We start from the raw sequence: 144,179 nt of genomic DNA, 5'->3' as shown, positions 1-144,179 counted from the left end.
GCAACAAATCAGATAACTATTTTAATATAAAAAGGGGGTTATATGGGGACTACCACAAAAAGGGGGCGAATATTAATAATTTTTGGTAGGAGATTTGTTACCATATACGACTACAAAATACCAAATTGCAACAAATTCGGTAGTCGCTGCAGCTCGACACGACGGACTATGTCGATGTCCGCATATAGATTGTAAAGCTCTTGGTTCATTCGACGCCGATATTCACCGTCGACGCAGATTGGATCTTTCGGAGATCTTTCGGAGAATTTTTCTTTTTTTAACACCCCAAGAGTTTGCGCAAGTACCCATGCTTCAGATCCATATAACAGCACGGGTAGTATTAGCATCATGTAAAGTGTGAGTTTGGTCTGGCGGGTGGTGACCTTGTTTCTAAATTGCTTACTTAGACCATAGTATCATCTGTTGGCCATCACTATCCTTCTCCGGATTTCAAAACTGATGTCATTCGTTTTATTTATGGCGGTACCAAGGTATATAAAGTTTTTAACTACCTTGAAGCTGTAGTTCTCAAGTTCCACAGTTGGTCCGAGTCTACTGGACGTCTTGCGTGTTGATACCATCAGCTTGGTCTTCTCGCCGTTTACTGACAGACCCACTTTGGCAGACTCCTTCTCAATTTGTTCAAAGGTGGCTGTTACCGCACCCATTATATCGATGCCATTGGCGTAGACGAGTAACAAGTACAGGGTTCCATTTCTATTCACCTTTTCGTCTTGTATGACCTTTTCCAGTAGGATGTGAAAAATATCACACGACAAACTGTCACCTTGTCTGAATCCTCGTTCGGTATTGAAGGGCTCTGATAGGTCCTTTCCGACTTTAACTGCTGCCCTTGTGCCACTTAAAGGTATCCTGCATAGCCGTATTAATTTTGCAGGAATGCCGAACGCAGACATGCGTTTAACGGATAAGATTGTCGAAAGCGGCTTTATAGTCGACGAATATATGGTATGTGTCGATGTGTTTTTCGTGGGACTTTTCCACGATTTGGCGCAAAGTGAAAATATGATCAATAGTGGATTTGCCAGGTCTGGTATGGGTCAATAATGTCATTGACACTGGATAGCACTTTATATGCGATGGGAAGAAGGATAATTCCTCTATACTTGGCACATATCGTCTTGTCTCCTGTTTTGTGCACGGGACACAGGATGCTGAGGTTCCAATCATTGGACATGCATTCATCTTACCAAATTGTACTAATCAGCTGGTGCATGCTCCTAACTAGCCTCTGGCCACCAGTCTTGAATAGTTCAGCTGGTAATCCATCGACACCTGCTGCTTTATTGTTCTTCAGCCGATTAATTGACACTCCGTCATCTCTTATTGGTTTTGGGGTATCTTCTTCAACGCCATTATTTGATACCAGAAGCTTTTCAAAATGTTCCTTCCAGATCATCAACACGCTGTCTGTATCTGTCAGCAGGTTTTCGTCTCAACAGGAGGATGTGCCTGCGCAAAAGCTTTCGGTTTGGTGTTTTACTCGTTGGTAAAATTTCCGGATATGTCGATTTGCTCACGCTCACGTTTTTTTTTTTCTTTCTTCTTTTTCTGAAAACCCGTTTCTCCTCTCTCCTTTTATCACGATAATTCTCCATCGCACTACGTGTTGCTACTGTCTGCAGGGTTGCCCTATACGCTGCGTTTTTCACATCAGTAGCATTACGACACTCCTGAACGTACCATGGGTTTCTTTGGTACCCAAGTGCCATTGCCATTGTGCTTCTATACTATTATCGAGACAAGAAGTGCTTTCGTCAAGCAGGAGTAGGTCTCGGCCTGTTTGCAGCTTTTCGACGTCAAGTTTCCGTTTTGTGTTAGATCGCACCTTTGCTGATATATTAAGACGAGTGCGAACTTTGGCTGTTACATGGTAGCGGTCCGAATCGATATTCGCTCCTCGGATCGATCGGACGTCTAAAACACTGGATGAATGCCTTCCGTCTATCACAACATGAGCAATTTGATTTCTCGTTACTTGATCAGGAGAGATCCAGGTGGCCTTGTGTATATCGAGATGCTTGAATCTGGTGCTGCTAACTACCATGTTTTTTGCTACCGCGAAGTCAAATAACCTCATGCCGTTGTCGGATGTTTCTTCGTGAATGCTGAATTTTCCGACGGTGGGGCCAAAGATATTTTCCCTTCCGATTTGTGCATTAAAATCGCCTAGCAAATTTTAATGTCATGGCCAGGGCAGCGGTCATATTCTGTTTCCAGGCGCTCATAAAATATGTCTTTGATCTGCTCATTTGTGTCTTCGGTCAGAGCATAGGCGCAAATAAGACTGATGTAGAAGAACTTCGCTTTTATAGAAGAACTTATAGCTCATTTACTGGAATCTCCTGTTAACCATAAATCCGCAGCCAAATTCATGTCTCTTTTCATGGCAGCAGTGGGTAATCGTCTGACGTACTTACGCCTGTCTCTTTCCATCACATCGGATTTGTACTTCTTGAGTACATCTGCCAAAGTGAAAACTGCGCCTGTTCTGTACAACTTGCGCACATTCCAAGTACAGATTCGCAGATCGTGGTCCTTTATACGTTTGCGGGGGTCGTCAACATTAGGTGGGTTTGGTTGTCTTTTTCTTTGCTTTTTCATAGTAGGTTCCGTTTTCAGAGTGTGGGCAACTAACCCGACGCCTCAACACATTTTTATAGTTCTTGTGGGTGAACTCGCGGCACATATCAGCTCACAATTTCAACGGGTGGTTCAGTTTTTTATACCCTTCACCAGACTGTGGTACAGGGTATTATGTCTTTGTGCACATGTTTGTAACAGGCAAAAGGAATCGAGATAGACCCATGGTTCCTTTTGAGAATATGCATAGAAACACTTTCTAAGTCGATTTACACATATCCGTCTGTCCGTCCGTCGCATTTATTATTCGAATTGGATCAAATTTGGCACAGCTCATTCATTTGGCACAAGGACAAACCCTATTGAAATTGGGAAAAATCGGTTCAGATTTAGATATAACTCCATATATATTTTCGTCCGATTTAAGGTAAATGGTGCACCAAAGTCCCTAAAAAACTTTCGATTTGCACGAAATTTTGCACAGCGTACTGAATTAGGCCTAGAATGATGTGTGCCAAGCTTCTTGAATATCGGTTCAGATTTAGATATAGCCCCCATATATATTTTCGTCCGATTTAAGGTAAATGGTGCACCAAAGTTCTTAAATATCTTTCGATTTCCACGAAATTTGGCATAACGTACTGAATTGAGCCTAGAGTGATGTCTGCCAAGTTTCGAGAAAATCGGCCCTGATTTAGATATAGCTCCCATATATAGTTTCGTCCGATTTAAGGTAAATGGCGCACTAAAGATTCTATATATCTGTCGATTTGTACGAAATTTGGTACAGCGTACTGAATTGAGCCTAGAATGATGTCTGCCAAGTTTCGTGGTAATCGATCAAGATTCAGATATTGCTCCCATATATAGTTTCGTCCGAATTCATTTAAATGGTGCACCAAAGTCCCTATATATCCTTCGATTTGCACGAAATTTGGCATAGCGTACTGAATTTAGTCCAGACTGATGTGTGCGAAGTTTTGTGAAAATCGGTTGAGATTTATATATAACTCCCTTATATTATTGATTGATTTCAAGTAATTGACGCACCAAGGATCCAATATATGGCTGATAGGAACAAAACGTACTGAAATTAGTATAACCTAACCTGTGACAAGTTTCGTTGAAATCAGTTCATATTTGGATGTAACTCCCATATATATTTTCGCCCGATTTTAAGTAAATTGGACATTGAACTCCTCATGTTATTCAGATTGACATCAAATTTTGCACAACCTAAAAAATTGAACATAGAATTACGTAGTTGAGTTTTCTAGAAGTACCGACATATCCCAACGGATGTCCTCTTGATATTTGTTTGAAGTCGATTCACAGTTAGATAAATATCACATATCGACGCCTCCGAACCATAGTATGCTAAGTCGACTTAGCATGTTTTAAAGTTCATTACGTTTTTAGATACTACGGTCCTTAATTTACATTCACTGAAATTTTGGTAATTATCGGCCAAACTAAAGTTATTAGCAAAAATGTACTTAGCATGGCACGTACTATTAAATAAACTTCCATTATTTGAAAGCTTCTACTGAAAAACTCACTTTTCAGACTTAGCATACTATGGTTCGGAGGCGTCGATATTTTATTTCATCCAATTTCATGTTAATAGTCCTGTTTAATATACCCATAGTGGTGAAGGGTATAATACAGTCGGCCCCGTCCGACTTTACTACTTTCCTTACTGGTTTTTATTGTTTTTACATTTTTTGTAACACCTGTCAATCGTGTCGAGCTATTGTATATCAAGGAAATATCCCATAAATAATTCACTTGTCAAACGGATTGTTCATTTATCTAGTACTCAACAACGTCTTCGTTTTTAGTTTTGATTTGGACACATTTGACCCACAATATAAAATGTACACATACACATACATCTAATCTAATATGTGGATATTTAGCGACATATGTCCATTTTCAAGGAAAACAATTTATTGGTGGCAAAATCACGACAAACGATCAATGACTACTAAAATTTGGGACATTGCCAATGTTAGTTAACTCGTGCACACGAACGAAGCTGTAAATTCGAATGAAATACATTGACATGCTGAACAACCCTGACCTTTTCCATCTAAGATCTGTAATTTTGTTATTAATGTTAAAGTTGTCGGTTATAATTATAGGTCTCCTTTGAAAAAGTCAAATTATAAACCTTTCCAATTATTTGATAGGCTGAAAATAATTAAGAATATTCCTGAATCTATTTAAAGGTCGATAGTCGTGGATTTTAAAAGAATATTCCCGAATCTATTTAAAGGTCGATAGGCGTGGATTTTTAAAGAATATTCCTGAGCCTATTTAAAGGTCGATAGGCGTGGATTTTTAAAGAATATTCCAGAACCTATTAAAAGGTCGATAGGCGTGTATTTTTTAAGAATATTCCACAACCTAGGCGTGGATTTTAAAAGAATATTCCCGAATCTATTTAAAGGTCGATAGGCGTGGATTTTTAAAGAATATTCCTGAGCCTATTTAAAGGTCGATAGGCGTGGATTTTAATAGAATATTCCCGAATCTATTTAAAGGTCGATAGGCGTGGATTTTTAAAGAATATTCCTGAACTTATTTAAAGGTCGATAGGCGTGGACTTTTAAAGAATATTCCAGAACCTATTAAAAGGTCGATAGGCGTGGATTTTTTAAGAATATTCCACAACTTATTAAAAGGGCGATAGGCGTGGATTTTTTAAGAATATTCCTGAGCCTATTTAAAGGGAGATAGGCGTGGATTTTTAAACAATATTTCAGAGCCTATTTAAAAGCCAATAGGCGTGGGTTTTTAAAGAATATTCCTGAGCCTATTTAAAGTCAATAGGCGTGGATTTTTAAAGAATATGCCTGAGCCTATTTAAAGTCAATAGGCGTGGATTTTTAAAAGAATATTCCTGAGCCTATATTGAGGTCAATATGCGAGGATTTTTAAAGAATATTCCTGAGCCTATTTTAAGGTCAATATGCGTGGATTTTTAAAAAATATTCCTAAACCTATTTAAAGGTCGGTAGGGATGGATGCTTAAAGAATATTCCTGAGCCTATTACAAGGCTATAAATTCTTTTGTCGTTAAAAATAGTGTCTGCCTGCAGGTCGTATTGAGAAAATACAATGCATTTTTTTCTATATTCAAATTTAAATTCTTATTAATTTCCTCAAAGCCTTTAAAATAATCTCCTCCAACGTTAAAGTGTAAAACATACATGGCCAACATTCCATTCCTACCCCTTGATGTCTAAAAATACCACAAAATGAAACGCAATAGCAGCATTTGGCAATTTTGCAGAAAAAGAAAAAAAGAAAATCCCTAATGACACATATCCTCCTTCCGTGCAATATTCGTTGATCTGGTCGATGCAATCAGTATGAGTCGTTAAGCATACCATCTACATTTCATTTGCCATGGCGCAGAAATCAGAATACGCGAATATAAATCACAATCCGAATAGGCGGCTATATTTCCTTTAGCTTTCATTTCAACGATAAAATCTGTTCACAAGTGCAAATTAAATTTTATTTGTTTTATTTTAATTTGTACCAATTCTCCCTCACGTCTTTTGCTCTCCATATGAGCGTTTTGTGGCTAGTTAATTGTTTTCACGCACACAATTTATGCATAAAATATTCGCACTTCCATACACTCAAGTGTTTGCTTAAATTCCGAAATGATGGGCGGGAGGAAACGAAACTTTTCCTTTTTATTTTTGAGAATTTTGACACGTAAGATTTCAAGTTGTCGTTTCCGAGGGAATATAACAACAACATCGGCATTTGTTTCCATTACTTTCACTACTTCCGGGGGATTATGTACATATTTAATTTCATAATTCAAAATGTGCGTTCAGAGAGACATTGGATAGAAGGAGTGATCGGAGCAGTAAAGCCGAACGGGGCCGAGCATACGATATCCTATACAACTACCACGAAACTCGAACTTTCTTCGGATTTTTATTCCAAGCCTGGACAATATTTCGCGATATTTGTACTCTCTTGACCGACAAGAGGCCAACAAATATTACTAATTATTACAGCCCTTCTAATTATTTGTTCAGATTCAGGGTCCATTTGACCCGCTAAATAATGACAGATCTTTATCAAAACAGGCATGCTTATTATTTGGCCCGATACCCTTCTCCATGTAAAAATTCGCCATATGTGAACCATAATTGCGGCCTCTGAAGCGATCAGAAAATCAGACAAGAATAAAGTTTTTGGTCCAAAATATTAATCGATCTTTTCCAAAAACAATAGGGGTCTTCATTGGGCAGAACCCATCCTGTATCGTGTTTACAAATTATAATGGACAGACGGACGGACATACATGTTTAGATCGACTCATCTAGTCGAGATATGACTATCGGTATACTTAAAGGTTAGGCCCACCTTTAACCAATATTTAGCGGCGTTACAAACTCTTGGGGCTGCACAAAGCTATAATACCCTAACAATATAGTTGTGTAGAGTATAAAAATCCACGCCTATAGATTGTAAGAAATAAAATAATTTTAAAAGTCCACGGCGTTCAGCTCGTCTACAAAGACTCCCTTCAGCTAGTCTATGAAGACTCCTTTCATCTTGTCTATAAAGACTCCCGTTCAGCTCTTCTATAAAGACTCCCGTTCAGCTCATCTTTAAAGACTCCCGTTCAGTTCGTCTATAAAGACTCCGTTCAGTTCGTCTATAAAGACTCTCTTCAGCTCGTCTATACAGACTCCCTTCAGCTCGTCTATACAGACTCCCTTCAGCTCGTCTATACAGACTCCCTTCAGCTCGTCTATACAGACTCCCTTCAGCTCGTCTATAAAGACTCTGTTCAGATCGTTTATAATGACTCCCTTCAGCTCGTCTATAAAGACTCCATCCAGCTCGTCTATAAAGACTCCCTTCAGCTCGTCTATAAATACTCCCTACAGCTCGTCTATAAAGATTCCGTTCGTCTATAAAGACTCTGTTCAGTTCGTCTATGAAGACTCCGTTCGTCTATAAGGACTCCCTCTAGTTCGTCTATAAAGACTCCCTCCAGCTCGTCTATAAAGACTTCCTTCAGATCAACTATATAGACTCACTTCAGATCAACAATAAATACTCCCTCCATCTCGTTTATAAAGACTCCCTTCAGCTCGTCTATAAAGACTCCCGTTCAGCTCGTCTATAAAGACTCCCGTTCAGCTCGTCTATAAAGACTCCCGTTCAGCTCGTCTATAAAGACTCCCGTTCAGCTCGTCTATAAAGACTCCCGTTTAGCTCTTTTATAAAGACATCTTTCAACTCGTCTATAAAGACTGACTTCCTACAGCCCCTTTATAAATACCCCCCTCAGCTCATCTATAAATACTACCTTCCTTTCGTCTTAATATTCTTCCTTTTCGCACTTATTAATACCTACTGTCCTTTTTGTTCTACCAAACCAAAGAAAGTATTCAGAAATTGAGGTTAAACTCTGATGTCCAGTTAAAATTAAAATGAGAATCTCCGCACCGGAATTAACAACCGCAACTCCTTATCCCATCAAGAGCTAGAAAATTCTCTTAATTACAGTTCATGTTTAAATAATATAGTCCTATATTTAACTTAATATATATTTAAATAAATTCCAACACTCACACACACACACAATTGTATATTCATGCGAATCTATTTAAATACGTTTATTTGCCATAATTTGCATAGCAAACTAGCCGCGGTTTATTACAACTGCAGACCCAATTAATCAAAATACAAAAAATATGATTTCATCCCCGCCTCCGTTCTTGATGCGCGAAGGATGGAGCCCCATTTAGCTTAAGGCACAATTTCTATTTAAATGCAGGACAAAGTAAAACTAAAGCGGAAACACGACTGTTAAATGTCGTGAGAATTTGAAATAATTGTTTATTGTTGCCGATTTGAGTTTAATTTGTTTGGCTGAATTCTTGGGTTTTCGGTTTTATTTTGGTGTGTGTGTGTGTGTGAGTGTGTTTTGGTTTGAGGTGGTCATGTATTTTCCTCACCAACTGGAAATGATTAAATGTTGTGAAATTCATTTATAAGAATATTTGTGTTATATTATTCTGTGAAAACCTTATTAAATAATTGTATCTTTTAGTATTTCCCTGAAGATGACTGTCGAAGACAGTCGAGATATTGCAAAATAAAAATATAAAAAAATCAGAAATCATAATACAGAATTTTATTTAACCTTGAGCCGAACCAAATCCAAACAAGAAAAAGAATATTTCCAAAACAAAAAGAAAGTGAACAGGGGTGTTTCAGTATCACGGACTCACATTTAACCAATTTGGTCACATAGATTTCCTCCAACTCGCCTATAAAAACTACCTTCAATTCTTCTATAAATACATCCTTCGACTTCTCTATAAATATTGCTATTAGCTCGTCTATAAAACACCTTAAAATTTTTATTTAAAGTATCACTTAAAGTATCTATAAAGACTTTCTTCAACTCCCCTCCAGCTCGTCTACAAAGACTCCCTCCAGCTCGTCTACAAAGACTCCCTCCAGCTCGTCTAAAAAGACTCCCTTCAGCTCGTCTATAAAGACTCCCTTCAACTCGTCTATAAAGACTCCCTCCAGCTCGTCCATAAAGACTCCGTCCAGCTCCTCTATAAAGGATCCCGTGCATTTCGTTTATAAAGACTCCCGTTCAGCTCGTCTATAAAGACTCCCTTCAGCTCGTCTATAAAGACTCCCTTCACCCACTCTTCAGCTCGTCTATAAAGACTCCCTTCAGCTCGCATATAAGGACTCCCTCCAGCTCGTCTATAAATACTGCCTCCAAGTGTAATATAAAGACTCCTCTCAGCTCATCTATAAAGACTCCTCTCAGCTCGTCTACAAAGACTCCCTTCAGCTCGCATATAAAGACTCCCTTCAGCTCGTCTATACAGACTCCCTTCAGCTCGTCTAGCTCGTCTATAAAGACTCCCTCCAGCTCGTATAAAGACTAGCTAAAAAGACTCCCTCCAGCTCCCTTCAGCTCTATAAAGACTCCCGTTCAGCCCTCCAGCTCGTCTATAAAGTCTATAAAGACTCCCTCCAGCTCGTCTATAAAGACTCCCTCCAGCTCGTCTATAAAGACTCCCTCCAGCTCGTCTATAAAGAATCCCTCCAGCTCGTCTATAAAGACTCCCTCCAGCTCGTCTATAAAGACTCCCTCCAGCTCGTCTATAAAGACTCCCTCCAGCTCGTCTATAAAGCAACCTTCCAGTTTGAATGTAAAGACTCTCTCCAACTGGGTCGTCTATAAAGACTATAAACCTGCTTTCTTAAAAAAGAATCATCCGGCTCCCTAACTTACGTTTATTTCAAAATATTCGCCTACATTTTGTAATTTTTAAAATTCTCCCCAAATTGTGATCAGAGATTATAGTAACCATTGTTGCATGACACATAGCCACTGTTCATATTCCTGGTTCTATTCCATAACATGTCATGTCGAAATCATGATAGTGAAATTCTATTGCATTCCGACAATGGGAAACAAAAAATGCACAATAGAACTACCATTCATGTCAGGACACGCTGTGAACACTTATAATTGCTCATACGAACTTGTTGGATATTTCCTTTTTCTCAGAGTTTCGTGCAACTTTCCTTTTTGTTGTGGAAGTTTTTTTTCTTCCACATTTTATATATAATTCCATGGAGGACTAATTACTTCCTTGCACTTGTGATGCGCTTTAAAAGTCAACAAGAGTTACTAAGAAAATGCAACGATAAATTTTTGGGGATGTGGTAGAATTAACTATACTCTACCCGATTAAAGATTTGCCTTAGTAGTCCACAAATACATTCTGGTGGTTTTCCTAGATAGCTGAGGGAGAGTAAATAAGAACCTGTCTATGGAAACTCCAATATTTCCAAGATCTACTGTCTGAATTTCTAAAGACTTCAGTCAGACTGTCTAAGATTTTTTCTGTTTAATATTCTAAAAGATTTGAAAAACAAAAAAATCCGAATGTCCACAGTACACCAACGGCATCTAAGCAGCGCACACCCATTTCATGGCCATGTAACGAATATGGAAGTGCAACATGAAATCAACTGCCATTAAATATTGAATCTTGTGGTGGAATTTCCTTTTCTTTTAATATTTGCCAATTTATTATTGGCCAGCTACTCTGTTATATTTCTTGTCCTTCATGGTCTCCCGAATATATTTCGAAAACCTAAAATCGTCACCACTTTAAACCGTCATCTAGGTCACACAATATACATTTACATGTGTGTATGTATACATGTCAAATAGCAAGCGAGTAGTGGCAGTCATCCTGGTCAAGGTATTATCGGCATGTCATGAGCGAGGAGTTTCCTTTTGGTTTATCTGAAAAATTAATTTTAACCTTTTTGTGTTCTAAAGTTCAATGGAATTTGATTAATTACCACGAAGCCCATACCGAGGTGCAATTTGTGATTTTTGCTCCAAATTCGAGGACAAGGATAACCTGAATGTGAATTAGTCAACGCAGTGGTATTGTAGGCTCTGAGCCGTGTTAATTACATTTGTCATGCATTGGAGATAAGAGCGGTGTTTTGCTGTCCCAAACTACAAGTACGAACATGTCATGGAAAACGAAACGTACTCAAGAAGTCATGTCATGGTTAAGGAATATTTGAAGACAAGAACTTGAAAGAGGCATGATTTTTCTTAATATTTTTTAATACTTAATTGAAATAGAAATGAATAATTCAATATTGTATTTTCAAGGTTAATTTGAGGATTCTTAAAGGTTAAAATGGGTCCATGGTTCCTCTCTTAACAAGTTGGAAGAACTCTTTATAGACGAGCTGATGGGAGTCTTTATAGACGAACTGAATAGGAATCTTTATAGACGAACTGAATGGGAGTCTTTATAGACGAACTGAACGGCAGTCTTTATAGACGAACTGAACGGGAGTTTTTATAGACGAGCTGAACGGGAGTCTTTATAGACGAGGTAGACGGGAGTTTTTATAGACGAGCTCTTTATAGACGAGCTGTTGGTAGGCTTTATAGAAGAGCTGAAGGGAGTCTTTATGGACGAGCTGAACGGGAGTCTTTATATACGAGCTGAACGGGAGTATTTATAGACGAGCTGAAGGGAGTCCTTATAGACGACCTGTTGGTAGGCTTTATAGAAGAGCTGAAGGGAGTCTTTATGGACGAGCTGAACGGGAGTCTTTATAGACGAGCTGAACGGGAGTCTTTATAGACGAGCTGAACGGGAGTCTTTATAGACGAGCTGAACGGGAGCCTTTATAGACGAGCTGAAGGGAGTCCTTATAGACGAGTTGAAGGGAGTCTTTACAGACGAGTCCAAGGGAGTCTTTACAGACGAGTCGAAGGGAGTCTTTACAGACGAGTCGAAGGAGTCTTTTTAGAAGAGCTGGAGGAAGTCTTTATGGAAAACTGGAGGGTTAATAGACTAAGTGGGAGAAGTCTCCATAGACGGGCTGAGGGGAGTAAGCTGGAAGGTAAGCTGGAGACTGTCTTTTTAGGCGACCTTTAGAACAGGAGGAAGTATACACGAGTTTGGGCGAGGGCTGGAGGGAATCTTTATGGACGATCTGGAGGACGTCTTTATAGAAAAACTTGAGGGAGCCTTTATAGACGGGATGAGGGGAGTGTTTATTGATGAGCGGGTGTGAAGTCAGTTGGGCAAGCTAGAGGGAGTCCTGTAGAAATTCGTCATAGAAATGAAGAATGGAGTCTTTATAGACTAGCTGAGATCGACTCAGGGTATACTTTACTAATCTCCTGACCAGCTTAGGGAAGACTAAATAGACGAGCTCTGTGTAGTATTTTTATACCAGTTAAGAGGCAAGTAGTCCTTATAGGTGAACTGAATGGAATCTGAATAGACTATCTGAATCTTAATGGACTGTATAATTTTTACAGCTTGTATTCTGTAGGTCTTTGCTGGCAAGCTACTGAGGGGGTATTTATATCAGAGAGTGTTTCGATGACCTCTTGGTCTTTTCATATAATAATTTGAAGGGACAGGAGATCCTTCAATACAAAATTTAAAGTGGCATGGAGTCCATGTACTGCAGTCTGAATGGCAAGAATCAATAAAGATCGAGCTGAATGACTTTGTAAAGGCAATCTGAAGAAGAAAAGCGTCATTAGTCATAAGAAAAACTGAGGCAGTGTGCTATAAACCGTAATAGAATGACTAATGGTAAGGGCGACTCAATATAGACGAACCGATGCAAATCTTTACATTCCCCCTTTATAGAAGAGACGCTGAGGGGTTTCCATATCAGATCTAAAAAAATATTTATAGACATGCCTATAGAAACAAAGCAATTTTTGGTGACCCGAAGACAATCTGTATAATGCATAAAAGAAGGAGGAGACAATAGAAATATGTAATGTAAATGACCACCTCGTAATGTTTATGGTCCCCAATAATTAAGGTTATAATAATTATGCAAATAATTCTGAATTATAAAAAAACATTTATTAATCATTAATCCTTAGACACCATCCTTTGCTACAATATTTTGAAACTGGGTTAAGCAAAGATGGCGTTGAAACAAAATTATACAATTTTATTGATTGCCTGAAAACATAACATTGCTGGTAAGGAAGAATTTTACAACGTTTTGTCCGACGTCCATGAAATCAATTTTTGCAGCAGGTTAACCAAAACCAAAATAACATTGATTATATGGCCCTCTCTTTAAGCAGGCCAACGGCCAAAGGCGTCTAAATTTGCATTAATTGAAGGCAAATATCAGCAACAACAACTACAATAATAGCTACAACAACGACAACAGAAAATCGCAAATGCCCTTACACACTTTCCAGTGAGTTCTTTTTGGGAGTTTTTTTCTTTAACTCAAGTTCCAAAATAAAAAATGGTCAAGTTTTTTGTTTTTCTTTTTTGTTTTTGTAATGCTCTCCACGAAAACCCCCTTTGAAAAAATTAAAGAAAATCACCTCCATTAGCCCCACAGCGATTTAACCTCCATTTGCAGAAAGTGAAAGGCCTGGAAATTGAAATTGATGACGGTAGCTTAACACGCAATCCATGACATCATCAAATGTCTCTCCAAATCAAAACTATACACTTACTCTGCAGAAGGTGTGGTGAAGGCTCTCTCTTGGTGGGGTTTTGCCCATTTGGTGTCGTTGTTGTTGACGTCTTAAAATATCAAACCATTTTTTCCTCTACAAATTTCAATCAAGACAAGGAAGGTTGAAGGAATTTTCGGTTTTAGTGATTTGCAGGAATATTAAAATTATTTATTTATTCAATAACCCAGTAGAAAGTGTCTTGCAGACAACATTAACGAATCCTGTAAGACAATGGCAATTCCTTGAAGACACCTTGCAGACAACAATGTGAAATCGTTGACGAAATTTTCACACAAGTGTCGCAGTATTCATGCACGACAACTTGGGCGACAGGGTAAGCGAAGTTGTCGTTGACGACAACTTCGGCGACTAATCTCCCTACTTTTCGTTATCGACAGATTCACTTCCTGTCGTTTACACATTCATTGATGACTGCATACCTATTGTCATCAATCCTGTCGTCAATCATACCCCATTTAAAATTCAAATAATAATATATATACATATTTTTCATTATATTTTTATATTATACAATATTTCACCAATTGCCATTCATTTGCCCCATCCTAAGAGTAAAACAATGCACTTAAATAATGATATATATAATTATATATTCTTTTAAACTTACCTATTTTAACCAAGAAAACACGTCTTCTTTATCAAATTTCTTATACAGTGAGTGTAATAAGTATTTTGCCTCAATATAAATTTGACAAAATTATAATATATACGCCTAAAGCCAGCATACTAAAGATGTAAAATGAATTATGTATGATGGGATATGTTTGTGGACATATTTAGATCTTATTTCTGCAAGAATCACTGCGAAAGACCTATTGGTCACGAAGATATCGGCCAAAATCTATACCAACACAAAAATGATTATCACAAAAAAGTATTTTGCTTTTTATTATCATTTTTGAAAAAATCATTATATAACACACGCTTTGTCTTTTTATAGTTACCATTGCGGGTAACCACATACTAAAAGCGATTTGGCGACGATTCCAATAAACCACGGCATTTTTTCGCGAATATTTTCTCACACTTACGTTCAATACATTCTCCAGCAATTTTTCATTTAATATATGGTAATTTCTCGTCCTAATCTCAAAATGAGGGTATTAGATATGGTCGTCGCGGCTTCAAAACATCCCAAATAACTTTAGAATAATAAAAAGGAGGTTTTGCAAAATAAATCGCGAGGACAGGACCTTAAAAACTATTAAAACCAAAATCCGACAAACAAATTATTAAAAAAAATATCGCGAAACCCCATTTTTCTGACATTGAAAACCTTATGGTTCATTAATATTGATCTAGGAACAAATAAATGCGATTAAAATAGCAATAAGGTGGTCAGATTCAAAGAAATTAACAGTTCTAAAACAACAGAAACAACAAACAGTACATGAAGTTGGGAGAAAACATCATTCTTCGTCAAATACTATTGCGTTTTAAAAAACTGTGGTAGCTGGTGACGAATACGCAGTCAATATTTTACATCCGTTTAACACCATCAGTTGCGAATAAAATGCATCAGTGAATAAACTGGTCGATCTATTTATTTTCGAAATTTGATGTATTTCTATTGCCACAAAACCGTTCATATCTTAGAATCTGACCTTCTTATTGCTATTTTCATCGCATATATTGGTTCCTAGATCAATATTAATGGACAATCAAGTTTTCAAAGTCTGAAAAATGGGGTTTCGCGATATTTTTTTTTAATAATTTGTTTGTCGGATTTTGGTTTTAATAGTTTTTGAAGGTCCTGTCCTCGCGATATATTTTGCAAAACCTCCTTTTTATTATTCTAAAGTTATTTGGGATGTTTTGAAGCCGCGACGACCATATCTAATACTCTCATTTGAGATTAGGACGAGAAATTACCATATATTAAATGAAAAATTGCTGGAGAATGTATTGAACGTAAATGTGAGAAAATATTCGCGAAAAAATGCCGTGGTTTATTGGAATCGTCGCCAAATCGCTTTTAGTATGTGGTTACCCGCAATGGTAACTATAAAAAGACAAAGCGTGTGTTATATAATGATTTTTTCAAAAATGATAATAAAAAGCAAAATACTTTTTTGTGATAATAATTGTTGGGTTGTATAGATTTTGGCCGATATCTTCGTGACCAATAGGTCTTTCGCAGTGATTCTTGCAGAAATAAGATCTAAATATGTCCACAAACATATCCCATCATACATAATTCATTTTACATCTTTAGTATGCTGGCTTTAGGCGTATATATTATAATTTTGTCAAATTTATATTGAGGCAAAATACTTATTACACTCACTGTATATATTTTCAGGAAGAATTTTCTATTTGTTTCTGTCAATATTTCGTAGTACACTCGATTCAAACTATTTTTGTTTTGTTTTCATATTTCGAGAAGAACGACATTTTCGACGACATATCATGTGTTTAGTTATGAATGACAATTCCATAATTTTCGTCAACGTTTCGTTAACGAAATTGTCACGCAAGAGAGTATTTTCTACTGGGAAGCTAAAAATATATGAATAAGCACAATTACAAAGACACACACATATCTAAATTTCATATACATATGTATATAAATGTCCAAGCCCTATAGGCGTGGATTCTTAAGAAATTTTTCTAGACCTCTAAGCGTGGATTTTTTAAAGACTTTTTCTAGATTTCGAAGCGTGGATTTTTATAATAATTTTTCTAGGGATCGAAGCGTGCATTTTTGAAGAATTTTTCTAGATATCAAAGCGTGGATTTTTGAAGAATTTTTCTAGATTTCTGGTGACGTAGAGGATGATAGATATCAAGCAACGGCTCTGATTGGCTTTAATATGGCGATGTGCAGGCTTATCTTGGTCCCTCTTTCATCTCAATTGTGGACTCTGACTTCTGCCACCTGGGGAGCTATTCTCATCACCCGATGAAATAGTGAGTTAATATGTGCCGCGAGTTCTCACCCATAAGAACTATAAAAAATGGGTTGAGGCGTCGGGTTAGTTGCCCACTCTCGGAAAACCCAGCCTACTATGAAAAAGCTAAGAAAAAGAAAACCAATCGCCCCTAATGTTGACGACCCCCGCAAACGTATAAAGGACCACGATCTGCACTTGGAATGTGCGCACGTTGTACAGAACAGGTGCAGTGTTCGCTTTGGCGGATATACTCAAGAAGTACAAAGCCGATATTATTGCCTCACAGGAAATGCGATGGAAAGGGACTGGCGTAAGTAAATCAGATGATCACGCCATGTATTATAGCTGCCATGAAACGAGACATGAATTTGACTGCGGATTTTAACAGGAGAATAAAATACCTCGTCTCCAGATTCACTTCAGTAGATGAGCGAATTGCTATGATCCGTAGAAAAGCGAAGTTCTTCTACATCAGTCTCATTTGCGCCCATGCTCCGACCGAAGATAAAGATGAACAGACCAAAGACATATTTTACGAGCACCTAGAGACAGCATGTGACCGTTGCCATTACATTAAAATTCTGCTAGGAGATTTTAATGCAAAAATCGGAAGGGAAAATATCTTTGGCCCCACCGTCGAAATATTCAGACTCCATGAAGAAACATCCGACAACGGCATGAGGTTGATTGACTTCGCGGCAGCAAAAAACATGGTAGTTAGCAGCACCAGATTCAAGCATCTCGATATACACAAGGCCACCTGGATCTCTCCTAATCGAGTAAAGAGAAATCAAATTGATCATGTTGTGATAAACGGAAGGCATTCATCCAGTATTTTAGACGTCCGATCGATCCGAGGAGCGAATATCGATTCGGACCATTACCTTGTGGCAGCCAAGGTACGCACCCGTCTTAATGTTGCAGCAAAGGTGCGATCTAATACAACACGGAAACAGGTAGCCGCTCAACTTACCCATCTGCTTGAAGAAAACACTTCTTGTCCCGATAATAGTATAGAAGCACAATGGCAAAGAATTGCCCACTCCCTACAAACTGCAGCAAAAAGAAAGTGCTATCCAGTGTGCCGTGTAAACGATTGAAGCCAATGGTCAATGACATCATCGGCAAAGCGGCTTCAGACCTGGCAAATCCACCATTGACCAGATTTTCACTCTGCGCCAAATCCTGGAAAAGACCCACAAAAAACACATCGACACATACCACATATTTGTCGACTATAAAGCCGCATTCGACAGCCCTATCCATTCAGAGGTGTTTAAAGCCATGTCTTCGGCATTCCTGCAAAATTGGGTCGAACATTGCGAGCGGTAACAGCCACCTTTGAACAAATTGAAAAGGAGTCTGCCAAAGTGGGTCTGGCAATAAACGGCGAGAAGACCAAGCTGATGGTATCAAGACGTCCAGTAGACTCGGACCAACTGTGGAACTTGAGAACTACAGCTTCGAGGTAGTTAAAGACTTTATATACCTTGGTACCGCCATAAATAAAACGAATGACATCAGTTTTGAAATTCGGAGAAGGATTGTGATGGCCAACAGATGCTACTATGGTCTACGTAAGCAGATTAGAAACAAGGCCACCTCCAGCCAGACCAAACTCACACTTTACAAGACGCTGATACTACCCGTGCTATTATATGGATCAGAAGCAAGCAGATGAGGCAGCTCTTGGGGTGTTTGAGAGAAAAATTCTCCAAAAGATCTACGGGCCGATCTGCGTCGACGGTGAATATCGGCGTCGAATGAACCACGAGCTTTACAATTTATACGCGGATATCGACATAGTCAGTCGTATTGAGCTGCAGAGGCCAGGCCATGTTGTGCGGATGAATGAAGATGCCCCAGCTCAAAAGGCATATAAAAACCAGTAAGGAAAGTAGTAAAGTCTATATGATACCCTTCACCACTATGGGTATATTAAACAGGACTATTAGCATGAAATTGGATGAAATAAAATATGTGAATCTACCTAGATCTATCCATAAAGTATGTAAATCGACTTCAAACAAATATAAATAGGTCATCCGTTGGGCTATGTCTGTACTTCTAGAAAACGCAACTATATAATTTTATGCTCAATTTTGTACGATGTGCAAACTTTGATGTCAATCTGACTAACATGAGGAGTTTAATATGGTGCGTCAATTACTTAAAATCAATCTATAATAAAAAGGGCTATATCTATCTAAATCTGGACCGATTTTCACGAAACTTGGCAGACATCATTCTAGACCTAAATGATAAGGCTGTACCAAATTTCGTGCAAATCGAAGGATATATAGGGACTGTGGTGCACCATTTACATGAAATCGGACGAAACTATATATGGGAGCTATATCTAAATCTTAACCAATTTTCTCGAAAGTTGGCAGACATCATTCTAGGCTCAATTCAGTACGTTATGCCAAATTTCGTGCAAATCGAAAGATATAGGGACTTTGGGGCACCATTTACATGAAATCGGACGAAACTATATATGGGAACTATATCTAAATCTGGACCGATTTTCTCGAAACTTGGCAGACATCACTCTAGGCTTAATTCAGTACGTTATGCAAAATTTCGTGCAAATCAAAGATATATAGGGACTTTGGGGCACCATTTACATGAAATCGGACGAAACTATATATGGGAACTATATCTAAATCTGGACCGATTTTCTCGAAACTGTGCAGACATCACTCTAGGCTTAATTCAGTACGTTATGAAAAATTTCGTGCAAATCAAAAGATATATAGGGACTTTGGGGCACCATTTACATGAAATCGGACGAAACTATATATGGGAGCTATATCTAAATCTGGACCGATTTTCTCGAAACTTGGCAGACATCATTCTAGACCTAAGTGATTAGGCTGTACCAAATTTCGTGCAAATCGAAAGATATATAGGGACCTTGGGGCACCATTTACATGAAATCGGACGAAACTATATATGGGAGCTATATCTAAATCTGGACCGATTTTCTCGAAACTTGGCAGACATCATTCTACACCTAAGTGATTAGGCTGTACCAAATTTCGTGCAAATCGAAAGATATATAGGGACCTTGGGGCACCATTTACATGAAATCGGACGAAACTTTATATGGGAGCTATATCTAAATCTGGACCGATTTTCTCGAAAGTTGGCAGACATCATTCTAGGCTCAATTCAGTACGTTATGCCAAATTTCGTGCAAATCGAAAGATATATAGGGACTTTGGGGCACCATTTACATGAAATCGGACGAAACTATATATGGGAGCTATATCTAAATCTGGACCGATTTTTACGAAACTTGGCAGACATCATTCTAGACCTAAATGATTAGGCTGTACCAAATTTCGTGCAAATCGAAAGATATATAGGGACCGTTTACTTTAAATCGGTTAAATATATATATGGGAGCTATATCTAAATCTGAACCGATTTTTCCCAATTTCAATAGGGTTCGTCCTTGGGCCGAAAAAGTGACCTATGCCAAATTTCATCCAATTCGGATCATAAATGCGACCTGTACTTTGTTTACAATTTAACATGGACAGACAGACGGACGGACGGACATGCATAAATCGACTTAGAAAGTGATTCTTTGTATATTCTCAAAAGGAACCATGGGTCTATCTCGATTATTTTTGCCTGTTACAAACATATGTACAAAGACATAATACCCTGTACCACAGTGTGGTGAAGGGTATAATGAGCCTACTGATGGTTCCCGTAGAAGGGGAAGGCCACTAATTAAATGGAAAGACCAAGTAGAAAACAACATCTTGGAACGTGGTCTTCCAAATTGGGGGACTTGCGCACAAGACCGACGCGCTTGGAAATCTTTTTATACCCTTCACCACACTGTGGTACAGGGTATTATGTCTTTGTACATATGTTTGTAACAGGCAAAAATAATCGAGATAGACCCATGGTTCCTTTTGAGAATATACAAAGAATCACTTTCTAAGTCGATTTATGCATGTCCGTCCGTCCGTCTGTCCGTCCGTCTGTCTGTCCATGTTAAATTGTAAACAAAGTACAGGTCGCATTTATGATCCGAATTGGATGAAATTTGGCATAGGTCACTTATTCGGCCCAAGGACGAACCCTATTGAAATTGGGAAAAATCGGTTCAGATTTAGATATAGCTCCCATATATATATTTAACCGATTTAAAGTAAACGGTCCCTATATATCTTTCGATTTACACGAAATTTGGTACAGCCTAATCATTTAGGTCTAGAATGATGTCTGCCAAGTTTCGTAAAAATCGGTCCAGATTTAGATATAGCTCCCATATATAGTTTCGTCCGATTTCATGTAAATGGTGCCCCAAAGTCCCTATATATCTTTCGATTTGCACGAAATTTGGCATAACGTACTGAATTGAGCCTAGAATGATGTCTGCCAACTTTCGAGAAAATCGGTCCAGATTTAGATATAGCTCCCATATAAAGTTTCGTCCGATTTCATGTAAATGGTGCCCCAAGGTCCCTATATATCTTTCGATTTGCACGAAATTTGGTACAGCCTAATCACTTAGGTGTAGAATGATGTCTGCCAAGTTTCGAGAAAATCGGTCCAGATTTAGATATAGCTCCCATATATAGTTTCGTCCGATTTCATGTAAATGGTGCCCCAAGGTCCCTATATATCTTTCGATTTGCACGAAATTTGGTACAGCCTAATCACTTAGGTCTAGAATGATGTCTGCCAAGTTTCGAGAAAATCGGTCCAGATTTAGATATAGCTCCCATATATAGTTTCGTCCGATTTCATGTAAATGGTGCCCCAAAGTCCCTATATATCTTTTGATTTGCACGAAATTTTTCATAACGTACTGAATTAAGCCTAGAGTGATGTCTGCACAGTTTCGAGAAAATCGGTCCAGATTTAGATATAGTTCCCATATATAGTTTCGTCCGATTTCATGTAAATGGTGCCCCAAAGTCCCTATATATCTTTGATTTGCACGAAATTTTGCATAACGTACTGAATTAGGCCGAGAGTGATTCTGCCAAGTTTCGTGAAAATCGGTCCAGATTTAGATATAGTTCCCATATATAGTTTCGTCCGATTTCATGTAAATGGTGCCCCAAAGTCCCTATATCTTTCGATTTGCACGAAATTTGGCATAACGTACTGAATTGAGCCTAGAATGATGTCTGCCAACTTTCGAGAAAATTGGTTAAGATTTAGATATAGCTCCCATATATAGTTTCGTCCGATTTCATGTAAATGGTGCACCACAGTCCCTATATATCCTTCGATTTGCACGAAATTTGGTACAGCCTTATCATTTAGGTCTAGAATGATGTCTGCCAAGTTTCGTGAAAATCGGTCCAGATTTAGATAGATATAGCCCTTTTTATTATAGATTGATTTTAAGTAATTGACGCACCATATTAAACTCCTCATGTTAGTCATATTGACATCAAAGTTTGCACATCGTACAAAATTGAGCATAAAATTATATAGTTGCGTTTTCTAGAAGTACAGACATAGCCCAACGGATGACCTATTTATATTTGTTTGAAGTCGATTTACATACTTTATGGATAGATCTAGGTAGATTCACATATTTTATTTCATCCAATTTCATGCTAATAGTCCTGTTTAATATACCCATAGTGGTGAAGGGTATCATATAGTCGGCCCCGTCCGACTTTACTACTTTCCTTACTGGTTTAAGCTCGGCTTATGGAACAACCGTTCTGTAACAAGCCAGCTAAGTAAGTAAGAAGGGAGTCTTTATAGACGAGCTGAAGGTAGTCTTTATAGACGAGCTGAAGGGAGTCTTTATAGACGAGCTGAAGGGAGTCTTTATAGACGAGCTGAAGGGAGTCTTTATAGACGAGCTGAAGGGAGTCTTTATAGACGAGCTGAAGGGAGTCTTTATAGACGAGCTGAAGGGAGTCTTTATAGACGAGCTGAAGGGAGTCTTTATAGACGAGCTGAAGGGAGTCTTTATAGACGAGCTGAAGGGAGTCTTTATAGACGAGCTGAAGGGAGTCTTTATAGACGAGCTGAAGGGAGGAGATATATAGGCACTTTGGGGCACCATTTACATGAAATCGGACGAAACTATATATGGGAACTATATCTAAATCTGGACCGATTTTCTCGAAACTTTGCAGACATCACTCTAGGCTTAATTCAGTACGTTATGAAAAATTTCGTGCAAATCAAAAGATATATAGGGACTTTGGGGCACCATTTACATGAAATCGGACGAAACTATATATGGGAGCTATATCTAAATCTGGACCGATTTTCACGAAACTTGGCAGACATCATTCTAGACCTAAGTGATTAGGCTGTACCAAATTTCGTGCAAATCGAAAGATATATAGGGACCTTGGGGCACCATTTACATGAAATCGGACGAAACTATATATGGGAGCTATATCTAAATCTGGACCGATTTTCTCGAAACTTGGCAGACATCATTCTACACCTAAGTGGTTAGGCTGTACCAAATTTCGTGCAAATCGAAAGATATATAGGGACCTTGGGGCACCATTTACATGAAATCGGACGAAACTTTATATGGGAGCTATATCTAAATCTGGACCGATTTTCTCGAAAGTTGGCAGACATCATTCTAGGCTCAATTCAGTACGTTATGCCAAATTTCGTGCAAATCGAAAGATATATAGGGACTTTGGGGCACCATTTACATGAAATCGGACGAAACTATATATGGGAGCTATATCTAAATCTGGACCGATTTTTACGAAACTTGGCAGACATCATTCCAGACGTAAATGATTAGGCTGTACCAAATTTCGTGCAAATCGAAAGATATATAGGGACCGTTTACTTTAAATCGGTTAAATATATATATGGGAGCTATATCTAAATCTGAACCGATTTTTCCCAATTTCAATAGGGTTCGTCCTTGGGCCGAAAAAGTGACCTATGCCAAATTTCATCCAATTCGGATCATAAATGCGACCTGTACTTTGTTTACAATTTAACATGGACAGACGGACAGACGGACGGACGGACATGCATAAATCGACTTAGAAAGTGATTCTTTGTATATTCTCAAAAGGAACCATGGGTCTATCTCGATTATTTTTGCCTGTTACAAACATGTGTACAAAGACATAATACCCTGTACCACAGTGTGGTGAAGGGTATAATGAGCCTACTGATGGTTCCCGTAGAAGGGGAAGGCCACTAATTAGATGGAAAGACCAAGTAGAAAACAACATCTTGGAACGTGGTCTTCCAAATTGGGGGACTTGCGCACAAGACCGACGCGCTTGGAAATCTTTTTTAAGCTCGGCTTATGGAACAACCGTTCTGTAACAAGCCAGCTAAGTAAGTAAGAAGGGAGTCTTTATAGACGAGCTGAAGGTAGTCTTTATAGACGAGCTGAATCAGGGAGTCTTTATAGACGAGCTGAAGTGAGTCTTTATAGACGAGCTGAAGGGAGTCTTTATAGATGAGCTGAAGGGAGTCTTTATAGACGAGCTGAAGGGAGTCTTTATAGACGAGCTGAAGGGAGTCTTTATAGACGAGCTGAAGGGAGTCTTTATAGACGAGCTGAAGGGAGTCTTTATAGACGAGCTGAAGGGAGTCTTTATAGACGAGCTGAAGGGAGTCTTTATAGACGAGCTGAAGGGAGTCTTTATAGACGAGCTGAAGGGAGTCTTTATAGACGAGCTGAAGGGAGTCTTTATAGACGAGCTGAAGGGAGTCTTTATAGACGAGCTGAAGGGAGTCTTTATAGACGAGCTGAACTGGAGTCTTTATAGACGAGCTGAAGGGAGTCTTTATAGACGAGCTAATCAAAAGATATATAGGCACTTTGGGGCACCATTTACATGAAATCGGACGAAACTATATATGGGAACTATATCTAAATCTGGACCGATTTTCTCGAAACTTTGCAGACATCACTCTAGGCTTAATTCAGTACGTTATGAAAAATTTCGTGCAAATCAAAAGATATATAGGGACTTTGGGGCACCATTTACATGAAATCGGACGAAACTATATATGGGAGCTATATCTAAATCTGGACCGATTTTCTCGAAACTTGGCAGACATCATTCTAGACCTAAGTGATTAGGCTGTACCAAATTTCGTGCAAATCGAAAGATATATAGGGACCTTGGGGCACCATTTACATGAAATCGGACGAAACTATATATGGGAGCTATATCTAAATCTGGACCGATTTTCTCGAAACTTGGCAGACATCATTCTACACCTAAGTGGTTAGGCTGTACCAAATTTCGTGCAAATCGAAAGATATATAGGGACCTTGGGGCACCATTTACATGAAATCGGACGAAACTTTATATGGGAGCTATATCTAAATCTGGACCGATTTTCTCGAAAGTTGGCAGACATCATTCTAGGCTCAATTCAGTACGTTATGCCAAATTTCGTGCAAATCGAAAGATATATAGGGACTTTGGGGCACCATTTACATGAAATCGGACGAAACTATATATGGGAGCTATATCTAAATCTGGACCGATTTTTACGAAACTTGGCAGACATCATTCTAGACCTAAATGATTAGGCTGTACCAAATTTCGTGCAAATCGAAAGATATATAGGGACCGTTTACTTTAAATCGGTTAAATATATATATGGGAGCTATATCTAAATCTGAACCGATTTTTGCCAATTTCAATAGGGTTCGTCCTTGGGCCGAAAAAGTGACCTATGCCAAATTTCATCCAATTCGGATCATAAATGCGACCTGTACTTTGTTTACAATTTAACATGGACAGACAGACGGACGGACAGACGGACGGACAGACGGACGGACGGACATGCATAAATCGACTTAGAAAGTGATTCTTTGTATATTCTCAAAAGGAACCATGGGTCTATCTCGATTATTTTTGCCTGTTACAAACATATGTACAAAGACATAATACCCTGTACCACAGTGTGGTGAAGGGTATAATGAGCCTACTGATGGTTCCCGTAGAAGGGGAAGGCCACTAATTAGATGGAAAGACCAAGTAGAAAACAACATCTTGGAACGTGGTCTTCCAAATTGGGGGACTTGCGCACAAGACCGACGCGCTTGGAAATCTTTTTTAAGCTCGGCTTATGGAACAACCGTTCTGTAACAAGCCAGCTAAGTAAGTAAGAAGGGAGTCTTTATAGACGAGCTGAAGGGAGTCTTTATAGACGAGCTGAAGGGAGTCTTTATAGACGAGCTGAAGGGAGTCTTTATAGACGAGCTGAAGGGAGTCTTTATAGACGAGCTGAAGGGAGTCTTTATAGACGAGCTGAAGGGAGTCTTTATAGACGAGCTGAAGGGAGTCTTTATAGACGAGCTGAAGGGAGTCTTTATAGACGAGCTGAAGGGAGTCTTTATAGACGAGCTGAAGGGAGTCTTTATAGACGAGCTGAAGGGAGTCTTTATAGACGAGCTGAAGGGAGTCTTTATAGACGAGCTGAATGGAGTCTTTATAGACGAGCTGAATGGAGTCTTTATAGACGAGCTGAATGGAGTCTTTATAGACGAGCTGAATGGAGTCTTTATAGACGAGCTGAATGGAGTCTTTATAGACGAGCTGAATGGAGTCTTTATAGACGAGCTGAATGGAGTCTTTATAGACGAGCTGAATGGAGTCTTTATAGACGAGCTGAATGGAGTCTTTATAGACGAGCTGAATGGAGTCTTTATAGACGAGCTGAATGGAGTCTTTATAGACGAGCTGAATGGAGTCTTTATAGACGAGCTGAATGGAGTCTTTATAGACGAGCTGAATGGAGTCTTTATAGACGAGCTGAATGGAGTCTTTATAGACGAGCTGAATGGAGTCTTTATAGACGAGCTGAATGGAGTCTTTATAGACGAGCTGAATGGAGTCTTTATAGACGAGCTGAATGGAGTCTTTATAGACGAGCTGAAGGGAGTCTTTATAGACGAGCTGAAGGGAGTCTTTATAGACGAGCTGAAGGGAGTCTTTATAGACGAGCTGAAGGGAGTCTTTATAGACGAGCTGAAGGGAGTCTTTATAGACGAGCTGAAGGGAGTCTTTATAGACGAGCTGAAGGGAGTCTTTATAGACGAGCTGAAGGGAGTCTTTATAGACGAGCTGAAGGGAGTCTTTATAGACGAGCTGAAGGGAGTCTTTATAGACGAGCTGAAGGGAGTCTTTATAGACGAGCTGAAGGGAGTCTTTATAGACGAGCTGAAGGGAGTCTTTATAGACGAGCTGAAGGGAGTCTTTATAGACGAGCTGAAGGGAGTCTTTATAGACGAGCTGAAGGGAGTCTTTATAGACGAGCTGAAGGGAGTCTTTATAGACGAGCTAAAGGGAGTCTTTATAGACGAGCTGAAGGGAGTCTTTATAGACGAGCTGACGGGAGTCTTTATAGACGAGCTGAAGGGAGTCTTTATAGACGAGCTGAAGGGAGTCTTTATAGACGAGCTGAAGGGAGTCTTTATAGACGAGCTGAAGGGAGTCTTTATAGACGAGCTGAAGGGAGTCTTTATAGACGAGCTGAAGGGAGTCTTTATAGACGAGCTGAAGGAAGTCTTTATATACGAGCTGAAGGGAGTCTTTATAGACGAGCTGAAGGAAGTCTTTATAGACGAGCTGAAGGGAGTCTTTATAGACGAGCTGAAGAGAGTCTTTATAGACGAGCTGAAGAGAGTCTTTATAGACGAGCTGAAGGAAGTCTTTATAGACGAGCTGAAGGGAGTATTTATAGACGAGCTGAAGGGAGTCTTTATAGACGAGCTGAAGGGAGTCTTTATAGACGAACTGACGGGAGTCTTTATAGACGAGCTGAAGGAAGTCTTTATAGACGAACTGACGGGAGTCTTTATAGACGAGCTGAAGGAAGTCTTTATAGACCATCTAAATGGAGTCTGAAGGTTGTTTACTTTTCCAAAATTAACTATTCTCTATCGAAAAACCATCTAGATTTGGCAAATACCATTCATCTGCTCAATTTTGTAATATGAAATTAGCAAACCAATCTCCCCCCAGAACATTGAACAACTCTATTGTCTCCACCCAATGTAACTGTACAAACATTTCCTGCAAAAGGGGAATGTAGTCAATGCGTACACGTTTCGTCTATTTAGTTTATTGCCGTGATTCGCGTGAATTATTAAATATAATACTGGCATGTATGTACAACAACAACAGCACACACGCCAAAATATAGTGGCCTTATTAGCTTTTCTTAATAGGAAGAGAAATCCTCTTATAAAATTTCAGCATACCAAGAAATGGGACCTGGAAGAATTACTGTTACATTTATTAGGATGTCTCTAGCAATAGTAAGGGAAGGTTCAAGTTTCGACATAGTCCTCCTTATTAGGACCGGTCTCATTTTTGGTAGTTTGAGGGTTCAAGTGTTATGTATTTGTATTCGTAGTAGAACTCTTCTTTATAGAACGATTTTAATATGGGCCCATGTTTTGACATAGTTTCCTAACCACTACATGTTCAACATACATAGTTTTCCTATTTCACTACATGTTCGATATATTCAAGGTCCTAACCCTTCCTGAGAGTCGGTAAATTAGTATTTTTCACAGAGGATATCAAACCTGCTGGTAAACAATTCCAAATGGTATAGCCCCCATTTAAGATCCCGCTTGACTTTTTTTGAATATCCACCTCATGCTGGAGAGTATATCAAAAATTCGTTCCACCCTAATACATGCACATAAATTTCCCACAACTGAATTTTTGCACAAAACAAAGAATTGTTGTAATGTCCTTCTTCTTTTGTTGTTGTTTTTTTGTTTGCTTGTTGTTCCTGCCCGATTTGTGTTCTTATTTTGATTAAATATTAATCGTTGCCGTCGTTAGTTTAGTCAACGACGACGTCGTTGTTGTTTCAAATACCATATAGTCGTATTCCAAACTAGCTAAGGAACGTGTAAATGACTTTTTACCACCCTCGTTTATTATTTTTGTTAGCCTAGTGTAGGCGATTTTCTTTAATTTTCACAAAAAAAAAACGAAATCTACACCTCGCACTTTCGATATGATTACCATCAAGTGTTTGGGTTATATGGTTTTCTGTCAAAAGGTTAATGGAAATCACCCTGTCATTCCTATCAACGATGCCGGGGGATGATAGTTGAAAATAATTTTTTTAGATTGAAAAAAGTGGGGACATGTATTTTTTAATTGAAAAATTAATTGATTTGAATATTTTTCACTTGGAATTCTAGTCTAAAGGTGTATTAAGATCGAAAGTGTGAAGTTTTTTAGGTTTATCGAATCAATTTTTTTAGGGCCAAAGATGTGGAATTTTAAGTCCAAAGGCGTGAATATTTTGAGAATTTGATTAGGCTCAAGACGTGTATTTTTATACCCTTTACCACACTGTGGTACAGGGTATTATGTCTTTGTGCATATGTTTGTAACAAGAAAAAAGGCAACGAGATAGACCCATGGTTCTTTTGCCTGCCTATGTTAAATTAAAAACAAAATGCAGGTCGCATTTATTATCCGAATTGGATGAAATTTGGCACAGCGCATTTATTTGGGCCAGGGACGAACCCTATTGAAATTGGGAAAAATCGGGTCAAATTTATATATAGCTCCCATATATATTTTCGTCCGATGTTTTAGCAAATGCTGCACCAAAGAGTCACATTTAGTCCGATTGGCACAAAATTTTGCACGACGTATTGAAGTTATGATAGCCAAAAGTGTTCCAATCGGTTTAGATTTAGATATAGGTCCCATATGTTCGTCCGATTTTTAGCAAATTGTGCACCAAAGAATTAAAGGGTGCTCTAAATAATGAACTGATGATTGTGGATGAACTGGAGATTATATCTTCAACAGCACTCTGTGTTGTAGCATCATGAATAGCTTACCGAGAACATGTGTGTCGATTAATGTACCAAAGAAGAATCCATTGTACCAAATTTCACCGAATTCGGTTGAAAAGCATGCTCAAGAACCCCCTTTGATACCCAATAAGAACCCATTGCACCAAATTTAAGCGAAACCCCAAAGTTGAGGGTACCCTTATATGCCTATGCGCGGGCCGATATAGCTCATCTTCGAACTTGACTAGCCTGTAATCGACAACTCTATGTTGTCGTTTAGGGGCTTGACAACAGACAGACGGTCATGCTTAAATCGTCATAGAATTTCACGCTGATCAAAAATGATATGATATTTTATGGGTTTGGAAGTGATTATTTCGATGAATTATAAACGAAACAAGAAATCTATATATGTATGTACATATGTATATACATATATACATACATACATATATAAATGAATTGCTGTTCGTTAGTCTCGCTAAAACTCGAGAACGGCTGAACGGATTTTTGTTATCTTAGTCTTGAAATGTTTGTGGAGGTTCAGGGAAGGTTTAAAAGGTGAGAAAAGATCGAATAAATGTCGGGAAATCTCTAAAAAGCTGACTTTTATATTTCCCATACAAATGTTTTCTAAATAAAATGTAGATTCATACATTCAATTTGCTTTTTTTGTCAGAATTTTTTTTTTTAAGTTTGATAAATTTAAAATTTTTTCGATTACCGATACGTGCGCGAGAACTTTCTTTACTTTTGTGATCCTTTGAGATAGTGACCCTGTCATAGTTACACTATTGTTCGGCATCTTAACGTCATTAATTAATAACGTTAAGATGCCGAGGAGAAGACGACCTGACTAAGGTCGTCCATAGAATGCAAGTACATACATTTTGGGACTAATGCAAGGATGGAAAATCAGAAGAGATTCTTAATCGAGTTCGTGTCCATTCAGGGTATTCTGATTCTAAGATCCATGCCCTTGATTAATTTGTTTGAAAATAATAATAATAGGAACATGTTGTTTCTTACAGTTCCTGAAATTTTGCTATGCCACTTTTTAACACTCGCATATATCCGACACCAAAAATATTTATCACAGTGTAATATACGAGATATCTTCTTTGCAAAAATCTATCATTAAGCTCAACTGGAAAGGGAACAACAAACTAAAGCCAGCAATTTTATAAAAATTAGCGATGACGTAGCGACTTGAAGGTTATACGAAAAGCTCCGTCCATGTTGGAAAACGGGAGTAAGAAATTCCACATACCGAAAATTGAACTGAAAATAATTATGGAGTTTTTTAACGTTAAGTTGTAGTGCAAAATTCCTGGAATGATGTTTTTTATTCACCGAATATGGGCGGTACACCGAAACATGGACCAATATTGATAATACTTGGTACGGACACTTTCTGCGCAATTTCAATGTATGTGCAAATTTCAGAGCACTATCTTAAAGATAATTTAATATTGGGCTATCGCTATGTGAATTATACATCAACAATATTGCTATGCAAGACAACGTTTGCCGGGCCGGCAATGTTGAATGTTGAAAAGTTCGTGGAGCTCCAGGAAAGGTTTAAAAGGTGAGAAAAATTCAAAAACCGTGAAAATTTTGCAAAAAGTATTTTGCAACATATTGACATTTTCACGAATTTAGTATCGAGCTATTTGAATTGCACCACGTCGTAGTTGTTATTTTTTTTTTGGCGAAAATCGGTAGCGTATCATTCCTTTAAGCCTACATTTGTCAATTATTGAAAATTTTCTAAATATTTATTTTATTATCTAAATATTTTTTTCAATTGGATTGACATTGTATTAAAACATTTTTAGGAGAATACAACAAATAATTGAGATATTTTTTTTTTTCAAGGATATATCATTTTTATCACAAATAATTGAGAAGTATATCTCAGGTTGGAAAACGGGAATAAGAACTTCAACATACCGAAAATTGAACGGGAAATAATTATGACGTATTTCTAAAACGTTAATCTATAGTCCATAATTTCTGGGATGGTGTTTTTTATTCACAGGAGTAGTAGCAATGTATGTGTAAATTTCAGAGCAATATCTTAAATCGTGGAGTGTAGCTTAATATTGGGCTATCTTGAATTATATTTGTAAATTATACATCAACAATAATGCTATGCAAGACAACGTTTGCCGGGCCCGCTAGTTTAATATACATTTACAAATGTATCCGGTTATTAATCGTTCGGTTAAGTCGGTTCACATATAGACACATATCATACATTTAAAGTAGTCCACTTTCATGTCAATGGTCCTTCAAAAATGAAAGGTCTGTTAGGATGCATCTTTACCAAATGGGTAAAGGGTATGATATATCATTCTAGACCTAATTCATTCCGCTATGTCAAATTTCGTGCAAATCGTATGATATATAGCGACTTTAGTGCTCCATTTACATAAAATCGGACCAAAATATATATGGGAAGTATATCTAAATCTGAACCGATGGACAGACAGACGGACGGACATGCATATATCGACTCAGAAAGTGATTCTATGCATTTTGTCAAAAAGAACAGTGTGTCTATCTCGTTTATATTTGTCTGTTACAAACATAGAGAAGGGAATCGGGCCAAAGAATAAGCAAGCCTGTTTTGATAACGATCGGTCAATATTTAGCGAATCAAATGGACCCTGACTTTTGTGTGAAAAAATACAAAATTTGTATTCTATAGCGTATAGATTTACCCTTGAAGGACATAGACCCGAAAAGTTGTTGGCAGTGGTTGACCTTTAAATTGATACCAATTATATGGTCGTATGTACTCAGATGTGGGAGTTACACTTAAATAGCGCTGATCGCTTTAAAATGAATGAAGTTCCAGTTATGGTCAAGGATAACGCCTACAATTGTCGGTGACGATGATGTGGACCGCAAACTTAATTTTTTGTGTTTTTTTCCAGTCGATCTATAGGCTCCAATGGAAATAAGAAGATCACAACGCAAGGGAAGGGAATGTGGACAAGTAATTAGAAGGGCTGTACTGAACATTAGTAATAATTGTCGGCCTCTAGTTGGTCCAGATGGTTTAAATATCGCGAAATATTGCCCAAGCTCAGAATATAGATCCACAGAAAGTTAGTTTTTCGTGGAAGTTATGTAGGGTATCATATGGTCGGCCCCGTCCGACTATACTGCTCCGCTCACTGGTTTAAAAATCGTTTTAAGCCCAGTCGGAAAGTTTTCATTAAAATTTTGTTAAAGCTTTTGCAAATGTATTACCAGAAGATTTCTTAGATCTAAAGGCGTAGATTTTTATGAATATATTTTTAAGATTTTTTAGGTCCGAATTGATTGACACAACGTACTGCTGTAATATAAATTAGACTCTGCAAGTTTCCCTGAAATCGGTTCAGATATAGATGTATAACAAAAACGCGTCGTCTGTTAGGATACATATGTAGAATATACTCAAAGTTGTGAAGGGTATCATATAGTCGGCCCCGTCCGACTTTACTACTTTCCTTACTGGTTTAACAATATGTTTTCAAGATTAAAAGGTCCAAATGCCTAAAACTTTTTAAGAATATGTTTTTACGTTTTATCGGATAAAAAGGTTTAATATTTTAACACACCCATAACACACTCTTTTCTTTTCACTACTTATTTTATTTCCATGCTCTAATATTTATTTTTTTCAATAAGGAAGTGCATGAAAAACCAATAAGACATCTGACCTTTCCACCAAAGTTATAATCGCCATTTGAAATGTTTACATTAGGAACATGCCATCAATACATTATGGCCTAGCTCATTAGCGAATATAAAACGCGCAAAAACCCGATTACAATTTCCGTAAGCTATACCAACAAAAACAGGAGGTAAACATTACTACTAATGGTTAAGTTATTTCCACAATAATGTCCATTGCTATTGACTATTGAAATTATGTTCAGAGTATGTATGAAAGTTTCTATAACCAATAATCACATTTCTGTAAGACACTAATTTTTTCGGGAGAAGTAACTTTGATCAACCTACCTCAAAAAAATATTCAAAAGGGAAAGATTTTTAGTTTAAGCCGTTATACATTTTATGTGAGCGAAATACAGATTTGAACAGAACTCAAAAGACGTTCTGAATTATTTCAGGACCGAACTTTTTATACTCCCATCATGAGATGGAGTATAGGACAAAATACCTATAATCCATCAGTACGAATGCGAAGACTCTAAATTTTCACATCCTTATGAATTAAAAGCCTCATAAAATTTAATAGATTTTATTTTCATTTATTTATAAAGGTTTCTTATACAATTCTTTCGTTAGTCTTGGCCATATACATAACTATTTTTTTCGACATATATCTCAAGGAACGTTAACTCCTAAATATTTCAGAATATATAAACATTAATGTATTTATCTGGGTGTTCTATGTATAGAGGTTCATTATTAAATGTATAATTTAAAACAAAAAAACTATTCTTGGATTCTACATGAACATAAACTCTACTATACCGAAAAAAAAACAAAAACACAAAAAGAAAACTAAGACAAAATATGTTTGTGTATATATGGGAATATTTTAATGGAATTTCTTATCATTAAGTTTAGAATAATAATGAAATGCAATGGTACTCTTTCAATACAAACAAAACATGTTTGATGTGATTTGTCTCGTTCGTTGTCACCATTGTGTTATTTTTTTTAGTCGTTCTTTGAGAAGTTAGAGATAAGGAGACGTTGAACGCAACCATATTTTTGCTGTTCCTATTTACCACTTAACTAAACACATCGTGCGTTGGCAGGGCGGCTGGCATCGCCAATTCACAATGTTCGTTGTTCGGATTGTTGGCCACCTGCCACCGAAGCATCGTCATTGATACAGGTCCATTGATTTTCATTATTTTCCTTCCAGAGGGTTACTTTATTGTCTCCACCAGTTACGGCCAAAATATTTCCTGTCATTGACCAACTGACGGACCACACAACATCGTCGAATGTGTGTAAAATCGTTGGTGACCATGTTGTAAAATCAGTACTATTCCAGATGATAACGTGACGATCTTGGGATGCTGAGGCAATTTGTGAACGTGGCAAACCAATTGAGGGTGCCCAGGCGACATCACGTACCCAATCGGAATGGGCTTCCAAACGACTTTCTTCTACCCAACGATCGCTCTCTTCCCGCCAGATTTTAACACAGTTATCACAACCACCACTAGCCAAACGCTTAATACCGGCACTGCGTGTGGAAGATTTTTGGTCGAATGCGGGCTCTGGTACAGTGGAGGGACACCATGTAACAGCATTGCAACCAATTGTATGGGCATTTGGTATCTTTTTACAATCCCACACGCCATACTCTGTGTTGCATGTCAAAATGGATATGGAACCATCTGAACTGCCGCAAGCCAACATAAGGCCATATTCGGAGGGAGCAAATGCCACAGAATTAACAGAAGAATCATGGTTGCTGTACTCATAACTAAAACAAAAACAAATTAATGACATCATTTTGTTCATTCCTTCCGCTGAAATGTACTTACAGTTTTGTCCAGTCGTTGGCACCACCTTCTTTCCAAACTATCACCTTACGATCGTAGGAACACGAAGCCAATATATTGCCAAACTTTGGATGGGCCCATGCTACTTGCCACACTGGACCCTGATGACCCTTTAGATCAGCAACCAAAACCTGATTACGGTTCTTAACATCGAATATTTTCACCGAACCATCCGATGAACATGTTGCCAAATGCATTCCATAATAATCTAGAACGGCATTGTGAATCATATCTTCATGGCCGGTATCGATTGTGTTAATTAAGCTAACCATTTTCAGGCGATCTTATTTTGTTTTCGTTAATTTTTGGTTAAATTATTTATTTATCTGTGTTAAATGCGGCACTTTTAATGAATTTTTCGATTTAGTTTGACGTGGACCATACAAAACTGTGAAAATAAAACTAGGGATACCTAAGTCGAGTTTCGATTAATCGCCGCATCAACAATCGATTACAACAAACATATTTCGTTTGACACATGTTCCAATAATAAGGTCGTCCGATAAGGCCAGATGATTTCATCCGAGCTGTCAAAATGCTTTCGATTTTGACTAAATTGTGTGAAAACATAAACAAAACATTTGACAGTATGGGGGATTTTACTCCAAAATTGTCGATAACGATTGCTTCTGACACGACCTGTTTATTGTATAATTGTTTGACATGACAAAAATGTATATGTGGCCTGTTCCCGCACTGCAAGAATCTAATAATGTTTACCTTTTTTCCTATAACATAAAGGAAAATTCGCCATTGTAGTAAAAAAAATTACATTTAAAGGGGAAAATGTTATCGTTCCCCGTCATAAACGGTGTAAACACTAGTGGTCTGTTCCTGTACTGCAAAAATGTTGAAGTTCCCGGCCTCTATAATCTATAAATATAATGGTCTGTTCTCGTACTGCAAGAATTAACTACTTTTTACTACGATAACGAATTTTCCTTTATGATATCGAAGAAAATAGTAAAATATAGTAGATTCTTGCAGTACGGGAACAGAACATAAGTTGTAACATCTATAGTTATATCTTAAGAACAATATTAATCAAAAAAAATTAGATATTTATTTACAGAATTTTTTTTTTAATATGCCATTCGACATGTATAACACTTGGTGGAATTTACTTTTCAAACAATTTGAAATTAATAGATGAGTTCCAAATTAAAAGGGTTGCCATGAGGGTGTATAATAAGGCGTGGAGTTGTAAAAAATATGTTTAAGCGTCTATAATAATATTATTTAAAAAATCTACGCCATAGATTCTGAAAACTCACAAATATTATTAAAAACACCAGCGCCATATACTCTGAAAACTCGATTTGAAACGTCCTCAGAAAAAAATATATAGAAAAACCTTTGCCTTGTAAGGTCCTCAGAAATAATATTTAAAAAATCTTCGCCTTTTAAGGGCGTCAGAGAAAGATAAATATTTAAAAAAATCTATGGCTTATATAGCCAGAAAAATAATATTAAAAAAGTCTTCAACCTTTCATGACCTTCATTACAACAATCACAAGGTTAATAATAAATAGTAAACGTCCATAAATAAATTCCGTATTATGTAAAATCACGTCTATGAGAAGGCTGTCAGTCAAGTAACATACTTGCTGATGGTAGAACTAAGTTCCGGATATAGGAAATTGTAATAAAGGACGAAAGCACGAAGAAAAAATTGTAATCAGTTGGTAGCTGTGCCCTACCCTGTAATAATGGAAGAATACCGTTACATGGGGACTATCATAAGAAGTTGAACTATATTCATATTTTTTGTTGGAAGATGTGACAATAAAAAGTCAACATACCAGGTTATAGGCAATTAAATAAAAAAAACGTGCCCAAACTCCCTAAATGCCGAATATTGGGCGGTACCATTACATGGGGGCATACCAACCGATATATCCCATTTTCAATACCAAAGATCCTAGGAGTAGTAAAAATATACATACATTGGTCTGTACTGCAATAATCTACGATATTTTACTATTTTCTTCAATATCATAAAGAAAAAATCATTATCGTAGTAAAAAAATAGTAGATTCTTGAAGTACGGTACATAGGGACAGGTATAAATTGGTATAGAATTATATTTTAATCAGAACCGTTGAATATTTCAATTTGTTTCAAGCGGATTGACAACTTTATTTTATTTAATATACACTCCACATGTCGCCAAACCCCTTTTTGGTCGTCTAACGTTTCCATTGTGTTTAAATGTCACAATGCACAATGACATGCGACAACAGCTGTTTGATATTTTACGCGTTTCGTCGTTGAGTTGTGCCTCGCTGACACAAATTCTCATTCCCCATTTTTTTTTTAATCAGAAGTCGAAGTTTATAAGACTCCATTTGAATTTGTAAGATTATGTAAATCCACAATTCATTTAAATTCTATACCAAGAACAATCCAACAACAACAAAACATTCCATGACAAAAATGTACATTATAATTATTTGTGCTTTTCTAGTTGGAGCTGCATCGTTCTTTGTGACGCAAACGCATATAAACAAAGGCATGGAAATGAGTGTAAGTATCCAAGATACGACGGACGATACATATCTTGTTGGACAACAGTTCAATGAATGAATGAAACACTACAAACTTACTGACTGACTGTCTGTCTGTAGGTTGAGTGTGTTGAAATGTCCAACAAGTGTGTTGTTTCATAGTAGTAATGTTTGTGGCGAAGCTTTCACCACCAGCGCCATAGGCTTAGAGAATGGATGGTATTCGTGGTATGATAAACTTTTTCAAACCAGTTTCAATTAACAATCTCAACTGTTAACATCCAAACGACTTAGCTTTGGAAACTTGTCAATTTTCAAATGTTTAAATCGGCTGCATGGTGCTGCTAGTGAAAGTTTTCTAAATCACTTTTATTTTTCTTAAAAGAATTTCCATTAATTTTGTGTAAACAAATATACCTCTATTATTATTATTTTTATTATAACCCAATAAAAGGCTGCCATGTTTGCCCGAGTCTCCTTTTATCCCACATTGTTGTACAATGTGTTAATGGAAAAGGCCACCGCACGTAATTGGTATGATCGTATCGATGAAAATGTCATCTTGGGCGCTTTACCATTTCGCTCTCAAGCAAATGATGTAAGTTTTTGTTTGTAAACGAAGATATTGTGTATTGAATAAAACCTTAAATTTACAATTTGTCTTTTATAGTTAATCAAAAAGGAAAATATGAAGGCTGTCGTATCCATGAACGAGGATTATGAATTAACTGTATTTTCAAATAATGCCCCCAAATGGCAGCTATTGGGAGTAGAATTTTTACAGTTGGCCACCACAGACATTTTTGAGTCACCTTGCCAAGAGAAACTGTTTAAGGGTGTTGAATTTATTAATAAATTTCTACCTCAAGATAATCGTATAAAGAATTTAAGCACCACTTCTAGTCCGGAAAATATTGGCACCGTTTATGTTCACTGCAAGGCTGGTCGAACACGTAGTGCAACATTGGTTGGTTGTTATTTAATGATGGTGAGTAATAATAAATTAAATATTATGATTTTTTGTATATAAAAATTAACACTTTGTATATGAAAAAAAAAAAACAAACAAACAAAACCACAAGTGTTTTGTTTCTAAATCGACTACTGTACAGAGATTCAGATAATTTCCATTTTGATGCTAAGAATTAAATAATTGTAGGCCAGAATACAGACTTAGTTTTGAATGGCCGATTGTCTAAATTTGGCTTTGGCTGATCGTGTGATTGTTCATGGAATTCACGAAACTATTCATGGGTTTTACATCAACGAAGAAGCTATTACTATTTATAGATTTTAGGGCTTAATTAATATTCACAATACATTGATTTTTTTAGGGTTTTCGTTCAAATTCATTATGTAGACAAACCTAAAACATTCTACAATACCCACATGAAATTGAATCGTGTCTAGCAGAAAAGACTTGCCTCAGACTTTTATAGAATAAATGACAACTGAAAGATCACTCCATCTACCAGACTACAAAACGCTCCTTCAGGTGGAGTTTCGAGCAGTAATTGAGTGCTTGAAGATAAAAAGATATTAAAATCTTAATGGACAACAGATGTGTTTTCCGATCATAAATAACACTAAGTTCTTACATCGTTTGGCACGAATTATATGAAAAGCTCCATGAACCAACAATAGTGCAAATTCATTTGCGAAAAAGGTCCAGAGACCTGAACGCAGATCCAAATGAAGATAAAAATAAACACAGTGTATTCTCACCTTCGCGTACAAACACATTTTTGCTACATTGGCTGTGTTGAAAACAATGTGTACAGGGCATACGGGGAAGATAACGAAGATTTGTTCCATTACTAAAGAACACAACACACCTTTCTCACATTAACTAATTACATACAATAATTATATGTAGCTTTTGATAATATAAAAAAAAACTTTATCGATATCAAAGGTCAATGAATGGTAATAATATTGTTTATTTTTACAATAATTATAGTAAATATCTTGAGGTAGGTTTCTTGTGTATAGGAGAGATAATTTTGTTAAACAGTGATTTATTTATTTATAACATTACATATGATGTCCATTGTCACATATTACTGGCATAACATGTAAAGTCCATATTTTAAAATTTTACAGAGGACACAAAAAACAACCAGCGACATGTGATAAATTGGACTTAGCGCCCTTACGCATCACTACAACAAATGAGATAATTGCAGATTTTTATACACTTCACCACACTGTGGTACAGGGTATTATGTCTTTGTGCATATGTTTGTAACAGGCAAAAAGAAACGAGATAGACACATGGTTGTTTTTGAGAATATGCATAGAATCACTTTCTGAGTCGATTTAAGCATGTCAGTCAGTCTGTCCGTCCATGCATTTTTGTGAACAAAGTACAGGTGGCATTTATGATTCGATTTTGATGAAATTTGGCACATGTCACTTATTTGGCCTAAGGTCGAACCCTATTGAAATTGAAAAAAACGGTTCAGATTTAGATATAGCTCCCATATATAGTTTCGTCCGATTTTTTGTAAATGGTGCATCAAACTCACAATATTGGTCCGATTGGGACAAATTTTTGTACAGAGCACAATTAGGCCCAGATTGAAATATGCCATATGAAATCGGTTCAGAATTAAATATAGCTCGCATATATAGTTTCGTACGATTTTATGTAAATGAATAACAATACTTTCAATATTGGTCCGGCTGAGACAAAATTTTGCACAGAGTACAGAATTAGGTCCAGATTGATATATGATAAGTTTTGTTGAAATCGGTTCAGATTTTATGTAAATGGAGCACCATACTGCCAATATTGGTCCGATTGAAACAAAATTTTGCACAGAGTACTTAATTAGGTGCAGATTGATGTATCCCAAATTTTTTTGAATATAGCTCCCATATATAGTTTCGTCCGATTTTTTGTAAATGGTGTACCAAACTCCCAATATTTGTCCGATTGAGATTGCACAGAATACTGAATTAGGTCTAGATTCATATATGCGAAATTTTGTTAAAATCGGTACAGATTTAGATATAGCTCTCATATATAGTTTCGCCCGATTTTATGTAAATGGAGAACCCTACTGTCACGTTGTTAATTTTATCTGATTCCATTTCAATGGTCCTCCAATATGTCATGCTATTCTATCTAAAGGAGTACGTATGAGCATCTTTTGTATATACCCAAAGTGGTAAAGGGTATCAAAAAGTCGGCTCCGTCCAATTTACTACTTTCCTTACTGTATTTTTAATAAATCGATGTATTTTTCCTTATTGCAAATTTCTATATCAAAATCTCAATTTTGAGAAAAAGTAAACTTATTTCCTTTTCACGTTGAATCAGCGATATTAAATTACTTAGCAACATGTTTTATTTACACATATATTCTTATTAATAACTCATTACATTTGTATTTTCAGAAAAATGGCTGGACACCTGAAAAAGCTGTAGAACATATGCGTAACTGTCGACCTCACATATTGTTGCACACCAAACAATGGGATGCTCTAAGGTTGTTCTACAAAAAGAATGTGGAAAAGTCATGACCTGATGCTACTTAAAAAAAGAACGAGAATAGTGAAAACAATCAAATCGAGCAAATAGCTTTATTATTTATTGTTAATGTAATGTGTAACAAAAAGAAAAAAAAGTTCAGTGTATTTCCACTCATTTAAATGTCAATTTATCTATTGAATATAATCAGAAATTGTTATGTAAATAAACTTATACAATTTTTTCACAAAAACAAGACTTAAATGCTTCACTTCCTCACCTAATGCTGATCTACATTATCCAAGGTCCAAAACTTTTTTATCATATTAACAATGCCACAATCTTTATAAATTATTTGATAAAGACCCAACAGAGTAGCCAATGATATAGTTATATTAAGACTTCTGCAAACAATTGGTAATAATTTTCCAACAACCGATGAACGAACATAATCCTTACACATAGATTCACAACCCCTAGAAATTAGAAAGTCTGTGATCGGACATGGACATGTATTTAATATATGAAAACAAATTTACCAATAAGTATGCAATGTTGTGATAAAGGCAACGGCCATTTCCAATTCCTTCGATTCAAAACAAAACGCCATGGGTAACACAAAAATTAGTGCCACGCCAACGAAACGTTCGGCTTTCCATAGACCAGTATATTTACGACTTGATTCATATTGTTTAATGGTTATTCTGGTATTACCACTATGACGTATTGAAACGTATGGGGTTCCCAGAAATTGAAATGGTTTTGAATAACATTGATTGGGTCTTTGCATTCTGCATTGAATAGCATTTCTGCTCAATGATGTTATTGCTGTGAAGGGATGTTTAAAAAAATAAAATAGAAGGACATTTGGTAAAATGAGTTTTCGTATACATATAATTACCACGTAAATGCCTCAAATAATTTTTTACCAGAATGCAGGACATAGCCAAGGTCTAAAATTTATATTAGGTTTTGTTTTGTTTTCCAAAATAATTTAATTTCGCAATGCTACTTAGTTGTTTAAACTATTTGAAAATTTTAAGTATAAAAATGTATTCTTTAGAAACAGAACGAGTCCAATTTGAATAGAACCGTTACGCTTAATAAATATGGTACTTAAAGCATATTACTGTGAAGCCATGGTGGTGTACCAGTTATGTGATGTACAACCACTTCTGGGTAGATACCAGAAGGGTTGGACCAATGGGTCCCTTTTTCACACTTGATCTAGGTTTGGTAAAGATAATATACTGTGCAAAGGTTGTTTCAAATCGTGCTTTCGTATGAAATTATAAAATTAATTTTCTGCGAAATATTGATCATTTTGTAGGGGAGGTACCAGAAGGAGTGGACCGATATTCTCCATTATCGAACTTGATTTAAGTTTCATAGAAATATTACGATGTACAAAGTTTGGATGAAATTGGTACTCGCTTCGAGAGTTATCGTGCGCACTAGCCGGCCAGTCAGACGGACATTTGTAAATCGACTCCAAATTGTCTAAAATGGATTTGATTCAAAGAAACATAGGGTCTAATACCAATATTTCAATGAGGCACATTTTTGCGTATCAAAATGTATATACCCTCATTAGCCCAAGGCTGGAGTATAAAAACTCCTTTTCGCTTGTCAATAAAATCACCCTCTTCTACAAGAACACCTTCTTGGGCTAGACTACAAAGACACCTTCTTCAGATAGACTACAAAGGCTCCCTTCAGCTCATCTATAACGTCTCTCTCTCTCTCTTCAGCTCGTCTATGAAGACACCCTCTTCAGCTAGACTACAAAGACTCCCTTCAGCTCGTCTGTAAAGACTTAGTTCAGCGCATATATAAAGACTCCCTTCTGTTTGGCCATATCGACCAGATGTTTCAACCAGAGACGTTTCATCCATTTTTCTGATATTGAGACTTTAAGAAGTCATTCAAAGATGTGGGTCTCATAAGCGATGTCCCAAAACGGCCCAACGGCCACTTGTTTATGATCACTGATATTTTCAGGTTTTGATTTCCAGTTCTTCATACAACATTCAGAATATCGTACAATTGGAATTAACTGAGATGAATAGTTCTTTAGTATTAAGAGTTTTAGTTATGTTAGACAATTTACAACAGATGGCGTTAGTGTGTTTTTCTTAGACATCGTACACGAACTATTTCTACCTGCCACATTAAACAGCATTTCATTAAATATGTATATGGGATGCTGTTTGGTGATGTGTCCACGTTGCATGATACATAATAATTAATTCAATATTTATTGTTTTGTTCGTAGAATAATTTATTTTTTGTGTTTATTGTTTCTTACAAATTTGAATATCCCATAGAATTAAGTAATTCACATGTATGTAAAGCGTAACATTTCTAAATAACTACAATATTTGGCAAATAAAATTAAACACCTTTAACAGCCCACAATTTCTTGACAGACTTGGCAATACCAATATCATTGTAGATCAAATAGAACAAACCGCCCAATGTTGCCATAGACAACAACAACAAAGAGCCATGGGCTACCTTAGGTAAGACATTACCGACAACAGAGGGACGCATGTAATCGGTTACCAAGGCTTCAATGCCCCTAAAATGAGACAAAAAATAAATGAAATATTATGAAGATTTGTTTCAAAAAGATTTATAGAGTATTCCATACACACCAATGGGAGTGGAGCACCAAGGAAACAGCTAACAAGGCATCCATGGTTTGTGAGGGTACAACAAAAGCAAGTGGTACAACACCCAACAAAGCCAATGAGACAACACGTTCAATTGTCCACAAGGCAGTGTGACTACCACCAGCAGCAGCCATGCGAGGAGCACTTACAGCAACATTACGAGTAACAGGCTAAAAGAAATTCTTGTAATGTTATGACCAGCCAAACCACATAACAAAGCGCACTATCTATACTTACGGCAGCAACATTCTTAACCAAATTCAATGGTTTGACCAAAGCACTACGTTGGGCAGCAACAACGGTGGCATAAGTCTTGAGTGGGGTCATACGCACAGATTTTACCAAAGCAGCACCTGTTGTTGTTTTGTAAAGAAGCAACGAAATAAATACATTAGAAGCCAATTATCGGAAAACATTCCTTCCTCTAAGTTATATAATGTAAATTATATTTTTTTATTACTTCACGAAGTTTGTGGAACTTTCCCACTACATACCATTGAATTTGGTGGCGTTACGGAGCACTAGTTGCAAGGCCATTGTCAAAAATGTTTATTTTTCAATGAACACCGTCCAGAAAACTTAAATTTAAGTAGATTTATTAAAAATCTAAAGAAAATATGTATGTCTATGCGAAGCTGTTATGGGGCAGTAGTGCCTGACAATTGATTTGACAACATAGGGAAATGTCATTGCGGTGAATAGAGTTGCCACGCCATATAAATAGCAATTAGTGTAAGACGTAACGTAGAATGCAAAAGGCCGTTAAATGAGAAATGCACATGAAAGTATAATTACCATGTATGAAGCCAGTAAGGAAAATATAAAGTATATATATATATATATAAATCTAAACTGATTTCATCGAAAGTTGTCACAGGTTAACTTCAGTACGTTTTGCAAAATTATGTGTCAATCGGACGAAACTATATATGGGAGCTATATCAACATCTGAACCGATTCTTACAAAATATAGCACATGGTACGCTATACTAAATGCAGTAAATTGTGCAAAATTTTGTAGCAAACGGCCTAAACTGACGAATCTACATATAGGAGCTATATCTAAATCTTAACCGATTTCAACTAAACTTGCCACACGTTATGTTATAGTAACTTCAGTACGTAGTGCAAAATTTTGTACCGATTGGACCCACCTTGGTGAAGCACTTATACCGCAACTTCTAGGATATGCTAACTTCAGTACATTTTGCAAAATCTGTGTCAATTTTGAGTAAAATCGTACGAAAATATATATGCAGAAGCTATATCAAAATCTGTACCGATTTCAATGAGACTTGCAGAGATTAACTTATATTAACCACAATTCATTGTACAAAATTGTGTGACAATCGGACCAACTTTACGCCTTTAGTGCACAATCTATATCTAAATCTGAACCGATTTTCACGAAACTTAACACACATCATTCTATTCTTATACACTGTACCAAGTTTCGTGCAAATCGACCGATTTTCAGGAAACTTAACACACATCATTCTAGACCTGATTCAGTACGCTGAGCCAAATTTCTTGCAAATCGAAAGATATATAGGGACTTTGGTACTCCATTTACATTAAATCGAACGAAAATATATATGGGAGCTATATATCTAAATCTGGACTGATTGTCACGAAACTTAACATACATTGTTCTAGACCTAATTCATTACGCTATGCCAAATTTCGTACAAATCGAAATATATAGGGGCTTTGGTACACCATTTACATTAAATCGGACGAAAATATATATGGGAGCTATATCTAAATATGGACCGATTTTCAGGAAACTTAACACACAGCATTCTAGACCTAATTCATTACTCTATGCCAAATTTCGTGCAAATCGAAAGATATATAGGGACTTTGGACGAAAATATATATGGAAGCTACATTTAAATCTGAACCGATGTTTCCCAATTCCAAAAGGGTTCGTCCTTGGGCCAAATAAATGAGCTGTGCAAAATTTCATCCAATTCGAATCAAAAATGCGACCTGTACTTTGTTTACAATTTAACATGGACAGACAGACGGACATGCATAATCGACTTCAAAATTAACAACGTTCATCGGATTGAAAGGGTTTCATTTTCAAAATCAAAATTATTTTTATTTTCGTACTTCATGAAATTCTCACACATTCATTCTCAAAGTGACATAAAATTACTAATACTACTTAAAATGCAGTCATGCATGCTCTATAGTGTACGTGCCCTTTAGAAAACTCATTTAAATGATTTCTCACAAAGCCATCATACAAATGCTGACCGGGCAAAACCTCTTACTAGAAACCCATGGTATAATAATAGAAGGTAACAGCAAGTGTTGTTGTACAACAAACGATACAACAACCACATGGAAATTTGTTGTTGTAAGTTCTACTAGTGTCAACTCATTTGACAGAAAAATGTAAAAAAACAAACAAATTATCAGCAAATTATTTTTATTTTGAAAATGAAATATTTTTGAATCCTCAAAATAAAAATTGAAAAACATGAATGAAAATCTATCAAATTTATATTTTTATCGCTTCCACATCTTTCCTACAATTGACCCATTGCCACTTATATGTATAACACATATGAAAATGCAGCGAATTACGAGTTATTCCATGAAGAAAGATTTGCTTCCACAAACTTTCCCAGCAGGCAGATTGAGTAAATTGAATAGCGGAGCATATTTAAAAAAGTACAATTTCAAATTGTATGCGTTCCCAATTTTCCTCTTGGGTGATTTTTAAAAACGTATTTTGTCAAATTCATATTGACACTAGTATTACGTTGGAATCAAATCAGCTGGGATTTGCTGTTACCTTTTATAATTGTACCATGCTAGAAACCCCAATATTTAAAAGTAAATAGTTCCGTTCCAGAACCTAAAAGAATCTACTCATTTTACATGTTTTGCTACTTTTTACTCGAAAACCGTTCCTCAACCCACAAAACTGGTAAAACATTGAATTAAATTTTAGAGAGCACAAAACAAAATGGCGTTCTCTTTGAAAACTTTTTACTCGAGAAATTTGGTCGAGTAAAAATGGTAAACAGGAATGCCTACTTCTGATTGGGTGTTATTTTGATTTTGAAGTATTGCCATCTAATTTTGGCATATTTACTAGATTTGCGGTCCCGAACTTTTCCAATTATTTTGTACTCTGAGAGCAATTTGGAAATGTTTCCCTTTCACTAGATTTACTATTAAAAAAGTACTGGAACTGACCAAATATCTCCCTCTTCATTTTTGATTGATTATTATCTGTCATCCTTCCTTTCCTCCCCTATTCAAATCATATGGGACGTTTTTCAATTTGATCGGTTCATATGGTCACAACAAAAACAATTATAATTTGCAAAAAGCCAACAACAAACCACTTTTTTGTCAAATTTGGCAAATTGGTTATTTGTGAAAAGATGACCACTGCCTTGGAAAATAATAACAAATTAAAAAATTATATTTTGGCACCGGAGTTATCTATCCACGATCCGTTACCAGATATAATTCCACGCAAATATAATGAAGAGAAACTGTTGCATTTGCCCCGGGGCCCGGCATGTACAAAACTTGTACCGAAACGGGACTTCATTACCGGAAAGATTTTGTCATTTGTTGAAGTTGATCTGGAAGATGTAGGTGCCAATGCGAAAAATTCTCTGTCCATGAGACGTGAACCAGGTAAATTGGAAGAAGTTACCCGTGGTTCGGCAATGAATTATCCCTTTTGGCCAGGTGGTTTTGATGAGCCACCCAAGGAGATAAAATCTCTCGAAATAGAAGGTTTCGAAATTGAAGGAGAGCTACTGACCACACCACCGGGCTTTAAAGCTGGCTATGATTTTTCCAAACATGAACAATTCAAGAATAATATTTTGCAATCATACAAAGCCAAGGAAATGGAGAATGTGAATCTGCTGAGAAATCTGGAAGATGATTTAGATGTTCAGGAATGGTTAAAGATTACCCAAGAGGAAAACAAATCAGAAGAGGAAAGGAGTGACACAAATATGCGATCGGAATTTAAAGATGTGGATGATGATATTATGGCTACTGAGTTGAAACCGGTTTTGGAAATATCCGCCACCAAGGATACCACATTGCAAACAGAATGGGCGGAAATGTTGGACATTTCCCAACCGATAACAGACTTTAAGGAGAAGATACCCTGCCCCGCCATGGCATTTCCCTTCGAGTTGGATACATTTCAAAAACAAGCCATACTCAAATTGGAAGAACGTCAATATGTTTTTGTGGCTGCCCACACATCGGCTGGTAAGACGGTAGTAGCAGAGTATGCCATTGCATTGTCACAACGGGATTTGACACGAACCATTTATACTTCACCCATTAAGGCGCTGTCTAATCAAAAATATCGTGACTTCAAGAAGACATTCAAAGATGTGGGTCTCATAACCGGTGATCTGCAAATCGATCCAACGGCTACCTGTTTAATTATGACCACGGAGATTTTACGATCAATGTTGTATTGTGGCAGTGACATTACTCGTGATTTGGAATATGTCATTTTCGATGAGGTCCACTATATAAACAATCCCGAACGTGGACATGTATGGGAAGAAGTTATTATACTCTTGCCGGATCATGTTAACATTATTATGTTGTCTGCCACTGTGCCGAACACCATGGAACTGGCCGATTGGGTGGGTAGCACGAAGAAACGTAAAGTCTATGTTATTAGTACGCTGAAAAGGCCAGTTCCATTGATGCATTATCTTTACACGGGTTCGGGCGGTAAGACCAAAGACGATCGATTTTTACTGGTCGACGATCAGGGTCGCTTTTTGCAAGAAAACTATGAAAAGGCTGTGGAAAAGAAAAAGGCCGCACAAAGTAAATCGAAACAAATGTCCGGTGGTACAGGACCCAAACATCAGACCACAACACCTAAGCAAGATCAAAATACATGGATTGGATTGATAGACTTTTTAAAGCGCAACGATCTCATGCCGGTTGTGGCATTTACATTGTCGCGTAATCGTTGTGATATGAATGCTCAGGTGGGTTAGAAGACCCAGGTTTATTTTTTGTATGATATTATTAAATGTATTTTTCTTGTAGGCCTTAAACTCCATAGACTTGAATACAGCCCGTGAGAAGGGCTCCGTTGAAATATTCTTCCATCAATGTTTGTCCAAATTGAAGCCACCAGATCGTGAATTGCCCCAGGTTTTGCAAATGAAAGATTCTCTGGGCCGTGGCATTGGTGTACATCACAGCGGTATTTTGCCCATCCTTAAGGAGATTGTTGAAATGTTATTCCAAGCTGGTCTTGTCAAGTTACTTTTTGCAACTGAGACATTTGCCATGGGTGTTAATATGCCGGCCCGGACTGTTGTATTCGATTCACATCGTAAATTCGATGGCATGGAAGTGAGAAATCTCAAACCGGGTGAATACATACAAATGGCAGGGAGGGCAGGCAGAAGAGGACACGATAAAAATGGCTGTGTCATCCTAATGTGTAAGGCTAATGTTCCACCGGCTCAAGATTTGCGTGCCATGATTTTGGGCAAGCCCGAAAAGTTGGAGTCGCAGTTTATTCTACGGTATGCGGTAATCCTGACTTGCCTGCGTATTGAAAGTATTAAAGTGGAGGATATTATGAAGTTCACATTTAAAGAGTTCAATCAAAAATTACAATTGCCGGCCCAGCAAAAACAATTGGAAGTTGCCCAAAGTAAATTTTCACAAATGCCCGAATTGGGTGAACATTTACAGCCATTGTGTAAATTTTATGATTTGGCCACGGAATACATCAGTGAAAAGCAACGTTTAATGGTAAAATATAAAAATCAATTTTTATGTTGCGGTATTAAATATCTAGTTTACAGAGATTTTTATTGGCTCAACCTAAAATTATTAAAGAACTCAAAACGGGACGTGTGGTATTGGTATGCAAAGGCAAACATTATAATAAACTTGGTGTTCTATTATCCATTAAGGCTGTCCAGGGTAAGGATACAGTTTATAGAGTTTTGGTGCTTGATCATCAATTTAAGAATAATGAAAAGGTAAATATTTAATTTAGATACAAAAAAATAGAAGCTAACTAAATTACTATTTTATTTCATATAGGATGATTTCTATAGAGGAGAAATCTATTATAAAATGATTGCCTTGACACCCCAGTTTAAACACTATCACCCCGAGGGCATTGGTGGCCATACCATATTGGACTTAAATGCCGCTGATTTTGTGGAAATAACTAAAACCAATTTGAAAATTGATGCCGATGTAATCATACGCAATTGGGAGCAAAGACAAATTGAACGTTTCCGAGATTCTCCACCAGGAGCTTCAGTTGTTAAACTCGTTTCCGAACTACATCAATTAAATGAAAGTTATATACAAAACAGCGATTCAATTAAATTCATTAATATGTCGAAAGAGATCAATGTTAATGCTGATACCGAAATGGCCCAAATTCGTTATTTAGAACATTTGGCAAAACAATTGCAGGATGTGTTGCCACACACAAATATCGCCGGATTTGAACAGGAATTTGTCATTGTTTATGAACGTAAAATGCTGGAACATCGTATTGAAGAATTGAAATTTAAAAATTCAACTAAAAATCTGTCGCTATATCCGGATTATTGTAATAAACTGGAGGTGTTGAGAGCATTGAAATATATTGATGAGTTAGATGAAGGTATGTTGCGACATAGTTTGTTGTGTTAATATGCATTTTAAAATTTTGTATTGTTTTTATTTTTTTAATTTTGTTTTGCAGTAACATTGAAAGGAAAGGTGGCCTGTGAAATGGGTCAAAATGAGTTGTTAATAACCGAGCTAATTCTTTGCAATATGTTCAATAATTTAGAACCGGCTGAAATTGCTGCCTTACTATCGGGTTTGGTATTTCAAGCCAAAATCCAAGGTGAACCAGTTATACCGGAAAAGCTTAAAAAGGTATAAAAGAACCAGATATTTAATTTTCTATATTTAAAAATTTCTCTACAGAGATTTTATACGAATCTATATATTTACATTTTGTTCCATTTTTAAAAATTTAATTTTTTGCACAGTGTGTCAAAGAGTTTGAAGAAATCAATGATAATATATTAGCTGTCGAATTGAGACATCATGCTGTTGTTCAAACGGAGGAACGTTTGAATTTCGGTCTGTTAGAAGTTGTCTATGAATGGGCCCGCAATAAGGTATGCCGATTATTTTTATATTTAAAGAAGACTTGTTAATTTATTTCTTTGCTTTTAGCCATTTGCCGAAATCATGAAATTAACTGAAGTTCAAGAGGGTATCATTGTCCGTTGTATTCAACAATTGGATGAGACAATTCGTGATGTTAAAACAGCCGCAATACGTATTGGTAATCCAGCATTGCAAAGCAAAATGGAGGAAGCATCGAATGCAATTAAACGTGATATAGTCTTTACAGCAAGTTTATATACAACGTTTTAAGTCCAATCTTAATTTTTTTGGTTCTCATATATTTATTTAAATGTGAAACTTTTTTTATATAAATGAAAAAATAAAGAATTTTCTATACGATTATCGCAAAATTCATATTTGAAATGTCTAACATAATAATAAATTGTGGGCAGACGAAAATAAGTTTCCGGTATCACGTAAAATTTACATAAAAAATAGATTCTAGATCAACCAGTCTATCAAAAACTAGTCCTTTTTCACGAGGACTATCTACAACAACAAGAAAAAGTAGAGTGGTTTTGGTAAAATTGAGATCAGGAGGCTGGAGACTTTTGTCGACATACTTTGTATCGGGCGCCTATAAGTGGTCCATATTTCATTATGGACTTAAACTGCCACAGTAGATTCCTTCTTGAAGTTTTTAAATATTCCGCACTTTTTATACCGCTCTGTCTCCCCAGATCATCCAATAGGCGTCTCCGTGGATCAATGCCGTATGTATCTTTGGACAAATGGAATATCAATTCCATTTTTTTCCAAAAATAATAGAAATCATAACAAATTCTATAGTAAATTTAATATTTTTTTTATTTTTTATTTCTTATTTCATTTAAAATGAAGATGCGTTCTTATGTCGAATGCAAATATAATGTTCACAGGACATTATTACACGAAACGAATAATCGACATATTTCCACATATTACGTTTGTGTATATATTTAAATATATATGTTTTTAGATGTATGTATATATTATGTGTACGTCATTACTTAAAAATGTATTTTAGAATAAATGTTTATGTGTGTGTATGTATGCGGCATCAATGAAATTATAATTGAATTGCATAAACTGTCCATCCAAAAAATGGGATCCTTTGTTTGCGATTTTTTGTATAAAATCTATATAACAGAGAGTAGAACGAATTGTTGGTTTTGTTGTACTACTACTTATCGTGACTCGGGCTTAAATTTCGGTGGTACCATCAGACCCTGCATACGCTTTTGTTTTTTAGCTTTTTTCGATTTACCCGCTTGAAAATCATGCCAACTATTTACACGACTCTGGCGGGACTCTTCGAAATTTTTCTGCCATTCTCGATCGGCTTTTATCCGTTCTTCCTCTTCGATTTCGGCTTCACGCTTACGTTTGCGTTCTTCCTGATCACGTTGATCCAATTGTTGTCGCCTACGCTCCATATCGGCAAATAATTTCATAACCATAACGTAAATGGCATGTTTGTATTTGGCGGGATCATCTTCTGGTATTGTCTCGAAGCGATTTTCTTTTTTGATTTTTTTGCGTTTCTCAGCAATCTGTAATGCAATACATTAAATATTTTTAAAAATTCTTGGAAAATCGCAAATGTTTTATACCATATGATCGGTTCGTTCCTTAGCCTCCTCATAGACATCCAAACATTTTTTGCGGGTAACTTCATTCTCTAGTATTTTCCATGCCCGATTGATGATTTCGAATGCCTTTTGTGCCCTCTCTTTGTCATCTTGATTCTTGTCCGGATGCACGAGTATTGATAGTTGACGGTAACGCTTCTTAATCTGATCAATTGGTACCTCCGGTTCAATTTGCAGCACTTCGAAGGGGTTGAGATTGAAGTATGTCGAACCTGGACGAAGTAAACGATCAATTTGTTGAGAAGATGTTAAAACGGAATCACGTTTTTCAATTTCTTTAACCTGTGAGAATAATATGGCAAAATATATTTAGCAAAATTTACAGAATATTTAAATAGAATATGAAGAAACTTAAGAATGGTTTTTGTTTTGGCGCAACAAAGTACACATTGTTTTAGATTATAGTTGTAGACTGTCTCTTTTTTGGTTGATCATTGGTAAGATTAGGGCGTCATGATATAATTATTATAATTATTGCAGATAAATGAAAAAACTAAACTTAATTGTAAGCGAATCGCTATGACTTCCTGAGAAGATTGCTTTTCACTATTATCTAAATATGGAATTATGGTTGATATTCACTATTACAATTTTCGCACATTTATACATGGCGCCCTTATTTATTACCTTTACGTTATTTGTTGTCTACGATACATGGACTTACTTCTTCATAGAATACATCAAACGACTCCTTTGATGTTGTGGGCTTTTCCGACGACATATTTAATTGTGCTGTGCTGTGTAAACAAAACAAAAGTAAAAAATTAAATATAAATTATTGCAATGTAGCACAAATGTTCAGCGATAAAGATGCGGTTTTAATTATTTTTTTAATTACAACTTTAAGATTCACAGAAAAAATAATTTACTTTTGTTTGCGAGCAAGCAAAAAATATATAATTGTCAGTTCTGCGTTCACTAGAGTTGGGTAGTTCCGGAACGAACTAGTTCATTGGAACTATTCCGTGAAAGGAACGAACGGAACTAGTTCCAGTTCTTTAATTAATATAATTCCTTTCTCTGATCCAGTTCCTTTTTTGAACTATTTGAAGCAAAGGAACTGTATGGAGCAAAGGAACTATTTGGAGCATAGGAACTATAAAGAGCAAAGGAACTATTTGGAGCATAGGAACTATAAAGAGCAAAGGAACTATATGGAGCAAAGGAACTATATATGGAAAAACGAAAAAAATAATAAAAGAGAGAGAGAGATTCAAAAGAACTATCTAGGAGTCGGAACTATATGGAGCAAAGAAATTGTATGGACTAAAGGAATTATATGGAGCAAAGGTACTATATGGATCAAAGGAACTATATGGAGCAAAGGAACTATATATGGAAAAACGAAAAAAAATAATAAGAGAGAGATTCAAAAGAACAAGACTCCAGCCTTCATAAAATTCGCTTGTTAATCGTCGTTCTGCCAAGACTCAAGCGACGTCGTACGCAAACCTTCGCCAACAAATGGTCTGTTCCAGTACTTTTTATACCCTCCACCATAGTATGGAGGGTATATTAATTTTGTCATTCCGTTTGTACCTCACTATATATATTCTTGATCAGGGTAATATAACGGTCACCTATCTAATTTTAGGGTATTTTTTAGGGTTGTCTTTTGTCTGCAGGCAGGTCAAGTTTATCGTTCCACGTTTAGGCATAACTCTCATATAAAGTGGCTGTAATTTTCGGTATTTTGGGTTCTTGAGCGCGTTTTCAAGCGAATTTGTAGTAAATGTATCCACAAAAAATTATAAATATAGGTCCACTTTTTCTTGTAGCCCCCATATAACGGTACCTCTTATTTTTCAGTATTTTTTGGGTTTTTATCGTATTTTTCACCGAATTGGCTGTAATTTAGTATTTTGAGTTCTTACCAAATCTCTCCACAAAAAAATTTAAATATAGGTCAATTTTTTCGGGGGATATCCGATATATTGCGTACCAAATATGTCTACTAAAAATTATAAATATCGGCCCACTTTTTCTGGTAGCCCCCATATAAGGGCACCCCAAATTTTCGGTATTTTGAGGTTCTTAAGCGCGATTTTCAACCGAATTCGCTGAAATTTGGTACAGTGGGTTCATATTGGGTACCAAATATCTCTATTTAAAATTATAAATATCGGTCCACTTTTTCATTTCAAATACCTGTCAGTATACCTGTGGTGGAGGGTATCCAAAGTTCGGCCCGGCCGAACTTAACGCTTTTTCACTTGTTTAATAGTAAAGCTAGTAAAAGGGAAACATTTCAAGTCTCAGAGTACAAAATAATTTGAAAAGTTCGGGAACGCAAATCTAGTAAATATGCCAAAATTAGATGGCAATACTTCAAAATCAACATAACAAAAAGTTTACAAAGAGAAAGCCATTTTTTTTTTTGTGCTCTCTTAAATTTGATTCAATGCTTTACCAGTTTTATGGGTTCAGGAACGGTTTTCGAGTAAAAAGTTGCAAAACTTGTAAAATTAGTAGATTCTTTTAGGTTTTGGAACGGAGCTAAAATAAAAACGACGACTGAAAAAATTGAAAAACGTTCCACCTGCTAACGAATGGGAGGAGAAGACAAAATGGCCGATAAAGATGAACTCAAAATGGTATAACCGAAAGTTTACGAATGAGGTGGGATAGAGACTAATGCGGTGTACACACTATCATTTTTGAATGGCACTCTTGCCCAAATGGAAACCGTGTTGTTTACGAATGAGGTTTAGGCAAATTATGATTAGGGGTAAGTAAATCGACTTTTTGTATAGAAAAGTCTAAAGCGGTGTACACACTAGCACTTTTGAATGACATCTTGAACGTCATGTAAATTGGAACTTTTTTTACTTTATGAGGATTTATCTCACAAATATGCAATGAAATTGACAATTAAAATCCAATGGATCAACTACATCCGGTACAATGTAAACGTACTATTATCCAAATTTCGCTTGTTTGATAGTGTGGCCTTTCCTGTTTGTCATTCATCAGGCAACCATAAAAATATTCATGGTTGTTGGACAGTCAGTAATCGATAAAAAAGCTGTCACTCAAAAGTGCTAGTGTGCACACCGCTTAATAAGTGCTAGTGTGTACACCACTTAAAGTAAAAAATCGAATGATAGAAAAGTCGACTTTTAAAGCGGTATACACACTGGCACTTTTGAATGACACTCTTGCCCAAAATTTTCTTGTTTGATAGTGTGGCATCTCATGTTTGTCATTCATCAGGCAACCACAAAAATATTCATGATTGTTGGATAGTCAGTAATCGATAAAAGAGTTGAGAGTAAAAAAAAGCTTGGAATCGTCCGTCCCGTTATATGTTATCCAAAATACAACAACCACAAAAAAACGATAAGGCAAAAGCATATCGTTTCCTTATGACTGTTGTATTTTCGTTAAGGGCTAAGCAGAATGCTCGCGTTGAGCCATCCTTCGCTTTATATGTTATCGAAAATACAATAACCACAAGGAAACGATATGCGTTTGTGTTGTCGTTTCCTTGTGGTTGTTGTATTTTCGATGACACATAACGCAACGGATGTCTCAACGCGAGCATTCTGCTTAGCCCTTTAAAGTTGATATGCGCTGCGGTTTGAAGTTTCATTCGTCGCGTTATGTGTTATCAAAAATACAACAACCACTGGCTCAACGCGAGCATTCTGCTTAGCCCTTAATATTATGTTCACATGCCAATAACTTTCTTTTTGGTCGATAGCATGGCACAATGAATAGGTAGTCCCATTCAGCGCTTCTATGTCTCGATTAACTGTCAAAGTGTGTAACTTCTATTTGAATTCGATGTACAAAGTTGCCAACCATGAGAATTTTCTATATTTTATATTAAAAAATTGACTGATGATCGAGACAAAAATACATGTTTTATTATTGCATCATGGTCGATAGTGAGGTTTTGTCGATAAAACCGCAACCCAATTACAAGAAGTGGAACTATAATAAAATTAACCCTTGGTCCAATAATAGATCGTGTAAGAAGCGAATATTATCGTCAATTACGTTTTCAAACGATTACGTCAAAATTGAAATCATTTTGACAGCTCGGGCGAAATCATTTGGCCTTATGGACGACCTCATTATTGGTCCGTAGATTCGCCAATCAATTTAGGGCTAAGCGGAATGCTCGCGTTGAAGGGCTAAGCAGAATGTTCGCGTTGAGTGTTTTTTATTATCGCGTTAACGCACGCAAAAAGTTAAAACATATTTAACTCCGAAGCGCTGCGCACATAAACTTCGAGCTTTTGTGTTATCGTTTCCTTGTGGTTGTTGTATTTTCGATAAAACATTACGCAACGGATGGCTCAACGCGAGCATTCTGCTTAGCTCTTTAAGGTTCTTAGCAAAATATCGTGTTTATACAGATTATGTTAGTTTTAACATTCGCCAAGTTAAGGGCTAAGCATTTTTGCGTGCGTTAACGCGATAACAAAAAACGCCCAACGCGAACATTCTGTTTAACTCTTAAATGATGTTGAATCGCATGATCTTGGAGACCTGTTGTTATCGCCAAAACAAGAAATCTCTTGTGGTATGTAGCACCGTCTTGTTGAAACCACAAGCAAAAAAGCCGGTTATCGTATGACCACGAAGAAGTAAGGTTCAATCAGACGACAATGTTGTTTATTAACATACCCACCGAGTGAGAAATGTGCTCCATCGCTGAAGAATTTATTTTTTTACTTGTTGTTCAAGCACCTGAGTTGGAAATTATAAATAAATTAAATTAATTAAATTTAAATGCAAAATACACGAACTTCAGAAGCATCTTTACGATATTATTTATAGGCCTTTACAACGTCCACATTTTCACATTTAACTTGAGAAATAACATCTGATTTTCCCTTTCTGGATGACGTCATTAATATGCCTTGGTTATAACGTTGAAAACAAAATTAGACAGACCTAATGTCACAAACCGCCAAACGCTTGGATTGTGGACATCCGCCTGTAGCATGTGTTTACAAATACGAAAATTGCGCGTCAAAACGTAATTATTGTTTTACCACCATATGTTTTCTCTTAGTAGCCTATCACAACATTTCAACACAATTCTTAGGTTAAATAATTAAGTTAATATAAATGATTTCTAAATTAAATAGGTTATTTTTAAGTAACAAATATATACCTCAGTATTTGTGCAATAAATTGAAAGTGCAAAATATCCATACCATCACCGATAAAGCACCACAAATTATGGCGGCAAATATTGTTTGGATGGATTTAGAAATGACTGGTTTAGATGTACTTTCTGATCGAATTTTGGAAGTTTCGTGTCTAATTACCGATAAAGATTTAAATGTTATATCGGAGGGACCATGTTTCGCTATTAACCAACCCAAGAAGGTACTTGATACAATGAATGATTGGTGTATAAAACATCACAATGAATCTGGTCTGGTGGAGAAATGTTTAAAGTCACAGATAACAACGGAACAGGGCGAACATTTAATATTGAATTTCCTAAAGGAGCAAATACCCAAAGGAAAATGTCCATTGGCTGGCAATTCTGTTTACATGGATAGGTATGTATTTTTTTTTGTTTCTTTATTATTGTGAATAAAACTAATTATTATATTCTACAGACTATTTCTACGTAAAGAAATGCCCTTAGTCGATGATTATATGCATTATCGGATCATTGATGTTTCAACCATTAAAGAATTGGCGCGTCGTTGGAATCCAACCATTTTGGAAAATGCTCCCGCCAAGAAATTATCCCATCGCAGTTTAGACGACATTAAGGATAGCATAGAAGAATTGAAATATTACCGTCGAGTATTTTTTAAATAGAATTTTAAAAATTTTTAGTTAACATTTTTTTGACGCATAACAATTTCTTATAATAGAACAATTTTACAAATTTATTTACACAATGTTTCATTTATTAGATTATTAAAAAAGTACATACTCAAATAGGTAAATAAGGGATAATTGTGACATACGTATTTGTATAACAGTAATATAGCGGATACTTTTTTTTGATTTTCATTTAATTAATAGAACTAAAGTTAATTTAATTCAATTATGTTTATGTTTTAATAAAATTTTAAAATGTTCTGACGTAAACCTTAACTTCTTATTTTGTTATTAATAAAACTTTAGACTGCTTATAAATAAATACCAATCGTCATGCTTCTGTCAAGGTGGCCCAAGAAATTGATCCTAAGATGTAATAAGGTACACCTTCAAGAGGAAAATTTAAGAAGTTGCCATATATGCGAAGACCCTCTAAATGTCCAAAACTTCGTAGCAGAAGACATCCAGAATCAGACTCTGAACATTTCTTTCGGATATATAACGAAGCCATAGCAGAGTTATCAAACCTAACCTCAAACCCCTCTTATTTTTACGCTCTACATATTAGTTATATTTACTATTCAAGATTAACGCTATGAGTTACTTGTATCCGATTGAAGTATCTGGTAATATGGCAGCCGTGTATCAGTTCCTACCACTTTCCTTAGTCTTGATGTTAAATATAATCACACGTAAAGTCCTAAATATGTCCTTCAATAGTACAATATTTTCATAGTTTCACTTTCATTGGGCAAGCTAGTGTTAGATATTCGTATCCTAGCCATTGGACAATATGTAATTTATTAAAAACAAATTTTTTTAAAATCAACTAAAATGCTTGGTAGCATGGTATAATTATTACAAGGTAGGGCACAGCTACCAACTGATTACAATTTTTTCTCAAGGTGGCTTGTTCCATCAAATCAAAATACATATTTTGGGTATGTGTGTGTAATGTTTTGAATACTATGTCAAATAAATTCAAAATAATTTGAAATATATTCAAATTTAATTGAAATGAAAATTATGTTTTTAACATGTTCGTCTGGAAGTAATTACTTTGTTATGGATGAAACTAACATTTGATGGTATTCCCTACTGGATTTTGGGAAGAAATCATAACCTTTCATTCATTTTTCGCGTTTTTAGTTTTGTGTTGACAAAATGTCAACTAAACACAAACACTTGTTGCATATATTTATTTTATTTTTGGAAGAAGAAGCCACATGAGCATAGTTGTTTTTTTGTTATTCACCTCAAGCTGCCCTACCTTGTATTATGGATGAACAAACATTTGATGGGATTCCCTACTGGATTTTGGGAAGAAATCATAACCTTTCATTCATTTTTCGCGTTTTTAGTTTTGTGTTGAAAAAATGTCAAATAAACACAAACACTTCTTTCGTATATTTATGTTATTTTTGGCAGAAGAAGCCACACGCGCATAGTTGCTTTCTTGTTATTCACCTCAAGCTGCCCTACCTTCCATATATATATATATATATATATATATAAATATTCTTAATAAAATAAACACAGACAAATATATTACATTTAAAATTATGTTTTATTTTAAGAGGGTAATGTTATGCTAATTATTATTTGTTTAAATTCTTCTTATTTTAGATGTTTTTCTTTCGGTTATTTTTGAAATGAAATTCTTGTTACATTCACTTTTAGCGTTATTTTATCTCAGGGGTAATGCCAATCAAAAAGTGAATTAATTTTTGTTACTTACAGTTGTTGCTGTTTTGAAATTACTTTAAAATGTAAACGAAATTTTATTAAGATTGCAAAATACATTGTTTTAGCTTGTTATTCTTTTTTGTGGTTGGTTTTGTTCTGTAATAATTATGAATGTAAACTTGTTTTTTTATTCTAGATATTATTATTAAGTTAAATGTTACAACTATTTAATATATAAATATTTACTGTTATTTATATAAATATTTTTTTATTATTTTTTAAATTTATATAATAGAAAAAAAGAAATAAAAAATAAAAATTTGCTTAACAAATGAATTGTGATGAGGAAGTAAAGGAAGGATTATGCGCTTATTTGTATATTTCTGTACATTATATAAAGACATTGTTTTGTTGTTTTTTCCCATTCATTTATTTTAGTTTATACTAAATAAATTTAGGACATTATCCTAAAAATACGTATTTAAGGTATTAATTACAAATAAGTTGTGTGTTTACTTTTATTGTAGTTTTGGAAAAGAGAACCACCCAAAATGTCAATATAAACTCTATAGGAAGACATTGAAAAGACAAACTATAATTAAAAAAAAATAAATAAATAAATACAAGAAATTTTGGTATGGAGAGTCTGATTTTTTAAATATATAAATTAGCAAATTAATTGTAGTTTTTTTTAGAATATTAATAAAAACAATTTTAGAAAATTCCATTTAAAAATATATATTTTTTAAGAAAAAGGACATACTTTAACGTTGGAGTTTTATGTGACCCTGTTCCCACATTTGTTCTTATTGTTTGGTATTCTAATGGAGCTTGATAGAAGACACTCTTTTTCTACTAATGTTTGTGTTTGGTAAAAACGATTTCCAAACAAACGTTTATACTTCATTACATTAAGGAAGGTAAATTGAGAATTAGCGACTCGTTTCGAAATCTCCAACAAGCCGACAGTAATAGGAAAGTGAGCCTGAAGTTGTCGGCACTCAAAGAACTCGATGGTTCATCATGCTTACGTAATACTTGTATAGCCGCATTCATCTATTATTTAAAATAGTGGGTACCACCCATTCTCTTCTTAAAGGAAGAAATAATCCCAATTCACAGGTTAAATATATGGTTCAATGATAACTTCGGAATTTTCCATATTCTTCTCAATGTGTCCGACCACCTCCACAGATGCCGTTGCCGATCATTTTCCTTTCCATCTATTATTTGTGTTAAAAATATAATTCAGATCCATTTCACAGATATAATTCAAAGAACATTCGTTTCACTATTTTGAGATTCGGAAGAGGAAAGGCGGGGAGGAGTAGAGATTCAAGATGAACGTGTACATTACTCATACATTTTAATAATTTTCTGTGTCAGGATTCGGGCATAATAATTTATATGGAGACCACACTGGAAATTGAAATTGATATTAGCATCTATCTCTGCAAAAGGTATGTGTATCGAAATTTCTTAATCCGCCAGTTAAGGCACAAACATGTTTTCCTATACTTGTCCCATCTATCTATTATTTGTCGTTACAAATAAAATTCCATTTCACAGATATAATTCAAATAATATTCGACATGATATTTTGAGATTCGAAAGGGAGAGGGCAGAGAGAGAAAGTGCCGAAATGGAGATAATTACTCACCCGTTTTACCTCAGTCAATTATTTATTTTTGTTTTTGTTAACTTTCTGTGTGCGAATTTGGACAAAATAAATTTTCAAAACCTTTAATTTTTCAAATACTCAAAACGTTTTTCCCAAAAAATTTTATTTAAATAGAATTGGTAAAGAAACACACACATGAAACATTTTTTAAGAAGAATTTTTGTTTTATTATTTTTGTATTGATTTTTTTTCAAATGTTATTTTCAATTTGAAATTATCTCAAATTTCTATTTAAATAGAATTGCATTTAAAAGTTCTTTGAATTACATCTAAAAAACGGAATAATTATGACGACTTACACATATTAAAGTTGAAAATAAAAAGTATATATATATAAAGATAGGATATATTTGGACTGTTTTGTTTTTGTGTTGTTGGATACATTTTGCATATTGATTGGTCTGTCTGTGCACATTTGTTGTTGTCTAGTTAATTGACATTTTTGAAAAATAAAACAAATAAAAAAATTATAATAATAAAACACTAATATTGTGTTACAAAATCTATTGTGTCCTTATTCCAATTTTACTATTGTTTTAGAAAATAAATATATATGTACTAAGAATGTAAGAAGAATAAAGACAGAAAGTAAAAAATGGGTTTCTGAACACAAATCGTATCGTAGAGGCGGCAATATCATTATTTATTGATTGGTACATTACTAATAAATCATCATCAAATTGAAAATTATTTTTATTTTTATGTGTAAAATCCTAAACCCTAAAGTAAAATAAAAGAAAATACGTTTACAAAATAATATAACAACAATTATAATTTTTCATTTTCGTCTTCGCTTTGTAATTAAACAAAAATTTTCTTTTAGAAATAAAAAATATATAATTTAATATTTTAGACCCCCTGGTATATATTTTATTACCTGAATAATTAGGTAAATATACATTTGTGGGATTTATGTTTATGGATTTGTTTTTGTCTGAACTGATTCTTTTTTTATTATTATTATGGACATTAGAACTATTTTTATTTGTTTTTATTTTGTTTCTATTTTTTTTATAAAAAAAGATGTTGCGTGAAAAGATGGAAGAGGGATTAGAAGTAGATTTATATCTTTCTGCTTATATGTGTTATGTGTCTCTGTGTGTGTGTATGGTATGAGTAATATAATTCATGCGTAGAAATTAAACTTGTCGTTGTTCATAAAAAGTTTTTTTGTTTTGTTTTTTCTTTATAATCTATATTCTATAAAATATATTTATATATGCGTGTGTGTTTGTTTGTATGTATAGCTCATCATCTTTTAAGCGAACAACTATAATTTGTGTTAAGTTGCCATCATTATTAAATTGTTTTATATGTACAAGAAGAAGTTGCATTACTTTTTTTTGTGTAAATAACCAAACAAAATTTCTAAAATTCATTGGTATTGACATCGTCGAGTAACAAACACATTCAACTTCCATCAGCTGGTACCCAGTCTATCTGTCCTAAACCTAATTCTGTTATAATGTTTGGGCGTCCGTATCTCTGTGTGTGTGTTCTTCATCACCTTTTTCGCCTAATTCAAAAGAGCATCCATTGTATAACGAAATGGTTGGGATGATGGTAATTGTTTGGTAGTTGGAAGTTGTGGGCGATATTGTGTTATATGCTGTTGCTGTTGTTGTTGCTGCTGTTCAATCATTGATGATGATGTTGATGTGGTTGATGTTAAGGATGCCGCTGATGACGGTCAGTCTAATATCACAACCTGTGATTCAATGGGTCTGCTCGTTACAATTGGCTTTGCAATAGGAATATTACGCCAAGGCTTTCGAGCTGCTCTTCTAAGATCGGTAGGTGATAGAATTTTTCGTGCTTTCCTAAAAAGGAGAAAGATATTAAAACATTTTAATTAGTGACTGTGCATAAATAATTTATTAAAGTATATAATAAAATTAGGAAATTTGTCTATATGTTTTTTTAAATTTTGTAAAGTGTCTACTCTTCATATATTGAAACACAAGAGACTAGAGGAAATTTTTTAATTAAATAGTTTTTTTTTAATATCAATCTCAACTTCGTCTGCAACAGTGATCGTATCCAAAGCCCAGTCCCCAGAAGACAAACCAATGTAATTTGGATATGATGATATTTCAATTACCCAGAAACAAATAATGATTTATTTATATTTACTTACTTGCTTGCTTCCGTTGCTCTAAAGTAAACATCGTCTGGTGCATCCATCCAACTAATAACCTGCTTTCGTCCATTTCCGGTACGAGCCATTTGAGCAATTTTGGGTTTACCATTTAGCTATAAATTAAAATAAATATATATTAAAAAATTTAAAAAAATTGTTGTTTTAGAAAGTATATTAAGAATTTGTAAGCAACATACATGATGCCTTGATAATGGTTGCCCTGAAGCAGCCATCATAGCAGCAAATTGTTCGGGGCTCGGACAATGTGAGGGCATTGGATCCTTGTTAGGTCTTTTGGTAGGTGGGCCAGCCGGTACAATTGTAACTAAAATTTATAATAATATTTAATAGAATTATTTTGCTAAATACTGCAAATGTAATTGAATTTACCTTCTGTACCATTAAGTTGGGTTTCCTCGTGTGCTCTTTTACGCATTGCCGATGCCGATGGCGCTGGTGCTGGTATTATGGTTATATCCTTATCTAAATCTATAATTTTATTCGGTATGCGATCATACATGAGGCTGCCATCTGGTGCTTTTGGCGGTTTAGGAAAAAAGACTATATCCGGTTTTGGCATTTTATCTTTAGGTGTTAATATCAACCATTCGTGTGGACCCGAACCGGGTGAACCCAAACGATTGGCAATTTTTGTTACACTGCCGCGTTCTTTTTTCTTTAGCAGAAGGATTTTTTTGATTTCGGCCTCAGATTTACCGCTCATGCGATTATTAACTGAAAATAAAAAAAAAAAAAAAACAAATAGAATTATTTTGCACCGCATAATTATTACATTTTATATTGTATACATACATTCTTGTTTCACCAGTTGCGTGTTGATGGCATACGATGTCTGCCTGGCCGCTCTTTTGGGTTTTATTATGTGCCGGCATATAATACGCGCCAATCGCGTCATTGGGTTTGTGTGTAAATAGAATGCCGTGCGTGTCTTCATTATGGGCCGAGGCGAACTCGAGCTAATTGCAATACCATGCGCCTGGGCATAATGTCGTGCTAAATGGGTCTTAAGTTTAAATTCTTTGCCACAACTGACAATTGAACATCTACAACAGACACGAACGGAGTGGAATTAAATTTATGTTCTAAAAATGATATAACTTCACATGTCCATTACTCACTTGTGCAGTTGACGATTAGATAAGTCACTGACTTTGTCATCCTCCTGATCGGCTAATTTCTTCTTATCTTCAGTGCCATCATTTTTACACTTAAGACCACCATATTTTTTCCAATAGTCCCAACAGCTTTGACACAAACGACCCAGCACATGGCCACTTGTCCAGGGATACCACTGAAAGCAAAAAAACATTAAAATATAAGATATTTTTTCAAGATTCGTATGGACATTTTATTACTTGTGATGACTTGAGGGCGGTACATGATTCACAGGGCTTTCCCATATTTGAGACATCGGCCCCACCATTTGTTGTGCCATTATAAATGTTACCACCACTGCCCTTGGTGCCAGTTTTATTTGAATTATATTGCGGTATATAAACTTGTTTAAGTTTTAATTCCGCCTCAACAGCCTTGACACGTTTTTGTTGCACATAACGATCCGTGGTTTTCCACATGTAATAATATTCTATAATTTGTTTTAGGGTTTTCCAGGGCAGCTATAAAAATTATACAACAAAATTGGATACTATTTCGTTTTTCATTTTTTTTAGATTATAATAACTTACGAAATCTTGTCGTATATCATTAAAATCTTTGCCATATTTATCTAGGGCCTCCTCAAAGAGATTGGCCTCCGAAGCACTCCAATCTTCAATTTCGTCTCGGCATAAAACTGGACCAGTGGAAGGAACTAAGGAACACATTGCCTCTTCTATGGAATAATTGTGTTTGTGCAAAGTGTCCATAGCATGAAACTATAAAGACGACCACATAATATAAATATTGAGAAATGTTACACAAATCAAAAATAAAAAAATCAACTAACCAATGTTATGTCACGACTTGCTGCTGCAGCTGACATATGTAAAGAGGGCTGTTTAACTGAACTACTACAGTCTAAAGCTCGTGCAAATGTGCCTATGGAACGCGATACAACTAAAAACTGATCGATTTTACGATCATTTAGACTGTGATGCGGTGTCCAAACCAATGTCTCTAAATCTTCTAATTTGCGCTCATCCGTTAGGGTATCTTTTAGTTTAGCAGGAATTTCACTTTGATAACGGCTACCCACACGTATTTCACCCTTATCGGCCAATAGAGTTTTTTGTGTTGGATCAAATACTAAGCAATAGAAAAACGTATCCTGCAATACATAAATTTAAAAAAATTGTCTGGTTTAAAAATCAAAGTTAATATTAAATTCTAAATATGCTTGTGTTAAAGAAAATATATTGATCCTTTTCTTGCTATGTAAAAAAGGTGAAGCTCTAACTTTGTTTTTGAACATTGGAAATTTACGACTCACGTCTTTATTTATATAACTTTGCAGAGATTCCGTTTCATTTAGCAATGTCACCGAACATTTGCCTCGTATTTGTGTGGCGGGTAATGACTCAACTTGTCGTGATAGAAATAATTCACGATGTTTGATTTGATAGCGTTGTTTAGCCGTTAGGGGTTCACTTCTTTCGGAAGATGCATTATTGCCGCCACCGACACCAGCTTTATCACCAGCTGTACTGACCGGGCTTGTACGTTCTTCATCAAGGGCAGCTAAAATAATGATAAAATTGAAAATTTTGAATTAACTAAAATATATATTAAACAATTTTTTATAACAAATATTAAAATACTGAATTTACTATACTACACACACAGAAACACACTTATATATGTGTTTAAAAAAATATGAATTTAAAACTACCAATTTTAACTAAAAAACATTTTTTTAAATTTTTTTAATTATAGACCAATTTCTATTAGAGCTACTACTATTGAAAAGAAAAACCAATTTAGAAAATAATAATTTAAAAATATAGAATAATTAATAAGTATTTGTTTGATACCTATCGAAGGATCTAGCACAGCTTGTGCAGCCTGTTCTTCTCCTACTGGTGTTCTAAGCCATGTTTTCTTCAGCTTCGTTGCCAGAGGTGAGTCTTCAGCAGTTGCCACTACACAATTTAGAAGAAATTTCATAATTATGTATTTTCAATTATGATTTTTATCAGAATATAATATGTTTTTTAAATTTTATTAATATAGGAAATTTAAATACATTTTGTTGTAAAATTTATAAAAGGTTATACTTTGCAGATTTTAAAATCTTATTTTTTAACATAATAAAAGAATATGAAAAATATATCGTCACTATGATCTTTCTGAAAGTTTATATTACAATCATCTAAACAGCAAAACATTTAGGCCTATCTTGAGAGGAACCTGAACAAGGTTTTACTCCACTATCTTATGTAAATCATACACTATGAAAAATATATAGTCAAATGATATTCCTAAGAAGGAAACAAATGGAAACGAAAAAAACGCAACTTGATACTGTCGATGATATATAGGAGGTTAGGCTTGCTTGATTTATTGAATGAGCAAGATTATGAAAAATAATCTGTAACGTTCAAAATACACTGGTAGAATTAAACGATGTTATGGTTCATTGACTATCTCTTCGGCCTAGGGCAGCAATTTTTCTGATAAATAAAACAAGGGAAAAAAGGTGTTAAATTCGAGGAATATATTTATGAAGACCGATATACACTGGTGTTAAAAAAAATATTGCCATCATATTTTAAAATATTTGAGGCCAATAAAACACACGTTTACAATTTTCGAAATTTAACGGTACTGTATTCAAAATACAACCTGCTTGACGAGAGCACTTCTTGTCCCGATAATAGTCTAGAAGCACAATGGTAAATAATTGCCCACTCCCTACAAACTGCGGCAAAAGCAACACTTGGGTACCAAAAACCACCAACAAGAAATCCATGGAACGATCAGGAGTGTCGTAATCCTACTGACGTGAAAAACGCAGCGTATATGGTAATCTGCAAGGTAGCAACACGTAATGTGATGGAGAATTATTGGGAGAAAAGGAGAGAGAGGAGAAACATATTTTCAGAAAAAAGAAGAAAGAACAAGAAAAACATGAGCGTGAGCAAATTGAGATGTACAGGAGTCAGAATGAAGTCCGAAAGTGTTACCAACGAGTAAAAAACCAAACCGAAGGCTTTGGTGCAGGCACATCCTCCTGTAGAGGTGAAGAAAGAAACTTTGTGACAGATACAGACAGCGTGCTGAGGATCTGGAAGGAGCATTTTGAAAAACTTCTGGTATCAAATAGTAGCGGATCAAGAGGATACCCCAGTGTATACCACCTAGCCCAGATGAGGTCAGAAGCTGATGGTATCAACGCGCAAGAGGTCCAGTAGGCTCGTACCAACTGTGGAACTTGAGAACTACAACTTCGTGGTAGTCAACGATTTTATATACCTTGGTACAGCCATAAATAAAACTAATGTAATCAGTTTTGAAATTCGGAGGATAGTTTTGGCCAACAGATGCTACTATGGTCTGAGTAAGCAACTAAAATGCAAGACGACCTCCCGCCAGACCAAACTCACACTCTACGAGACGCTGAAGCAGATGAGGCAGCTCTTGGAGTGTTTGAGAGAAAAATTCTCCGAAAGATATATGGGCCGATCTGCGTTGACGGTGAACCATGATCATCTGTACCAGTTATTCCCGGACATCGACATTGTTAGACGTACTATCATTCTCACGCGAATTTGAGAATGAATAAAGGGGACCTCCCCCATTCTCGATTTATGGTTTGTAACTTTACACATATATAATTGAAGATTAAAAAAAGAAGAAAAATAATTTGCAAAATTGTTTGTTGTTCTTTTTGGTGATTAAAGAAAAGTCGTTATTTTTCAATGGCTTTGCTCAAAAATTATCAAAATGGCGGACCTTTGAAAATTTTTTTTGGAACTTCGCCTATTTTTGACCACAAACTAAATTAAAAAATAAGGAAGTTCTTCACCGATTGGATTTATCCTAGTTCATACGAGAGCTATACATTCCCAGAGAAACGTGTCAAAATTTGGAATCGATAGGATTATTAGTTTTTGAGTTATCATGCCCGCCATTCGTAAAACACCACTTCGAGAAAAATGCGTTTAAAGTTTGAGAATCACTCTTGCCGTCACTTGATGCTGACACAATAACTCGGCTATATCTTCAAAAGTTCTTGATATTTTCAATTGAATTTTTGGAGGGACATTCTAGAATTAGATTAGATTCGAATTAAACCAAATAATTGTTGACACCGAGAATGGGGGGTCCCGTTAGCCGTTCTACACAATTGAATTGTTTCAGACACAATATTGCATTACTTCGGGTGGTCTAACCACTTTTTCCTTTTATGCACTCATACTAGCTTCTAAACTTCAAGATTAGTGCCCACACTCTTGGATCTTCAGGCCATGTACGACGAAGCACTGATTGAAAAACTCGCTGAAATCATATTAAGTCGGATAGTCTATTAACGGAGACGATGGTGGTCCAGTCCGAAAAGAATTACCACAATTTTGCTGCAATGTGGCAAAACATCCGAATAACAAATGTCGGTGAAGGGTAAGCCTAAGACATAGCCGATAAATTGCCCTCTGAAGTTGGGTTTATTAACATAGAATTTTACACTGATTAGGGCAGAGAAACATCACAGTAAACTAATTTTCTGACAAGTTACTTTTTTCGAAATGACTTAAGCATGATATCACAAAGTGTTTTGTGTACAACTGACAATGCAAATTGAGCCTAGATACGGCTGCCGAATTTACGTCGTAAATTTCTAACCTCTTTATGGGATGATAGTGGAGTTCCCTTTTGCTTCTATGTGAAAATGAGGATGGGATAGTTTGTAGTAATACAAATCGACCTTCAATTCTAACATTCTTCACTGAAATAAATCTCAAAGTTTAATTGCCAAGTCCTTACAGTGCTAAAGATGTTATGGAGAGGTCTCACTAAAACTCCCTAAAACAAACGAAATATTAGGTTGGGGGAAAGAAATCCATTGTTTTTATATGAACTATAGAACTTTTTAACATTCTTCGGAATGTCCGATTTGAGCCAAATATGCACCGTTTTGTTGTATGATTTGTTGTCATAATGTCCTGCTCTATATTTGCAAAAAAAAAACTCTAGTAGTCGATTTTCACAATCCTCTCTAGACACCAATTTTTTATCATTAAAGAAAGTTTGCAATGCAAGAAAAATATGATAATCGCTAGGTGCCAAGTCCGGACTGTATGGCGGATGCATTGAAACTTCCCAACCAAGCTCCCGAAGTTTCGGGCGAGTGACTGTAGGTGTGTGTGGCCTCGCTTCCTCGACACCTCTCCTGATGGCTAATTCTGGCCGTTTCTGGTCAATTGCTATCTTCAAACTGTCCAGTTTTTGACAGTAGAGATCAGAATTTAGCGTTTGGTCATATGGAAGCAACACATAATAAATAATCACCTTCCAGTCCCACCAAATGCATAGCAGAACCTTCGTGACCGTTAGTCCTGGTTTGACCACGTTTGACGTGCTTCACCGCTCTTTGACAACGATCAGGGGTTATCGCACAGGGTTATCGTATGTGATCCATATTTCTCATCTCCAGTTACCATTCGTTTAAGAAATGGGTCTATCGCATTCCGTTTGGCCTAAGGCTTCGCAGATGGAAATTCGATCCATCCTATTTTTTTTCTGTTAATTGGTATGGCACCCGAACATCGAGCTTCTTTTTGAATCTAGCTTTGTGTAAAATAGTCGACTTTTAGCTCCTGGGCGATGTTATGACTGCTAACATGCCGGTCAACTTCGATCATTTCTCTGATTTTATCGAAATTTTCATAATGGATTTATTTTTCCCCAACCTAATAAAAACACAATCTTCGACTGGTATAATTTCCTTATTTTGGGAACTTTACAATCACAACCTCCACAAAAGCTTTTACCATCTAATCGACATGGAATAGGACTACTAGTCAATATGCTGGACATATTTATTTATTTTTATTTAATTCCTCTGTTACGTATTGTTTCATCAATTCGTTGAACTTCCCGATTATAGTTGTGCTACAACTTCTCATGTTTGCCTTCGGCCTCTATGGATAAGAGATGGTCTCCGAAACATAGCATTCATACGGTACTGTCGAATGATGTTTAAGCATAGAAAAAATACCAATAATGTTCAAAACTTCCTACCCGAAACAACCTGCATCTTTAAAAATTATGAATTACAATTAATTACACAAATCTTTATGTATCTTCTAATCGTGTTATTACAATTTTGTGATCACTGTAAACATTTACAATTCCATCGTAAATAGAATTTTGATTGGTATAATTTTATTTTATGCAACGTATCCTCCTTATAGTCTAATATCTTTATATCCTACAATGCATGAGGATTTTTGATAAAGTCACAAAAGTAAAATATGCAAAACATAGCTGCAAAAAAGAAAAGAGAGAAAAGAACAAAAAGTGCATAATTTCATTGAATTTGTATGTTTTTTTCTTTGAGTTTTTATCCGAAGATACAACAACGAGAAAGGATAAGATGTAGTAGGAATACAATGAAGCAAACGACGGCAAATGGAAATATACAGAATTACTGCTGGCCCCCACATTGAAATGATGATAAAAATCCAAAATCGGTAACACACCGCCATGAATATTATGCTTTTGTTTTTGGTGTTGTTGTTGTTCTTGGTCTTGTTTGTAAATAGGTGTAATGGTGGTGGTGAAGGAGGGTTGTGTTGTTTGGTCGAAGTTTGTATAACGTAATATACGACCAACACCACACAACACAAGGATCCCAACAGACCATCCATCCAGCCAACCAAACACATTCAATATTTGAAGCAAAAGCACGTAAACGACAGTCAAGGCAACTAGCTGTAGCATCATCAAGTCTGCTGCTGGTGTTATGGGGTGAAAGGGTGGGTGGTTTGTGCATGGATTGGACGAATTCGCACTAATACAAAGCATGTTGGCATCAGCCATGCGAAACTTAAAAAAAAAAATTAATGGAAATGGAAAATATGATGGTTCTTAACAAGAAAAAAAATGAAACGCAGAAAAGCAAATTTTTATTCAATGATGTTTATGTGTGTGTACATCCTTTTTTTGACAAAGTTATGTGATTATAAATAAATTAACAAAAATAGTGATTTTTTAAATGGGATATTTGAATAGTTTGGATTTAAGAAAGTCATAAAAATGTTCCGCATGAGATTTTAGAACAGAAAATGTATTGTTTACAGGGAATATTTTGTGTACAACATTCGAAGGCTAGTACATTGCCTAGCTATGAAAGGAATTGCAGAATGTCTACCTAACGTCTATGTCCACCAAAGCCTTTGAGCTCGAATACATGACACAAAATATGTGGAATCATGGGCCAGGACGACCTTTCAAAAGATTATAACTGCTAAGACATCCAAAGGGTAGGTCCAGAACACAACCTGATGCTTCCCCCAAGCCATAAAATTATTATTTGCCACAAGCATTCCAAAGGAATAAATTTCCTGAGACAAAAAATGCTTACGCACGCGACCTCAGGTTAAGCATAGCGAAAATACCAATAATATTCAAACCTTTCTACGACAGAGGGCCTACAATGCGAAACGACCCGAGCATTACTTGGCCAACGTTTGTTACTTCAGTCCATTGTGTAAAAGGAATAGGTTGGCCTGCTGCAACAAAAATAATATTTAAAACTTCCTTGATTTTTAAGGTAGGTCACTTAAGAGATTACGGTGTTAGAGATTCGATTTCCATTGTCATGTTCTGTATCCTCTGTAACCTGTGTAGATCCACGAAATTCGGTGATAGGTGAATTGGCTTAGCTGTACAGTTGAATACCTACTTAGCTGGCTTGTGACAGAAAATTTGTTCCATAAGCCGAGCATACAAAAAGATTTCCAAGTGCGTCGGTCTTGTGCGCAGTACTTCCAATTTGAAAGACCATGTTTGGCTGTGTTGTCTTCCACTTGACCTTTCCATCTAATTCGTGGACTTCCCCCTCCGCGTGAACTATTAGCTAGTTCGCTTTTAAATGCCTTTTGAGCCTCTAGCCAAATTGTACTAATCAGCTGGTGCATGCTCTTGACCAGCATCTGCACTTGCTTATTGTTCTTCAGCCGATTAATTGCTACTCTGACTTCATCTTCGCTATGTGGTCATCTCTTATTGGATCTGGGGTATCTTCTTCACCGCCACTATTTGATACCTGAAGCATTGCAAAGTGTTCCTGCCAAATCCTCAACACGATATCTGTATCTGTAACCAGGTTTCCATCTTCATGTGCTTGTACCAAAAGTTTGGGTTTGGTGTTTTACTCGTTGGTAAAATTTCAACCTTCATTCTTCTGAAGTTCTGATGACGAGTTTGGTTTTCAATATGACCTCGAAGAACTTGGCATGGTTTATTACATCGAAGGACTATAACTAATTTATCGGTTTAATGTATCGAAGGCCATACATATGTCAAGGGCCACCGTAAATGTTTGCTTGCACCACCTGTTCTATCTCAGTTCTATACTCATGTATGTGGTTATATGGTGTGGTTCATGTTGAGGAGTAACCTCTCCATTGTTTTTGGTACTGGCGACGGGAGTAATATCGTAATATCTGCTGGCATTCTTGCTTGGGAAGTAAAAAGGGTTTACTCGACAAATTATAGTAGAAATAAAGGTGCTTCGATTGCTTGGAAGGATAATTCCAATTCAAATCACTTGGCCCACATACATATGCATATTTAGTTAACAATAGATATTGCATCTACAAATGGCATGACATGATTTACTGAACATTTTTAATTATTGAAATTGGATATATAATTCAGTTTTGTACTGCACATCAATAGTGAAATATTTGTGGGATATATATACGACGCCGTAAATGTGTGTATTATAGTAAACGAGAGTGGGTGTTTATGTCTACACTTTGTTAGTTAAAACCTATTTTGAATTTTTGTTAGTACATATTCTTGTTTTGCTAACGATGGGATGAGATGTATGAAGATGATTATGATGTTGCTACCAACGACGATAACAACAGGACTATATTCGTTGCACTCAGCAAAGTTATATCACCGTCATCCTTATGACTGGGCCAATAATACACAAGTGTATAGAATGCGAATGTATGTGTGTGCGTGTTTGTAGATGTTCTTTATTCCTGTGTACGTACACATCTCATTCATTTCTCATCTGTTGAGGATGTTGGTTCATTTTCTCCAAGCACACACACACATGCATACACAAAAGAAAAATGCAACAGCCAACACATGTCTGTGTCTACAACACAACACTGCACATGACACAACCATTATACCTTGTTACCACCAGCCCAGCCATGCAACCAACCAACCAACCAGCATTCCAACAGACAGTTGGTCGGGTCGGTCGGTTGATCTGTCCAGCAAGTCTTATTTCCTGTTTTATTTTTTATATTAACGTGCCGTAAAAGTTATTTGCAATATTTGGCATAAGGAGGATGGATTTTGAATTGTTGCTCTGTACTCATTAGTAGGACTCATTATTTGGTGGAGATATTAAATGTTGTTATATGGCATATTTAAAATAAACATATTTTTTGGAGATGTTATCATTGCTGTGTTTTGGATTAGAAAGTAATGTTTCCATTACAGTTATTAAAAATAGATAAAATTAACTATTAAAAAGTCGTAAAGTTCCCACAGGTCGAACTATTTATTCTCCCTACCATGATGTGGACGTTCTAAATACGGAAAATCTATGGGGATATTATAAAATTGTTTTATACATTGTCTGCCAGGTGGGTACTAAGGAGATATAAATTAGAATTGTGTGCCAAATGGTATGGGATATGTACGTAGTTTTGGAATTGTTTATTTATGGGTACGAAAAGTGTTAAATCGTACTATAATAGGTACAATTTCGGATTTGGGTGAACCGATAAGAGCTGGAATCCTGAATTTATTGTTACTACACACAAATCCTTCACCCCAACTATGATGTGATTTAGTATTGGTGTGTATAGTACATTTTGAAATTTCGTACTATATGGTACACAGAATTGAGCTAGTTAGGAAGTTTTAGATATTCTTACTAATGAGAACTAAATTTGGTACAATTTTAATTTTGGGTAAACCGATGAAGAAAGTTTTGGAAATTTGTACTAACGTGTACCAAATTTGGTAAAATTTAAATTTTGGGTAAACAAATATAGCTGGAATTCTGAAATTTGGAGTTTGGGTCAAAGTTTGGGTAAGGTATAGGGATATGTAGATGTTTCGAAAAATGTTACTAATGTGTACAAAATAGTATCAAATGTGGTTTTTTGTGATTCGATAGAGCTGTAATCCTGAAATTTGGAAATGTTACACTACTGTTGGAATGCAGCATTGGGGTAAGGATGTAGTTTTGGAAATGCATACTTATGGGTACTAAATTTGGTACAATTTGAATTTTGGGAGAACTGATAGAGCTGGGATCCTGAAATTGTGAGTTAGGATGATTGTTGGGGTGTAGAATTTGGATATGTAGAGCATTTTGGAAATTCCTACTAATACCAAATGTGAATTTGTGTAAATCGATAGAGAAAATGAAAATATGGTTACGGTGGGAGTGTAGGGTTAGACTATGTAGAATGTTTTGGAAATTCGTACTAGTTGTTGGATTTAGGTGAACCGATAGAGCTGGAATATTGGTGTATGTTTTGAAAATGTCTATTAATATGTACTAAATGGCACTAAATTTGGTACAATTTGTTTTTAGAGTGAACCGAGTGATGTATGTAGTTATGGAAATTTGTACGAATGAGTACTAAATTTGATAAAATTTTGATTTAGGTGAACACATAGAGCTGGATTTCGGAGATTTGAAATTAAGATTGGGTTGTTTGAAAATTCGTACTTATGATTGTTAAAATAGGTAATTATGGAAATTTAAATTAAAATTTGCATTTGGGTGAGCCTATATTTGAAATTTGGATTTTTTTCGAAAAAATATTACAAGAGTACAAAGGGTTATAAATGATAACAAATTTAGTAAAGAGCTAGATTTCTGTTGCTAGATTTCAGAATTGGTGTGTAGGGTTGAGATATGGAGGCAGTTTTGAAAAAATGTACTATAAGAGAAAATAGGTAATAAATGGTACTAAAATTGTAATTATTGTCTGTATTGGTTTTGAAATACATTCACACACTCGCTAACAAAGTAGAGGGTATATGCTAGATATTATTAAAGTGTCGAAACTTTTGTTCTAAATATCTAGGGCTAGGGAAAAGTAAGGTAGGCTTGAAAGTCAGGACAAAAAAGCTTATTAATATATTTTACAGTATTTGACTCAACAGCGAATTTACTGAAGCCTACGGTTGTCTGTAACCAAATGTTTAGTGAAGTTTCAAAGCGTTTGATTTACCTATAACGAAACTAGAGGCCTTTTTTAAACAAACCTTCCTATAGTAGTATTTGCTTTGAAGTTATAAAAAAAATAATCTTCTCGAAAGAAGATTTACAATATGACACTTTAATTCATAACATGCCATAGAATACAAATCGAGGTGTAAATAAATCCCTGATGTCACCACAAAACACAACTTGACCAAAGCTAAGAGCCACCATACAACAATGCAAGTATTAGTGTACTGTGAAAAAATATATGTATATGTATATCAAACATATGATAAAACGACGACGACGTTCACATTTACAATGTAAGAAGAAGAAAAAAACAACAACATTCAAAGCACAAAACCCATTAGCGTTTTGTTACGTTACGTTTTTTTGTCCTTTCTTCTTCTGTCTCCCTTGTTGTTGTTGTGTTGCGAATTGAAGATGCCCCAACAAACAAAGTTTTGTCTCGTTTCGTTTTTTATTGTTATTTTAAACAGTTATGGAAAGGAAGCCTCAAAAAGCATTAGGTTGTGTGTATACATACGTACGTGGGTACGCGCGTTCATGGTATGACTATCTATCTGCATGTTTGTTTTTGTTGTTGCTATTATTGGGATACTATGGTCTGTTGGTGTCCCTTTTTGGTACATTCTGTTGCTGCTACTTCTTTTTTTCGTTTTTTGTTAAGACAAAGTGAAAATCGATATTTATAGTTATTTGGTTTTCAACAAATTTGGTATTCCAAAAGAATAAATAAAATGAGGAAAACAGTTCGGTGTCAAATTCAATTTCAAACAGGTACAAATTTTGAAATATTAAATGTCCTCTTAAAAGATTGTTATTGAAATTCATTAAATATTTAACTGTACTGTAGAGGATACATAATATAAATATACTATTATTTTAAGAAAGAATACGTTTCTATTTTCCGAAAAATATACAAAATTGTCCTTGGAATTGGCTTATTTTTTAATAAAATTCTCTTAATAGTTATATTGAAGTAATTTCAATTAAAAAAAATTTTTGTTTACTTACGTTGATGTTTATCAGCTAATTGAACCAGGGGATTTGGAAGATCACGTCTTCTATAGAAGCACATAACTTTTGCCTCAACATTGCCGCTTTGATTTTTATTTAATTCCTCTATGCGGCGTATAAGATATGGACTATTCGGAGATGTCTCCACATAGACATAGTCTGTAAAATAAAATAATGAAAAAGAAGATAGAAAAAAAAAACCAAACAGAAATTGTATTAATGTAAAAAAGAAAATACAAGCGACATATTCATTTTAGAAGAAAAAAATCAATCCAGTTTCTAACAATTGTTGTTGCTGCTGCTTTTGTGGTTGGTGTTGTTGTTGTGGCTGTTATTAGACTATGAATATTTTGTCCTTTTGCATTTAATAAATACCAACACTTTATGTGCGTATTTAAAGTTCGTTGGTATGTCTATATATATGTTCATTGGAGGAGCTAACAAAATGTGGTCGCCGGGCGGTAGTAGTTATGTGTGACGTACGTACGTAGGTAGGTACATTCATCCATTCATACAATTAACAAAATCATTGTCCATATTCAAGATATTGTTTGGTTGGTCGGGTTGTTGATACATCATAGCATACTGCTGCTTGTAGTCTGCACTAAATATTACACAGTCAGTCAGTTATTCGGTCGGTCCCCACCAAGTACAGACAATACAAAAGGTATGAAAAAGAGTACTCTCACAGCCAGTCACTGACTGAAACATACAAAGCGACACATAGCCATACATACACATATATATATATATATTTTTTTGCTACTTAAAAACAATATTGTTGAAAGAAATAGCAATAACAAAAAAAGATGATCAAATTATATTTCTGTTTACAAACATAATTAAGATAAATATATTTATTTAATAATTTATCTGATGTCGAATAGATAAATTGTCGAAATGTGAGAGAGTAATTTTTAGTTTATATGAAATAATAATGTATTGTTAATTTGTGTTGTACTTCTTTTTCGCAGGACTGTTTTTATCGAGTTTTAGTTGTTGCTCGTAATCACTGTGTCCATTGAGTTAATGTTGGTAATTAGTCAAATAACTAAAATCTAGTTTGAAGCAATAGCATGGACAGGTTGAAATGTTGGTTGCAGATATTATAATACCCCGGATTAGATAATATCAATTACACTATATTTATATTAACGACTTTTATCTTAATAACATCTTCAATGAAATTGGTATTTTAAACAATATGAATGTAGATATAGTTAGAAAATATCAGTTGGCGTAGCTTACATTTTCCAGACTATTATATCCTATTTAGTACAGTTAAAAGATGGCTGCCAAAACATCCAAAGCGAAGCCAAATGGAATGTCATTATAGCTAGATATGCTCAACTTCCCTTTCGAAGGAGTTTATGAAAATGTCGGCAGCTCGGAAAATAATATCGTGCTAAAGGTAAAGCACAAAGCTTGCCGAAAGTTTTTATCCAAGTCAACGAATTCAATATAGCATTCCAACGACTCAGAAGAGACATTACTAAAGCTATTTTTTTGTGACAAGATCGCAACGAAGAGGTTTTGGTTGTTTTAAAAAAATGTTTCAAAACATGTACTCGCGGTGTTCATTTTGAAACTTCCACCATTGCGACGACAAATCAAATAACACTGCAGCTAGGAATGTAATTCCAAAGATATATCCTCTGAACGAGTTTGTGACTTTCGAAACCTTCCAGGACATTAACTAAGTGGCTTTGTTGGCGTGAGTTTTTAATAAGTACATTCCAATGACAGTCTTAAAAGACATGTTATTCCCAGTTAATGATATTTTAAATGTGGTCAAAGAATATGCAACTAAAGCTGAAACGCCTAATTGCATCCATGTCTGTACTTCAAACCACTCCAAAGTCGGCCTGTAGCTCTATTGAAAACACGTAATTCTAAATTGCGGACAATGTGTTGTGTTCCAGATGTTAAAAATTTGTAAAGTTTTACCATTTTACCAGAATATATCGCTCATTTGCTGCAAGACATAACTCAAAAAACGTGATATTCGAGTTAATAATGCACGAATGTTCTCTATAATATACCTCACGTTGTATGCTGTTGTCAAATTGACAACTTAAAACGCATTTTCTGCAAAATCGATTTTTTGATTTATGCCGGTCTTGCAGCAAATGAGCAATATATTCTTAAAGTTTACTCGTTGTCAAGTTACAGTGGATTCCTGCAAATTTTTTTAGTCAAAAAAGTGTTTAATAGTATGGCTTTCTCATGTTTATAAAATCTGCTAAAATTTTTTTGCAGGTCAAACATTATATATATTTGTCTATAAAAATGTTATTGCATTATACAGTAGATATCGGATATAAGCACATCTCATATAAGAAAGATTATCAAAAACACCGAACTTATACTTTCTTATATCCTATAATTCCATATAAGAAAAAAAAACGCATATAAGAAAGAAATCTCCGGCTTTTTTGAGTTTCTTATATCCGATATCTACTGTACTAAAAAAAAAACTCAAAATTGCGAATGTATGTGTGGGTAATGTGGATCAGTAAGTTAAATGTAGGTTGTGAATTGAATGCAAAAATATATGGGTTCATGTTTTGGAATACCCCCATTTAATGGTACCACCCCATTTGCGATATTTTGAAGGTCCTAGCTTCATTTCAACGGAAGCAGCTGTAATTTTGCATATTGAGTTTTCAGAGGATAGAATACCTCCTCAATGCGCCCATGTTTTGAACTCGTCCTCATGAAGAGGTCCCATTTTTTATAGTGGTCCACATTACCCGACATCGAATATTTTTATTAAAAAATAATTATCGGCTTCGAAAATTAATAAAAATTAAAAATCATGAATTGTAATTACAGCTAAATGTATATTTTTGTTAAAGAAAACCGCATAACTCCTTTATATTCGAGAAAAACCAAGTGTTCGACTATTTTGCAAAATCGTTCGACTATTGTGCTAAAAATGTTCAAATCACACTTTTACAACCAGAGCTTAACTTTATTCAAAACCAAGACTAATGTTTGTTTTCGCCAATTAGAAAAACATTTATCACCACCTTGAGATATTTCAAGCATTTTCTAAGATATGGGGGTGATCCACATTAGATGCATAGTCCACATTACCCGAAGTTACTCTAACAAGGAAAGTTCGAATGTTTTCATTTTGAATTTTTTTAAAGATCTCTGATTACAAACCTGCGTTAGACTATGCTTTCAGAGATATTGGTCTACTAAGTTCCGTTGTTATCTTTGTATTTATTGGCTTTAAAATTAACATTCTGTGCTGGTTTATAACTTGATTTAGAGAATCTTAAGAAATCCTTCTGCAAAAATAGAAAGAATTGCATATCTGACATAAATTGGAAGAAAATAATGGACTTCGATAAGGAGTACATAACGACCCCGACCCCACAATTCAACATTTTTGAAAAACTTAGTTTATGGAACGAGTGGAAATGATGTCTACACCTCATGCATGTCAGCTAAAGGTGTGGAAAATTAATTTTAAAAGGATGCATAATGGATCAGTAAGGCTATTTAAATATTTTAAAGAATAATTTAAAGCAAAGTGCACAGCAACTGAACTTAGGACAATACTATTGCTTCCAACAGGATAATGATACCAAGCACACGGCGCTAAATGTAGTGTTGGGGCTACTATATAATACTCACTATTAATTGAATTTGCCCACCAAACGAAAAATCTACCCTCAACAAATCATTGTAAAAAAACTTTGAACATTTAAGGCTGATTCTGAAATGTTAAGTTGAATCTGTACAAATACTTTTTCTGGTTAGTGTATGTTCTTGTGATCAGACCCTCTATTGCTACATATAGTAAAGATGGATGGCCATAAACGTGACCTAAACCGATCGTTTTTATTAAACTAAAATAAAGCTGTTTCGTTTTTTTCATTGATCTATAATTAGCTACACATGTATGTTCCCTTTTTAGACTTTACAGTAGAAGTAGAAAAAAAACTGTTCCTATGGACTGTTCCGAATGGCCTTAATATTGTTAATCGAATCAGCCTCCATTAAAAATTATAATAAATCTCGTCATACAAGATAACATTGTGCGAACTTTGTTTGCAATTTGGACGTCAAACATTGAATGAAACCTTTGGACGAAAGTTCAAATCGTCATTTGGGGGGTCCAAAATATTTACAATCTATTTATTTCACAATATTTTTGTTCTGATAACATATGGACTTATGTTTTCGTTTAGTTTGACAACACTGTTATCACTTCCATCGTACGACGCCAACTATCATATTTTAATAAAAACCGCTTCAAAGTGCTCAATTCATGGAATTGAACAACAATATTTTGGCATTATCCACCTGTGGTAGGCTAAACTATCTTATCAGAAATCTATTTGTTTTGTGTGTATGTTCACAGGAACTTTTAAAACAAACATTACATATTTAAGTTTCAGTATTAAGGAATTGCCAACATTTCTTAAGTATATTTTTTGAATAATAAAAAAATTATCATTTTAGCGATAATAGTTACAAATTGAATGGTCACATTTTTAAGCCACAAAATGTTAACTAAAAAATGGTTCAAATATTAGCACATCATAGCACACACACCGTATGGCTGGCTGGTACACACACAATCAACTATACAAGGCAAGTCAATACTCCACACACTATGGCCAAAATTCGTCTTGTCTTGCTTCGCTTGTATCTGATATTTGGTACGTAGTATTGCTTTTTTAGCATATACATATGTATACACCGAGAGACACACACACAGTCACACATAGGTAATAGGCACTGGAATTGAAAACCCAAAAATGCATTGCAGCATCAGTCATTGAAAATCAGCGAGATGAACCCACTAGACACCATTATGTTACATTACATTTTTGTTGGGGGGTTGGGGGTTGCAAAGAGCTGCAATACTAAATACACAGTGGTACGCGGAAATAGGCAAAAAATGTCAGTAACGTATCCCAATCTCCATAGCACAAAACTAAAAAGTCACCAAATAAATTGTCATGATAAATACATTTTTTTCATAACTGCCCCATAAATTCCGGCATAAATCACACACATAAACACCTTATGTTTTTTGTTCTATCTTTTGTAGGGCTTGCTAATTATTGCTGTGTGACACTTCATAGTTTGTTTATAATTTTCTTTTTTTGTTTCTTTTATCATTTTGTTTAATATATATTCTACTACTTGGCACTTGGCTTAATCGACCGGAAAAAGTGGTGGGGGATGTAGGTTTTGTGTATGGTGTGGATAAGCTTGCTTAAATATGAACACGTTTATGTGTGTTACATTTTGATTGAGCGTCGTCAATTGGAGTCCACATTTCCCCCATTTTTTTGTTGAGCGATCAGAGAAAGCCACTTTGAGCGCGCCAGCAGAACATAGCGAGCATCATCATCATCATTAAACACCATTGATTGCCAGCAATTCAACAGAACACACAGAGCAGGCTGGCTTGTTGGCTGGCATCAGCAGTAGCAGCAGAAGTAGCAACAATACGCAAACCGACCGACACAACGAAAACCAATGCAAAAGATAAAGCGAAAAAAATGGAAAATTTTTTTCTCTTCACATTCATCATTCTCACCTCCGACACGATACATATTTGTTGCCATTTTTATTTGTTTTTCATACACAATTTCATATGTATTTCATGCACTTTGTATTTGTTAATGTTTTTAAACAATTCTTAGGCGCTTTTAAACACATTTATTAATAAAAATCACAATTTGTTATGATTACATTCACACACAAGACGCGTTTTTTTCGTCGCCATCTTAGAAAAATATCGATAAACTATCGAATTGGAAAACAATCGTATTTTGACAGAGCCGAACGATAACATGTTTTTTTTGTTTGTTTGATGAGTGGTAAATATCGATATATTACGAGAATCGTTTTTGTTGATAATCAATCACTGTTCGATGTTGCACAGTGTATGGAAACAAGCTTAAATAAAGCCAGGTACACACCATCAGTGGTAATTTTTCTCATAATTAGCTTCATAGCCTGGTACAATTTTTTTTTGTTTTTATTTGTTTTTATCTCGACCATCTGTCAAATTTGTCCATATAATATTTCACATGTTTGGCAACATTGCACATCAAATTCAAATAGAAATTATGCACATTGACAGTTAATGATGTCATCAACTGTGCTAAATGGACTACCTATTTATTGTGCCATGGGTACAATAATACCAGGTATAAAAATATAAAAATAATACATAACAAGTGGTTGTATTTATTTGACATTTTCAACACATGAATGAAAGAAAAAATATTAAATTCCCGATAACACATTTCTTTGAAGAGGCCAATATATGGATCCAGTTTATTAAATAGCTATAATGGTACATAGCATGGTACAATTATACAAGGTAGGGTATGTTTTATCAACAAAGAGAAATTACATCTCTACCTTGTGGAGTATAATGTAAAATCTAAAATCGAAAAAAAATTTGTTCTGTCCATTTGACGTATTTCTAAAATTTTAACAAAATCTCGAAAAATTATTGGAATGTCATCAGGTTCTCTTTCCAAAATTGAGTTGGGAATATTATATAGATATAGGTTCATTCAAAAATCACAAATTTCTTCTTATCAATGCTGTAAAATTCGTCTTTAAGTAAATTAATTTTCGAATATGTTATTTATATTTATTAAATCATCACATTTTGTATACGACATAACACAATATGAACAATTGTAATTTATAAGTTGCTATACTTTGAATAATTCTACCAGGGTCAAAAGTGTGTACTTAACTTCAAGTCAGAAATAAAAATAAATGGTCTGTTCCCGTACTGCAAGAATCTACTATTTTTTTCTACGATAACGAATTTTCCTTTATGATATCGACAAAAATAGTAAAAACTAGTAGATTCTTTCAGTACGGGAACAGACCAAAAATTAAGGTATACAGTCGAATACGCTTATAACGAACACCGGTTCCGAAGTTTCGAAGTTTTTAGACATATTTTTCATACAAACGTTTACTCTTATAGCGAACTACGGATATAATGAACTCTTTTTATAACGAACTATTTATTAGGTCCCAACATTCAGTTTTCATATATTTTAATTCGGTTATGCTTTCAATTACCTCGGATATAAGGAACTTCTTCTACAACGAACTAATTAGCTTGGTCCCTACTGGGCCGTACTCGACTCTATATATATATATTAGGCTGGGGAAAAAGAAATACATTATTTTTCGGCAGATGGCTGTACTGATAGATTTCTCGTAAAGTATCGATCAAACAATTTCAGATTTATGTTCGTTGGAAGGGTGACATTTCGTAGAAAAAATATTTTGCTCTCTTTTGCTTGGTGCATTTAATTTAATTTATTTCATATTATTTAAGAAGTGAACCAAGAGAAAATACGGTATATTTTACAGTTTTGCTTTGACAAAGGCAACAGCGACTAAAATTATAAATGGTGTTTATGGTTCCGTAGATTCTGTTCCAGAATTTTTGTGTTAAAGATGCACCTCGCACAGGTAGGCCGGATTTCTTTTTCCCAGACCTAATATATTGAACAGTATTATAAAAAATAAATTAATTAATATTGTACTTTATCAATCCTTGACATATATCTTTCATTTTCTTTTATTGCAAAATATGTACAACACCCCATCTGCTATCACTTCACAGTGATTTGCATTTACTCTCAAGAGCTATCGTTTTTCTGTGATCTGTCAAATTAAGTGACGTGGCCCTGCTGTGCCACAGAGAAAATTTTTTGCTGTGAACAAAAAAATATTTCTAATTGGATCACTCGGTTTATCAGGAATTTTGTTTTATGTAAAAAAGTAGAAAAAGAAATAATTAATTAACGCTAAATTGTATAAGAGTGATCCAAGTGATCTGAAACATATACAAGATGACGACCTATGAGGAGTTTATACAACAAAACGAAGATCGTGACGGTGTTCGTCTGACGTGGAACGTTTGGCCATCTAGCCGTATAGATGCCAGCCGTTTGGTTGTTCCCTTGGCATGTTTGTATCAACCACTGAAAGAACGTCCCGACTTGCCACCCATTCAATATGAACCAGTGCTGTGCACTCGTGCCAATTGTAGAGCCATTTTGAATCCATTGTGTCAAGTGGATTATCGGGCCAAGTTGTGGGTTTGCAATTTCTGTTTCCAAAGAAATCCGGTAAGTTTTTGAAGCAAATTGTATAAATGAGAATGATTTCATTTGGAGATTTTTTGTTTAGTTCCCACCCCAATATGCCGCCATATCTGAGCAACATCAACCAGCCGAATTAATTCCTGGCTTTAGCACCATCGAATATACCATTACAAGGGCACCATGTATGCCACCAGTTTTCTTGTTTTTGGTTGATACCTGTATGGATGAAGAGGAGTTGGATGCCTTGAAGGATTCGCTACAAATGTCGCTGAGCTTGTTACCCCCTAATGCCTTGGTGGGTCTCATTACTTTTGGTAAAATGATACAAGTGCATGAGCTTGGAGCTGAGGGTTGCTCGAAGAGTTATGTATTCCGCGGTACCAAGGATTTAACTGCGAAACAGGTTCAAGAAATGTTGGGAATTGGTCGCGCGGCAGCAGGAGGTGCCCCTGGTGGTGCCCCTGTTGGCCCTGGCGGCCAGCCAATGCCAGGTCAGCAACAACGTATGCCTGGTGCTCCCGGCCAACATGCCGCCGTACCACCAGCCAATCGCTTCTTGCAGCCTATTTCGAAGTGTGACATTGCCCTTGGCGATTTGTTGAGTGAACTGCAACGTGATCCTTGGCCAGTGCCTCAGGGCAAGCGCTATCTTCGTTCAACCGGAGCTGCCTTGGCCATAGCTGTGGGCTTGCTGGAATGTACCTATCCAAATACTGGAGCCCGCATTATGGCCTTTGTTGGTGGACCTTGCTCTCAGGGCCCCGGCCAGGTGGTCGATGATGAATTGAAACATCCCATTCGTTCACATCACGACATTCACAAGGACAATGTTAAATTCATGAAAAAAGCCATCAAACACTACGATGTGTTGGCTCTTCGTGCAGCCACGAATGGCCACTGTATTGATATTTATTCGTGTGCTTTGGATCAAACTGGTCTAATGGAAATGAAACAATGCTGCAATTCTACCGGTGGTCATATGGTTATGGGTGATTCATTCAATTCGTCATTGTTCAAGCAAACGTTCCAGCGGGTCTTTGCCCGGGATGCACGATCCGATTTGAAAATGGCATTCAATGGTACACTGGAGGTGAAATGTTCACGTGAATTGAAAATATCTGGTGGTATTGGTTCGTGTGTGTCATTGAATGTGAAGAGCCCATCGGTGTCGGATGTTGAAATTGGTATGGGTCAGACGGTACAATGGAAATTGTGTACGTTAAATCCAAGCTCAACAATGGCATTCTTCTTTGAGGTGGTTAATCAGCATGCAGCACCAATACCACAGGGCGGACGTGGCTGTATACAATTTATAACACAATATCAACATCCCAGCGGCCAGAGGCGTATACGTGTAACGACATTGGCTAGAAAGTGAGTAAAGATTTTTAGTTTTGTTTATATATTTCGAATATTGGTTCGTTATCATAGAGTTGAATGTAGTACAGCTTGCAAAGAGCTATAATAGGTGTGGATATTACAAGAATTTTTAAAAAAATGTTTTTAAGAATTTATCATACCTTCTCAAAAATACCATCAATCCTCTGGATTTGCAGAATATTTTGTGAATGGCATGTCATATGGTCTGTCAACATAGTTTTTCTGAATGTTTTTAGGGTAGTTTTCAAGGTCTATTTCAGGAGCCATGCTTCGGTTTTTACAAGTGTAAAAGCTTAGAATTGTTCAGAAGAAATGATTTCTCTAATTTTTAGGGTATTTTTTGGGGTTATTTCTAAACATTTTACTTTCGTAATCCAGTATCTTTGCATGTTTTTTCGCTTTGAAATTTTCGTGATACAATTAATTTATTATTTTTTAATAATTAATTTTCCTTCTCTTTTTTTAGCTGGGCCGATGCCACCTCGAATATCCATCACATAAGTGCAGGTTTTGATCAAGAAGCCGCTGCTGTCATAATGGCACGTATGGTGGTATATCGTGCTGAAACCGATGAAGGTCCTGATATTTTAAGATGGGTTGACAGGCAGCTCATTCGTTTGGTATGTTTGAAACCTATAAATTTTTATGCTACATTTATTTAATTTATTCCTTCTTCCTCTTTGCAGTGCCAAAAATTCGGTGAATATAGCAAGGATGATCCCAACAGTTTCCGTTTGGCACAAAACTTCTCTCTATTCCCACAATTTATGTATCACTTGCGTCGTTCACAATTCTTACAAGTTTTCAATAATTCACCCGATGAGACCACATTCTATAGACACATGCTAATGCGTGAAGATTTAACACAATCATTGATTATGATACAACCAATCTTGTATTCGTATTCCTTTAATGGACCACCCGAACCTGTACTACTTGATACATCTTCGATTCAACCAGATCGTATATTATTGATGGATACATTCTTCCAAATTTTGATATATCATGGTGAAACCATTGCCCAGTGGCGTGCTCTTAAATATCAAGATATGCCAGAATATGAGAATTTCAAACAGCTGTTGCAGGCACCAGTTGATGATGCCCAGGAGATATTGCAAACACGTTTCCCAATGCCACGTTATATTGACACCGAGCATGGTGGCTCTCAGGCTCGTTTCTTGCTGTCGAAAGTCAATCCCTCACAGACACATAATAATATGTATGCCTATGGCCAGGTAAGTGTGTCCACCAAAAACAAATATTTTTATTTTTTGTTTGTAATCTTTTATTTTTGTTGTTGAATTTTCTAACATTTTTTTATTTTGTTCTTAATTAAAAAAAAAATAATGAATGACTTTTAAATGTATCCTGTGTTGTCTGTCCTCCCACATCATGTTTGTAAATTGCATATAATGACCCTGATTGAAAACAAACAACAGCCGACAATTGGCCAATCAATGGTATTTAAACTGACATTTTGTTTTGTTATTGAAAATAAAATAAGAGCCAATGCAATGACCCTTATTAGGCAACTCTTTTTTTATTTTTTGGTGAAGGTTATATTTCAATATAAATGGTGTTGGTTGGGTTGCTTGTTTATAAATTATTATGTCCCTTGTTATCTTATCAGTTAAAACATGATGACCTTAAATAGTCATAGTGGCTGCATTCAAAAACAATGTTCAACTAAAGATAACAAAATATGCTTTTATATATAATCAAGCTTCCTGTATTAAATTTTTCTAACCAATTTTGTTTCCATTTTTTTCTTCATTTCATAGGATGGCGGTGCTCCCGTACTCACAGACGACGTATCTCTACAGCTGTTCATGGAGCATTTGAAGAAATTGGCTGTCTCTTCGACAACATGAATTTCTTTGAAATACAGCTACAACTGGTGGTGTCATCGTTTTATGACAAGTCTACGCAATATTTTAGCATTTGCTACAACTAAGATTAGACGGTATTTATCATGGCTATAATAGTGAAGAAATAATTTACGAGATTTTCTGGCGTGTGTTTTTTTGTTTGATTTTCTTTTACTTTCTTTATTTTTTTTTCATTTATAATTTAAGGCTGTCATTAGGTATTTCTCATGTGAGAAGTCTTTAATGCATGTTTACCGTTTATTTTCCTTTCGAACATAATAATAGCAATTTTTAAAATATTCCATATAAAAAAGATAAAACAAAAAATGTAGAGAGAGTGAAAGAAAAAGTTATTAAGCAGACATTATAAGACTACAAAGAATATAAAAATACAATACTTTAAAAAATAAAATAAAAAATAACAACAAATAAGTATGCAAAACGAACCTTAAATCGAAGTGTTTTCTTTATGAATCATGGATGAAAAACAATGGAAAAATTTTAGGGACAACTGAAACACAACAAAACATAAATAAATACAACTTAAAACAGTTCGCAATATCTAAACATAGGTTGTTCATTAAATTACCTCCACAAAAAGAAGTCGTGTTTTCTACTTCAAAACTACAATATGTTTAAATTTATATTATATTCATATATGTATAACGTGACTTGCCAGGAACATAAACATATCTAGAATCAGTAGTAGAGTTATACGGAGGTAATTATCCTGAAAAGTGGACCAATATTTATAAATGTTGGTTGTTGTAGCAGTTTGTACTGCTGTGTATTTCTTCTTATTCCCCTTAATTTGGTTCTGCGGTTGAGTCCAAAGATAAGATGGGGTTAGGTGAGTGGTTTTGGCTCCTCGTGTCATGTGGTCCATTACCACCTCTCCATCAATTCGTGCCCAATATGAAATGAGGCGGCTACACCATCCTGATCATAACTTTGCCAAGACCACTCTAGTTTGTCGAGGTAGCTGCTGCTCTTCTGCAGCTATCGTAGGCGGGTGATCTCCGAGGATAGTATTCACACGTTATTCTCGAATTGCTTCCTCAACTGCATCCGTGTGAATACAATGCAATCTTTCTTGATAGGCCTGTTGATCTAGAGGCTCCCTTTTGTACCTTTGGACCTTTCTCTTCCTTCAGATCATGAAGATCCTTCCTGACATGCCTAGGTGGTGGGTGTCTATCCATTAGGTAACGATTTGGATGGCTACTCCTATAACACCCTAGCAGGCATTGCATCGACAACATCTTGTTGTGTTGATGCACAGGAAGGATCGTCGTCTCCTCATGTAAGTGGTCCGTTGAAGTCATGAGGAGACACCCTGTTGCAGTCCTCAGGGCGGTATTCTGGCAGGATTGAGGACTTTTCCACTGCGTTGCACTGACGTTAACGGACCACACTGGCACCGCATAGTTTACCACAGACCGGCCTATTGCTGTGTATGTCGTTAACAAGGTTTCTTTGTCAGCTCCCCAAGTGCTGCCGGCTAGCGACTTGAGAACCTTGTTTCTGCTCCTGATTTTATCGTACATAGCTGTGGCATGCGCGGACGACTTATAAAGACTATCGAATGTGACCCCTAGAACATTGGGGTAATTGGTGGTCGGAATTGTGGACCGCTCGACCTGCACATTCAAAGATTGCCGTATCTCCGCTGTACATATGGTAAACAGTGTGGCCGTTGACTTAGTGGTGGATATTTCCATATTCCTCGACCGGAAAAAGACTCCAATATCCACAAGATAGTGGTTCAGCATCTCGCAAATGGCATAAATTTTAGGTCATGATGCCATAATCGTACAATCATCTGCATATGTTACGATCTTTATGCCGCCCAGTGGGCGTGGAATTCCAGAGAGGTAGAGTTTAAACAGTTCCAGAGATATCACCCCTCCTTGGCGAACTCCCTGTTTAACTCTACGGGCCTTCGATTTCCTGTCTCTGAATTCCACGTACGACTCGAATAGCTTGGCGTGACTGAAGGTATAAAATACCTTTGATAGTCCAGCGCCACCATGACTGTCCTGTTTCACGACCTGTTCTGGTTGAGTCCTTCCGCTATGTGTGTGGAAATCGCGTGCAAAGCTGTTGTTGTACTATGCTGCTTCCGGAATCCATGTTGATGATCTCCCAGCATTCGCGAATGTAGTAAAGCTTCAAGTGTCTTAGCTACTGGCGAGAAAAGTGAGATCGGCCTGTATGACCCACTTTTGATGGTATCCTTGGCTTCAGTAGCGGGATCACCCTGCCCATTGTCCAGACATCGAGAACAATTTGGGTGGCTATCGACAAGTTGAAGACTTTAGTAAGGTACTCTACATCTGGCTCAAGCGCCTTGGATGATTTCACGTTTCCGTTGACCCTTGCAACATCCTCCAACGTAAATTGAGGTGGTTTCTCTTACACTTAAAGAGAGCGTATACGGTGCAATACTATTCTCTTCGCCCGGTCACTCTCGGGGTGCTCTATAAACTGCCGGATGAAATAACACGCGCACATCTTCGGATCTATCTAATGATCGATCTAATGTAGTAAAGCTTCAAGTGTCTTAGCTACTGGCGAGAAAAGTGAGATCGGCCTGTATGACCCACTTTTGATGGTATCCTTGGCTTCAGTAGCGGGATCACCCTGCCCATTGTCCAGACATCGAGAACAATTTGGGTGGCTATCGACAAGTTGAAGACTTTAGTAAGGTACTCTACATCTGGCTCAAGCGCCTTGGATGATTTCACGTTTCCGTTGACCCTTGCAACATCCTCCAACGTAAATTGAGGTGGTTTCTCTTACACTTAAAGAGAGCGTATACGGTGCAATACTATTCTCTTCGCCCGGTCACTCTCGGGGTGCTCTATAAACTGCCGGATGAAATAACACGCGCACATCTTCGGATCTATCACCTCAACGCCGTTAAATGAGACAGACGTCCGACCATCCTTCCTTCCAGGGTTCGAGAGCGACTTAACCGTTGCCCACAATTTACTCACTCCGGTACTAATGTTTCAACACTTCAGATGTTCTAGTCACTTTTTCCGCTTGTGCTCGCCGACTAACCTGTCCACCTCCAACGTCAGTTAGTAGAGTTAGTACGGCGATCATGCTCATTCGCTAATCCCGCTGCCTCTGCTGGGAAGTTTGGTCTTAGTTCGGGTATACGACCCGTAGGTGATGAAGTCCCGGAAATTCCTTTCTGCTACCCGAGCATCAGAAGGATTGGGCAATTCTCTGAAGCGATGATTGGTGAAATTCCTGAACTTTTGCCAACTGGCTTTCCCCTGATTAAGGAAATTACGGCGTTCAGAATATATAAAGTTGGATGGTCTGTTGATGGATATAATAATAGGGAGGTGATCTGATCCCAATGATATGACGGGTTGCCAAGACACGTCAGAGCTGGAGACACGGTGGAAATGTCCAGTGAGCTTTGACAGTCTCCCCTTATCCTGGTCCTCATTCACCGTGCAAAACGTTGAGCTAGCAATTTGCTCAGTCAGCGCCATGGGTCATTGCCTAGGACGGAATGCCATAACTCATGAGTGCATTGAAATCCCCTAGCACCAGGCGGTTATTGCCTTCCAAAAGATGGCTAAAGTCAGGCAAATAACGCGGTGCACATCTATTTAACGACGGAATGTAAACATTAAACACCTCTACCTCGGTGGTACCGCACTTGACCGCTTGAGCTAGACTCTAGTGAGACAAGATAGGTCAGTACTGGACAGAATGGTGCAATAGGAATGCTAATCCTCCACCTCTTGTACGATCCTTTCTAATTAAAATTCTTAAAATTATATCCAGTTTTCAATACCAAACATCATAGGAGGCCTGTGTCAAATGTGGATTCTTAAATATTGCGAGCTCTACAGAGATTTTAAACGAAATAATACCGCCAAATCGATTTTGAATTTTACGATAATTAAATTCGTAATATTTTCTAGATATTTGCGAAAGAAATTCATTTTGAAGTTTGCCACTTTCGGCTGGTACTCCGTGTATACACACAGATACAATTTTATAAGTGCATTGAAGCAGTCGACTATACAGGCATACACACACACACACACACACACAAAAGAGTACAACATTTTTCACAAATCCAAGTTAACAGTGGCGTATGTTAATATTGAGTACTATCGAAGCGTTGGCCATTGTGACGTATACGTGGCGACGTATACGTACTGCGATTGCGTATATGTTAGGTGGTGTTAAAGGTTAGAGGATTAAAAATGGAAATGATTATACCAAAAACATATTTATTTGGGTATTAAAGTTAAAAGAAAGATTGCGAGTTAAAAGATATTTTTCCTCGAAAAGCTACCTTCCAACTCCAACCGCTTCAAGTGAAAAAAATCACTCCCAATCACCAGACGATAGGTTAAGTAATGTCTTTTGAGCAAGTCCAAGCCCAAGTAGATTGTTTATTTTTACAATTATGCGTCCATGTAGAGGGTTCGACATGTGGGAATAGAACGTAGAGGATAAAAAAGATCACCACGTTATTAAACCTAAGAGTTCTAACGTACGTAAAGGCTGAAATAGTGCTAAACATTGCTTACAATTTGGTCAAACGTAAATCCGTAAAAAACGGAGATATGTCTTTTCATCAGGAAGACAAAAATAGACCAGTATAAAGATCCGTCTTCCAAAACAAATTGATAGCCATATCAAATCAAGTTAAGTATCTGGGAGTAATCCTAGACAAGAAACATAAATGGAGAGACCACATACAGCAAAGGGTTTACAAGGGCGATAGATGCGGGTCTTTTTGTAGAAGAGTCGTAGGTTCTAATTGGGGTTTCAATCTTAAGGGTTTTAAATACATCTGAACGGATAGGGCTGTCGAATGCGGCTTTATAAGCGACGAATTTTTCGTGGGGTTTTCCAGGATCTTGCGCAAAGTGAAAATTTGGCCATTGGTGGATTTTCAGGCCTGAAGCCGCGTTAGTATGGTCTAATAATGTCATTGACTATTTGTTTCAGTCGCTCACACAGCACGCTGGATATCACTATATATGCAATGTGAAGGAGACTTATTCCTCTATAGTTGGCATATATCGTCTTGTCTCCTTTTTGTGCACGGGACACAGGATGCTGAGATTCCAATTATTGGACATTTATTCCTTTAGACAGATTGTACTAATCAGCTGGTGCATGTTCCCGACCACCAGTCTTGAATAGTTCGGCTGGTATCCCATCGGCTCCTGCTGCTTTATTACTATTCAGCCAATTGATTGCTATTCTGATCTCATCTTGACTAGGTGGTATATACTCTATACCATCATCTCTTTTTGGTTCTGGGTATTTTCCTCACCTCCAATATTTGATAGCTTTTCAAAATGCTCCTTCCAGATCCTCAACACGCTGTCTGTCACCAGGTTTCCTTCTTCATCTCTACAGGAGGATTTGCCTGTACCAAAGTCTTCGGTTTGGTGTTTTACTCGTTGGTAAAATTTCCGGACTTCATTCTGACCCCTGTACATCGCGATTTGCTAACGCTCACGTTTTTCTTGTTCTTTCTTCTTTTTTCTGAAAATACGTTTCTCCTCTCCCCCTTTTCTGCCGTTAATTCGTTTTTCACATCAGTTGCATTACGACAATCCTGATCGTACCATTGTCTGCTACAAGGTAGTGGTCCGAATCGATATTCGCCCCTCGGATCGATCGAACGTCTAATACACTGGATGAATACCTTCCGCATATCACAGTATGATCAATTTGATTTCTCGTTGCTTCGTCAGGTGAAATCCACGTAGCCTTGTGTATATCGAGATGCTTGAATCTGGTGCTGCTAACTACCATGTTTTTTTGCATTCCAATTTTTGTATTAAAATCTCCTAGCAGAATTTTAATGTCATGGCCAGGGCAGCGGCATATACTGTTTCCAGGCGCTCGTAAAATATGTCTTTGGCCTGCTCACCTTTGTCTTCTGTCGGAGCATGGGCGCAGATAAGACTGATGTAGAAGAACTTCGATTTTAGATTTTAGCAATTCGCTCATCTACTGGAGTGAATCTGTAGACGAGGTATTTTAATCTTCTGTTAACTATAAATCCGCAGCCAAATTCATGTATGGTTTCATGGCAGCTATAATTAAGGGCGTAATCGTCTGATTTACTTACGCCTGTCCCTTTCCATCGCATTTCCTGTAATGCAATAATATCGGCTTTGTAATTCTTGAGGGTCAATATTTTATAACCTTGTAAATTTAATTTGAATAATCGAGTACTCTCCTCAGCCTTAATTTTTAAATAAAATCAAGTACGTCTCTGATACTATTAAAATTAAATGATACAAACACACACTCACGTACACACAATATCAGAACTTTTTGTTGACATGACACCGAACAGAACAGTTTTAAATCTTACAGACTCCACAAACACATGCACACACACCCGTACAGACGAACACACACACACATGCATACAATGAAAACTTTAACATCGAATAATATAACATTAAAAAAAGGCTTGTTGGCTTTGCGCCTGTCGTACATGTCAGTCAGTCAGTCTGCCAGCCATCGATTCAGTCAGCTAGTTGAAAACAAAAACTTAAGCCATATAAAATAAAGTATCGACATATTGATACGTTTCAATACAGCCTCAGGCTTCGTGGCGTTAACACCTGTTGAATTTCGCGCTCTTAACATTCTTTGCGGATACAACAAGAGAATAAACAAAAAATTAAAAAACAACTCAAGTATAGTGGTTAAATAAACACACAAAAAAAAGTTAACAGATTTCTATTAATGGTGGTTTATATTTAAAGCATATTTTTAGGCTGTTCATTAGCAGCATCGTCATTGTCAGCAACAAGTGTTCACATATGCTTACATTAAGTGTGCAAGTGTGTAACCGTATGTTATATATTCGTTTGTGGCTGTGTGTGTGTGCGTGCGTATATTTGAATATAAAAGTGGAGTGGCATATGTTCACAAATTGATTTAAAAAAAGAATTAATTAAAGGAAAACATAGTTTAAACATTTTAATTAATTTATAGTGAAACTTTTAATAGTTAGTAAGAAGAAGAAGACGACGAATAAAAATGACTGAACCGGGTGAAAATATCAAAAATATGGATACTACTGAATCTCACCAGGCCTCAACACTTAATCCGACCTACAATCAACGCCGCACCTCAAGTCCAAATTATGGCACATCAAATCGCAGCATGATTGCGGTGATTGTTTATTTGGCCCTACTATTGGATAATGTTCTGCTAACAGTTATTGGTAAAGATTTGTTTGGTGTAGAATTTTATTCTCTCTTATTTCTAGAAATACAAAAAACAAAAAAAAAAAACAAAAATGTTACAGTTAAGAAAATATAGTTAATAGCTTAATTAAGAAATGAAAAAAAAATTGAAATTTTGTACAAAGGCTGTTCAAATGGTATTTTACATTCAAATGGAAGAAGATGGACCCAAAGTTTTTTTTTAATTGTACATACAATAATTTTGTGAATCGATTTGTGCATGTCTACCCATCTGTCGGGTTTGTATTTTTCTCAACAACACCATTAAAATTGTATAAAATCGATTCAGATTTAGATATACCTTCCATAAATATTTTTGGCCGATTTCATGTAAATGGTGCAATCAACATTTTTACAATTTTTACAGCGTATTGAATTATATCCTGATTCTAATAGCTAAAGAGGCTATAAAGATTTTGCTGCGGGAAAATGTGCCTCATCGAAATATTGCTTTTAGACCCCATGTTTCTACAAACCAAATCCGTTTCAGACAATTTGGAGTCGATTTACAAATGTCCGTCCGTCCGTCTGTCTGGTCGTTGGTGCGCACGATAACTCTCGAAGGAAGTAACCGTTTTCATCCAAACTTTGCACATCGTAATGCTTCTTCCAAACTTAGTTCATGTTTGAAGATGGAGAATATCGGTCCACTCCTTCTGGTACCTCCCCCACAAAATGGTGAAAATTGTGCTAAAAATATTTTTTATTATATCATGCGAACGGACTATTCGATTTCAACCAAACATCGTACAACCGATTATCTTTATCAAACCTAGATAAAGTCTGATGATGGGACCCATTGATCCACTTCTTCTGGTACCTCCCTCACAAATGGCAAAAAATTTCAATATTTGCAAAATTAGGCGAATGGAACGTCCGATTTGAACCAAAATTTGCACAACCAAATATATTTACCAGGCATTGATCAAGTCCGAAGGTGGGACCCTTCGGACCATCTGGTAGCTCCCCTACAAAGGGTCAATATTTTATAAACTTGTAATTTTTATTTGAAATGAATGCAATACCGATTATTCATGTCATTCGGCAATTTATTCAAAGTTTGGTGGTGTACCATTTATAAATGCAGACCGATTTAAAAGACTGCTGTTAAAATGCAGAATCTTCTAGGTTCTATTTGGTACTCTATGTAAAATATTATAAAAACTGTATAAATCAGTCGAAAACATACATATAAAAATATCGCAAACGATATCTACAAAACTTAATATACGTAAATAAGTAAAAACGTGTCTGTCGGTGTCAGGCGCCGACAGATATATACACTCAACCTATGGTTCGCAGAGGTCTTCGGAATTGTAATATATAGATATATTGAAGTCGGTTCATATTCTACGTTTGATGCTACTTTTGTTCGATCCATAGGGTAATAAAATGGAGTTTTTGGTATATGTTCAATTTTTATACCATCAGCCTAATGACACTTTGCTACTGTAAAAATGAGCATAATAAAACCAGTGATCGGAGCAGTATAGTCGGACGGGGCCGACCATATGATACCCTACACAACTACCACGAAAAGCAAACTTTCTGCGTTTCTATATTCTGAGCCTGGGCAATATTTCGTGATATTTGCACCCTTTTTGCAGATTATAGATGAACAACTTCACTTTCTAACCCTGGCATATTTTCCAAAATGTTTTTTCTTGAAGTGAATTTTTACGCCATAAAATAAAAAATGGTCACTTTAGGTTTTTGTTCATTTGACCCTCGGAATATCATCATCTAAACAGCCGCTCTAAGTAGTTGGTCAGATCCCCTTCATCTTGTGAAATATGTGATGTTCTGGTATAATTGCCTCTAGAGCGACTAGAAAATCTAACAAAATTAAAGTTTTCTGTTCATTGCACCCCTTGAATTAAATCTTAACTTCACCGAAAACTATAGGCGTCGTCCTTGACCATAATTGGAACTTCATGTACAATTTCAAAGTGATCAGCGCGACATTTCCGTCCTCTAATGGAGTAAGAGTAATACTGGGTACATAGTCACCTTTACCTAATTACGGATAACTCCCACATCAGAGTACATACAGCCATATAATTGGTATTAATTTGAAGGTCAACAACTCCTCTTGGATATATTATCAACTTCTCGGGGATATGTCCTTCAGGAGCAAGTATATATGCCCCAGAATAAAGATTTTGTAATTTTTCACACAAAAGTCAGGGTCCATTTGACCCGCTAAATATTGACCGATCTTTATCAAATCAGGCATGCTTATTCTTTGGTCCGACCCCCTTCTTCATGCAAAAATTCGGGGTGTTTGGGCCATAATTGCGGCCTCTGGAGCGACTAGAAAAACCGACAAAACTGTGGCCTGTATCGTGTTTACAAATTATAATGGACAGACGGACGGACGGACGGACACACATGTCTAGATCGACTCAGCTAGTCGAGATATGACGATCGGTATACTTAAAGGTGGGTCTAGGACCAATATTTCGCGGTGTTACAAACATTTGGGGCTGCACAAAGCTATAATACCCTGACAACATAGTTGTGTAGGGTATAAAAATTAAGTTTTCGGTCCACTTCATTCCAAAATTATTATCTGATCATCACCGAAAATTATAGGCGTTGTCCTTGACCATAACTGGAACCTCATGGAACATTTCAAAGCGATCAGCGCTATAGTTCCGCTCTCCAGAGTGATAATGGGTTACTAAATAATATACGGATACCTGTAAATATTTAGGTGTAACTCCCACATCCGAGCACATAAAACAATATAATTGGTATCAATTTTAAGGTCAACCACTCCTCTTGGATATACTATCAATTGTTCGGGTCTATGTCCTTCAGGAGTAAATATATATGCCATAGAATACAAATTTTGTCATTTTTCACACAAAAGTCAGGGTCCATTTGACCAGCTAAATATTGACCGATCTTTATCAAAACATGCATGCTTATTCTCTGGCCCGATACCCTCCTCCATGCAAAAATTCGCGGTGTTTGGGCCATAATTGCGGCCTCTGGAGCGACCAGAAAAACCGACAAAAATTTAGTATTTGGTCCATTTCATCCCCTAAATATTAACCGATCTTTTCCAAAAACAATAGGGGTCTTCATTGGCCAGAACCCATCCTACATGCAAAATTTCGTGAAGATTGGTCCATAACTGTGGCCTGTATCGTGTTTACAAATTATAATGGACAGACGGACGGACGGACGGACGGACACACATGTGTAGATCGACTCAGCTAGTCGAGATATGACGATCGGTATACTTAAAGGTGGGTCTAGGACCAATATTTCGCGGCGTTACAAACATTTGGGGCTGCACAAAGCTATAATACCCTGACAACATGTGTAGGGTATAAATATTGGTTTTAGACCTCAAGTGCCTTTGGACAAAAATCCGTTTCAGAAAATTTGGAGTTGAATTACAAATGTTCATACGTCAGTCTGTCTGGAACTTTCAAAGGGAGTAACCGATTTCAGTACAATGTGTCTTCCAAACTTAATAAGTTCGGGAAGCGGAATATTGGCCCACTCCTTTGCTCTACAAAATGGTCAAAATTTAGCTGACAATTTTGTTATATCATGCGATTTGAACCAAACATTGTACAACCTAATATTTTAACTAAGCCTGTATAATTTTGTATAGATGGGACATATCGATCCACTTTTTCTAGTAATTATCCCAAAAAGTTGCAACATTTTGAAATATTATAAATCTAACCGAATATTCAAATTTCATCAAACCTTTCTCATAATAATTTTAAGAAACACAGATCAAGTCAGAATATGGTAAACATTGGTCCACTCCTTTTTGTACCCACTACATTAGGTAAAAGGAGTCAACATTTTAAAACCTTATAAAATAAAGCGAAAGGAGTAACCTATTAGATCCATTGATCCATTTTACCAAACCTAAAGGGTGACTTCTTTTGGCACCTACCCATAGATGATCAACTCTTTAATAAAAACAAGTAAAAAAAGTGTCAGTCGGTGTTGCCGACAGATATATTCCCCCAGCCTATGGTGTGCGGAGGTCTTCGGAATTACACACAGATTTTATTATTAGCTTTATATAAGAAAAATATTTTTATCAAAGATGTTTGGACTATTTGTGGGGGAGGTACCAGAAGGAGTGGAACAATGGGTCGCATCTTCAGACTTAATCTAGACTTCGTAAAGATAATGGGTTGTGCAAAGTTTGGTTCAAATCGGGCATTCCATTCGCCTAACATTGGGCTTATAAATATCGAAAATTTTGACCAATTGTGGAACAATGGGTCCCATCTTCCTAATGGATCTAGGCTTGGTAATGATAATAGGTTGTACAAAGTTTCGTTAAAATCGGATAGTCCGTTTGCATTTTATTATAAAATTAATTTTTAGAACAATTTTAACCATTTTGTGCCAGAAGGAGTGGACCTATCTTCGACCTTAAACTAGGTTTGGAAGAAATATTAAGATGAAAGTTTGGATGAAATCGGTTGCTGCCTTCGAGAGTTATCGTGCACACCAGCCAGACAGGCAGACAACGGACGGACGAACGAACGAACGAACATGTGTAAATTGACTTCAAATTTTCTGAAACGGATTTGGTCCAAAGAAACCCAATATTTCGATGAGGCACATTTTTACCGTATCAAGTGTATATAAAAAAATACCTTATATAAAGCTAATAGTAAATCATTTGTGATATAAAGATGACTGACCTTAATATTAATACTACATATAAATATAGTGAAATTATAGGTTATATAGGTCCATCATCTCTGATACCCCCCACCCACAAAATGTCACAATTTTGCATAATAATAGTACAAAAACAAAAAATGCTCCAGCACGATTTGTATACTTTTCCCTGAGCTTTTTCTGCTGACGAATTTCGTTGACTTAGCATTCCAGAATTTCATGTGATATGTCAGAGCTCGCATTGTAAATATCGAACAATTGATTGTCTTCTATCGCTTTTCGAATTTTTACAAAGATTTCATTTTCAGGAAGAAACACTCCAAATTGTGATATAGCACTCAGAAGTGATCGTCCTACGTTGCTAAAGCGGATCAGTCACCTCATTAACAGTGAACTTGATCTTTCCATCAAATTCGTGGCCTTCCCCTTCAAAGTGAACCATAATTTGGCTCGCTTTTATATTCCTTTTAAGCTAGGGCATCCTCATCCATTAGCACAACATGGCCTAGCCAATGTAGTCGCTGCAGCTTGATCCGTCTGTCTATGTCGATGTCCGAGAATAGATGGTACAGCTCATGGTACATTCAACTCAGATCGCCACGTAGATCTTTCGAAGAATTTTTCTTTCAAACACACCAAGAGCTGCCTTATGTGCTTGCGCAAGTAGTAATGCTTCAGATCCATATAACAGCACGGGTAATATCAGCGTTTTGTAGAGTGTGATGTTGGTCAGGCGAGAGGTGGCTTTGTTTTTGAGTTGCTTATTCAGACCATAGTAGTATCTGTTGGCCAACACTATCCATCTCCGAATTTCAAAACTGAAGTCATTAGTTTTATTTATTTTCCCTTCCGAATTTTGCATTAAAATTTCCTAGCAGGGCAGCGGTAATATGTAATATGCTGTTTTTAGGCGCTCATAAAAAATGTCTTTGGTCTGTTCATCTTTGTCTTCCGTATGGACGCAAATGAGACTGATGTGGAAGAACTTCGCTTTTATGCAAATTATAGCAATTCGCTCATCTACTGGCGTGAATCTGGAGACGAGGTCTTTTATTCTCCGCAGCTGTATTCATGTCTCGTTTCATGGCAGCTATAATACAGGGCGTAATCATCTGATTTACTTACGCCAGTCCCCTTTTCATCGCATTTCCTATAAGGCAATAATATGGGCTATGTGCTTCTTGAGTATATCCGCCCAATGCGAAAACTGTGCCTGTTCTGTACAACTTGCACATATTCCAAGTACAGATTAGCAGATCGTGGTCCTTTATATGTTTGCGGGGTTCGTCAATATTTCGGTTTTCTTTTTCGTTGCTTTTTCGTAGCATTAATTTTTTCCGAGTGTGGGCAACTAACCCGACGCCTCAACCCATTTTTTATAGTTCTTATGGGTGAACTCGCGGCACATATTAGCTCACTATTTCAACGGGAGATGAAAATAGTTACCCCAGGTGACATTGCGGGGAGGTCAGTGTCCACAATTGAGATGAAAGAGGGACCAAGATAAGCCTGGGCTTCGCCATGTTAAAGCCAATCAGGAACGTTGCTTGGTATATATCATCCCCTACGCCACCCGATCTCCTGTGCTGAGTTTTCAAAATTTATTTTTTTTTTCAAAGACCAACTCGTGGTTGGAGTTCCAAAGAAATATTTTTTTTGAAGAACAAATGCAGGCGTCAATTTTGAAAAGATTGTTGTCTCCATGAATTATAGGGTCACCAGAAAAAATTGAACACACCATACTAAAACATATGACCTATGTTTAATTTCCACTTCTGAATTTTAACTACTCTCCCAGGCCATCCATACATACCCCCAAAATCTTCCCACACTCCCCATGGATATTTTGGCTCGTATTTAAAATAAATACATATAAGGTCCTGTATCATGGTTCTGTAATTTTATTTTTAATGTAATCTTGTAATCATCAGAAATATGGTGTAGCTTTTTTATTTAATGACTACTATTTTTGGTACTTAACATTGGTGTTGTTGTTTTTTTCACATTCTACAAGTTGTACATTATTACATTTCGTCCTTTCTTCTCTTTTCTTTTCATGTACTCTCACTTAACCCCTTTTGGGGTGTTTGTGGATGTTTTTCATTCATTCTGGTCGTTGTTGTTGTTTTTCTTGTTCATCCATAAAATTGATTTGGTTAACACACGCAGTGCCCATTTTGCCCGATTATCTTGCTAACATAAACAATAGAACACTGGTGCTGCTGCCACCAACGGCATATCCAGTGACAGGAACAGGAAAAACAACTGGGTCGATGTTGTCGTCATCATCATCACTACCATTCCCACATAATAATAATAATAACATGACCCCCATGTACAACATGGGGTTGAAGAATAACAGTGGTGGTCCTGTCGTCATTGATGATACAATGCCAACAGCCAAACATATGGCTTATCGTAATCTGGATGGAACAGTTGCAGCAACAGTGGCAAAAACACAACCGTTAACTGCACAGCATCCTTCACAATATTATTTCAACGCACAGTATCAACAGCAGCAACAACAACACAGTTCACAGCCAATTCAGCATGTCATGACAAAGCATCCGATACCGGGCAAATCGATGGTTAATTTTTCACTAATACATTTGGCAACGGATGATAATGGAAAATTCTTGCTATCGACATCGTCGCTGACGACCGACCAACAACAAAGTAACAGTGGAAATTCTTTAAAATTGGGTTACAACAGCAACAGCAGCAGCAATGCCAAAGATAAAGGATTAAGGGGACATTCGCAGCAGCAGAATGGCAACGATGGTCGGAAGAACGATGGCGCTGATAAGGAGTTGTTGGAAAGTGAAAATGGTTCTATTGGTGTTCTGTTGGCCATGAAGGCATTGGTCCAATTGATATTTAATCCAATTGTTGGAAATCTCTCTATAAAATATGGTTATCGTTTGCCGATAGTTATGGGTACATTTTTCCTGCTCATCTCTTCGTTGGGTAAGTATTTGAGTTAAAAATAAATAAACATTTTTCAGTCACTGTAATCTAAAGAAATATACTATCCGCTTTTGACGTATCGTATGTAGTATACACTAATAGCGCATTTTGTCATTAGAATAAAAATATGGAGTAGTGGCTGTAATAACGGGGTTCATGGTCCTTACTATGAATTAGGTGTAGAATGATGTGTGTTAAGTTTCCTGAAAATTGGTTCAGATTTAGATATAGCTCCCATATATATTTTCGTCCGATTTAATGTAAATGGTGCACCAAAGTCCCTATATATCTTTCAATTTGCACGAAATTTGGAACAGCGTAATGAATTAGGTCTAGAATAATGTGTGTTAAGTTTCCTGAAATCGGTGCAGATTTAGATATAGCTTTTGTATCTGACCAAATGAAAAATTTAGTATCGGTTGCAGAATGACATGTTTATGGATCCAATTTCATTTTACTGGTCCATTAAAATGCAACTTCTTTTAGGATTCATCTGTTGAATATACCCAAAGTGGTGAAGGGTATTATATAGTCGGCTCCGTCCGACTTTACTACTTTCCTTACTGGTTTAAGTTTTATTTTCTTTCACTTACCCATATGACCCATATCATCCGTCCCATTTTCGGTATTTCTAAATACATTGTAGAACTTTGGGTTCTTGAAAAAACTTTGGGTTTGAAAATATATTTGCAGTCAATTCCTATGAGTAAACCTCATATAAAGTTCATGTTCTATTTTCGATATTTTTAAGTTCTTAGCTGCATTCTATCTACGAAGTGACTATAATTTGGCATATCTTTGCCGCAAATGTTCGATCTAGGCCCATGTTTTGCTTATGACGTGCATATAGCTGCCGTTCCTACTTGGGTTTTAAAGAACTCAGCTATATTTTCCCAAAGAAGTGTCTGAAACACTTTTTTTTGCCGTCATATAAAGGTCTCGACGAATTTTCGGTATTTTGAATCCAACCGTTCGTCTTGCTAAGTAGCGGTGGTAAATTTCGATATAGATGTTGTAATATTTTTTTTTCCATACATAAAGGGAAAGATAGGGAATATCGATCCACTAACAACCGAATTTTACAATACAAAGTGCTGTTTTGGTAAGTTCAATGGTCCCGCCAGAATATAACGCACACCAAAGAGTCACACATTATAGATAGATAAGCTTCTCAACAATGACTCTGGCGTTGTAGGAGCCCTAGGTTCGACACTTGAGATTGTTGTCATGGAAATGAACCTCAAGGGTAAATATGATGTATGCAAGGAATTTCGGATAATTTCCATGCTTTTAAAAGACACAACAGACAGTGTTGGTCCCAACCGAACTTTATAATGGTTAAGATTCAAGTTTTGATGCAAACATACGTCGAACAGAAATATTCTCTGTTGTTCTTGAGTGACGTCCGCAGGTGTTATCACTAATAGCTGGTGGTTCCACTTTTATACCCTACACCTAACATGCAAAATGAAACGAGATATACCCGTGTTTACTTTTGTGGATGTGCAAAGAATTCTGTGGAGTTCGATTAATGCAAAGAATTCTGTGGAGGTCGTTTAATGCATATCCATCTATCCGTCCGTCGATTGGACCATGTATTACTGCAAATTGCCGACCTTACTTACCCTTCTTTTGTTCGATCGAGTCAATATGTTGTAAAAGACTATAATGACGTGTGAAAATGACCATTTTAATCGGTTCATATGTAGATATATCGGTTTAAATCCGTTATGAATGAGGGCCGTTCGGAATCTATCAATGAAAGAGAATCGTTAGTTTTTCAATAAAATATTTGTATTTTTCAATATAATCTCCTGAAACTTCAGTACACTTAGTCCAACCAGCAATTCTATACCTTAATCAAAAAAGACCGGGGCTTAAATTTCGGTGGTCAACCGAAGGTGCACATTTTCAGCTGACCTATTTGGCAATTAAACACGATTATTTTTGTTTATTTGTTTATAAACTGCTGGACAACTTTTCGAATCATTTCTGCTAATGTTGATGTTTTCTTCCACCCACGTCCTTGACGTCGGGCTACGCTACCAGTATCACGGTAACGAGCGATGTTACGAGACACAAAAGATTTGTTCACATTTAAATGCTGGAGTGCTCTAACGATAGCCATTTGGGGTTTTCCAGCCAAATATAAAGAAATCACCCTATGACGCTTGAATTCCATCACGAATCACTTTTTTTCTGGAAAATTCTCACCAAAATGCTTTGTTCGCTTGTAAACAATGCAATGAGCTGTCACTGGACAGCTGTCGGACGAGTGGCTTAGAAATGACAGCAGTCTGAAGTTGGTTGCAGTTTTTTCATCTCAACGGGCTTAAAAAATTACAAAAATGACACTGTGTTAATCGATGGCACTGTGTGGACTAGCTGGAGGAGGACCTACCTCCAGTTTTCAAAGAGAGATAAGTTTCGGGTAACGATACCGTCTATTATTCAGCAATTGGTGATTTTGGGCACAATTTTTATACGAAATGGCTATAATTTGATAGTTTGGCTCTTCATTCCAATCTTCAAATTTTCCATCAATAATTTACCAAGTCTATGTTCCCATATTAAAGTCCCGATTGATTTTAGGTATTTTGAATAACCAGCTCAACTTTTTTACTTGTTACAAAATATTTCCGATTTTGTTGTAGTTTTTGCTGTTGGTGAAACATATGGTACATTGTTAATTGCCCGTTCGGTTCAGGGTATTGGATCAGCTTGCATTGGTGTATGCGGCATGAGTTTGGTGGCTCAGGTAAGACGATTTAAGGAACATCCTATTTTGTAATAATCAATTTTTTATCTAGCACTATCCCGAAGAAGATCGTCGTTCCAAAATAATGGGTATTATATTGGGTAGTATTGCTTTGGGTGTCTTATTGGGCTATCCCTTCGGTGGGATACTGTATGACCTGTTTGGCAAATCGGCACCATTTATAATACTCTCAACTATTATTTTTATTAATTTGGGTAAGTGTTACGTATATATTTTTCTCAAAACCATGTCAGGGTATGTTTAATGGTTCCGGATGTAGGATACAGTGAAATTCGCTTATAATCTATTACACATATAGGACTATTTCAGATTTATTATTTTATTATTTATAATTCCAGATGTAGACCCAAAACTAATGGACTATTGCTGAAATTCTCTTGTATCGACTTTAAGCGAACTTACTTACTTTACTTACTTAGCTGGCTTGTTACAGAATGGTTGTTCCATAAGCCGAGCTTAAAAAAGATTTCCAAGCGCGTCGGTCTTGTGCGCAAGTCCAAAAATTTGGAAGACCACGTTCCAAGATGTTGTTTTCTACTTGGTCTTTCCATCTAATTCGTGGCCTTCCCCTTCTACGGGAACCATCAGTAGGCTCATTTTTATATGCATTTCGAGCTGGGGCATTTTCATTCATCCGCACAACATGGCCTAGCCACCGTAGTCGCTGCAGCTCAATACGACTGACTATGTCGATTCCGCGTATAAATTGTAAAGCTCGTGGTTCATTCGACGCCGATATTCACCGTCGAAGCAGATCGGTCCGTAGATCTTTCGGAGAATTTTTCTCTCAAACACCCCAAGAGCTGCCTAATCTGCTTGCGAAAGTACCCATGCTTCTGATCCATATAATAGCACGGGTAGTATCAGCGTCTTGTAAAGTGTGAGTTTGGTCTGGCGGAAGGTGGCCTTGTTTTTAAACTGCTTACTTAGACCATAGTAGCATCGGTTGGCCATCACAATCCTTCTCCGAATTTCAAAACTGATGTCATTCCTTTTATTTATGGCGGTACAAAGGTATATAAAGTCTTTTACTACCTCGAAGCTGTAGTTCTCAAGTTCCACAGTTGGTCCGAGTCTACTGGATGTCTTGCGCGTTGACACCATCAGCTTGGTCTTCTCGCCGTTTACTGCCAGACCCACTTTGGCAGACTCCTTATCAATTTGTTCAAAGGTGGATGTTACCGCTCTCAATGTTCGACCCATTATATCGATGTCATCGGCGTAGGCGAGTAACATGTGTTGTTTGGTGTACAGAGTGCCATTTCTGTTCACTTTTGCCTCTCGTATGACCTTTCCAGCATTATGTTAAAAAGGTCACACGACAAACTGTCACCTTGTCTGAATCCTCGTTCGGTATTGCAGTGTTCCGATAGGTCCTTTCCTACTTTAATAGGTGGTATGTGTCGATGTGTTTTTCGTGGGTCTTTTCCAGGATTTGGCACAGAGTGAAAATCTGGTCAATGGTGGATTTGCCAGGTCTTAAGCCGCATTGGTATGGTCCGATGATGTCATTGACCATTGGCTTCAATCGTTCACACAGCACACTGGATAGCACTTTATATGCGATGTAAAGGAGACTTATTCCTCTATAGTTGGCACTTATATCGTCTTGTCTCCTTTTTTGTGCACGGGACACAGGATGCTGAGGTTCCAATCATTGGGCATGCATTCATCTAGCCAAATTGTGCTAATCAGCTGGTGCATGCTCCTGACCAGCATCTGGCCACCAGTCTTGAATAGTTCGGCCGGTAACCCATCGGCTCCTGCTGCTTTGTTGTTCTTGAGCCGATTAATTGCTTTTATGACCACATCTTGGCTAGGTGGTATACAGGCTATACCATCATCTCTTATTGGCTCTGGGGTATCGCCACTATTTGATACTAGAAGCTTTTCGAAATGCTCCTTCCAGATCCTCAACACGCTGTCTGTTTCTGTCACCAGGTATCCTTCTTCATCTCTACAGGAGGAGCATGTGCCTGCACCAAAGCCTTCGGTTTGGTGTTTTACTCGTTGGTAAAATTTCCGGACTTCATTCTGACTCCTGTACATCTCGATTTGCTCACGCTCACGTTTTTCTTGTTCTTTCTTCTTTTTTCTGAAAACACGTTTCTCCTCTCTCCTTTACTCCCGATAATTCTCCATCACATTACGTGTTGCTACTGTCTGCAGGGTTGCCCTATACGCTGCGTTTTTCACATCAGTAGCATTACGACACTCCTGATCGTACCATGGGTTTCTTGGTGGTGGTTTTTGGTACCCAATTGTTCTTTTTGCTGCAGTTTGTAGGGAGTGGGCAATTCTTTGCCATTGTGCTTCTATACTATTAACGGGACAAGAAGTGCTTTTTTCAAGCAGATGGGTAAGTTTAGCGGAGTAGGCCTCGGCTACTGGCCTACGAAAAGCTTCTGGAGACAAGGTCTTTTATTCTCCTGTTAAGGTCTTTTATTCTCCTCATGACAGCTATAATACAGGGCGTAATCGTCTGATTTACTTACGCCTGTCCCTTTCCATCGCATTTCCTGTAAGGCAATAATATCGGCTTTGTACTTCTTGAGTATATCCGCCAAAGCGAACACTGCGCCTGTTCTGTACAACGTGCGCACATTCCAAGTGCAGATTCGCAGATCGTGGTCCTTTATACGTTTGCGGGTGTCGTCAACATTAGGGGGGTTTGGTTTTCTTTTTCTTAACTTTTTCATAGTAGGTTGGGGTTTCCGAGAGTGGGCAACTAACCCGACGCCTCAACCCATTTTTTTATAGTTCTTATGGGTGAACTCGCGGCACATATTAGCTCACTATTTCATCGGGTGATGAGGTGGCACCGAACTTAACTGTACTAAATTCTAAAATAACACTTGAAATATTAGTAATAATTAGCATAAATTCTCATGATCCTCAATAATTGTTTTACTTCTGTTATTTTCAATATCAATTTAGGTTTACAACTTATAACAATGGATTTATCTGTACAATCGGAGGTAAACATATCACATTTTAATCCTTCGATTTTATTAAATGTCCCTTTTCTTGTAGGCCGTTGTCGATGTGGATCAACAGCAAAAACCCAAATGGAAACCATTGCTTCAATGTAAGATGATTTTGGCGATTGTAATTGCAATATGGTTTTCAACGTCGACCATGGCAATATTGGAACCTTGTCTCCCCTTGTGGCTAATGACTAATTTGAAACCCAATAAATGGCAATTGGGCACGGTTTTTATACCAGATTCGGTTGGTTATTTTGTCGGTACAAACTTTTTTGGTTCCATCGCCTATAGATTTGGCCAAATCAAAGTGTCCTGTATATCGCTATTGCTTGTGGGAATATCATCGATTTTGGTAAGTATAATTGGGGGAAGTATTTTGTTGTTGTGTCAGTTATTATATTTTCTGGCAGGGAGAATTAAAGAGGTGAAATTTACAGGATATAAAATATAGGGTAATGGACAGATATTCAGCACTTATTTATCTAGAGTATATTTGTACATATGATTGACGTTATATAGAGTTTTGAGAACCCACAATACTAAATTACAGCCAATTCGGTTGAAAAATGTGTACAAAATACCGAATATTGGGGTACCGTTATTTGTGGGCTAAAAAACGTGGAAAATATGTCCTATTTGCAATACAAAACATCCTAGAAGTACAATCAATGTCTGTGCAAAATTTCAGAGAGTCAAAAATTTAGTATTCAAAGACAAAATTTAGTATTCAAAGACAAATTCATTCATGATCGGATGTTTATATCATATTAAGGAATTTCAAAACAGACGTCATTCGTTTTATTTATGGCGGTACCAAGGTATATAAAATCTTTGATTGCCTCGAAGCTGTAGTTCTCAAGTTCCACAGTTGGTCCGAGTCTACAGGACGTCTTGCGCGTTGATACCATCAGCTTGGTCTTCTCGCCGTTTACTGCCAGACCCACTTTGGCAGACTCCTCAATTTGTTCAAAGGTAGCTGTTACCGCTCTCAATGTTCGACCCATTATGTCGATGTCATCGGCGTAGGCGAGTAACATGTGTTGTTTGGTGTACAGCGTGTCATTTCTGTTCACCTTTGCCTCTAGTATGACCTTTTCCAACAGGATGTTAAAAAGGTCACACGACAAACTGTCACCTTGTCTGAATCCTCGTTCGGTATTAAAGGGCTCCGAGAGGTCCTTTCCGACATTAACTGCTGATCTTGTGCCAGTTAAAATTATCCTGCATAGCCTAATTAATTTTGCAGGAATGCCAAACGCAGACATGGCTTTAAACACCTCTGAACGGATAGGACTGTCGAATGCGGCTTTATAGTCGACGAATAGGTGGAATGTATCGATGTGGTTTTCGTGGGGTTTTTCAGGGATTTGGGTGAAAATCTGGTCAAGAATGGATTTTCCAGGTCTGAAGCCGCATTGGTATGGTGCAATAATGATATTGACCATTGGATTCAGTCGTTAACACAGCACGCCGGGTAGCACTTTCCTACCGATTTTTTGCATTAAAATCGCCTAGAAGGATTTTAATGTTCAGGGCAGCGGTCATATGCAGTTTCTAGGCGCTCGTAAAAATGTCTTTGGTCTGTCCATCTTTGTCTTCCATCGGAGCATGGGCGCAAATGAGACTGATGTGGAAGAACTTCCCTTTTATAGGGTTATAGCAAATCGCTCATCTACTGGAGTGAATTTGGAGACGAGGTATTTTATTCTCCTATTAACCATAAATCCGCAGCCAAAAGTCACGTCTCGTTTCATGGCAGGGAGGGGTTTTCCGAGTGTGGGAAACTAACCCGACGCTTCAATGCATTTTTTATAGTTCTTATGGGTGAACTCGCGGCACATATAAGCTCACTACCGCAAGGAGGTCAGTGTCCACAATTGAGATTAAAGTAGGGCCAAGATAAGCCTGGGCTTCGCCATGTTAAAGCCAATCAGAGCCGTTGCGTGGTATCTATGATCCTCTACGTCACCCGTACTAATAGGAACTATGGAACAAAACAAATGATTTGGTTTCCTGAGGAGCGAAATGGCGTCCAACTATAATATACCCAATTTGTCGGCCTGTACGTACTTCGTCTGTAGGTATAATTCAGAAGTAGGACCACCATATCCATACTTTAAGGATAGATACTTTGGCCCAACTTTGAATGGCATTTTAAACACCAGTAATCGTATTCATAATTTCCTTTCGGTTTAAAGTAATCTGAAACTTTATCAGTGCATCAGTGCCCCGTTAATATCGGAGTACTCATTAAGCTTAGAACTTTGGACGATTTTCGAAAATTCACCAATTGAAATTGCTGGTATTTGAACAAAAAGTTCTTTTCTAAGAAGAGCAAAGAATTATGACACCACAGCCATTACCCGCTTTTATGTTTTCAAAGACCGAAAGGACGGCGTTATGCTGAGATTGCGAAAATAAAAATATTTGTAGAAAACTATATATTGTGGAATATTCGGAAAGTTTGATATTTTTGACGATGTGATGTAAGATTATGTGTTGTATACAGTCACTTGAAAATCAATTTTCCAAAAACATGAAATTAATTCGCAAACATTTTTTTGCGTCGGAAAGATGCTTGATGATCAGAATCATTGTAACTGATTTTTATTTTTTATTTTTTTTTGACAAAAAAGGAAAGAGATACAAGGATAAATATATCTCCCTTTTGAATTTGAAATTTTTTTATTTTACTTATTTCCTTCTTTTATATTTTTACTATAGATCCCCACAGCAACAACGGTGTCGCAATTACTCTTACCGCATTTTGGATTGGGCTTGGGTATTGGTATAATTGATGCTGCGTTGGTGCCACTATTGGCAACATTTGTCGATGCAACCTTATCTTCGGCTGACGATGAACAAATGGAAACAACCGATACACGAAGTACACATTCTATGTCTAGTTATGGCAGCGTCTATGCCATACAACAGACATCGGTGAGTTTGGCCTATTGTTTGGCACCCCTATTGGGCGGGGAGTTGGCTCAGGCATTTGGTTTTGTTTGGTTAATGCGAATTGTGGGAATTTTCAATATTATCTATGGTCCGATATTGGTGTATCTCTACTATAAATATGATCCGAAGGTAAGGACAACTTTTATTTATTAAAAAAATTACTAAATCTTCTGTTGTTTTTCAAGATTTTGCGTGACAAACAACATGAAATGTTGCTAAGTGGTGGCAGTTATGGCCGTGGTAGTAAATATAAACAACTGTATAATTCCGTTGACAATGAATAGATACCATCCATAGTATTCGGAATGTCACTTGAAAATTAAACCTTTAATGAATCCTCTCTTCTATAGCAATATTGTATCGTATGTATGTATGTCTGTATAAATCCTATGAATGTTTATTTTGATGTTTACTAACAAATGAATCTCTAAATAAAAATTAATTAAAGAAGTCAAATAAAAAACAAATGACAACTTTACGAAACAAAAATTGTCTGTAGTAAACGGCACCTAGGGAGTAGGTTCGTCATATCCAGAATACAGAACTCAAGAAATTGGTTCTAATCCAGTCCAATGTCTTCCGAAATCTCTTGCGTTCTGTCCTTGGTCATGTCCAGAGAATCACCAGGTAAATATTTTTATGATTTCTTTCAGATTTTTCATCCAAAATTATTTTAATTTATCAGAAGATCTCGCGGAGAAAGATATACAATTGTATAATTAGATCTTCAAGAGATCAATACCTCTTCGGCTCATACCCCAAATTCTTCACCTTAAAAAAGTCAAATATCCATAACTTCAGGAAATAGCCCAAAATCTTCAAAATCGTCATGTTCGGATAGAATTGTTCAGAGAGTCCTTAGTTTGTGAAAAAAGTGACAAGTCATTTTTAGATATGACGATATTGTTGAGTTGTGAAAGAGTTTTGTTTTCACAAATAGGAAAATGGCGCCCAATTAAATTATACCCTATACAACTATGTTGTAAGGGTATTATATCTAAAGCTATATCTAAATCTGAACTTATTTTCTCTAATTTCAATAGGGTTCGTCCTTGGGCCAAATAATTGACATGTGTCAAATTTCATCCAAATTTGGTAAAAAATGCGACCTGCACTTTGCTCACAAAAATACATGAACGGACGGACATGCACAAATCGACTCAGAAAGTGATTCTAGTGGAGTAGACGGCTCCTTTTTTGATCTAGATTTGGTAAAAATAAAATTTCCATTTTCCATACAGGCTTAGTTAAAACATTAGACGCACATTTGCAAATCGACTTGACATTATCTATAACTGATTTGGCCCCAAGTAACTTGGGGACTACAATCAATATATTCATGAGGCACATGGTTGTCGTGACAAACTCTATTACTCTCATTAGCTATAAGGTTGAGTGTAATAATGAAGACGAAGATAAATACATTTTATAGTGGCAAATTTAAGTATATAATTCGTTATTATTTTGGATTGAAAAGTGGCGCCCAACGTATAGTAATTTTAAAGAAAATCAATGTGGATTTTTTGAAATCACGATAAAGATCGCGATATTAAAAATACTGGTAGAAATTTTTTTCCAAGCAAAGAAGGTGTTATTTGGAATTCGGGTTCTTAATTTAGTGTTAACTTTTTTCAGAGCATACATAACCTACTAACAGACAATTCTCACTTACATTGTGCCTGAACTTTGTAAAAAAATTGAAATGCACATCACGTTGTGAAGGGTTTGAAAATTTCACCGAGCTAAACGATTTTTATACCCTTCACCCACTGTGGTACAGGGTATTAGTATTTGTGCATATGTTTGTAACAGGCAAAATGAATCGAGATAGGCACATGGTTCCTTTTGAGAATATGCATAGAATCAGAATAGAATAGAGTTAGTTTTGCTTAACTCGGTTCGAATTTAGATATAGCTCCTATATATAATTTCGTCCGATTTATGTAAAATTTAGAATTGCGTATTGAAATTACTACAGGATTCGGTTCATATTTAGATATAGCTCTATATTTTCGTCCGATTTCATGTAAATGGCGCGCCGAGGAATCTATGTATGGAATTTAGTCTAGAATGCTTTGGTTAAGTTTGAAATCGGTTCAGATTTAAATATAGCTCACATATATATATTAGTACCATTTTATGTAAATGGTGCACCATAGATCCTGCTCCAATTGCACGATATTTTGTTGTTGAAATCGGTTCAGATGTAGACATACCTCCTTCATATGGTGCAAATTGAGGAGCCTATGTCTGTTCGCTTTACATGAAATATTGCACAGCTTCCATATATATGTTCATTCGATTTCATCAAAATGATGTACCACATAACTAAAGTTTGTCTGCTTAGGACGTATTAGTGTACAATGTACCAAATCGAACCTAGAATAACGTGTATTGGATTTTGTGTCGAGATAAATTTCAGATAGCGCACTGTGTTGCAGCATACCAAATGGTGGATGCCATGGTAACTCAAATACGTCCATTTATATATAGATCTTATACATATTTTGCTCCATGATTAACATTCAATTTTTCATGTCCGATTCCATTCCAATGGTCCTCCAATAATCCTATAGTTATGTTTTATGCTTGATAATAAAACACATTGTTATTGTTCTTGTAATATTTTATTATAAATTCAATAGTTATTTATTATTTCGGCTAAAGACTTGATATTTAACCGATATTTCAAGTAACAACATTTAAATTTGAGATCAACATACGAACTAACTATTAAATATATAATCATCTTCTTACAAATTATAATTAAATTTTTATCGGTTAAGATTTTACTCCCTATTACTCTCTGTCTGAGAAGTATTTCGGGATTAAAGTGGGCAGTTTGCACAGAGATAAAAATAAGAGAGTTATAATAATAAGAGAGTGAGTTATGATAATAAGAGATATTTATAATAATAAGAGATAGATAGAAAATAAATGAATCTGTTAATGTCTTTATCATTAGATTAATATTTAAAGAAGACAAATAATTAGAGTAGAGAACATGATTACAGTAGGGGATATGGAATGTGACTCTATGTCTATTCTAACTAAAGTATATTGTACATATGAACACCTTTGGTTTTTAATTGTTTTATGGGTTGATTACGGATGGTAACCAGAGTTTAGTGGCGTTGCCACATTTGAATTAGGGATGGCAACTGTTATCAACTTCAGTTGCTTCAAATATAATTTTTCGGCAATCAATTATTTTTATTATTATTACAAAAGAACAATTTGAGGTCTTAATTGTCCAGATGGAAGCTCACACAAATGTAACACGTGGCGTGCGGACTTTTGGTCAAACAAAGCCAATTAAACACAAATCAGTGTTTAAGACTTCAACTTCAAGTACACCACTGCATCTTTTGGTAGCCGAAAATACGCCTTCAAGCTAAAATGAGCAGTTGATTGACCATTTCTCTAAACATAAGCATCTACTCACAGTACTAATGGTAGTTCTAATGGATTTATCTCTTAAATGCCTTCTAATAGATGCCACGCCTTCCACATCATTTTCATCATCAAAAAATATTTCCACGGAGCTTATCATCACTTATAATTAGTTTTTCTGAAATATTTAATTTAATTTGTTCTGTGTTTACAACATTTCTAGTTGCAGAAGTGTCAAAACAGTGTCAACTGAGAAAAGTTGATATTCATAATGTTATTTCAGTTTTATTTCGGTGGCGTTACCAGTTGAAGTTGCTATCCATAATCGATCCATTATTATTATGCTAATGCACTTTGTTATCTAGTTAATGTCTGGTCTGCATTATCGACAATAATATTACCAGCAATTGGCAACGCTACTTTTAAATTAAACGGTAATAATAACAAAGATGGCAATGTCGCAATGTTATAAAAATATTAAACAAACGATATTTACATTTAAATAGTTTACTTATAGAACACATTGGGAAGGATATATTAATTTGGGCAATTTAAAATATATAGTAGGTATTCTAATAACAAGAATAGACTGTATGACATAGTCTATAAATCCCATATGTGGTACTTAAACCAATTTTTTAACATTATTTTTATAAAGATATTATATGCTTCAACATAACGACGTTTTTTACTTCTTTTATTAGATATTCATAATGGTTAGATATTTATATAACTGGTCTGCTTTATCGACTGTAATATTATCTGCTATTGGCAACACTACTGTTAAATAAAACGGTAATAATAACATAGTTGTTAATGCCATATGTTTATGCTACATTTACGTGATACAAACAGAAGAAAGAACTATCAAAATATAAAACAAACGCTCTTCTTAGAAAAACTAATACCCATGTGCGAAATTTAGGAAATAATTTACCAATACAATAGTACAGTAAAATGTTTAGAATTTTGGAAGACCTTCTTCTGAAATTGGCAACACAACTATTAAATTTAATGGTAATAATAAAATATTTGGTAAGAATTTTTATACCCTCCTCCATAGTATGGATGGTATATTAATTTTGTCATTCCGTTTGTAACTCATCGAAATATTCATTTCCGACCCTATAAAGTATATATATTCTTGATCAGGGTAAAATTCTAAGACGATCTAGCCATGTCCGTCCGTCTGTTGTAATCACGCTATCTTCTGAAGGTATTGAGATAGGGTGCTGAAATTTTGCATACGTTTGTCCTTTGTCTGCAGGCAGGTCAAGTTCGAAGATGGGATATATCGGTCCACGTTTAGGCATAGCTCCCATATAACAGTACCTACCAATTTTCGGTATTTTGGGGTTCTTGTGCGCGTTTTTCAACCGTATACGCTGAAACTTGGCACATTGAGTTCTTATTAGGTACTAAATGTCTCTACAAAAATTTTTAAATTTAGGTCCACTTTTTCTGGTAGCCCCCATATAAAGGTACCTCCTAATTTTCAGTATTTTGGGGGTTTTGATCGTATTATTCCACCGAATTGGCTGTAATTTAGTATTTTGAGTTCTTAATGTACCAAATCTACCAAATCTCTCCACAAAAAATATAAATAAAGGTCCATTTTTTCAGATAGCCCCCATATAAGGGTACCCTCAATTTTCGGTATTTTGGGGTTCTTGAGCGCGTTTTTCAACCGAATTCGATGTAATTTGGTATTTTATAGTCGTATATGGTAACAAATCTCTCTACCAAACATGTTTAATATTCGCCCCCTTTTTGGGGTCGTCCCCATATAACCCCCTTTTTATATTAAAATAGTTATATGATTTGTTCCCTGTTTGGGTTTGTTTCTAAGACTCTGTAGTAATTATTTAGGCCTAGCTCCTGTGTGCGAGGTACCAGAAGGGGTGGGCCTATATTCCCCATGTTCGAACTTGAACTAATTTTAGAAGAAATAATAAGATGGACAAAGTTTGGATGAAATCAAAATTTTTTGAAACAAATTTGGTCCAAAGAGACATGGGGTCTAGGACCAATGTTTAGAACTATAATCGGTTTGTAGAAATGTCGGTATAGGTACACTTTTTGGTATGTTCCCTATATTTTTATATCAAGTACCTGTCAGTATATCTATGCTGGAGGGTATCCAAAGTTCGGCCAGTCCAAACTTAACGCTTTTTCACTTGTTAACATTCAAAACTTCACGTATATAATTATGAATTTGAACAGAAAATATCCTTAGGAAGTATCCCATCCGTAAAATATACTATGATAGTCTAGTTTTATAATATATTTGGAAAGTCGTTGTATTATTTATGACAATTTAAAATGTATAGTAGTTATTCTAATTATAAAAAAAAAACATGTCATACAATCCTCCTCTATGCGGTATTTAAACTCAAGTTTTATTTTTTATATCATTTTGATACATGATATTTTAGATATAATATGTTTCCACATAAAAATACGTCCATTTAAACGTAGTATTAACATTGAATACAACGCCCTCTACAATTGAAATATGATCACAATTTAAAATATCACGTTCGTCGTTTTTCTTTCGCCATATTCTTGTTAAAAATCTATCCAATTCGATGGAAATATAAAATGTATGCACATTTAGCGAAAACGAATAGCGACAGGTATCAACCGCCCAACAATCACCATCTACAGTGCAAATAAAATTACATCCCTACTTAGGCATGCATATTTTACATCCATACCTACTTACATTTTTATGATATGCGTCATAAAACAACCTTCTATTTCATCGCTGGTAAATGCAACTGAAAGAGAAATTTTCTGGTTTTTCCTGGGGTTTTCCAAAAGATTTATGAATACTTGGCCAGTAAGCAGGTATTTACCTAAGTACATGCTCAGCATATCCCAATATCCAAATGATCATATAACATGGATTAGCGTTATTCGAAATAATCCCAGTCCAATAAAGAAAAATCCGCGAGATAAAATGTTGTAAAATTTAATCTGTATATCTATCTGCAGAAATAAATCTGGGGACACTTATCTATGAATTTCTTCGGTGGATTTTCCCAGCTGCTCTGTTTCAATATCGAACAAATGAAATATGTACGTGCATGTAATCTTAGGCTGTTGAAAATGTACTTGAGAAAATTTTGTTGGGTTTGTTGCTTTCGAAATCATAGCTTAATAAAAATCCATGTTTTCTATTTTCTAAAGCAGTGTTTGAAGGAATGACCGAATCCGGTTGATTAAATATATGGAATTTAAAAATTTCAGAACGTGGTTTCGTGTGTTAAACATATGGACGTAAATTTTTGTCGAATATGTTTTTTTCCAAGCTTAGTGGTTATATATTCCAACAATGTCTTACGTTGTAGATTAATCGATGACACCCAATAGAAAATGTGAAGATATATAAGTATTTTCAGACATTGCTAGTACATCTAAGATGTTTGGTACTGCAAATGAAATATATTGGTTCCACATAACGAGAACCCCACTATTCGGTATTTTAAAATAGTCAAACATATTCACGGGTCTACTTCTCAAGGTCTTAGCGCAGTATGAGTTTTCTTTTAGAAGCTTCCTTGTTTGCTTTTGGTATAAGTAGTTTAGTTATTACAGTTCTTAGCGGAGTGCCTTAAGTGTTTCCTCCTTCCACATTGATTTATGTTTGCGAAATTTGGATCCAGTCAGACAGATTTGAAACTGTCTTAAACTGATTTCGTCCACATACGTTGTTATACAATATATTACATTGCGTACGAATATATGCATAAATATATATTCGTACCATGTAAAATGAAACGAGATATACACAGAATCACCTTATGTGTGTTTGCCCGTTCGTCTGGCAAATTACAGGTCGGATTTATATGATCTATAGGACTTTATTTAACATGCTTCGGTATGCCCGAAATTTACATCGTTTTGTTGTATGATTTGTTGCCATTTTAAAGGCAACTTAATAATGCCTCTCTCATAGAAGTCCTGTTCTCTATTTGTAAAAAACTATAGCTCTCGATTTTCACAATCCTTCCTAGATACCAATTTTTATACCCTACACAACTATGTTGTCAGGGTATTATAGCTTTGTGCAAAAGTTTGTAACGCCGCGAAATATTGGTCCTAGACCCACCTTTAAGTATACCGATCGTCATATCTCGACAGGCTGAATTAATCTAGACATGTGTGTTCGTCCGTCCGTCCGTCCATTATTATTTGTAAACACGATACAGGCCACTGTTATGGGCCAAACTTCATGAAATTTTGCATGTAGGACCGGTTTTGGCCAATGAAGACCCATATTGTTTTTGGTAAAGATCGGTTAATATTTAGATGAAATGGACCAAATACTTAATTTTTGTTGGGTTTTCTGGTCTCTCCAGAGGCCGCAATTATGGCCCGAACGTCATGAAATTTTACATGGAGAAGGGGATCGGGCCAAAGAATAACCATGCCGGTCAATATATAGCTGGTCAAATGGACCCTGAGTTTTGTATGAAAAATTACAAAATTTGTATTCTATAGCGTATATATTTACCCCTGAAGGACATAGACCCGAGAAGTCGATAGTAAATCCAAGAGGAGTGGTTGTCCTTTAAATGATATAAATTATATTGTCGTATGTACTCGGATGTGGGAGTTACACTTAAATATTTACAGGTGCTTAGGTATTCAGATATTATTTAGCAAGCCATTAACACACTAGAGGGCGGAATATAGCGCTGATGGTTTTGGCGTTATCAAGAACAGATAATAGGATCAGATAATAATTTTGGGGTGAAGTGGACCGAAAACTTAATTTTTTGTGTTTTTTTCGAGTCGATCTATAGGCTACAATTGAAAGCCGAACATCACAACATAACCCACGGTGAAGGGAATCTGGACAAGTAATTAGAAGGGCTGTACTGAATATTAGTGATATTTGTTGACCTCTAGTCGGTCAAGAGAGTGCAAATATCGCGAAATATTGCCCGAGCTCAGATCTACACCGCAGAAAGATAGATTTTCGTGGAAGTTGTGTAGGGTATCATATCCGACTACACTGCTCCGCTCACTGGTTTATCATTAAAGAAATTTTGCAATTCAAGAAAAATATGATAATCTCTTGGTGCCAAGTCCGGACTGTATGGCGGATGCATTAAAACTTCCCAACCAAGCTTCGAAGTTTCTGGCGAGCCACTGTATATGTATGGTGGATGGTGGTATATGTCCTGGTGGAACACGACACACCGCTCTTTGTCCACGATCGTTTTCGCACAGGGTTATCGTATGCTATCCATTTCTCATCTCTAGTTACCATCCGTTTAAGAAATAGGTCTATCTCATTCCGTTTGGCCAAGGCTTCGCAGATGGAAATTCGATCCATCCTATTTTTCCTGTTAATTGGTGTGAAACCCAAATATCGAGCTTCTTCAGCTTTGTGTAAACCGTCCGTCTGTTGTAATCACGCTATCTTCTGAAGGAATTGAGATAGATCGCCAAAATGTTGACATATGTCGGTCATTAATTAGGCATAGCACTCATATAACTATAACCCCAAATATTCACTAATTCCTACATTATGTAATCTAACTTGGTAATCTAAATTGCAGAAGTTTGAGGATTCATATTAAACGGGCTGACTTGGATTCTTTGGTGTATGAAATCGAAATCGAGTAGACCTAATTGAGCAACCGTTTTATACACCATTTGTTTTTTGTTATCACTCTATATTCAATTTAATACCCTCGTGTAAATCGAACAAACATAAGCCCTTCGGTGCACTATTTACAAAAAATCGAACGAAAATATATATAAGACCTATATCAAAATCTGAACCGATTCCAACGAACCTTATCACGCATCATTTTTTCCTCAATAGCATTCGCTATGGAAAAATTTGCTCAATCGGAAAAATATTGGGAGTTTGGTGTATCATTCATAAAAAATCGGACGAAACTATATATGGGAGCTATATCTAAATCTGAACCGATTTTAAAAAATTTGGCAGACATGAGTCTGGTCCTAATTCAGTAATCTGTGGAAAATGTTGTCCCAATTCGACAAATATTGGGAGTTTAGTGTATCATTCAAAAATAATTGGACGAAAATATATGGAAGCTATATCTAAATATGAACCGATTTTAACAAAACTTCGCAGATATCAATCTGGACCCAATTCAGTACTCTGGGCAGAATTTTGTCCCAATTCGACAAATATTGGGAGTTTAGTGTATCATTTACATAAAATCGGACGAAACTATATATGGGAGCTATATCTAAATCTGAACCGATTTTCTCCAATTTCAATAGGGTTCGTCCTTGTGAGCTGTGCCAAATTTCATCCAAATCGGATCATAAATGCGACCTGTACTTTGTTCACAAAAATACATGGACGGACGGACAGTCGGACATGCATTAATCGACTCAGAAAGTGATTCTATGCATATTCTCAAAAGGAACCATGGGTATATCTCGATTCCTTATACCTGTTACAAACATATGCACAAAGACACAATACCTTGTAATACAGTGTGGTGAAGGGTATAAAAAGTTGGGCTAGCAAGAACTAAACGACATTTTTTATTATTTCAAAAATTCTTTGCATTATCGAGACGAGCCTTTTTCAATATATTTAAAATAATACAGCAACTTTTTATTTCAAATGTTTTATTAAATTTTATTCAACATCTACAACTACAAAAACTAAGTATTAGAGAGGTACATGCAGAACATTACAGGAATATAATTTAAAATTATATGTTTAAAATTAAAATATAATAAAAAGTTATAATTAAGATTTTCTTAAAACTACAAACTGCCTTTAAAGGCAAAGTCACATGTGTGGTGAGAGGAGGGATGGTGTTGGAGAGGTTTTCATGATTATCGTCAATATGAAATGACGTTTTTTTCTTCTTAAAACAAATACAAATAAAATTACGAAACTAAAACTAAACGAGACCTTATGTGACCTTATTGTGGTGGTGGATTTTGATAGTTATAATACATCGTCGAAGGATTCAGGTGACTGCGATTGAATTTCATCGATTTGGCCATGGGTTCACCCCAGCTAACATTCATTGAAGGTATGGGTGTGGGGGCAGAATTTGGTATACTGGGATATTGTTGCGAATTTTGGGAGTTACGTGACCATGCCTGAGCTGACATTTCCAAATCTTGTTTAATTGATTGCAAGACCATATCTAAGCTGTATGAAGAGGAGGAGGCGGAGGATGAGGGAGATGAATATGATGAGGAGGTATTTAGCGATGATGAGGAGGAGTTTTGACTACTGCTGCTGGGTGAACTTTCCGATAAATGATCGAGTATTTCATTTAGATCTGGTGTAAATGATGGTTGAGGTTGTACCACATGAGGTGTGGTCATTACTTTTGGTGGTAGTGCAGGAATTTCTTTAGTCTTTGGAAGGGGTACGGCAACATTCGTTGCAGGGAATGCCGAGCTGTAGGTACGTTTTTCAGCTGGTTGTAGATTTGGATCCTGAGAATAGGACATTAGACGTTGTACAATACCCTTGTGTTCATTCTGTTCACTATGGGGTTGGGCACTCTTGACAGCCGCCTTTGATTCCTGGGGTCCCTGAATATCCTTCTTATGTTTCATGCGACGATTTTGGAACCAAATTTTCACCTGTCTCTCACACAATGACAAACGTTGGGCAATTTCAATACGCCTGGTACGATAGAGATACATGTTGCGTTTAAATTCACTTTCCAATTGTACAAGTTGGGAACTGGTAAAGGCGGTACGGGAACGCTTTATTTTTGTGCGTGGTGGTTCCGACTGGGGTATACTCTCGTCCGAGGAGATACGTTGCATTTCCACATCATTTGAGAGGTTGTTTGCTGAAGTCGTATATGATTGGTCCATTGGAGTTGGATACATTTGCTGGGGATACATTATCTGTAAGAGAGGAAGGGAAATACGGTAGTTAGTATTATATCCATTAGCCGAGGTGGGAAGAGAGAGAGAGCGCGAGTGTGCAGTATTCCCAACTTACATTATTATAACCCACAACTGGTGTTGGATAAACCCCGGTGGTAACTTTTGCCGACTGGTGCATGGGATAGTAATGCATTACCGATGACATTTTCCTTTAGTTATTTTGGGTGCGTTTGTATAAATGTGTGTTTTTGGTTTCTGATGTTTTCTCTAAGAATGCTAAACGTTGACTGATATCCTCTCATTAGTGGCCAAGATGTTTATATACATCATCCTTTCGAAATAATTATCTACCTGCTGACGCTTGCCGCTGCTCATTTGCAAAATTTGCCTAAACTCGCGTATCCTTGTCGTTCGGACGGTGCAATAAATCCTTTTTGGTGACGACGCTATGTCCGTCAGCGACATCAGCGCAAACCATCAGCAGCGTAGCGATGTGTACGATGCATTTTTGGCCAAATGCAACTACAGGTAGCAACATTATGACAGTTTCTACTGAAGATTTTTATTCCGATAGCCAGAAAAATATTAATTTCAACGAATTTTGTTGTAAAAGTGAAATTAACATAAAATAATGGGCAGTGTAATTATGTATGTAGGTATATCGATAGCTATAAGAATTATTTGTAGAGAAATTTTATTTGGATCCCAAACAAATATCTGTATGTGATTAGATAACATCGTAGTCATATAAATACGGATTTATAAAATTTTAGTAGGGAATTTAATCCGATGAATTATAAATTGGATTCAGGTCCCAGATGAATGTGTTTCGAAATTAATGCAGCATTACCTTGGAGTTATGTCACACTGCAAAGGAGAAGATGGGCTCTGAATATCGAATATAGCTGGTAAGCTTTTGCGGCATCAGGAGGTACTCAAACTGGTATAATATATACCATGAATTGTAGGTCTTGATTCTGGGATTATTCATTCTTGGGACTTTCCTTTGTCGTCTCATTGAGCAAACCCTCAAACAGAATTGCACAATTGAGGCTCCAATTCATTCGCTGAATGGTACAATATTTAGAACGGTAGAAGTTTTCGGTACCATTTTTAGTACCGTTAGCTAAAGAACGGATATACTTCCAGTAAATCCAACTTGATATACACACGTCTTCATCAGTTCAATTTTTAAACTGGAACTGGCGATTGGGACCTCTAAAATCCCAAAACCGAGTACATACCAAGCCATGTTCGAATATGTCAATCCTTTTACAAACTTTAATATACACACATCAATAGTCAGATTATACGATTGTCAGATTAAAGGTAACACTCTAGTAACATGTCCGGATCATGTCTTCATGGACTGACCATATGCAAAATTTTTAATTAAAAAAAAAAAAAAAAAATTACTCCATAGAATTTCAGAATGTTCGGGTTATAATTATGGCCTTTAGAGAGACCAGAAAAACTGACAAAAAAACCCAGCTAAGACACAATTTTGTGCATGAGATTATTAAAGGTGGGTCTTGAACCAATATTTCGCGGCTTTACAATTCGGCTTTTTGTGAAAAATTTAGATAAGCCTATATGCAGGTTATTTAATACCAGATGACTTAAATGGTCCAATATCATTTCAGACGATTTTTAGTTCGTTCCGAAATATCCGTATGTCTAGCTGGCTGATATACACTATAATTTTCGAAGTGATTAATCACTTTCCAAACTTAAATCCATTTAGAAGATGTGGGAAAAAGGTAAATGGTCAGGCAAACACAGCATCCGTTTTGGTCCAAACTTTGCAGGACCCAATATTTTATTAAGCCTTTATTATTAGCGAAAATTAGGGTCAACGCACACCCACTATAAATGAGTACCGATTCAACAAAATTCTTGGACATCATACAATTTTTTTGCACATCCGAAAGTTAGGTCCGTTTGTCTATTACAGAGTGAGTGAGCTGTTTCCGGTATTTCTCGTACAAGGGTAAACATTCGATTGATCCATAGATGACACATGCCAACATTTTTACAAACATTACATTGAATCGGATGATGTGGTGTATTGGGCCACTCTTTCTGGTTCCCAAAAATATGTTTTTTTTTTACCCCCCACTAATCGGCACATCGATATGGGAGCTATGCCATTGAAAATAGCAACCAGGAGAAAACGAAAACAGTTAGGTTGAAAAATTTGTCTGGGGCCTTGGATAATGGTTATTTGAGAGCTACACCTGGACCGGTATTGATCAGCTTTATGGCTATGGGAGCTATGCCATTGAAAATAGCAACCTGGAGAAAACTAAAACAGTAAGGTCGAAAAATTTGCTGAGGAGAACGGTTGAGAGCTAAACCTGGACCGGTATTGATCAGCCTTATGGCTACGGGAGCTATGCCATTGAAAATAGCAGCCAGGAGAAAACGAAAATAGTTAGATTGAAAAACTTGTATGGTGTCTTGGAGAACGGTTATTTGATAGCTAAACCTGGATCGGTATTGATCAGCCTTATGGCTGTGGGAGCTATGCCATTGAAAATAGCAGCCAGGAGAAAACGAAAACAGTTAGGTTGAAAAACTTGTCTGGGGCCTTGGAGAACTGTTATTTGAGAGCTAAACCTGGACCGGTATTGATCAGCCTTATGGCTAATGAGGACATATACACTGCAAAATGTGCCTAATATATATATACCCCAATCCTACACTCCAAAAGTAACATTATTTCTAAATTTCATTTTTTTAGCTCTATCGATTCACTCAAATACACATTTGGTACAATTTAGTACACCTTAGTACAAAATTTCTAAAAATGCCTACGTATCCAAATCCTACACCTTAACAGTGACATCAAATCAAAATTTCACTTTTCCAGCTCTATCGGTTCACCTAAAATTAAAATTGTACTAAATTCAGTACACATTAGTACGAATTTTCAAAAAATCTGACATAGCTCAATTCTACACCCTAACAGTTATCTTTACTCCAGGATTCCAGCTCTATCGGTTGTCCAAAAATTTAAATTGTACTAAATTTAGTACCCATAAGTAAATTCATACCCCAATCCTACACTCCTACAGTAATCTTATTTCCAAATTTCAGGATCCCAGCTCTATCGTTTCAACCAAAATTCAAATTGTACCAAATATTGTACCATTTAGTACTTATTGTACATATAAGTACAAATTTCCAAAATTACTTACAATATCACAATTTCAAGACTAAATTAAAAAATTAAATTGTACCAAATTTAGTGCACTTTCAAAACCACCTCTTTATATCGACCCTTTTTTCTCAGCCTTAATTCGAGTTCCAAATTTCAAGTTTTTAAGCTCTATACATTCACATGCTACGAAATTGTAACAAATTTAGTACTTTTCGAATACTTATAGTTCGAATACTAATGTTCAAGAACTCTTTGGTACATCTATCCTACACTCCATCAATGACCCTTAATCCAAATATCACAGTGCTAGCTCCACTGGTTTGCCAATTACAAATGGTACGGTGCCGTTCTAGTACTAATTCTCCAAAAACACAGCCTTATCTGCCACCTTTGGACCAACAGTGACCCTAACCTAAAATTTCAAGATTCCAGATTCAGCCGCTTTGTCTGGGCGCTGATGAATCATTAAGTCAGTCAGTCAAGCACTTTACTCTTTTTATTAGTATAGATTGTATCGTGAGGACGAGGAATTAATAATATTACATCTATATGAAGACCCTCAATATGCATTCAATACCATGTGCATGTACGATAATATAAAATATTACGGACAAGTCTAGTCACAAATTCATTAAAATATTTAATTAATCCCTCTATTCGCAATACTGCCATTGAGATGCTCTGGAATCACAATTGATTGATGTAAAACAATAAATCTTATCTTGAGATTTCCTTGAGACATGGAATCCAATGAGGTTTCCATTGTCGAGAAATACAGACGACTGTTGTCATTGAGACGAAATGAAGCGTAAAGCGACCGACTGGCAACCGAAGAACCAATGAACGAAGACAACCTGGCCAGCCCATGTCGACACAAGTCAGCAACTCAACATAGAAGAAAATTCTTCAAAATCATTGACATGGGACTTGTGCGTCTAGTCAGCAAACATCCAGCCAGCAACCATTTCTAGCCATGAAAAACCATATTGTATTGAGTTCGTCATCGATCGTCCGGCCAGCCATTCACGCTCTGTTGTCTAGTCATCGTGTTATTTGACCATCTCCCCGAATGGAATCCCGTTTGTGTTAACAGTCTTCTGTTTTTGTTTCAGTCCCTTCAACAGACACATCTTGTTTGCCACAAATAAAGTCTATAATCCTTGTCGCCTAGTTTCCGAACTGTGTTACGTTGCAAAATTTTGTTTTTGGCACCTGTTACAGCGGGGAGGAATCTCTGTCGGCCAGCAGACACCACAAAATCTCATTTGTGTGATGTTCGCGATAAAAAAAAAAAAATTGGAAGTGATATTCAAAACAAATGGCTGCTCATAGCGTGTGTGTGTGCATGTCAATGTCCTTGTTTCTTTGGTGTGTCGAGGGAAAACATTAGAGTGGGTCGTGAAATTATAATAATGCTCGTTTGGAAAGAAAATGAGACATTTCGAAAGATAATTGCCAATTGAAAGAAGTATGAACATATCGATACCAAAAATACGAATCTTTTGTAAACCTCTTAAAAATTATTTTTAATAACTTATGGAGTAGTAAAACTATGGGTGTATAATTTCGTATCAATTAATTTCGTATCAATTTCGTATCAATTTTTCTTATGTGGGGTATGTACTAGAAGAAGTTGACCGATAGGGTCTATTTTTAAACCTGATATATACTTTAAATATAAATTTTTTCCAAAAATTGTACCCTTTTAGAGGTACCAGAAAGAGTGAAGGTAACCCAACTTTGGCAAAATTTGGATCATATTGATATCGGACGGACATTTCTAAAACGACGATTTAGAAGAAAAAGAACTAGGGGTGTGATATTTTGGAGAGGTACATTTTTTTTATCAAAGTGTACGCACCCTATAATTTCTGTCGGTTCGAACTTTGTATAACATTCGCCATGAGTTGGGCATTCAAAATACCAAAAAATTTTAATTGGTCTGCCAGAAGGGTTTTTCTCCTCTGAGTAATTGAAATACCAAATTATCGACAATTAGGTTTGAAAAATCAGTTACGAATTTCAACATACCGAAAATGTGGTGGCAACTTTATATGATAAAATATTGACCGATGTTTGCATATGTTGAATAATCTATGCGACAAACATTATATGTGGGCTATGCCAAAACAGGGATCTATGATGGCATTTTTCTCCGATCCAGAAAATAGAATATCAAATTACGGCTGATTTTATTGGAAAATGTTAAAAAAAAACCGGGGCGGGAAAATACATGACCCTACATTTTTTGCGAAGAGATCTCTTATCCAAAGACAAATTACAGACCCTCAGGTAGGAAAAACGTTTCTTAAATATTGAGATCTCTGTCAGACAGACATGGTTTAATTGAGCACATATCTATGAGTCCTTCGTCGTCGGTTTAATATAAATTTTAATCTCGGTATAGGTCACAGTTATGGACAAATCGTCCCGAAAATAGGCATGTAAGTTCGATTGTGGCCATAGTTTTCTGTAATTATCGGTTAATATTAAGGGTATTATGTGGACCAACAAACCTTTTTTTATCAGTTTTTCTGATCGCTCTAGAAACTACAATATCGAATGTCACGAAATTTTTGCATGGAGAAGGGGATCTGACTAATTAATAGGAATGGTGGTTCTGATGGTTATCAACCAACATTTAGCGGGTCAAATGGAGTGCTGGACCTACAATTGTTTTAATGTATGTACTCGGATTTGGAAATTCTATAAACAAATTACAGGTGTTTACATATTCTGATATTGTTTAGTAATTATACCCTACACAACTATGTTGTCAGCTTTGTGCAGACCCTAGAGTTTTTAACGCCTCGAAATATTGTTCCTATACCAACCTTTTAGTGTACCGATTGTCATATCTCGACCTAGACGAGTCCGTCCATCCGTCTGTCCACTACATTTTGTAAACACGATACCGGCCACAGTTGTGGTTCTGCCCAAAGAAGACCCCTATTGTTTTTGGTAATGGTCCGTTAATATTTAGGGGATGAAATGGACCAACAACTTTAATTTTTGTCTGACCGGAACACCACGAAGGTAATCTGGTCAAAGAATAAGCATGACTGTTTTGAGGAAGATCGTTCCATATTTAGCGGGTCAAATGAACCCAGACTTTTGTGTGAAAAATTACCCCACTAAAGGGCAAAAATGTAGCACGGACAGCTTTAAAATTTTACGTGAAGTTCTGGTTGTGGTCAAGAACGGCACCTACAATTATACAATCGGTGATGTTGAGATGATATTTAGGGCGTTCAATGAACCGAAAAATTTATTTTTTTAGATTTTCTAGTCGCTCCATGGTCCCTTAATTTATGCAGAACATAACATGTTTTAAACAGTGATGATGATAAATAAATATTACAAAGATCAAATCATCCAAAACCTAAAATTGTCAAATTTTCAATATTAACATCGGAAAAAAAAAGATTTGGAAAATATGCCAGGATTAGAAAGTTCACCTGTTGACCTATAATTGGTTAAAAGTTTGACTAATCGCGAAATATTGCTCAGGCTCAGAATAAAGAACCGCAGAATGTTTTGATTTTGATATAGTCGGCCCAGTCCGAATATACTGCTCCCCTCACTGGTTTATTACCACACGAGAGGGTGTCAGTCTTCCGAAGTTTTGCCCAGACTCGGTCAAAAGTCATGGCTTGTGCCATCCGATTGTACTGCTCCGTATTGTGGTTGATTTTTTGCCTCAAAAAATTTCGATAAACCAGTTTGTCGAAGTTCGACTTACGCTTTCGCATTGGGTATAAAACATCCTAACCAAATATTTTTCCACTGATCCATGTTTCGGGTTTTGGAATACAAATTCATTTCAGAATATTTGAAAACAAATTTTGACCGTTTTTTTTTGGATTGGTTCAAATTTCCAAACCCATATATTTTTATAAAGCTTAGGGAAAATTTCGGAAGTGATTAACGGAGAACATGGACTGTTATGTTGTCTTTATATGTGTTCGTACCCAAAAAATGCAAGTGGGAAAAAATCCTTCATTATTGGTGCCAAAACTATCTACAGAGTTTTTTTAATGTTGCAAAAAATATTTGGTCCCATATATTTTAATACCAAAATGTATTTGGCGCCCAATTAAAGGTATTTTGCTCAAAAAGTTTCAGATTTAGATATGGTTCCCAGTGTGTTTAACTGACCGATTTCAAGTAAATAGTACACCAATTACACTATGTCTGTCCGGTTGACACGCAATGTCATAGTGAACAGAATGACGCATGACAATTTTACTTTAAATCGCTTCAGATTTCGTTATAGTATGCGTATATAATGTCGACCGATTTCATGTAAACAGTGTACAACAGATCTCACGTTTGTCCGATTGACATGAAGTTTTGTATAGCCTTTTGAATTAAGTATAGATATCTACGATATCTTCCGATTTCCGTAGGCCGTTTGGTATAAAATTTTATTAAATCGAATCATATGGCATCGGTCCGTCCGACTTTGGTACTTTCCTTACTGGTTCATATATTGGGAAGCTTGACACAGTGTGTTCGAAAGGTTTGGCAGTGTATTAAACTGTAATTTTAATTGTGTGCTCCAAATTCAACATAGTCAACTCTATTTTCACGACCCATTCTAATACAGAAAAACGAATGCACAAGACACACAATTTTCTCCTACATTTACAAGGCGGAATACGAACACACATGATCCTCTAAAGCCGCGAAAAAGGATATTTTTCTTAAGGTTGTTCTATGCACACAAATTCCACAGTTTTATTGTATTGCTGTGTTTGTACAGAGTTTCTTTGTTCGCAGCTTGTTGTTATTCTTGTAGTTAGTTAACCAAAGATTCTACATCTTCGTCCAGAATAGTCGTCCTTCGTGTTAGGCGCCTATGAACTTTTTTTTTTGGTATTTGGTGTCTTAGTATGAGTAACATGGTCGCCGTCTTTGTTTTTGTTGTTCTTGCCGCATTATTTTCAAAAATTTTATGACTGGCGCTAACGCAGATTTTCTCGTGATTCTAAGAAACCGACGGTGTTCCTTAGTTTGTTTTTCTTTGCTGCTGCTGCTGCTTTTGTCTCGATTTTCGACAATAATGGAAAAGTCAAATTTTGAGAACAATAGAAGGGACATTGTTGAAGGAGGAGAAGGAGGACTTGAGGCTGAGGCTTTATACATTTGTTATGGCAGATTTTCATTGGAATTAATTTTTCCGTAAGGTGCTATTTAATTTTAAAAAGGGTTGATGATCGGACATTTATGAGCATTGATTGAAGGTGGCACACTTTATAGCAAGGGATAATTTTTTTTTGAGAAATATTTCAAATTTAGATAATATAAGAGGAGTCCTTGAACAAAATGTTACTCAAAATTTTTTGTATGATTTCCTGAAGAAATTATGTTAGCCACGATTAAGGAAATATATCTCCTATCGAAGAAAATACTAAGGACGAAAAGTACTAAATGGTACTATGTTTGGTATAAATGGTACTAAATTTGGTACAATTTGGGTAAACCGATAGAGCTGGGATCCTGAAGTTTAAAGTTGGAATCATTGTATGTTGGAAGTTTTGAGAAATTCGTACTTATGTGTACTAAATGGTACTAAATTTGATGCAATTAAAATTTTAGGTGAACCGATAGAGCTGGAATCCTGACATTAGGTCACTATTGGCGAGTAGGATTGGGATGTGTAGGCATTTTTGGAAATAAGTACAAAACTGGTACTGGTTGAACGATAGAGGCAGAATTTTGAAACTGATATGTCGACCGCCGGGGTTGTGATAATGAGGCGATTCTACTAAAAGTTCCAAATTATACGAAATGTAGTACGTTTCTTATTGAGTGAAGGAATATGGTTAGAATCTCTAATTTGGAATTAGATGACAGGGTTTTGAAAATGGACAATTTTTAAAAATTCGTACTATTAGTGTACAAATATTTTGAAATCTGATTTTGTACTTTTTTGTGGAATAATTGTTATGAGGATGTACCAAATGTGGTACAATAAGTATGGTGTGGACGAATAGAGCCAGAATCTTGAAATTTCTTTTTGCCGAGTACAGTACTAAATTTAGTTATGGGGCGCAAAAATATTTTTTCATCTGGTACTTTCTTATTGTATAATTTTTTGTTACTTAGGGTTGTTCTACCTCTAGAAGGTCTTGCATCCACAAAACACCAATACAAAGTTTTTTATCCATTAGAAAACTGTAGAATACCATTAATTTTTAGATGAGCTCTAGGGAACCTCCATGAGATCTTCAATCTATAAAATGTCTTCTATCTCTACTTTTGTGAATGCTGATAGGATACCTTTAGATTGAGAGTGAAGTCATATCTGTACTAATAAAAGAGTAAAGCGATTCGTCAACGCCCAGACGAAACCGCTGAAGCCAGAATCTGGGTTTTTAGAAATTCGTGCTAGAACGGTATGAAAAGTACTAAATGTGATACCATTTGTATTTGACGAACCGGTAGAGATAGAATTCTTAAATTTTAAATGATGTTCACTGATGGTGTGCAGAATAGATGTACTAAAGTTTTTTTTCTTTGATATTCGGACTAGAAATATCCGAAAAGTACTAACATGTACTAAATGTGTTACAATTTCGTACAATGTGAACGGATAGAGCTAAACATTTTGAATGAGAATTATGGTTGACAAGTACGGTCTATATAACGAGATGGGTTTGAAAACGTTTTCTCATGTGTACGAAAAGTACTATATTTGGTACAAATTTAATTTGAAGGTAGAAATCGTAATATAATTGGTACAATTTGGATTTTGGTGAACCAATAGAGCTGGGATCCTGAAATTTGAATTTATTATCATTTTTGGGGCGTAAGATTGGGGTATGGAGGGAACTTTGAAAATTCGTACTAAGTGAAGGTACCAAATTTGGTTTTGGGTGAACCGATAGAAATGGAATCTTGACATTTGGAGTTAGGATCATTTTTTGGGGTAGAATTGAGCTATTTACGAACTTTTGGAAATTTCTACGAATGTGAACTAAATGTTGTACAATTTAAATTTTGGGTGAACCAGGGTATGAAGTTCTGGAAATTTATACTAAATGGTACCAAATGTGGTTATGGGTGAATCGATTGAGCTTGAATCTTGAAATTTGATGTTAGGATCACTGTTGGGATGTAGGATTGGGTTTCGTAGAAAGTTTTGGAAATTCGTACTAATGTGCACTAAATTTGTTACAATTTAAATTTTGGGTGAACCAATACAGATGGAATTCTGAAATTAGGAGTTAGGGTTACTGTTGTACTAATGTGTACCAAATGTTGATTTGGGTGAACCGATAGAGCTGGGACACTGAAATTTGAAAAGAAGGTGATTGTGCCATGTAGAAAGTTTTGGAAATTGTTACTAATGTGTACTAAATGGTGGTTAGGATCACTGTTTGGTTGTTGGATCGTGGTATGTAGGAAGTTTTGAAAATGTCTACTAAGAGCAAGCAAGAGGGCTAGGATTTAAGGATGACATATTTATTACTTAGATTTTTTTGTTCTTCAAGTCATCTACACTTTTTAGAAGTTTTCATACTCTCAAAGGAGTCTAGTATGTTTTACAGATTATTTGGAAACAATCGCAGGAAATCGTTAACATAGGTCCATACTTTTACATAGTTCCTAAATAGAGATCCCGCTCCATTTTAAGCGAGGTGATGTTCTTGTGTTTTTATACGACAATGTGGACGACCATTGAATCAGATATTGATACATATGGGAAATTACAAAAATCTTTTAAATTCCTTGAAACTGAGGTTTGCAACCTTATAACTCGCGAAATATGAACATATTGCATAAAATTTAAATTCATTTCTATATAATGAAGTGTTCTTGTCAAAATCTTAAAATATTGGTAATAAATAATAAGATGCGTGGAAGCTGTGATAGTGGTAATGTAAAAAAATGGGTGAAAATGTGTTGAAGCCAACGAGTTTTTTTGTGTTCCTTCCTGATTTGTGGCTAAACTACACAACGCACGTACACGTGATCAGTGACTAAGTGGCAGAATACCCCATGGACAATATGGTTCTAATGTATGATTTTTCGATATAATCACTGCATCCACCCAAAAAGTATGCTGACATTTTGAAGCCGGATTTTCGGTGTTTTTTGATTTTTTCTTACAATTAGGGCGCGCATCCAGATAATGGACTAAACTGATTATAGGATTGTAGAACTCGTGATTTTGCATCGTTTAGTGTATATCTCATGAATGTGCTCACCGTAGATTCTTTGCAATTGGGTTCCAAAGACGAAAATTTGGTGCGTAAATTTTTATGAAAAACATATTTTTTGAGTCCTAATTTAAGAAGGTCCATTCAAACTCCGTGGAACCCCGCGTGATTTTAGTTTTTTTACGTGTCGGATCTTATGAGCCCATCCATGTTCAATTCCGACCAATAAAACGGCGGATATAGGTACCTTGAATGTGGGAAAAACTGCAAAAACTTATTTTGACAAATTCGCGTATATAATCGCGGATTCCTTCGAATTGATTTCACATACATTCACTCTTGTGTTATCATATTCGTGTGAATCTGTGTGAAAATAGTTCAAAAATATATCAATACGCGAATAATATGCGTATTTTATCAAAAATCGATTGTGGAGGCACATCCGGGGTTCTTAACCGATCCTTTTGTGTATGTCCCTTTTTTTGTGCCCTTTTGTGTATTTTCATAGGAGATTACTGAAATCAGATGCGCATAAAAATCTTATGCACGTTGCGCCATTTTTAGTCGTTTTTAGGGTTTTTGCATAGTAAAGTGCATCGAGCGGCACACTTTGGCCGCTTAATGAGATCTCGAAAAATGCACAAATATTGGAACAGATTGATTCGGTTTATACGAAAACCGCATGCGCATCAACTAATTTAAACTAATACGCGAATTGCATGCTTTTCAATATTGATAATTTTGAAATACAACTTTTGTGCGCAGCATTCGAATTTGTGAACGCGAACAGATTTCGAATCAGCATATTTTTCTTAACCTATGTACCAAAAATCATAAATGTGCTCGCAAAAAAATTTTTCAATTTTTTTAATGGAATTTTAAAAGAATTTTGTAATTTCCCATATAAATTGGAAAGAGCTTTATATGAACTGAGAGGCACGGGAGTCTATGGATAGATGAATATAGCGACAAATGAGCCTATGTGTATCTAGACCACGTGATGTCTATGCACAGACCTGCTAAAGGTTTGATTAAACCGTTACACGTTTGTGACAATGGCAATTGTTTTCAATCCAAAACATCTTAAAGATTCTGAAATAGAAGTGGATGTTATTTGGCATACCGAAAATTTGCTATTTGCTTGTTTTGCATAGCTCCCATATAAAATATACCCATTTTACATAATTATACGGTTTAAGGTGCACTTTCCAACCAAATTGATAATAATTTGGATTCTTGGTCCAACCTAGACTCGTGTTTTGAAAATGCCCCCATTTTAATGTTATTCTTTATTTTAGTTATTTTGATGGTACTAGGTAAAATATGGTACTAGGTAATATATTATAACTGAAGTGGATGTATTCCATTTTCTTAAATGTTAAAACATGTTCCGACAGATTATTTACAATGACATCGCCTAAAGAAGCTGTCCAATTTATGGTAGAGGATATGAAAAGGTCCTGCTGAAACTAAGAAGAAAAATATTTCAATTAAATTCTACTATTTAAATTTTTCAAATTTTAATAAATAATTGTATCGTTAAAATCCCCCATTACCATTACCAATTACATTCCACACAACCCATCACATAAGGACATCCTACTTCCTTTTATTTGCATTGTCGGTGGTCAAAAGTCAATAAGGCGTACTAATTTAGTAAGTGTGATTTTTATCCCTTTTTGTTAGTAACAGTCACTAAAAATTGGATTATCACTCCAATTCATTTGACCGCGGGAAATTCCCAATTTTATATCAAAGAACCAGGAAACTAAATATAAACACAGCTACGCAAAATTTACCAAATTTCAACAACAAAGGAAAAAAGAAAATATCCTTCAACAAGCCTACCTAACTAGAGTAGGAAAAAAGAAGAAACGACCCGCATGCACTACAGGTAACTGCTGTCCGCGAACCACACTAAATCTTCTTCTTCGCGTACTCAAAAAATCATAAAAAGAGATTTAAATGCTAGTTTTAGTGGCATTATAAAACTATTTTGAATATTCGCGGAATTTCAATTTCGCCAAAACAGGTAAGCCATTGCTGTAGTTTTCGAAAACGATGCAGACAAATTTTAAATTCATAAGATTTTAGGAAAACCCAAGTGGCCATATGAAAGAAACCAAATAAATTTGGTACGGAGTTAGAAAATTCCATGGTCAGCTAGAAGGATGGAATTACACACGTGCTAATAATTATACAGACTGCTAAACATATCAAGGATCTGGGTTTCATGGAGTAATGCGATCTAATGTGATCAGGTACACGTAGATGAATTATATAAAAAATAATATTTACATGCAAGTACAGTTATGTTTGAAGGGAGTAGTATTCTATGGGGATTTTTGAAAATATAAAGATTTCTGTCCATTGAAATATCATGGTGGTGAAATATCATGGTGGTCTTCTCATAGAAGAGATGGTGGCCTTCTCATAGAAGAGCTGGTGGCCTTCTCATAGAAGAGCCGGTGGTTTTCTCATAGAAGAGCTGGTGGTCTTCTCATAGAAGAAGACCAGAAGGTCTTCTTATAGAAGACCTTCTGGTCATCTATAAGATCGAATCGAAGAAACGTTTATGTTATTCACTATATGTTGTATAATTCGGGGAAGTACGTTTTGGCTGGGGAAATTACCATGTCCAGTGACAGTACATGGTGGTCTTTTCATAGAAGAGCTGAAGGTCTTCAACTCTTCTATAAGAAGAGCTTCAACTCTTCTATAAGAAGAGCTTCAACTCTTCTATAAGAAGAGCTTCAACTCTTCTATAAGAAGAGCTTCAACTCTTCTATAAGAAGAGCTTCAACTCTTCTATAAGAAGAGCACCAGCATTCTATGAGAATACCACCAGCATTCTATGAGAAGACCACCAGCTCTTCTATGAGAAGACCACCAGCACTTCTATGAGAAGACCACCAGCTCTTCTATGAGAAGACCACCAGCTCTTCTATGAGAAGACCACCAGCTCTTCTATGAGAAGACCACCGGCTCTTCTATGAGAAGGCCACCATCTCTTCTATGAGAAGACCACCATACCACCACCAGAAGAGCTTCAACCAGCTCTTCTATCGAATCCAGCGTTTTAAGATCGAATCGAAGAAACGTTTATGTTATTCACTATAAGTTGTATAATTCGGGGAAGTACGTTTTGGCTGGGGAAATTACCATGTCCAGTGACAGTACATGGTGGTCTTTTCATAGAAGAGCTGAAGGTCGTCTTATAGAAGAGCTGAAGGTCTTCTTATAGAAGAGCTGAAGGAGGAAGATGACCAGAAGGTCTTCTTATAGAAGACCAGAAGGTCTTCTTATAGAAGACCAGAAGGTCTTCTTATAGATGACCAGAAGGTCTTCTTATAGATGACCAGAAGGTCTTCTTATAGAAGACCTTCTGGTCATCTATAAGATCGAATCGAAGAAACGTTTATGTTATTCACTATAAGTTGTATAATTCGGGGAAGTACGTTTTGGCTTAAATTACCATGTCCAGTGACAGTACATGGTGGTCTTCTTATAGAAGAGCTGAAGGTCTTATTATAGAAGAGCTGAAGGTCTTCTTATAGAAGAGCTGAAGGTCTTCTTATAGAAGAGCTGAAGGTCTTCTTATAGAAGAGCTGAAGGTCTTCTTATAGAAGAGCTGAAGGTCTTCTTATAGAAGAGCTGAAGGTCTTCTTATAGAAGAGCTGAAGGTCTTCTTATAGAAGAGCTGAAGGTCTTCTTATAGAAGAGCTGAAGGTCTTCTTATAGAAGAGCTGAAGGTCTTCTTATAGAAGAGCTGAAGGTCTTCTTATAGAAGAGCTGAAGGTCTTCTTATAGAAGAGCTGAAGGTCTTCTTATAGAAGAGCTGAAGGTCTTCTTATAGAAAGAAGACCAAAAGATTTTCGTATAGGAGACAAGAAGGTCTTTGTGTAAGAGCCTAGAAGTTCATCGTACAGAAGACCAGAAGGTTTTTGTGTAAACCTACATTTTAATAAAATTCACTACGTTCCAATCAAATATTATTTGTTTGCATATTAAACGATTATTTAAATTTCTACAAGGTCAGAGTCAAATGAAAATCTACCATAACGAATGCAATTTGTTTCCGAAAATTGTATTTAAAGTATTTGACTTTTCTATTATGGCCTTAAATACCACAGAAAACTAAACAAAAGAGGCTAACTAACAAAATAATTTTTTTCCTAGAATAGTGTAAATCCGCTAGCGCCAGTCATAAAACTACGGAAAAGGGATAAACACTAGAGGAACAATGAACACAGCGATAACAACAACAAACAAATGATCATGCATTTTATTTTCTTCAACTAGTGTACACTATGTTCAGGATTCTTAAACAGCAACTAAAGGATGAAGAAAGGGAAATGGTTAATATGTACAAGTGGTATTCGTTGCTTAGCCGTTTTGAGATGCAATTATTTTAGTTTTCAGTGGCAAGAATATTTATTAATTATGTAAATAAATTATTAATTAAGACAAAATACGAAAACAATATAAGGGGACCCCCCATTCGGTTTCAAAAAAAAAATTAATTTTGTATTTTGATGTAATTCGAATCTACACGATGAAATTTCAAGTGAAAACCTCAACAACTCTTGAAGATATAGCCGATTTATTGTGATAGCATCAAGTGACGGCAAGAGGACTTTTCAAACTTTAAACGCATTTTTCTCCAAACAGCGTTTTTACGAATGGCGGGCACGTTACACTTAAATATTTACAGGTGCTTACGTATTCAGATATTAATTAGTAACCCATTACCGCACTGGAGGGCGGAAATATAGTGCTGATCGCTTTGAAATGTTCCATGAGGTTCCAGTTATAGAACCTATAATTTTCGGTGATGATCAGATAATAATTTTGGGATGAAGTGGACCGAAAACTATTTTGTTTCTCCTTTTTCGAGTCGGCCTATAGGCAACAATTAGAAGCCAAACATCAACACAATAGTAATGGAATATGGACTAGTAATTAGAAGGACTGTATAGAATATTAGTAATATTCGGAAAATATGTCAGTGTAAGGAATGGCTGCTGTTGACCTCAAATCGGGCAAGAGGATGCAACTATCACTAAATATTGCCCAGACTTGGAATACAAATCCGCAGAAAGTTATAGTTCAGCTAGAAGGATGGAATTACACACGTGCTAATAATTATACAGACTGCTAAACATATCAAGGATCTGGGTTTCATGGAGTAATGCGATCTAATGTGATCAGGTACACGTAGATGAATTATATAAAAAATAATATTTACATGCAAGTACAGTTATGTTTGAAGGGAGTAGTATTCTATGGGGATTTTTGAAAATATAAAGATTTCTGTCCATTGAAATATCATGGTGGTGAAATATCATGGTGGTCTTCTCATAGAAGAGATGGTGGCCTTCTCATAGAAGAGCTGGTGGCCTTCTCATAGAAGAGCCGGTGGTTTTCTCATAGAAGAGCTGGTGGTCTTCTCATAGAAGAAGACCAGAAGGTCTTCTTATAGAAGACCTTCTGGTCATCTATAAGATCGAATCGAAGAAACGTTTATGTTATTCACTATATGTTGTATAATTCGGGGAAGTACGTTTTGGCTGGGGAAATTACCATGTCCAGTGACAGTACATGGTGGTCTTTTCATAGAAGAGCTGAAGGTCTTCAACTCTTCTATAAGAAGACCTTCAACTCTTCTATAAGAAGACCTTCAACTCTTCTATAAGAAGACCTTCAGCTCTTCTATAAGAAGACCTTCAGCTCTTCTATGAGAAGACCACCAGCTCTTCTATGAGAAGACCACCAGCATTCTATGAGAAGACCACCAGCATTCTATGAGAAGACCACCAGCTCTTCTATGAGAAGACCACCAGCACTTCTATGAGAAGACCACCAGCTCTTCTATGAGAAGACCACCAGCTCTTCTATGAGAAGACCACCAGCTCTTCTATGAGAAGACCACCGGCTCTTCTATGAGAAGGCCACCATCTCTTCTATGAGAAGACCACCATACCACCACCAGAAGAGCTTCAACCAGCTCTTCTATCGAATCGAGCGTTTTAAGATCGAATCGAAGAAACGTTTATGTTATTCACTATAAGTTGTATAATTCGGGGAAGTACGTTTTGGCTGGGGAAATTACCATGTCCAGTGACAGTACATGGTGGTCTTTTCATAGAAGAGCTGAAGGTCGTCTTATAGAAGAGCTGAAGGTCTTCTTATAGAAGAGCTGAAGGAGGAAGATGACCAGAAGGTCTTCTTATAGAAGACCAGAAGGTCTTCTTATAGAAGACCAGAAGGTCTTCTTATAGATGACCAGAAGGTCTTCCTATAGATGACCAGAAGGTCTTCTTATAGATGACCAGAAGGTCTTCTTATAGAAGACCTTCTGGTCATCTATAAGATCGAATCGAAGAAACGTTTATGTTATTCACTATAAGTTGTATAATTCGGGGAAGTACGTTTTGGCTGGGGAAATTACCATGTCCAGTGACAGTACATGGTGGTCTTTTCATAGAAGAGCTGAAGGTCTTCTTATAGAAGAGCTGAAGGTCTTCTTATAGAAGAGCTGAAGGTCTTCTTATAGAAGAGCTGAAGGTCTTCTTATAGAAGAGCTGAAGGTCTTCTTATAGAAGAGCTGAAGGTCTTCTTATAGAAGAGCTGAAGGTCTTCTTATATAAGAGCTGAAGGTCTTCTTATAGAAGAGCTGAAGGTCTTCTTATAGAAGAGCTGAAGGTCTTCTTATAGAAGAGCTGAAGGTCTTCTTATAGAAGAGCTGAAGGTCTTCTTATAGAAGAGCTGAAGGTCTTCTTATAGAAGAGCTGAAGGTCTTCTTATAGAAGAGCTGAAGGTCTTCTTATAGAAGAGCTGAAGGTCTTCTTATAGAAGAGCTGAAGGTCTTCTTATAGAAGAGCTGAAGGTCTTCTTATAGAAAGAAGACCAAAAGATTTTCGTATAGGAACATAGACAAGAAGGTCTTTGTGTAAGAGCCTAGAAGTTCATCGTACAGAAGACCAGAAGGTTTTTGTGTAAACCTACATTTTAATAAAATTCACTACGTTCCAATCAAATATTATTTGTTTGCATATTAAACGATTATTTAAATTTCTACAAGGTCAGAGTCAAATGAAAATCTACCATAACGAATGCAATTTGTTTCCGAAAATTGTATTTAAAGTATTTGACTTTTCTATTATGGCCTTAAATACCACAGAAAACTAAACAAAAGAGGCTAACTAACAAAATAATTTTTTTCCTAGAATAGTGTAAATCCGCTAGCGCCAGTCATAAAACTACGGAAAAGGGATAAACACTAGAGGAACAATGAACACAGCGATAACAACAACAAACAAATGATCATGCATTTTATTTTCTTCAACTAGTGTACACTATGTTCAGGATTCTTAAACAGCAACTAAAGGATGAAGAAAGGGAAATGGTTAATATGTACAAGTGGTATTCGTTGCTAAATAAAAAAAATCCACTTTAATTATTTATTTTTTAACGATTTTTAACTGTTAACTAGCCGTTTTGAGATGCAATTATTTTAGTTTTCAGTGGCAAGAATATTTATTAATTATGTAAATAAATTATTAATTAAGACAAAATACGAAAACAATATAAGGGGACCCCCCATTCGGTTTCAAAAAAAAAATTAATTTTGTATTTTGATGTAATTCGAATCTACACGATGAAATTTCAAGTGAAAACCTCAACAACTCTTGAAGATATAGCCGATTTATTGTGATAGCATCAAGTGACGGCAAGAGGACTTTTCAAACTTTAAACGCATTTTTCTCCAAACAGCGTTTTTACGAATGGCGGGCACGTTACACTTAAATATTTACAGGTGCTTACGTATTCAGATATTAATTAGTAACCCATTACCGCACTGGAGGGCGGAAATATAGTGCTGATCGCTTTGAAATGTTCCATGAGGTTCCAGTTATAGAACCTATAATTTTCGGTGATGATCAGATAATAATTTTGGGATGAAGTGGACCGAAAACTATTTTGTTTCTCCTTTTTCGAGTCGGCCTATAGGCAACAATTAGAAGCCAAACATCAACACAATAGTAATGGAATATGGACTAGTAATTAGAAGGACTGTATAGAATATTAGTAATATTCGGAAAATATGTCAGTGTAAGGAATGGCTGCTGTTGACCTCAAATCGGGCAAGAGGATGCAACTATCACTAAATATTGCCCAGACTTGGAATACAAATCCGCAGAAAGTTATAGTTCCGTGGTAGTTGTGTAGGGTATCGTATGGTCGGCCACGTTCGACTATACTACTCCGCTCACTGGTTATACTCTACACAACTATGTTGTCAGGGTATTATAGCTTTGTGCAGCCCCAAGAGTTTGTAACGCCGCGAAATATTGGTCCTAGACCCACCTTTAAGTATACCGATCGTCATACCTCGACTAGCTGAGTCGATCTAGACATGTGTGTGTGTCCGTCCGTCTGTCCATTATAATTTGTAAACACTATACAGGCCACAGTTATGGACCAATCTTCACGAAATTTTGCATGAAGGATGGGTTCTGGCCATTAAAGACCCCTATTGTTTTTGGCAAAGATCGGTTAATATTTACGGGATGAAATGGACCAAATACTAAATTTTTGTCGGGTTTTCTGGTCGCTCCAGAGGCCGAAATTATTGCCCGAACGTCGTGAAATTTTACATGGAGTAGGGGATCGGGTCAAAGAATGAGCATGCCTGTTTTGATAAAGATCGGCCAATATTTAGCGGGTCAAATGGACCCTGACTTTTGTGTGAAAAATTACAAAATTTGTATTCTATGTCGTATATATTAACTCCCGAAGGACATTGACCCGAGAAGTTGATAGTATATTCAAGAGGAGTGGTTGACCTTTAAATTGATACCAATTATATGGTCGTGTGTATTTGGATGTGGGAGTTACACTTAAATATTTACAGGTTCTTACGTATTCATATATTATTTAGTAACCCATTATCACACTAGATGGTGGAAATATAGCTCTGATCGCTTTGAAATTTTCCATGAGGATCCATGTATGGTCAAGGACAATGCCTATAATTTTCGCTGATGATCAGATAATAACTTTGGGCCACAATTGAAAGCCAAATATCGCAAGACAACCCACGGCGAAGGGAATATGACCGAGAAATAAGAAGGGTTTTTCTGAATATTAGTAATATTGGTTGACCTCTAATCGGTCAAGAGTGTGGAAATATATCGAAATATTGCCCAGAATATAGAACCACAGAAAGTTAGATTTTCGTGGATGTTGTGTAGGGTATCGTATGGTCGGCCACGTTCGACTATACTGCTCCGCTCACTGGTTTTTAACTAAGTTTGTGGTCAAAAATAGGCGGATTTCCAAAAAAAACAATTTTCAAAGGTCCGCCATTTTCTTAATTTTTGAATTTTTTTTATATGGGCACTATGCCAAAACATGGACCCAACATGAATATTTTCTACAACAAAAGTTTTTCACCATCCAAGAATCT

The 144,179-nt window shown here is 36.2% G+C and overlaps 10 protein-coding genes across 12 annotated transcripts; 5 read left to right on the top strand and 5 right to left on the bottom strand.

The window, feature by feature from the left end:
* Positions 1–34,182: 34,182 nt before the first annotated feature.
* LOC133324208 (protein SEC13 homolog) lies at positions 34,183–35,221 on the bottom strand. Its single transcript, XM_061533053.1, has 2 exons — positions 34,909–35,221; positions 34,183–34,847 (listed from the first exon to the last, which is right to left on the bottom strand). Exons 1-2 carry the CDS (start codon positions 35,196–35,198, stop codon positions 34,187–34,189), a joined length of 951 nt encoding a protein of 316 aa, XP_061389037.1. The 5' UTR covers positions 35,199–35,221; the 3' UTR covers positions 34,183–34,186.
* A 2,116-nt stretch (positions 35,222–37,337) lies between these two features.
* LOC133324205 (phosphatidylglycerophosphatase and protein-tyrosine phosphatase 1) lies at positions 37,338–40,975 on the top strand. The gene is made up of 4 exons (XM_061533051.1): positions 37,338–37,452; positions 37,888–38,031; positions 38,104–38,421; positions 40,836–40,975. The coding sequence occupies exons 1-4, from the start codon at positions 37,354–37,356 to the stop codon at positions 40,959–40,961; spliced, it is 687 nt and encodes a 228-aa protein (XP_061389035.1). The 5' UTR covers positions 37,338–37,353; the 3' UTR covers positions 40,962–40,975.
* A 2,323-nt stretch (positions 40,976–43,298) lies between these two features.
* LOC133324206 (succinate dehydrogenase [ubiquinone] cytochrome b small subunit, mitochondrial) lies at positions 43,299–44,192 on the bottom strand. The gene is made up of 4 exons (XM_061533052.1): positions 44,078–44,192; positions 43,821–43,936; positions 43,566–43,753; positions 43,299–43,489 (listed from the first exon to the last, which is right to left on the bottom strand). The coding sequence occupies exons 1-4, from the start codon at positions 44,118–44,120 to the stop codon at positions 43,303–43,305; spliced, it is 534 nt and encodes a 177-aa protein (XP_061389036.1). The 5' UTR covers positions 44,121–44,192; the 3' UTR covers positions 43,299–43,302.
* A 2,793-nt stretch (positions 44,193–46,985) lies between these two features.
* On the top strand, positions 46,986–51,017 carry LOC133324204 (superkiller complex protein 2). The gene is made up of 7 exons (XM_061533050.1): positions 46,986–48,592; positions 48,654–49,373; positions 49,427–49,606; positions 49,671–50,247; positions 50,329–50,507; positions 50,624–50,755; positions 50,814–51,017. Exons 1-7 carry the CDS (start codon positions 46,991–46,993, stop codon positions 51,015–51,017), a joined length of 3,594 nt encoding a protein of 1,197 aa, XP_061389034.1. The 5' UTR covers positions 46,986–46,990.
* A 917-nt stretch (positions 51,018–51,934) lies between these two features.
* LOC133324210 (dnaJ homolog subfamily C member 8) lies at positions 51,935–53,143 on the bottom strand. Its single transcript, XM_061533055.1, has 3 exons — positions 53,064–53,143; positions 52,361–52,681; positions 51,935–52,300 (listed from the first exon to the last, which is right to left on the bottom strand). The coding sequence occupies exons 1-3, from the start codon at positions 53,118–53,120 to the stop codon at positions 51,935–51,937; spliced, it is 744 nt and encodes a 247-aa protein (XP_061389039.1). The 5' UTR covers positions 53,121–53,143.
* Positions 53,144–57,589: 4,446 nt separating this feature from the next.
* On the top strand, positions 57,590–58,192 carry LOC133324202 (probable oligoribonuclease). Its single transcript, XM_061533047.1, has 2 exons — positions 57,590–57,924; positions 57,985–58,192. The coding sequence occupies exons 1-2, from the start codon at positions 57,596–57,598 to the stop codon at positions 58,190–58,192; spliced, it is 537 nt and encodes a 178-aa protein (XP_061389031.1). The 5' UTR covers positions 57,590–57,595.
* Positions 58,193–63,150: 4,958 nt separating this feature from the next.
* On the bottom strand, positions 63,151–82,881 carry LOC133324203 (metastasis-associated protein MTA3). 2 transcript variants are annotated; one of them, XM_061533048.1, is made up of 13 exons: positions 82,689–82,881; positions 77,117–77,278; positions 66,696–66,803; positions 66,155–66,402; positions 65,672–65,992; positions 65,412–65,600; positions 65,082–65,342; positions 64,845–65,017; positions 64,519–64,769; positions 64,096–64,440; positions 63,903–64,030; positions 63,703–63,818; positions 63,151–63,385 (listed from the first exon to the last, which is right to left on the bottom strand). In XM_061533048.1, the coding sequence occupies exons 1-13, from the start codon at positions 82,714–82,716 to the stop codon at positions 63,256–63,258; spliced, it is 2,460 nt and encodes an 819-aa protein (XP_061389032.1). In that variant the 5' UTR covers positions 82,717–82,881; the 3' UTR covers positions 63,151–63,255. The 2 variants fall into 2 exon arrangements, with proteins under 2 accessions (XP_061389032.1, XP_061389033.1); XM_061533049.1 differs by lacking the exon at positions 66,696–66,803.
* A 2,081-nt stretch (positions 82,882–84,962) lies between these two features.
* Positions 84,963–88,637, top strand: LOC133324211 (protein transport protein Sec23A). Of its 2 annotated transcripts, XM_061533057.1 has the most exons (6): positions 84,963–85,266; positions 85,328–86,616; positions 87,089–87,242; positions 87,309–87,857; positions 88,062–88,082; positions 88,404–88,637. In XM_061533057.1, the coding sequence occupies exons 1-6, from the start codon at positions 84,988–84,990 to the stop codon at positions 88,491–88,493; spliced, it is 2,382 nt and encodes a 793-aa protein (XP_061389041.1). In that variant the 5' UTR covers positions 84,963–84,987; the 3' UTR covers positions 88,494–88,637. The 2 variants fall into 2 exon arrangements, with proteins under 2 accessions (XP_061389041.1, XP_061389042.1); XM_061533058.1 differs by lacking the exon at positions 88,062–88,082.
* A 6,909-nt stretch (positions 88,638–95,546) lies between these two features.
* Positions 95,547–112,401, top strand: LOC133324215 (synaptic vesicular amine transporter). The gene is made up of 9 exons (XM_061533062.1): positions 95,547–95,733; positions 102,596–102,695; positions 102,960–103,393; positions 106,048–106,151; positions 106,204–106,366; positions 109,110–109,150; positions 109,206–109,511; positions 111,884–112,246; positions 112,303–112,401. The coding sequence occupies exons 1-9, from the start codon at positions 95,547–95,549 to the stop codon at positions 112,399–112,401; spliced, it is 1,797 nt and encodes a 598-aa protein (XP_061389046.1).
* A 10,042-nt stretch (positions 112,402–122,443) lies between these two features.
* LOC133324214 (protein zerknuellt 1) lies at positions 122,444–123,581 on the bottom strand. Its single transcript, XM_061533061.1, has 2 exons — positions 123,492–123,581; positions 122,444–123,394 (listed from the first exon to the last, which is right to left on the bottom strand). Exons 1-2 carry the CDS (start codon positions 123,579–123,581, stop codon positions 122,444–122,446), a joined length of 1,041 nt encoding a protein of 346 aa, XP_061389045.1.
* Positions 123,582–144,179: the final 20,598 nt, after the last annotated feature.

Source organism: Musca vetustissima, unplaced genomic scaffold (genome assembly GCF_032173495.1).
Source record: "Musca vetustissima isolate MV318-11 ecotype Yass unplaced genomic scaffold, APGP_CSIRO_Mvet_v1 utg29865, whole genome shotgun sequence".
NCBI classification, from domain to species: Eukaryota; Metazoa; Arthropoda; class Insecta; order Diptera; family Muscidae; genus Musca; species Musca vetustissima.
Note: the sequence above shows the minus strand (reverse complement) of the source record. Positions and strands in the feature narration are given on the sequence as shown.

Excerpts from the sequence above, each read along its gene's own strand:
- LOC133324208 (XM_061533053.1), bottom strand. The coding sequence starts at position 35,198 with ATGGTTAGCTTAATTAACACAATCGATACCGGCCATGAAGATATGATT. Across the intron at positions 34,848-34,908 it reads GCCAACGACTGGACAAAACT|TTATGAGTACAGCAACCATG; the intron begins GTAAGTACATTT and ends TTTTTGTTTTAG.
- LOC133324205 (XM_061533051.1), top strand. The coding sequence starts at position 37,354 with ATGACAAAAATGTACATTATAATTATTTGTGCTTTTCTAGTTGGAGCT. Across the intron at positions 38,032-38,103 it reads TTCGCTCTCAAGCAAATGAT|TTAATCAAAAAGGAAAATAT; the intron begins GTAAGTTTTTGT and ends TGTCTTTTATAG. Across the intron at positions 38,422-40,835 it reads TTGGTTGTTATTTAATGATG|AAAAATGGCTGGACACCTGA; the intron begins GTGAGTAATAAT and ends TTGTATTTTCAG.
- LOC133324206 (XM_061533052.1), bottom strand. The coding sequence starts at position 44,120 with ATGGCCTTGCAACTAGTGCTCCGTAACGCCACCAAATTCAATG. Across the intron at positions 43,937-44,077 it reads TAACGCCACCAAATTCAATG|GTGCTGCTTTGGTAAAATCT; the intron begins GTATGTAGTGGG and ends AAACAACAACAG. Across the intron at positions 43,490-43,565 it reads TTGGTGCTCCACTCCCATTG|GGGCATTGAAGCCTTGGTAA; the intron begins GTGTGTATGGAA and ends GTCTCATTTTAG.
- LOC133324204 (XM_061533050.1), top strand. The coding sequence starts at position 46,991 with ATGACCACTGCCTTGGAAAATAATAACAAATTAAAAAATTATATTTTG. Across the intron at positions 49,607-49,670 it reads AATTTAAGAATAATGAAAAG|GATGATTTCTATAGAGGAGA; the intron begins GTAAATATTTAA and ends TATTTCATATAG. Across the intron at positions 50,756-50,813 it reads ATGAATGGGCCCGCAATAAG|CCATTTGCCGAAATCATGAA; the intron begins GTATGCCGATTA and ends CTTTGCTTTTAG.
- LOC133324210 (XM_061533055.1), bottom strand. The coding sequence starts at position 53,120 with ATGTCGTCGGAAAAGCCCACAACATCAAAGGAGTCGTTTGATGTATTC. Across the intron at positions 52,682-53,063 it reads TTGATGTATTCTATGAAGAA|GTTAAAGAAATTGAAAAACG; the intron begins GTAAGTCCATGT and ends TTATTCTCACAG. Across the intron at positions 52,301-52,360 it reads AGGAACGAACCGATCATATG|ATTGCTGAGAAACGCAAAAA; the intron begins GTATAAAACATT and ends ATTGCATTACAG.
- LOC133324202 (XM_061533047.1), top strand. The coding sequence starts at position 57,596 with ATGGCGGCAAATATTGTTTGGATGGATTTAGAAATGACTGGTTTAGAT. Across the intron at positions 57,925-57,984 it reads AATTCTGTTTACATGGATAG|ACTATTTCTACGTAAAGAAA; the intron begins GTATGTATTTTT and ends TATATTCTACAG.
- LOC133324203 (XM_061533048.1), bottom strand. The coding sequence starts at position 82,716 with ATGGCAACAAATATGTATCGTGTCGGAG. Across the intron at positions 77,279-82,688 it reads AAATATGTATCGTGTCGGAG|ACTATGTCTATGTGGAGACA; the intron begins GTGAGAATGATG and ends TTTATTTTACAG. Across the intron at positions 64,770-64,844 it reads TCTAATCGTCAACTGCACAA|ATGTTCAATTGTCAGTTGTG; the intron begins GTGAGTAATGGA and ends TGTCTGTTGTAG.
- LOC133324211 (XM_061533057.1), top strand. The coding sequence starts at position 84,988 with ATGACGACCTATGAGGAGTTTATACAACAAAACGAAGATCGTGACGGT. Across the intron at positions 86,617-87,088 it reads GTAACGACATTGGCTAGAAA|CTGGGCCGATGCCACCTCGA; the intron begins GTGAGTAAAGAT and ends CTCTTTTTTTAG. Across the intron at positions 87,243-87,308 it reads ACAGGCAGCTCATTCGTTTG|TGCCAAAAATTCGGTGAATA; the intron begins GTATGTTTGAAA and ends TCCTCTTTGCAG.
- LOC133324215 (XM_061533062.1), top strand. The coding sequence starts at position 95,547 with ATGACTGAACCGGGTGAAAATATCAAAAATATGGATACTACTGAATCT. Across the intron at positions 102,696-102,959 it reads GGAACAGGAAAAACAACTGG|TTCACAGCCAATTCAGCATG; the intron begins GTCGATGTTGTC and ends ACAACAACACAG. Across the intron at positions 106,367-109,109 it reads TATTATTTTTATTAATTTGG|GTTTACAACTTATAACAATG; the intron begins GTAAGTGTTACG and ends ATATCAATTTAG.
- LOC133324214 (XM_061533061.1), bottom strand. The coding sequence starts at position 123,581 with ATGTCATCGGTAATGCATTACTATCCCATGCACCAGTCGGCAAAAGTT. Across the intron at positions 123,395-123,491 it reads CAGTTGTGGGTTATAATAAT|ATAATGTATCCCCAGCAAAT; the intron begins GTAAGTTGGGAA and ends CCTCTCTTACAG.